Genomic DNA, 141561 nt, shown 5'->3' on the forward strand with positions numbered 1-141561 from the left:
TAGTCACGCTTCTTAAGCCCCTGACTTGGGTTCAGCTCATCACCTTAGTCACGCTTCTTAAGCCCCTGACTTTGGTTCAGCTCATCACCTTAGTCACGCTTCTTAAGCCCCTGACTTTGGTTCAGCTCATCACCTTAGTCACGCTTCTTAAGCCCCTGACTTGGGTTCAGCTCATCACCTTAGTCACGCTTCTTAAGCCCCTGACTTTGGTTCAGCTCATCACCTTAGTCACGCCTCTTAGGCCCCTGACTTGGGTTCAGCTCATCACCTTAGTCACGCTTCTTAAGCCCCTGACTTGGGTTCAGGTTCAGCTCATCACCTTAGTCACGCTTCTTAAGCCCCTGACTTGGGTTCAGCTCATCACCTTAGTCACGCTTCTTAAGACCCTGACTTTGGTTCAGCTCATCACCTTAGTCACGCCTCTTAGGCCCCTGACTTGGGTTCAGCTCATCACCTTAGTCACGCTTCTTAAGCCCCTGACTTTGGTTCAGATCATCACCTTAGTCACGCCTCTTAGGCCCCTGACTTTGGTTCAGCCCTTTGCCTTAGTCTAGTCACCTCGACCCTGATTTTCGGGCGCAGTTCAGTTGCGGGTCACTTCATAATGGTCTCATGAAGAGGAGTTGACGGTCCAGGAATATTGGTTGAGGAGCTCGGGAGCTCGGGAGTCCAATTAGGCAATCTAAGAACACATTTTAGGTCAGGTCGGGAGTTTGGTTCCAGAGGCTCAGCTCGGCTCCTACAGCTCAGCTCTGTTCAACGCCTCCGGGTGTTAGCTTATTTTAAGACAAGTATTTTGCCTCCCTTCAGGAGCTCAGTTCAGCTCACCTTCGGGAGTTAGTTAATTTTTAAGCATATATTTTGCCTCCCTTCAGGAGCTCAGTTCAGCTCACCTTCGGGAGTTAGTTAATTTTTAAGCATCTATTTTGCCTCCCTTCAGGAGCTCAGTTCAGCTCACCTTCGGGAGTTAGTTAATTTTTAAGCATCTATTTTGCCTCCCTTCAGGAGCTCAGTTCAGCTCACCTTCGGGAGTTAGTTAATTTTTAAGCATCTATTTTGCCCCCCTTAAGGAGCTCAGCTCCGCTCACCTTCGGGAGTTGGTTAATTTTTAAGTATTTATCTTGCCTCCCTTTCAGGAGCTCAGCCACCTTAGGGAATTCGGCTCGGCTACCTAGAGATCAGCTCATCTCAAGGCCTTTCAGGTGTTGTTTTATTTTTAAGTGGTTATTTTACCTCCCCTTAAGGAGATCTGCTCGGCCACCTAGAGGTAAGCTCAGCTCAATGCCTTTTGGGTGTTCGTTTATTTTTAAGTATTAATTTTGCATCCCTCCAGGGAGCTCGGCTCAGCTCATTTTAAGGTGTTAGTAATCGCAACTCAAATTGTGATAACCTAAAAGAATGATAATAGAACTGAGTTTGCATAATCTGACAAAAATTTAAATGTTTACATCTCCAAAAACCCTAAATTAACTCTCATTCTCCCCCTCGCCCTCATCCTCACCCTGTTCATCTGCGCCCCCATCCTCTTTTGCTGCCTCTGCTGAGGTAAGGGAGAGGGCAAACCCGTCCAGGTCCAGGAAGTCCACAGGGGTCCCTTCAGGAGGATAGCCTGCCGCCCTGAACTGCTGAGTGCAGCCGTCGAACCCTTTGGCCAGATAACCATAGGCTTGAGCAGCCACCTCGTCCATATACTCATCAGACTTCAAGAATGCCTCCTTGAAGCCTTCAGCTCCCTTGGAAAGCTCAGCTCGGGAATCTTCTAGTTCTTGAAGGGCCTGAGCAAGCTGATCATGGGACCCCTTGAGTTCGCCCCGAAGATTCTCCTTCTGCACCTCGGAAACCCGGAGGTCATTTTGATGCTTCAGCCGCTCAGTTTGGAAGCCCATCCTCATTTCCTTCATCTGGGCTCGGAGATTGGCTACCTCCTTCTCATAACCAAGCTTCGCCTCCTCCGCTAACTGGCTAAGCTCAGCACAATGAGCTTCATAACCTCGGGCATAATTAGAGAGTTGCTTTCGAGTCATGGAAGCTCGGTGGGACATCTCGGCGTTCAGGACAGCAGCCTAGGAAAGGAAAAGAACAATTAAAAGAGAATGCAAAAGAAGAATATAAAGTACTGAACAAAGGAAGGTTACCTCAGCTGAGGCAGTGTTAGAACGTTGCATCAGCTCAGCCCATCCAAGGCTTTTCACATAATCGGCATCAGCCTGGGAAATCATATCCCGGAGGACTGACCCAGCCGTGGGAGTAGGCCCGACCCCCACAATGTGCAGGGCATCGTGGTACATTTCGAAGAAATTGGTCCTGCACCGGACCACGGGAGTCTGAGGCTTCTCCGCCCTGAACTGACGAAGGGGCGCCACCTCCGGAATAGAAGACTTCCCGGAGTCCAGCTCCACTACCTCCGGGTGAGGGCTTGACGGTGCCCGCCTTTTGGAGCCTTTGGACGGGGTGGCAGAAGGCTCTGGCTTGTTGGTGGCCCGTGGTGAAGGGGCCTTAGATTTGGCTGAGCTCCCTGCAGCTCGGCTCCCTGATGGGGCAGTTGTTCTCTTCTTCTCTAACATTCTCCTCATTGCTGAGTCCATAACCCTTTTTTCTGCACGAGACATAGGGAAGGTCAGGACAAGAAATGAGATAGCATAATATTAGTAAAGCGGAGCACGGGCGGGGGAAGGGCCGTACCTAAGTTTCCTCGAACGGAAACATCTGCCGAGCTGAGCCCATGGTGGCAGAGCAGGTCCTCTGCCAAAAGGGCAGAGACATCAAAGCACCTTCCCCCTATAGCCCTTTGGGCTCCAGTAAACAATTTCCCTTGACGAAAGCCCGGGGTGGGAACAGGTAGGAGGGGGAGAACATCCCTCCAGGCAAAACATATGTCCCAATCGTCGGAGGGACATACAAAAAAGAATGCATTTTTCCAATTTTTATTGGAGCTGGGAGAACCCTTAAAAAATTTATAGTTGGGTCGGCAGGAAAAATAAAAGGGGCCCTCCTCAGAACGTTTGGGCAGCAGGAAGTTACAAATGGTAAAACAGTTAACCTCAAAGCCTAGAGTCCTAAAAAGAACTACAAAACTACAAAGAGTTCGGAAGGAGTTGGGGGTGAACTGTCCTAGGTGAAGCTCATAATATCGGCTGAGCTGTTGGAAAAGTAAGGGGAGGGAAAATCTAAGACCTGCCTCCAGCTGATCTAAATAAAAAGTATAAAATCCTGGAGGAGGGGAGTTAGCTCGGTCTGTGGGGTCAGGAATGACAAACTTGTAATTTTTAGGGGCGTGGGATAGAGCTCTTATCTTCTCCTCCTCCGAAGCATCCAGCTCGGAGGGGTATTGCTCATACCACGGCACCACAGGGGCTTCAGGGTCGTAGCCCAGGTCATCATCCTGAGCAGGGGATGATGCGAAAGCAGGATCCTGGCCTGTAGGCTCTCCTGCAGTAAGAGCGAGGGAATCAAATCGATCCACCTCAGCAAATACTTCGTCTGAGCTTCCAGAATAAGCTCGGGAAGAAGTAGCCATGGGGAGTGTTCACTTACTTAGGGAGCTCAGAAACTTTGAGAAGGGAAGAAAAGCAAAGGAGCTCGGAAACTTTGGGAAGGGAAGAAAAGCAGAGGAGCTCGGAAAAAGAAAGGAATTCAAGAGAGAATTCGCAAAAACAGGAGACGGAGAAAGTAAAAATGAAATTTTTACAGTGAGGTCTATTTATAGAAAGTTCGGATCAATCCAGGTCGTTGATCTTGGGACAGGTGGACGGCTCAGATCGAATAGAATTCAAAAAAAAAAAAAAAAAATTACCGTTACATTGTACTTGCCGGAATGACAGCCGGGCTCGGCGAGGCACCTTAGCTCGGCATCCACTTAGGGTCATCTCAACATAAAAACGAATTTCGAGTTTTTGACCTCAATTCGACTTTTATGGGAGGGACTTGTGATACCCCGAGGAGGAAATCACCTCAGCTCAAAGATGACCCTAAGATAAAGATCAATCTTTAGATAGACAGGATGGTCCAGGAGGTCGGCTCGGGAGATCCGTCAAGCTCCTCCGCCACCATCACCCAGCTCGGGAGCTCAGTCAAGCTCGTCCACACCATCATCCAGTTCGGCTCGGGAGTTCAGCTCGGGAGCTCGGGGAGCTCAGCTCGGGAGCTCAGGACCTCCTTCAAACTCCTCCCCCATCATCTCCATCTTAGGTTGGGAGCTCTGGAATTCATCTCAGCCCCGATGGCAGTAGGGAGTTAGCTCGGTAGAGGGGTTGGACAACCTTGATGAGCTAGCTAAGATGTTAGGATCAGTGCTCGGGTTGAGTTCAGGGGTTCAGCAATAGATCATTCATCCCTTTTTCCATATGACCCCAGGTAGTATAGCGTCCTCATGATAATAGTTCAGCTCAGATTAAATGTTTCTTATTTCCTTTGTCAGACAAGATTCGGGCGAGATCTCAGCCTAAATATTCGGGATTGTGATCCCGGGATTCGCGGATTCTTGATAAGGAAGGTAGGCGTTAAATCCGGAGCTCTCTCCTATAAATACCAGGTTCATTTTCATTATTTGCATCCTAAATTCTTCACTCGTGGGCACACACCACTCTCTATATTTTCGCTATCCTAGCATCTGACTTGAGCGTCGGAGGGGATACGTCGGAACACCTTCCGGCCCCCTTAACATTCTTGTTAGTGGTTTCAGGTCAGCAGCAGTTCATCTCTTATTTGGAGGAGTTTCTTCAGCTCGTCCAAGGAGATCACTTTATTGAGGTATATCAGTTAGCATTACGGTTTCTTCTAACTTATTTTCAATTAATATATAGTTTAATTTTTTAAAATACTCACTGATGTAATTAATTATATTGAAATTAATTATATTGAAAGCCAGAGAAATCCAATAAACCTCATTTTATGTCACAAACTCGGTGATACTTATCTTTTCCTATATATAAAAAATCTGTCTCTTAGACACCATCTTTTTCCTATCCAAATTGATTATGTAATATAAATTTTATAATTTTGTTTTATTTTATTTTATTTTTAATTTCGATATTTCAAATCATGTAGTTTAATCCCTCGATAAATTTTTCAACTATGATATTACTCTTATTTGAATATAAATAAAATTAATTATAAAAATATTATACAAATACACAACGCGTGAATTAATACACTAGTAAGTTATAATAAATGATCTATAGATTTCGTATACCACTTAACATATATTTTTAATGATACAAACGTATATATTATAATATGACCAAAAGTGAAAAAACATGCAAGTTACAGGACTAAAACTGCAAATTCATCTTTAACATGATAAAAAATAAAAAAAAATCATGTTAGTTACAAGAGTAAAAATTTGAATTCAATGATAATAGGACCAAAAATGAAAAAAATTTGCAAGTTACATGATTAAAAATACAAATTTACTGTTAACATGATCAAAAATAAAAACATGTACGTGCACCCCGAAAATAATAAAGATAACCAAGTGCACGAATCGTTGTACTTATACTTAAAAAAACAAAGCCATAATATCCTTTAAAAAACAAGCAAGCAAACAAAAGTAAATATTTGATTTTCATTTGAATATACCAAACTACTAATTATAATACCCTTTAGATTTATGAAATTAATCAAGTACCATATAATAGTAACTGCGGTTCACGCGATTGCGTGTCCTCAAAATATAACATCAATTTAAAGTACATCTTCTAATTTAAAAAAAAAACATAAAATAAATGTCCTAATTCAACATTAACAAAAAATAATAAAATTTAAATTTTTTTTATAAAAAAACTAGGTCTAAGCTGATTAGACGGCTGGTACGAAATGGGCCAGTCACCGAAGTCCGAAGAAGAGAAAGAAGGACACGTGGCAGCCAGCAGGCTGGCACCAAATTGGCGATTCAAATAATAGGGATCCGAATTTAAGATGTTGTTGGGCCTAAAATGAATGTCGGCCCAGTACAAAATCCGAAAAGAATTGTAGGCCCAACGGATTGACGTAGGAGCCCAGCTAAAATGAAATGGTTTCCTACCACCAGGGCGAAAGAGAGAGTTATATAAACTAATATTTGTTATCAGGAAACTTTTTCTGATTTCCTTCAATCATTGAGTATGTAACGGGGAACAAATACAAGTGGAATTCTATTTGGATAAAGACCCAGTCACTCCATCATTGAAATCTGCTTCTCCATCATTGAAATCTGTAGTCGTCACCATTTTATACACATATATAATCTGCAAATCATTTTAGTCATACTAACAAATTTCGTGCAACAGAATCGTCCAAAAAAATGTTGATAAGATTTAACTGATGATATATTTCATCAACTCGGACGCAATGACATTATTTCAATTTTTCTTTATTATCAATTCCTTACATATTTCTTTGTATTCACGATTTTTTAACAATTACAGTTGCAACAACTTATTTTAGAATTATTAGTTTGAACTTTGAGCCCAACACGAGTGAGATGCTATATACTAAAAAAAAAAATGAAAAAAGAAAAATAAGATTCAAAATGGAAGGTCGAAGTTCCACTCACGTAACGGATACCGATATATGCAAAAGAATGGAATCCACCTAGGAAAGATTTAAAGAAAGAAAGAAGAATCATAGCCTAACCCCTCAATAAATAAATAAATAATCCAATCACCATAGAGTAATATTACATTTATAAAAAATGCTACACGTTAAGTTACACATATGCCTTCAACAAGTTCTTACAACTATCTTTAGTGCTACTTTCATGATTTTTTTTATTTAGAAAAATAAATCTTTAGTGCTACTTTAACCTCATAACAAACTTGAAATCATTTCAAATATGAAGTTTCTTGCTAGATGGTTTCACCAAATTTAAGCATGTCAATTGCATTCATATTTATAACTTTTGACATGAAACATAATAATTTTTTTATGTGATCCAAATGAAAAATTTGTATCATAAATTTGGCCCGTTAAATCGTCTCGCGTAAATTTTTGTGTTTAAATACAAACATCATTCTCAATTCTAGGCCCTTGAGAATCAGACCCAAAATCATTCGAACACTATAACCATGGTATCAAATGAACTATAAATTATCACTTCTTTTTTATATAAGATCTTTAATGAAAGTGGAATTTTTTTTAAAATTTAAATATCAACTTTTTTGAAAAATACTTTGATATTAAAGAGAACAAAGAAGCCCACCAAATTCTCGTGCCGAGCTTCATATCATACAGCTTAGAATTCATGGAAGCAGAGAAAGGCGATGATCATCACGATATCCCTTCTCCTCTCTCACCCCATCGCACCCGAAAACGCCCCGAAAATTCTACGCTCTCCGAGCTCAAAACACAGTGTCGGATCGCGATTCCATTGACTCTAATGAATCTAACTTGGTTCGCCAAGTTAGCCATATCCACTGCGTTTCTTGGCCGGCTAGGGAACCTCTCGTTGGCCGGAGGGACTCTCGGCTTCACCTTCGCGAATGTGACGGGCTTTTCTGTGTTGAGTGGACTTTGTGGAGCCATGGAACCCATGTGTGGCCAAGCTTTTGGAGCCAAGAACTTCAGGCTACTGCACAAAACTCTCACCATGGCCACATTGTTGCTGCTTTCTGCTACCATTCCAATCGCTTTCTTATGGCTCAATGTGGATAAGATCTTGATCCAACTCGGCCAAGAAAGAGATATTTCGATCACTGCAAGACATTACTTGGCTTATCTCCTGCCTGATTTGGTCGTAAATTCCTTCTTGTGTCCACTTAAAGCATACTTAAGCACACAGAACATCACGGTTCCGATCATGCTAAGCTCGGCTTTCGCGGTGGCGCTTCACATCCCGATCAACGTGCTACTCTCACGAGCAAAAGGGATTGAAGGGGTTTCGATGGCAGCATGGATCACTGATCTTGTAGTAGTGATTTTACTCGGTTTGTATGTTTTGATCACGGAGAAGAAAGGAGGGGAGAAGTGGAAAGAAGGAGGGTGGTGGGAGTTACGTGGGAATATTGGTGATTGGATCAAGCTTCTCAAGCTATCAGGTCCATGTTGCCTCACAACATGTCTCGAGTGGTGGTGCTACGAGATAATGGTCTTGCTCGCGGGCCGATTGCCGAACGCGAAGCAAGCCGTGGGAGTTCTAGCCATAGTGTTGAATTTCGACTACTTGCTTTACTCGGTCATGTTATCCCTAGCTACATGTTCTTCCATTCGTGTGTCCAACGAACTAGGCGCGAAGAACGCGACTCTAGCGTACCGTTCGGCCTATGTTTCTATATGTGTTAGCATAGTGTCGGGCTTCTTGGGTGGGTCGATAATGGTGTCCGCGAGAGGGGTATGGGGACCGTTGTTTAGTGGTGATGAAGGGATTGTGAGAAACGTGAAGAGGATGATGCTTTTGATGGCTATTGTAGAGGTGGTGAATTTCCCGTTGGCCGTTTGCGGCGGGATCGTGCGTGGAACGGCTAGGCCGTGGCTAGGAATGTATGCTAATATGTGTGGGTTCTATTTAGTTGCGTTGCCTTTGGGAGTGGTGTTAGGGTTTAGGGTTCATCTTGGGCTAGGGGGGTTGTTGATGGGATTCTTGTGTGGGATGGTTGTTTGTTTGGTTTTGGTTTTTGTGTTTGTTGCGAGGATTGATTGGGATGATGAGGCGGACAAGGCACAAATGCTCACTACTACTTCTCAATCACAAGATTGTGATGATCTTGCCAAAAATGCTAATTCATGATTAAAAAAAAAAGAAAAAAAGAAAGAAAAGAAAGTTGGTATTGATATGAATAAGTGATTCTTGGCACGTGATATTTGTATATATGTATTTACATGTAATTTTGGTTTAAAGTGTACTTTCAAACATGCATATTGTCAATTTCTTTCTTCTTTTTCTACTTTTTTTTATGACAGTGTTTTGTTGGAGTGACTTGTCGTTCAAATTTCATGTTTCGAGTTTAGTTTCGTCTCAAATAAAGATTTTTAAAAATCAATTTTCTCGGAAAAGATTTTGAATCCGGACAAACTTAAAAAATTGGAGATTGATCGAGAGCATTATCCTTCCCACCCATTAGTGGAACTTTTTGTAATAGAATCCACGTGAGCTTTGAATAATGAGAATTTCAGGCTATGATTCTTTATTCTAGAATTAAAGCAAGACATCCCTTTCACTTCTCTAATAAATAATATCGCAAAGAAAAATTACCCAAAATGAAGTTTGATCAACATCATTCAAACTTCAAGTAATTCTGCCAATCCATTTTAATATCCTTGCACCAACGTCGTATTATCAACTGATTAATTCAAATTGCCCAACAGAGTTTACAAAACTTGGTAGGTGTCGAGGTAACTTTAAGCATAGTTCGCGCAAGAACGTTGCTGCATCACTCAGGAAGATGGGCACATGGGGAGCTCTTCCTCATCAACAATTTGTGATCACAATCAACAGATAAATTAACCTAGACCTGCGGTGGACTCTTTTGGCGGGGCATCTGCTTTTATACGTGAAGGCCTAACTATCCGGTCGATGAGACCATATTCAAGAGCTTCTTGAGCATTGAAGCGCTTCATTCGGCCCAAGTCATTGTGAATCTGTGTATCCAAAGTTAAGGTTCAGAGCGCATTTTCCAACTATTATGTTGAAAATAATGACACGGAGCTCAAGAACAGAAATTGTATATATATATACGGATATACCTTATCAATGGGCTGGCCAGTTTTCTTAGCCAACTCCTTGAAAAGATAATCTCTTATGCGCAGAAGCTCATCTGCTTCATTACGAATGTCGTCTGCCTGTAAAAACGTTTGATGCAAGTGACGACTTGCAAGAAATGACAAATATAAGGCTTCAAGGACAAGATGGAATTGAATCTGTGAAACCTGTCCGCGAGCAGAACCAGCTGGAGACTGTAATGCAATTCTTGAAAGAGGCATGGCATAACGATATCCCTTGAAAACCAAAAAAGGTTAACAAGATTATAATAACATGGTAAACATTCTCATTTCTGGGATCCTTGTAATATGATACTTCATAACTAATTGATAAAGAGTTTGCCACTAATCACTTCATGAAAGGAAAACACACACAAAATATATATATATCGAAGATTCTAAACGATTTAAAGTGCATTTGGATGGACTTCAATTTTTTTTAAAAAGCACTTGAAAAGCCAGAAGATAAACAATGCTGCTTCTACGCTTTAACTTCAGTTCCTCTTTCAAACTTTTTTAAAAAACTACATTTTCCGCGATCTATTCAAACATGAATGGCTTTTACAACTAACTGGTTTAAAAAAAAACAAGCAAATAGATAAAACTCCAATTAATAAAGCACTTTTTAAGCCAAATAATTTTTGTCAAAACTGAGGCTTAGTTAGCATGATGCTAAAGGTATCACTCTGCTTCTTATTTTATTAAAGAAAAAACCAACATAGCTAAGTAGAAGGCAACAGTATCACCTCGATTAGACTACTTTCAATGGAGATTATGAAAACATAACAAAGAGCTATATAGCAAGACAAACACCAGTTGGTTCGAGTTCTAACAAGCTCGGTTTCCCTAAGGACGATCTCAAGTAGGAGATTTGTGAGGTAGGTAGGTGTTGGGAGAGGTTTCCCCACAATAGAGCAAACATTTACGCGACTCAATTTGATTTGTTTGGGGTCCACCGTCACTCCTTAAACGAGGATGCAGATTTGTTTGGGGTCCACCGTCACTTCTTAAAAGAGGATGTAGACCAACAAAAGGGCTATATAGCAATAGTTATTGAGAGAATACCTTTTCTCCAGCAGCAAGAAGAAAGGTTGCCAGATTATATGAAAAGCCCACACAGTGAGTGCCAATGGGACTTTTCAAGCTTTGCATAGTATCATATATGGCCATGCTAGGAGTAAGCTGCAGAGAGGAAGCAATTTTGCAGAAGTGAAAAAAGAGTACAGAAAGGGAGCATCAACGAAACAACAGAAACATGGGAGTATTTCAAATTAATAAAAATAGATCAAATATGTCATATTGAGTCGCAAGTAATGAATGACTCACATCTCCTCCAGGCCCATTGATGTAAAAGAAAAGCTTCTTCGAATCGTCAACACTATCAAGGTATAACATTGTGGCAAGTATTTGGTTACTGAACTCTTCATCAATGTGTTGACCAATAAAAATAACACGTTCACGGTACTGCAATTTAAGAGGCCAGTAAATTCCACAGCAGTAATTCAGGTGACAGTATACAGGAAGAAACATTGTCTACAAATTTATATCAACAATATACACACTTGGGAGCAAAAGACGGCAATATTCTATATATTCAAAAATGAAAAAGTAAAAATGGACTAGATTATCTGATAAAGACACGATAGCCTACTATTTCAAATACGTATAAAAGTAAAAATGACAGTGGAGACAGTTTTAACATATTATTCAAATATTTGTGTATAGTTTCATTCAGTCATTTATCCATCTAATTTATGGGAGGAAAGCAGAGTCGAATGACTTACAAGAGCATTCCATAGATCAACCCACTGCCATGTTCCCTCAGCAACGTTCCTATATGGCACTCTAGGTGTTCCAATGGGCATCATTGAGACGCGACCCCGTGTTGGTTTGCTACTACTATATCTGGAAATAGAGAAAAGAACAAATGGGAGGGGCTCTAGAATTGCACCAAAATGTACTATGTAAGAGAACATGGTCTTCATAAAAGTGAACACTCAGGATGCAATATGCATGGATACTCTTAAAAGTGGCCATGTACAATATCGTGTCTGTGTCAGATACTATCTAGATACAAATACTTGATGGATATATATCGGATACTTCACAATCTTAAATAGAAGAATCCATCAACATATGAATGAGAATATCATATCCGACAGACCGACACGGCGAACAATCATATTATAACATCTTAGCCATACTGAATGTAATGAGAGCTATTTTCTAATCTTTAAACAGGTTTAAGGGTATTTTATAAATCATATATGAAAACATAAAACTCTTAATTTATATAATTATATATGTATGTGCTACACATCTACCCAAATGTTTAAATTGATAGTATCCTGAAACTGCATCTGTGCAACACAAGTAGGTGAAACTTAAAAAAACGAGGAATTCAACACCAGAGACCATGAGCAGTCATTTACAACCAAAACAAATGTTCACCAAGCAGTAATAAAAATCAACCCAACAGCTTAATACACGGGAAAACCAAGAATGACATTCTTCCCAATATTCCAGTCACACCGAGGATATGAAAAAGAGGCCATTCGATTCAAACAAATTAAACTCAAAACACATAGATAAGATAACAATCGTAAATCCTGAAGGTAACTGCTCAGCAAATATGCCCATGGCAGCATAACAAATCTAGTAGAACATAGTCCAATCCTGACACTTCATAATCAAAAACACAAATTGCAAATAGCAGAAAATCTCACCTCAACGCAATGCTCTTGTAAACTTGATTGTGAAATTCTACATTTAAATTGGGCTTTCCAACCCCGTAAGAATCTGTGAAAGAAATTTCAGAAGGGGACAAAAGCACAAAGATTTTAACTATATATCAATAAAATCAACCATGGCCATCAACAAAAAAAAATATTTATACGGACTTGGGGATTGAGCTCGTAATCCCACAAAAACTTTGCTCCCGCAGCTGCAAAACAGAAATACAGGGAAATAATAGTCCATAAAAAACAAGAATAATTTAAAAAGAATCGCATAAAAGGAAGAAAAAAAACACCTGAGAGAAGTCTGAGGTATATCAGCTGTGGATTGGAGACATGAAGAATGGAGGAGAGACATTGTTAGAGAGTATCAGTTGGAAAATGGAGAGGGATGCGCTTCAGGTTATCTTTTTCCTTGATGTAGGCATTCTGTTTTATGTTTTAAAATCAAAATTTATTTCTAATTATTTTATGGGAGTGATTTGGTGAACTTTTATTTATTTAAAAGTAATTTTAATAAAAATTATTTTGTAGTTGGTGAGAAGTTAAAGTACGAGGTGTTTAATGCTAGGAGAATAGTTGCTTTCAAACTTAATTTTTTAATTAAATGACAATTATATCCTTATTTGATTTATTTAATTTTTTTGATATTCATATTATAAAAAATGAGTTAATATAATATTATTACATTATGAATTTTGTATCAAAAATATTTTATTTTTTTATAACACGAATACTTTAAAAAATAATATATAAGATTAATAAAAATATATATAAAAAATGACAAAAAAATTTGAATAAATATACAAGATATATACAAACATTTATGAAAATGCAACATATATATATTTAATGATTGTAATAATACTGTAAAATTTTTAAAAAAAATAAAAAAATGTTTGTAATAATAATGTAAAATTAAAAAATATATTTTTTAAAAAATGCTTGTAATAATAATGTAAAATAAAAAAATATTTTTTTAAAAAATAAAAACATATCTAATATTATAAGTTTATTAAGGGTATACATGTCGACTCGTTTTTTTATACCTTAAAGTTGTAGAAGCTAAAATTTGATACTTTTTTTTTCTTCAACTTTTTTATTTAAGGTATATTAAAAGTCGTAGAAGCTAAAACAGAATTCAACATTCACAAACACTAAAAAACACTTTTATACCGCTATAAGCTAAGAAACACTTTGTAAAAGTTCTACCAAACAATCTCTAAGATCTGATTAAGTTTCAAATTTTTTTAATATATAAAATAATAATCTAATTACTTGTTAAGTTTTTGTCTACTTTGTTCCATAGTGAATTTTTTTCATTCAATAAAAATATTAATGATATCCATTTCCCGGTAAATAGGTGGGACCTTTTTAAGTACAATAAAAAACGGTTAAAAAATATTTGTAGTAGTTATTATACACGTTGAGTTATATATTACACTTGAAATTACATAACCATTCTTAATGTATTTTTGAAATATTTTTTTTTCAAATAAAATTGAGGGATAATTTTGTAATTTCAAATGTAATGTGTAATCTAACATATAATCATTTATGTGGAACGAAATCCTCTGCTACACTTGATGCTACAAACCGTGCTACACTTTGCTAAAAAAAACCCGTTTGCACAAATTATTAAAAATTAAATTCATTAAACAACATGGATGAACAAAATATAATTAATCATTGATAAAATTTTCGATTCACCTATTTTTTTAATTAAAAAAATCATCAATAAATTGTTTTACTCATTTATCGTGGTTGGAACACAATTTATTGCCTATTTTAATTAAAAAAATAGGTGAATCGAAAATTTTATCAATAATTAATTATATTTTGTTCATTCATGTTGTTTAGTGAATTTAATTTTTAATAATTTGTGCAAACGGGTTTTTTTTTAGCAAAGTATAGCACAGTTTGTAGCACCAAGTGTAGTAGAAGATTTTGTCCCTCATTTATGTACATGTAGCATTTTTTAAAAAAAAATTGGTTATTTCTAGAATTTGAGAATCAATATACCATTTTAATCTTATAATCACGCTTCTCTATTACCGTAATTTGACATGCTATTTTATAAGAAAAGTAAGAATCCGTTGTACTAATTTATGACATCATTTTACCTTTTCGTGACTCACTGACTGTTAATGGGAGTAACTCATATCATTCGATCAATTATAAAGTACGCACTTGAAATTTTCTCTAAATGATTATCTAATATGGCTTTTTTTACGGTTTAGTACATGCCATCCGCAGAACACTACTCTGCGAATGACGTGACGGCTCATGATTGGTCAAAATCAATGGGTCCCACATACCCTGCTGGTAGGGTCTACTCAACACTTTTTTACAACATTTATGTGATGTTTGCATCCTTTAAAAATAAATGGTTATATATATTTTCTTAACAAATTTATGAAAAAAAATTCATAATCACTTATATTTAAAAATTACAAGCGATATCTTAGTTGCAGGAGTAATGTTGTTTACCCATTTTAGCGTTTGCTAGTGAATCCAGAATTTATACCAATTGGGGTTGAGGCAGTGTTACAACGGATTTCGTGTGTTTTAAGGCCTGGAGTAATTTTAGCTAGCTGGAAACTTAAAAGAATGCTAGCCGTACTTCAAGAGCCAACTCCAGCCTCCAGGGGTACTATAATTTGAGCAATTATTTACTAGATAAAAACATTGAAGGCGTCTTCATATCGGCACCCGCAAGATTCAACGGATCACAGGTCCTCAGTTGAGATAAGTACCAATGGATCGGTGAACTGAATCACAGGGAGCCTCAAATGTGGGCGATAGTATTCGAGGTCAGTATAAATTAATTCACGACAATAATATTTATCTGAAACTGCCAAAAAAATTTCAGTTTCACGCCAATTCAAAGAACATACACACCCCACGTGAATTTCCAAAGAAGCTCAACAAATAAATTACAAAACACAGCTATCCGATGCTAAATTGAGGAATATACTGAAAGCTTTGCACAAGAAAAACCAAGAACCCACCCTGTCGAAGCAGGCAACCACATCAAAAGCACCATTGACTGCTTCTCCAGGCATAGGCAGAGAATATGATAACTACATCTGGAATATCTATTATTACAATTGGTACGTGTGCCTGCATCATATTGCACATTTAGCTTCACCTGCATTGGACATCTAGATCTGAAGATCATCAAGAGACAATTCATCCGCAGTCAACAGCTTCAATTTCTGCACAAAACGACCAAACAAGGTTGACGCTGATTGTAATAACTAGCTTACACATAGACAGATAAGGAGGCCATTAACTTGTGCAAGAAAGCAGAAAAAGCTCCTGTTCTAGTGGTAAAGGACTATGATTTTGGATTTCACTAAAAATACAACGCATTTATAAAATAAATACTTTTCAAAATACGAGATAAATGACTATTACATTAGAACTTTCACTTGAAAATTGAAATACACAATCCTCTAAATAAAACACATCTTGGGCCTTTAAGGGATACGAAGATTACCTTGACTCCTTTTTCCCCTAATTTTGGATTATGCAATGGGAACATTCGTTTAATTGTTAGATCACAAACAAAGGAACTGCTCTTGCCTACTAGTGCTACAGGCATAAAGTAGCATGAATTCATGGCGTGTTCATGCGTTTGTATCCCTTGCATACATTATCTACTACCCCCAACACCAACCAGCTGTGGGATTCTCCTTGTTTTTCAGATGATGATATTCAATTTAACCAAGAAAAACTATTCTCGGCCAATTAAATTCATTTTAACCAATAAAAACTAGCCCTGTCCTTTTATTAATAAATTAAATGTTTTTAGTATGTTCAAATACAGTTTTAGGAGTCAATTTTTATTGCGCCAGAACTAATTGCACTCCAGCGTGGTCAATAAATGGCTGTGTAAAGGGTACTGGGGAAAATAAACAAGTTTTGTACCGTGATAAATTGTGGAGGATCATCAAGACTCGATGATCCCAGAACAATTTCTCGTTTCAGCTTTGTTGACAACTTGTGGCAAACCCGTAGCTGCAACAGAACAAGTATCAGAAGAGATCGGTGTGGCCCAGCAGAGAAACAGAATGAGAAAGAGAGAGAACACATCCCAAAATTAATACCTCAGATCGTGTCGCTCCACCAACAATAAACACAAAAATTCGTTGACCCATCTTCGCGAAATCACTAGACGCATGCCTTAAAATCGAATCGCTGCAAGAAAAGACAAAAAAAATTTTTTTAAAAGAAGGTAACTGTGTAGGTAAATGTACCATATGCATCAAATAGGACATGAAAGATCTGAAACTACAAAGAAACACAACATCATGTATAAGCTATTTGACCAATCACAAATGAACAATGCATAACTTTTTTTATTGACAGTGGTTCAGGTATAGCAAAATTGAGTGGAACCAGATCCAGAGATAAAATTGCGACCCAAAAGACAAATCAAAAGCCATTGAATTACCTTGAATATCCATCATCAGAGTTTCGAGGACGAGCCCATGTTGGTGTCCGTCTTGATCTCATTGAATGAGGAGGTGGAAGTTGACCTGTCCTTACAGATGCCCCCTGAGCAGTTCCATGAAAAGTTGGACTAGGATCATTCATACATGGATAATCATTCTTTGGTAGTTCACCTTTACTAAGTTTTTCAATGAGTTCCTGCACAGCAAGAAGTAACATTTAAGCAAATGGTTCATTTCGGGTAAAAATAGATGGCATGACAGCAACACAAACAGAGAGCGCTACTCCTGAATTAACTCCAAATTTCACAATTGACTCTTATAGTGCCCTCCTTAACTCACTCATGCATTCTTAGAATTATCACAACAAAATCAGTCTAAAAGTTTCAGCCGCTTTACCATTGATGACATTCAAAGAATAGAGTACTACAAATATGCCAATAAATCTGGACAGGAATGACAAAAGAGGGTCTACATTATAACATTAAAACATCAAAAGGCATCAAAATGGAATAAACTTCATTTAACTCCAAACCCGCCTACCAGCAAAATATGTTGGTCTCCGCCTTTATGAATTGTCCATAAGAAAAGTTAAAGAACCTCCAATATATGCAAATTGAATTGTTATTTGAGGAAATAATGCATTTGCTTGTACACTGTCATTATTATGACTAATTCACCAGGTGATTTGTTGGCATTATAAAATTTAAACCCTAATAGGTATAGGTAAAAGCACATAATAATTCCACCCATCAGAGGTCTCTTCCAAGGTGTAACCTTTGCCAGAACATTTGTGGGTTACTGATGCTTCTGGATTATGTGCTCGAATCCAAACCTCAATGTGATGTTGAAGGAATTTAGTAATGACAGATTCTTCTTCTCTTACTCACCTGCATGAAGGAAGAATCATGCAATTTCTCCTGTCTATGATTAATGTTCAATTTATTCGTCAAAACATACAGCATTCACTGTCTCTCATTTTGAGCTCTACGCCCATTACCCAACAAAAAAAAATCAAATAATGGTTATTTCACGAGGTTACTAGAAACCATGAAAAACAAAAAGAGAATAGACTACCTCTATTACAGGGTAAAAACGTGATAATTGCCATGCTGATTCTTCACCAGGACGGTCTTTTCGAGCAGCGTGCTTCTTCTGCAAAAACAAGAAGAAAGGATTTAAGCATATGCGTCAGATGCCCCGCGCGGGGGTGGGGGGGGGGGTGGTTGGTGGTTGTGGGGTGTTATTCAAAAAAGAATCAAAAGAATGAAAGACAATTACTTAGACCACAGATCTGTTACCTTGTTAACGTCAAATTTAAGGGAAAATGGTACAATTGAGCTTTTTTTGGTGTCTGATGATGTCTCCAAAAATTTCATATTATAAACTGCATTCATATCATCCGCCGGTATCCTTGCCAACTACATTACATACATCAGGATGTCAATTATAGTATGAGCGATATATACCATAAAAGATAAGCACTGCTTTTCCCTCCACTCGAAAATACAGATGAGAGTCCAGACATAAAAAGTAAAATGGGTTATGTACACCTAAATAAAAGATGAGCTAAATATATAATTGTAAAAGTGGCACCAACCTCCATAAGTTTTGCAATTTTGCCATCCTCAAATTTCTCGGGATAAACAGCAGCATAAATCATCAATAATCGCAACTTATTTTCACGTGATACATCCTGATGATATCACACCACAAATATGCTAAGAGTATTTTCACAAAAAAAAAGACCTAGAAAAAGGAAAAAAAACTAACCTCTTTTACTCTAAGAAAATTAATAAGGTCTTTGGTAGCAGCATCTCCAAAAACCAGGTCCTGCTCTAGTTGCCCAACTTCTTTAAGCCCCGATTCCCTAATAATTTTATTTAATTTTCCTGCAATCTGATGAAGAGCAAATAACTAGCAAATGCAAAAAAAGAACCGATCCAAAAATATGAATTTTTCATTGGCTTCTTTACACTGTTCTTTAATGGAATTAGCTTGTTTACCACTGGTATTTAATGAAATAAATTGTGTTATTCTTTTAATGATTTATTAATGATAAATCATCAACTGGGGAATCAGACCACATGCTATACAGAAGGTAACATTCGCTATATCAGTTCACATTTTTGAAACTGATCGGGGTTACATGCCACAAAAAGGTATATATCATTGTAAAACTGAGATATAAATTAACAAAAGCAAACCTCTGCAATTAATTCTTCAAATAAGTAGCACCTATTGGACTTGGGTTGAATGATATAATCCTAATCAAGGTCAAGGAGACCACCCATACCTTTTCATGCCCCCATTGGGATAAAATAAAGTGGAAAACTTATACCTGTTTTGTATTATTAATTTTTGAATTATTTTATTATGCTATTCTATGGATTGAATGCAACCATATTTTAAGGCCGCAAGCTTTCATATATGTAAATCTTAGATTAAAAGGTTTTGTCAAAATAGATATTTTTTCATCAATTGAATTGTGAGTCCTCTCTCAAACTTGTTAAAATTCTTACAGATTTGCAAACAAATTAAAACTATTAAGACTCATACATGTGAGGCTCCACGGACTTTGTTCTATGAACCATTGGAGCATTTATATGGGATGTCTTCAACATATTGTTGGTGTTCACATCACTAACCGTTCCTGCCAATGCATGAGGCACAAATAGGTTCTCAAGAACACCATCATATACAGAAAATTAGCCAAATGGTATATTCATTGCATGTAATAAATACAATAAGTGGCGGAATCGGCAAGCAGCAGCCACACAACCAAACACAAATCAAACTGAAATTCTTAGTGCCAATGACATTACTTGAGATAAATGGGTTGACAGAGTAAGAAATTCTAGACACTTACATCAACATGGAGGGAGAGCTTTTCAATTTGTTCACTATATTGAGGCAGAGCTTGAACCATCTTATGCAAATCCCGAGTAGAAAGTTCCCCATCCCTACGCATGACACGTGTGCATTAGGCATGATACCAGAAGTTCCCAAGCAACCCGTTACAAAATAGAAGTACAGCAAACAGAAGCTAATACCGATAATTTGAATACCAATAATTTAACATGTAACCAACTATCTACTTGATGCGCGTGTTAAACATCCCTCATAAAAACATATCTTTGCGCTTTAATTGATTGTAAAAGGATAAGAATTTTTAATGGATCTATTCCAACATATAGATAAACAGGCTTCCTACGATATTTCCAATCTGAAGATGCACGCTTCAGATGGTAGAACCAAAATCTATGAACCAACCTTGAACCATGGATTTGTGCAGCTTTATTTTTTGATACAAAGTTTGTCATCTTCTCATGCAATCGCTCGCTTGCCTGACATGGAAAACAAGTGATAAAAGTAGTTTACAATCCGCTCCTTTCAAAACCAGGAATTTCAGACAAATGTAGCATTCCTGCATATTCTACATACATCAGCTATATGAGAGTGACGGAGCTCAAGCCAAATGGGGTCATGATCCTCCAAAAGAACCTCTTTTTTCTCTGGAACGCCGCCTGTTTTGCTCGGGACCTGAGAAGTATACTAGCGATCGTAGAGTTTACACTCACCAAAACAACACGTAAGCAGCAACTAGATGACTTACCTGATGAACATATTTATTCCCTTCCATATTTAATAAATCATGGCACATCGCATCATATGTCCATTCATGTATAATTGGAGCAATCTTGATACCAAAAGCATAATGTCACATATGGGCCTGAGACTTGGATTCAGCAAGTATATTTGTAATTTTAATCAACGAATCGACAGTTCAAACCTGGTCTATAGATCTATCTAAAATTATCAGCTCGCATGTCTCTGACTGGGGGAAGTTAGGGAGGCTGGATTTATATTTCATGAGACAATTCCAAATAGCAGCAGCCAGCTTTGTAGGAATTAGATCGCGAAAAGTGGTCATTGTATTAGGATCAAGTGATTTGGCAGCGCGGTAGCGGACGGATGGAAACTCCTGTCACATGACACAGTTATGCAGGTCTTGAGTCTTGACACTTCAAAATTGAATATGGCCCACATAATCAATAACCTACATACCCGCAATGACGCAAATACTGTAGCTATACGAGTAGCCATCATATTCAAACACGCATCACCTTTACGAGAACTTTCTTCATCCCCAAATAGATCCTCAAGAGCTCTATCATTGTCAGTGACAAAACCCTGAAGTTACAATATATTTGTCACATACCTCTCTATACATACAAGAATACTCCAATTTCACACCATACAAAAGTTTTGAATAATTGAGAGCTACCAATTGCCAAGTGTCACCCATCTCTTGTCTTATTTTCATGTTTAAGTTAAATAAAATTAAAATTCGAAAACCCTACAGGGGATGTCTGTCACACATGTTGAACCCATTTTAGTTTCAGCATCCATTCTACTTGAAAGAAAATTAAGAGTTGGAGACGAAAGAGTTTGGAAGGATTAGGGGATAGCATACCTGACTATCTATCGAAAAATATTCCAGATTCATCTGCAGATTTCTGATCCAAAATGAGAACAAAGACCAAATCTAACAGTATGAAATAATGATTGCACATCAAAAAGTTTAAGTGTGCAATTATAACCTCTCTCAAGGCGCCAATGCGAGATAAAACAGTTCCATCTTTCTTTATGTGACTAACCAACTCTCGAGATACAGGTGAGCTAAAGAAGATGAATGCCCTGATAGAAAACAAAAGCAAGTAGAGAAAGGAAAGAGACGACCAATAAGCATCAATTTTATAAAGACGAGGCAAAGGAATTCAAAAAATTGTTGAAAGCTTAAAACAAGCAATCAAAAAATACTTGGCATACTTTCTATACAAGGGTGATCTTCCAGACATATCAGAAAGAAAGATAACGATGCTGCATAACAAGGAAAGCAAACACATGAGAGCATGAATGAAAGGGTGACAGGAATGGGGGAGAGAAAAACCAAAAATTTGGTGATACACAAATTAAAAATGAAAAAAATATATTTAAGAAGCAAGGTTGAGAAGATCAAATAAAAATTATAATTATATAAATGACTTAAACTTGAGAGACAGAGAGCTTTGACATGTGCCAAAAAAAATATTAAAAACCCAGAAATTGAAAAACAGAAAAGATAACAGCAAACTGATAACCAAGGTCAACTGCGCATCAGTTAAAGATCTCACAACAGGCTGTGCGACACAAATGAGTACCACAAACCAGCAACAATTCGAACAGGATTGATGCTTATGGAATTCAGAACCTATACCAATATAGTTGAGCTCTATGAACAGGACTATAAACGAATTAATGCTGATAAGGTGAGTGAAATTTTTAAAAATCTGTTGATCTAGAAGCATCACCAAAGTGTTGTAACAACTCCGTCGTTTCTGAATTTCCCTAAACTTAACCTGAATCATCAGCACCAGTTTGATAATAATTGTATTCTCTATTGAAAATGTGCATTGCCTGCTCCTTTTCTTCTAAAAAAAAAACTGAATGCACCAATATAATATCACTGGCGGAGGAAATACAAACTAATCCATAAACAGATTAATTCATCCATACAGAATGATGATCCGTCTCACAATAAAAGCACATCAATTGCTTCAGATTCTCAGGCAAAGACGATTACACCTATCAATTGCGAAACAACAGTATCCAAAACACGTTATATGTCAAAGAAATGCATGTTGATTGATATCCACTCAGACCTAGAAAGTTACAGGGCAAAAAAAAAAGTGAAAATTATTGAATTATAAACAAGCAGTACGATTTAAAATAATTGGTTTACTATTCGAAAGATGATGAAATAAGAGCCATTACTTTTCTTTGGTTGGCTGGATGAAATATATGGCATCCATGGTTGGCAGTGGTTGTCTTCGCTTGTGTATGTCCTCCACCACTGCAAACATCACAAAATTCATTGCCTATTCAAAATCAACAGTGTCGTACTACAATAGAAGGATGCACCATGTGCCACAGCTGGCTCATGATACAGCGATCAGGTAAATTTTGTTGAAGATGAATTGAGTAAGCCAGTACATTTTTCACTTCAGAATCAATCAAGTGCTTGTTTCTTATTCCGAAATCATTTAGCCAAGGATTTTCCAAATGGAGTCAATATACAAACAGAAAAGAAGAATAAATAATTTAAAAATTCATTGAGGATTCACACACATTCCTGCATGGTTTTGCCAACTGCAAGAGCTAATCACCAATCCTACATTATCAAAGCAAATCTTGCTTATCCTAGAAGTTCTCAAGAACTGATATTTAATGGACGAAATTCGATATATTACAAGATTCAATGTATTTTTCTAGTGAAAAAGGTACAAAAACTGTTGTTTGGTTGCTAACAGATTGGTGGCTAATTTCAAAAAAATAAGTGGGCAAGCAAAGCTTACAAACCCTTGAAAATGATAGAAACACTTTGATACCCAAACTATATTCTTAAGCAGTTCGCATGTAACAAACATGGCTCAAGACCTGTTTAGAGCTCGAAGTTCCAACTACTCGCAATTGTAAAATTGTAAAAGCATATAGCGTTTGCACAAAACAAAAAAAACGACATTTTTACAGCAAGCCAACGGCAGAATTATAAGAAAAATATTCTTCCAAGGAAAAAAAAAGAATGATAAGAAAAAGGCAAGTTAAGTTAACAATGATAAATATATATTTTTTTTCCAGAGACTGGCCTTCTATATCTTACATGAAACTCCTTCCTCCGTGATATCTGCCATCTTGCATGCATATGACATTATTTTAACAGTTACCTTGTCCATGATAAGCACCTACAAAATGTTAAAAACTGGACGGTGACGAAATCTTACTGTTCATAATTAAAATGAACAAAAACTACAACGATCAAAATCTAGAAACATATTCATGACAATTCAAACATACACAAGAACTTATTTTAGATGGTCGATGGTTTACTTTCAAATGTAGTAGACTAACATATATAAGAAAATCAAAAGATTTTCTATCAAATTTAAGCTCAGAAGCGAGGCTGCAAAGCAAATAAGGCTTCTTTTTTTGCTCAACCCATGATTTAATTACATTAAAAAAAATTACATGGTAGTTTTTATGCTCCAATCACAAAAACTGGTTTTCATAACTGGCTGGCAGGCCCCGCACAAAATAATCTTTAACAAAACCCTTAAGTAATCTAACAAAATTGACTTCATTTATGGATCCAAACTCCGAATGGATGGAATTAAAGGTTGGACTTTTTTTAGTAAGCCTTCATACATTGAGCTCCTCTGAGATATTTTGCGGAAAAATATAATGTCGAAGGAAACAAAATTGCCCAACAAACATAACGTATATCTAATAGCCCTGATAGATGTTTGAATATAATGTTCAGCAAAGATATCAGATAATATCAAAATACTTTCTAATTTATTTTTCACTGAAACTTAGACACCAATAAGTTACTTTTTAGCAATGAAGATCAACATAAACCCAAACAATGAAGACAAGACCAAAGCAGAAATTCATGTCTACAATGTTTCTACCTTCCAGCTTGACTTTGAGTCCCCTGTTTTGGCTGATCGAAGCATTTCATATAATAATCCTGAAAATCGCATAAACAATTATAAGTAACAAATAGCATAGACAATTTAACAAAATCAAACAACACCAGAATGCCATGATTCAGTATAGCAATGCAATTGCACAAAATTACACCGAACAAATTGAGTTGCAACTTTTATACATAAGATATTATTTAAAATAAAAAAGTTTGAGCCATAAAGTGAAGAGATGTCAACTCAAACTGTAAAAAACACTAAATACATTTAGGTGTTCCACGACAACTCTTTACTTGCTAAGAGGGATTCCAATTTATTTTTTTTCAAAAAAAGACATACATATCATTATCGCAATCTCAACAAAATTTAATACACAGCAAGGAGAACAATCTCACCTTTCCGAGGAAAATGCTATCTTAAAAAGTTTCCCAAGTAATGGCCACAATGCTTCATTTGCGGTTAAATTCTACACTTTAACTTTAATCCCTAATCCAAGTGATTTACAGTAATTTTCCAAACAAATTGAAACCAAAAATCTGCAAATAATTAGTAATTCCTCTCAAGCATGATCAATTAACATAAAAAATCAAATTTCACAATATTCGTGCGAGAGCTCTATTTTTCTTCCGAAGGAATTTCTTAGGATTGAGGAAACACGACATATGTGATTTAACTAACTTGCACTTTTAACAACAATTTCACCACCTTTGTCCCTGCATTTCAACATGTCTACCGACTGACTCCGTGTTTAAAAAGGGAGAATCCCCAGTCATGTCCATTCACGTGTAGATGAATTTCACGTAAGACTTTTTTTCAGGAAAATAAGGAACAAAAGAGCATGTCAAATTGAAATTCTAAAACTCGGCACAATACCAATGTCAAGATTATTCATGAGAATTTACGTAAAGATTATTCATGAGAATTTACGTATACGGTATATCTGGCCATAGATAATTAATAATTTCGAAATTTTTTGGCTGAAGAAATGCTACCCAATGATTATAGCTCCCCATTCGGTGAGAACAAAAGTTGGAAGGATCAATTCATCTTCAAGTTTACAATCTTACTCATAGTGGAATTTTATACTCCCATTAATCCCTACAGCTTGCACATTAAATCAGAAATCCCCTTGGATCAACCCATCAAATGTAGTTAGTTCAATGAATTTTGACTTCAACAGCGAACCATTCACAAGCCATCGATCCATTTCTTTGGCCATCTCCTTTGATCACTGCCATACATCTCCACAACACATAGTCTTTTCCCAACCACCACGATTCCATGACCCTTTCTTCGACAGTTGATGTTGAATCAACCCAACTATAGAACACATATCTCAGCTTTTGCATACAAAAAAAAAGCTACAAATAGACAGAGATCAAGTTCGACAAACAATAATTAACTTGAATTTCAAACTCAACACACATAATAACAGAAACCGAACTACATAAAAAAATCAGAAAACTCCAGGAATAGTTCACACAACATAAATCAATCTCAACGGCAAAAAAACTACTCAACTCAATCATAAACCCCGCAAACAGAAAACCACCAAAAAACGGAAACATAAACACGTGAAGGACTAGAAAGGCGTAGAGATTGACTTACTGTCGCGGCTAATTTGGCGGAAATTCTTGTACTCGCCGCCTTGCGACGACGAATCCGAATCAGACATCGACATAGCACAAAATTCAATGTTCCACAAGCTCTGACTTGGTATTTTCCTCGATTGATCGATCCCGAGTGTCGTTGATCGAAAGTCCTGAGATGTTCTTGAAGGGAAGGGGGGAGAGATGGATGAAAAATCTCAGGTGAAAAAGAGATTGGAAATGGTTTGTTTGATATTTGATGATTTGAGTTTAGAAATAATAAATGGACTTCATTTTTGGGCTTTACGTGTGTTTGACTGTTCAAGCCCGAACATTTTACTAGTCTTCCAGGTCGGGCAAATATAAATATAATTAATTACTATGTTTGAATACATTTTTTTTTAAATAAATATCAATTTGTTTATGATCATATATATATTTTCATGTAAATATAACTATAATCTCGCATGTCTGATATATCTAATTTAATGTTTCCATTGTAATTTTCCCAGTTAGTTCCTAAATATTATAAAATTATTTCTTCATTTGGTGCGATAATTTAAACATCGCCTGTCTTTGTTGGTGGAGATTTATCTAAATCCTGCCATTAATACGAGACGCGTTTCTTGTTAAATTTGTTTGTCGAATGGTCGTCTTTTGACCTCTCTGTATATCTATTATTTCTTATTTTAATTTGCATCAAACATATTATATCATCATCCAAGTCATTGATATAGTAGAAAATATTACTTGTCGGGATCAGGAAATTCGGAGAAGACAACATTGTCCGAAACGTGCATTCCAATGGTTGATATTTGTTCTCTAGATCGCAAAATCGAATTAGGGACAAATAAGCGGAAACACAAGCACAAGTGCATGGTTATTACTCAATCATCTATTCTTACCACAGAATGAGTGCATATCTTCTCTACCATCTGAGAATGTACAATGTCTCAACTACAACTGAAATAGCTAAAATTAGCAATGTGGTAGCTTAACCAACAGAAACCATCTAAAATGTTCATAAAAAATATAAATAAGAGCATTCTAGCAAATCAAAGGCTGCACCATTCTCAGAAATGAACAAGCTATACTGGATACGAGCATAAACTGAAATGCGCATTTGATAAGGAAAACATGAATATGAACTAAGTTAAATCTGCCATTTATGAAACCGCGATTCACCAGGAACTCTTTTTCTTCGAGCCATAGTAACCGAGATACCATTCCACGAATTTCTGCAACCCGGTCTCCAGATCAGTGCTTGGCTTATAACCAAGCTCTTTGGCAGCCAAACTTATATTCGCATGTGTAAACAAGACGTCGCCGTTTGTAGGCATCGGCAACACCTTCTTCTTCGCCTTTGTCTTCAACAACTTCTCTAGGATACTCACAAGTTTAGCCACAGGCACAGGGCTAGTATTTCCCAAATTATAAATTTTGAACTGTGCAGCACCTCTTTTCTTCCCACCACTCCCGGTACTCTTCTTAGCGGCATCCAACGCCGCCAAACAACCCTTCACCACATCATCAATGTATGTAAAATCTCTAGCAACAGTAGCATGATTAGCCCCTTCAAAAATCTTTATCTCTTTCCCTCTCAATATATCCTTGGTGAAGAAATAGTAAGCCATGTCAGGTCTTCCCCAGGGGCCATAAACGGTGAAAAACCGCAGCCCGGTGATCGAAAGGCCGTATATATGATTATAAGCATGTGCTATCTCTTCACCAGCCTTTTTAGTGGCTGCATACAAACTAGCAGGCTGATCGGTCCTATCTTTTTCCGAAAAGGGAACCTTAGAATTGAGACCATAAACAGAACTAGATGAGGCCCAAACAATACTAGGCTGAGGATTAGCATTTTTACATGCCTCAAGCAAGGTAACGAAGCCATTAACATTACTATGAATGTAAGAACTGGGGTTCTGCATTGCATACCGCACACCAGCCTGCGCAGCCAAATGCATTACATGCGTAAAATGCACAATCTCAAACAACCTAGCAAGCAAAACAGCATCATTGATGTCATCTTCTATTATAAACACGCAGTGGCGCTCGAGGAGGGATTTCCGGGCTTTTTTCAGCCCGATTTCATAGTAATTGTTGAAATTATCGAACCCGACAACGCCGTCCCCTCGTTGTTTAAGAGAAATGGCTACATGGGATCCAACAAAGCCAGCAGCCCCGGTGACCAGGACAGAGAAGCCAGATTTCGAACGCGGACGTGCCGAGTTTCTGGCCTTATTCTCCCAATTCGGGTTCAACTTATGCCGGCCCGAAAAACCCGTGTTCTGGAGGCTACGGCGCTTCCCGGAAGAAGTGGCGGAAGGCGGAGAGCAGAAGAAGAAAAGAAACAGCAAAAAGAGAAACAAGAAGGACCAAAGTGTGATTCTTGGGGGAAAACGCAAGCGGTGGAAGCCATACGCCGCCGTCTTGTCCGGTTTGAACTTGGCAGGACTGTAGGGGATGATCGGATCAAAATGGGAGAGTATGGGCTTCAGTTGCGCCATTAAAATTCCCCAAAAAAAAACTCGGATTCTTCTCAATTTGCCGCACGCTTGGAGGGCAAAAATAACGCAGGCTGAAATGGGCCAAGATTTAGAGCATTAATCGCATTTAAGGTGCTCCCATAATCAAAGGAGCAAGCAATTTTCCCAGTCGAAATGCGATCTGCGCGATGAAGAGAGGAGAGTGAAGAGGGTTTATATGGGACGGTGGGCGGCGGTGGTGTGCTGGCGATCCGTGGGGGAAAGCAAAGGGTCCTCTGTTTATTTATTTCGAAAAGTCCGAGGAATTTCCAAAAAAAACAAATATTATTTAATATTTTTTGTTTTCCTTTTCCTTTTTAATTTATTTTTAATTTCTTTGTTTTTTATAACAACTCTTTAGTTTATATTATATCGACCAAAGTCAAACCTTCCTTTTCGTCAATCCCTATAAGCCTTTTGAAATATGAGTAATCCGGTTACGAATAAATACAAAAAAATATTTCCAAAAAAAAAAGAATCCAAATATAAAAATAATTTAGTACTATTTTTATTCTATAGGTCCCCTATTATTTATTAGATAGCGACAAATTATACACACATATAAACACTAAAATATGCAACATAAACTTAAATTTTTATTATGCGTTTCTCCTATTCAATGGTGCATGGTTTCCATGTTTACTTGAACAAAATTAGTTGCTAAATTATTGGGTTAAAATCAAGAATTTTTATCAAGAATTTTGACAGGGAAGTGAAATTATTTGCATTAAATTTAGACATAATTAACAGCAATTTTAAAGGTAAATTTCCACGAAAAATTTCCGTTTATGTTTTATAAATTTAAATGCCATGCATATGTTTGAATATATATGAATAATTACGATTGACTAATATTATGAGTTGCAATGAAATATGTATTCAACTTAAATCTTATATGATTTAAAATCAACAACTTTATCTTTTTTATTTATTTCATGCAATCTTTATTAGGAACTCCATATAAACCCTCATTCAAAGGTGAAAGTAGATTTAAAGAAGTTTATAGGGAAAAATTTAAATTCATCCCTGACGTTTCATTTTGAATTCAAATTCATCCCTCACATTTTGAATTAATTCAATTTCATCCCTGAGATTAGAGAATATTTTGGTGAATTTAGATATTGTTGCATCTATCTCCTTTTTAAATATTAATTAATGGATTTTTTGGTTTCGTGAAATGGATAGTCCGTTTTGTGTTTAATATAATTATGCAACTTATTTGAAGTTTATATACATGAACTGAACACAAAAGCAAGGTTTTAAAAAGCGCGAAGCGGTCCGAAGCGTGGATGGCAAGCTCCAAGCTTTTCAGGCTTAAGCGGGATTAATACGAGCTTAAGCGTGAAAAAACGTTTTTGATTTTTAGTATAATTTTAATTATTTCAAACCAATAAATAGATAAAATAATTCATAAATATGATAAATTTAAGTCTAATGCATTTATTCTCATATTTATAAAATAATAAAAATCTCAAAATTACAATCTTTAGTTGTCTTTTCAATTAGACCATATAAAAAATGTTAAATATTGACCAAATCATTGTCAGATACGCTTAATTATAATTAAAATTTAAAAAATAAACATCTAAATTCTAAAACTAATTTATTATTTAAAAAAACATACATACCTTCAAAATTAAAAAAAATTAAAAAATTAAAAAATATAAAAAACGCACTTAATCACGCTTAAGCTCGCTTAATTACGCTTAATCCAGTCAAACTATGATTTGACCGCTTTTTTCCCGCTTTGCTTTAGAGCGGAGCTTTCACGCTTAATCATGCTTAATCGGCGCTTAAACGCGCTTTTTAGAACACTGCACAAAAGACAGCTTTACTTGTACATATCGATTGTAGCTCAACTTACAATGCTAAAGAATCTAAAAAATATTCCTCAAGAACATAGTCTCAAAGCATTAGAGGGCTCAATACAAAGAATTGTAGTTAAAACAAGTGGCAATGATGGATCCCACGCAAATCAAGAGCGAAGGTAGAACGGTCACGTTTAAGAGCTTACTCATCTCTCCCAAATATCCCGTGAGGGTGATTGTTGCATCTGCGATCACTCGCGCAAGTGTTCCAGCTTCAGTCGATAGCAGGCCACCGTTGTAGGTTCCACGAGAAAGCCTCGACGACATTACCTTGGAGAGGAGAGACAAGTTTACTCCTGCAACAGTACCAAGACATAGTAGGTATGGTGTTAAATTTGAGCAATATTGAACCTTGGACCACAGATTCGAGTGGTGGGAATGCTGATTAGTGGTCGAGCTCGAATATAGGACTACTCGAGCTCCAGTTGCCTCATATGGCTTTTAAAGTAGATAAAAAAAAAAATTGATGCTTAGATGAAGATCACTAGTCATAAGAAGAGAGGATAGAGAAATCTGACCTTCCAGCACTTCAGCAGAAACAAACATGATGAGGCCTGAGCAGACATATTGTGGAACAGAGTAAGGGATTATAAGATGGAAGCTGAAAAGTATTCCAAACAAGACAAAAATTTCTGATGCCAGTAATATTTGCCTGCAAGAAAGTCCAGGGTGAATACCGATCAGCTGCGGCTCGCCATGTAATGTTTCAAACATAATGGCTTCATCATTAAGGCAATGTTGATAACAGATTGATTCATGGTTTGTTTACTTGGAACTGATGAGTTAAAATTACCTATCCTCGTACATATTGCTTATGTAACTTCCGACGATGAAGTTTATCGGAAGAACCATTAGGCCAAGGCAGGCAAGAAAAATCGACACTGTTCCGGTTGTCCAACCAAAATAGTAGGTTGTGATGACACTCGATTCTGAGAGTAAAATCTCCATTGCATATTTAAGCATGAAGTAAATCAATAACTGAACCTGTAAAATATCATGGAAACTTTAAATGATTCCTGCAGTCTTGTCTGAGTTCTATATGTAAGAAAACTTTTAGAATCAAATACATAGGTGTTACCTTTACTGAAGGTGTAAGTAATCGGTAGGCTGATCCAAGAGAGTTGGCTGGTAGGCGAGAGTCCTCTAAAGACACTGTACTTGGATCACATTCTTGATCCGCTGTACTCACATCACATTCTTGATCCGGATCTTGTTCGTTTTCAGTCGACGGTAAAATTAACGGTTGCCTGAGATCCTTCTCAATCTTATCTTGCACTGCCGTATATATATTAAAAAAAAAAGAAGGTTCAGTCACAAAGTGTCATTGCCAAAAATCACATGAATTTTAAGAGAGAGCAAGATATAGACATTTGTCCATAACATATCTTCCTTGCAACAACTCTCCCTCATAAATATACAATTCTCCAATCTTGAAAGTATAGTTGTGTCTTAAACTCGCATTGAAGCAAAGTAACGCCGAGTTCTGGAAGATGGCGAATAAACTACAGGCGAGTCACATACCATCGCTAGATTCATTAGGGTTGGGATTGGCGTCAGCCTCACGAGCAGGTTCTCGGAATGAAACACACAAGCATATCATATAGACTAACCACAACAGAGCCATCACCCAACCAGGCAAATTGACTTTATTAAATGTGAAACCGAAGATCTTGAATTCAGTTTGAAGTAAGCCAGCGAGTGCTGGGCCGCAAGCCATTCCTAGAGCACTAGCACTAACAAAACCTGCTGATGCTTGCATCCGGGATTTGACTGGCACGCAGTCGCTAATGTAACGGCGATTAATAGCCCTGGCAGAGCCAAACCTGCAAAATCATGAAGGGTGGACAATGCCAAACAATCATGTCCAAGTCATTAAGATAGGAAATATATTTGATTCTAAAAGGAATGGAAGCATTCAACTACTATATTTAATGACAGTACAGAAAGTGTGCTACCCCATTCCACATTGGTCACATTGGTTTGTGGGAGAATGATGAAAATGTTTTCCATATTGTACAAACATACTATTCTCCCTACTTGAGTTAATCATTTTATTTTCGTAAAATAGCGCACATACAAAGCAAATGCTTGCCGCATGAGCACGTACCCACAAAATAGGCGACCAATCAAAAGCAATGCTAAAGAATTGAGATCAAATGCCAATGCATACATCACATTGCCCACAAAAAGGACTATGCTGCTAAATACCAGAGGTCTGAAGTATGATTTATTAGACCAAGCACTGAAATAAACCGAAGAAAATATCTGCGCGACTGCCATTGCCCCAATCACTATACCACAGACAGTTGCTGCTGCTCCCAGGCTCATAGAGTAGTCATCTGCCGTTGGAACAATAATATATGTATTGACCATGTAAAGAAATGTGTTCATCAAATTCAGCAGAAGCGACATGAAATGGTATGTCTGGTCATCAACAAGTTCTTCCGATGGAGAAGGCAACTCTTCTTGCATAATAAGTGCATGTTGCCCCAAAAAGTTGAGGAAGTTCGTTGATTGGGTTAATCTATCGATGGCTGATTTTATTAAATCGACAACAGGATCCTGCACATAAATTATTTAAGCTATGAGCCAGTTACCATCCGAAGGACATTCTACAAGCTCACAGCAGTTTGCAAGCAAGCTCTGGACAATGGACTTTGCTAAAGCAACATGGGGTGCCAAACAAGAGTCCGAAATGTAGTTACAGGTAAAACTTCACATTTGTTGACAGAAAAATCATAGATTCATAAAGCCATTTACACACTCTTAATTCTCACAAAAGCCAGCATCACAAGGAGATTCATTAAAATCAAGGAAAGCTAACTGTGTTGTGAAGGTGTGGCTACCTGGAGGAGAATTGGAGGTTGGTCGTAAATCGATGAGTAGCTTCCTCGGCGGTCCTGAAGATCAGCAAGATTGCGAGAAATAGCTCCAAAAACAGCTCCTAATCCCTGGAATCATCACCAGTCAAGCAGGAGATTAAAAAAAATGGCTAGTTAACTTTACAAGTTAACTGTTCTTTAATGCAACTTTATACGACAATGATATTGTCTGGATAGGTGTTGCAACAAGGACTAGAAAATGTAAGTTGTGGGGATTTGTTTCTGTCTAAGCACATTACCACATGCTTGAATACTTGTCGGAGCTGAGAATAAGGATGATTAGCTCGAGTTTTCACATAGTAGTCCGTGAACTTGCACCCAAATCGCTTATCAAATTTCTTAAGGATCTTCCGCACACCAATGGCATTTATTTCAACAAAATAGAGAAGCTTCAAAAGATCATGCCCAGCTGACCTATAAGCTTCTCGTAGCTCACATATTTTGGATATGTCAGGCTCATCCTGAATAGATTCGTGTTCCTTACTCAGGTGGGAGATTTTGCTTGCCAGATGGCCTTGTTGTTCCAACATAAACAGAACAACAGTTTCAATCTGCTGAACAGATCTTCATATATTAGAAATTAACGTGACCATGAATATTTACATCAAGACTAGGTTACAAGCACAAATCTACTATTAGATAAAATACGCAGGAGAACACCTCAAAACTACTCAGACAGAAAGGAAAACAGCAAAAATGACATTGAAAGGTCAAGCCGACAAGTTTCGATTTTTAACATAATGCTCCCTTAGATTAAATGAAATTTGTTATCATCATGCAAAACATGGCCATTTAGACTAAAACATAGACATTGAAACCATGATACAACTAGGACTCCCCCAAAAGTAGCTTACAACATCAAAATACAGTGTATTGGAGGTAAATATATCTACCACTAAGTACTTTGATCATCTGGAAATCATTGTATATTAAGGAACTGTTATCATGACAAATAACCAAAAACTACTTGAGTTTAAGCATAGTCGTTTCTTGTGCAGGATGTGTTACCTGATTATCCAGCATCCTCTTGAAATCATTTAGAATATGTGGATGATCTAATCTTCCAGCCTCAATTGGACTAAGGTACTGCTTTAATTTTTTCTTCATTAATTTGTAGTCGATGTAGTATCTGCATAGCACCCCCAAACTATTACAATTAATAAGGACTTTAACATAATACAACTGTATAAATCCGCAACAAACTTAATTTCTTGTTTGTCCGAATCCAAACTGAAGTGGAGCTATTCTCCATACCCTTGCCATTCTTCAATTCTTCTTTGCTTCAACTTTTTCCCAAATGCAACCATGTTTACTGCCATAAAATAATATAAAATTCCATCAAAGATAAAATAATCAAATAACAATTCGTCATGTAAAGTTTAAATTCTCTCGACTGTTAATTCTCTAGTATCCAAATGCTCTAGTAGAAAACATTGGACAGACAAAAATCTAATTATCAAGTCAACAAATATATCCACTAACATCAAATGTCAATCCTAAACGAAATTACACCGCCACTGATCACCGATAATTACACATGTGCAGCAGCCCTATCGTATGTTCTAGAGCTCAACTTGTACAAATCTAAACGCAGTAAAAAAAAAAAAAACATCAGAAATGAGAGAAATTGAAACAAAAATAAAAAAAGCATAGCACCAAATTATTTTGAACAAAAACTTGTCAGCACATTAATTAACCACAATTTTCTCGCGCCAGTCCACTCCTTAACCACAAATAACACAAACTTTTTTCTAGTCTTATAAAGTCATAACTACACCTGTCAATTATATCACACTAGAACATACTAGGGATTCTTGTTGTTTTGTGTCACAGATAAATAAATAAATAAATATATATTATTTGTGTGTTCAAGTTCTACCTGCAGGAACAGGGATTCTATTTCTTGTTGTTTTGTGTTGGTGAAAATGTTGACATGGTGTGGTTATGTGGAGAGGATACGCCTGGCATTTTACCCACTCTTTAACATCTTTTTTCTGCTCATAATAATTATTTTTTTAGTTTCTTGTTGGGACTTGGAGCAACAAATTCAATCTTTTTTTGAAGTTAATTAATATCTTTCTATGAAAGATTTCTTTTTGTTTAATTGAGTAGATTGAATCAGATTTTGTTTGTGTCCGGGGTGGCAGGGCCAGGAAAGACCAGGGGTGTCAGGGCTGTATTAAAGCAAGGGTAGCAGGGCTAGGAAAGGTCAGGGGTGTCAGGGTTGTATTAAAGCAGGCTAGGAGCTTCAGGATCCCGGGAGACCAGATCTGCATGACTTAGACAAAGCCCATGTCTCAAGGGCATGATCCCCACGACTGCCATAATCCCGAGCCTTCCGGCTTCATCGTGCGTCACAGGTAAACGTGGATAACTCCTGCACCCACGATCCAGATCGTGGCCACTATCCTGAAAATGCGGAGTGACTCTCTCACTCCAAGGCTTATAAATACATGGCCACAGGCATTTGTAGAGGTATGTTCATCTAAAATCCCAAAGCACTATACTCATTTTTCTTAAAAGCCCACTCTATTTTTAAGTCTGACTTAAGCATCGGAGTGGCCCCGTCGAAAAACCTTCCGGCGCCCCACTAACGTGCTTTCATTCTTTTCCCTTGTAAGCAGATCATCCCGATCCAGGAGGGACAAACCACATTTTACACCTACTAGCCCGGTCATCACGTTAGGCCCACTTCACTACCCTGACAACCCGAGCCCTGGTTTGATAAACCATCATCAGTTTGAATATAATACTTGTATTTCATCCGTGGTGTTATTTTTATGTAATTAATGATAAAAAAAATAGTGAGTATAAGTGTTTGAATAAATAATTAAAATACAAATAAATTATGGTTGAGTTTGGATGAAAGTATATGAAATTCATAGATTAAATGTATTTTATTTAGATACCTTACACAAAAAATCAAATTCATATTTATATTAATTTACATGATTTTATATTTAAACTCCGTAGTTATTTGCACTCGATTGTGAGTAAATTTGCACTAATTTTACATATGAAATGAGGTATAGATAACATAAATGGAGTGTAAATATAAACTCCTTTTATTTACATTATAATTGAGTTACTCACAATGTATTTTAGTAGGAATCATTTGAAATCAGTTGTGGTTAGAGTTTGTTTGGAGAGTTTATATTCTTTTTAAATTTGTTTGGTAAATTAAAAAAATAGTTTATAAATCGCCAAAATAAACGGTTTGACGACTTATAAGTTGTATTTAAAAAAGTAGGTTCACTCTGATTTTTTTTTAGAAAATATCATATTTAAATATTTTACTTCCTCATATCATCCTTGTATATTTTGAAATGTGCACCATGCGTCCATGCCCCCACCCATTGTTCAAATTAACCTACAAATATAGCAGCTACCTATTTTTCACTTAACATAAAATATAAAATAATTTTATTTTTTAAAAAAATATATATTTTTAAATATAGGTGTAAAATATATGATAAAATTTTAAAAACATTTTTGTACAAATTCTAAAACTATTCTTGGTAATTTTGATAATAAAAGATCTTATAATACCCAATACATTAACATCTTTAAGTTGTTTGAAGTATTAGTAATCCGGTTACGAATAAATACAAAAAAAATATTTCAAAAAAAAATACAAATATAAAAATAATTTATTATTTTTATTCTATAGGTCCCATGTAATTTATTAGATAGCGACAAATTATATACGCATATAAATATAATATTATATTATATTATAATAAACACTAAAATATACAACATAAACTTAATTTATTTTTTTTAAAAAAAGGAACCCTATCATAAACTTAGATTTTTATAATGCGATTCTCCTATTCAATGGTGCATGGTTTCCATGTTTACTTGAACAAAATTAGTTGCTAAATTATTGGTTTAAAATCAAGAATTTTGACAGGGCAGTGAAATTATTTGCATTAAATCTAGACGTAATTAACAGCAATTTTAAAGGTAAATTTCAACGAAAAATTTCCGTTTATGTTTTATAATTTTAAATGCCATGCATTGCAGCATATGTGTTGAATATCTATGAATAATTACGATTGACTAATATTATGAGTTGCAATGAAATAATTATTCAACTGAAATTTTATATGATTCAAAAATTTTTGTATATACATAAACTGAGATTATTCTATGCTACACCTGGAGTACTTCTTTTCCCATGATGTGGTCAAATATTAGTTTTTGGATCATCCACACACATGTCAATTTCCATAAAAATACAAGGGACCCACATGATCTAATGGTGTTGAATTAGGGAGTGAAGCACTCCCGGTGTAGGATAGACTAACCTCGTAACACAAAAGGCAGCTTTACTTGTACTGTTGTACATATCAATTGTAGCTCTTAAATTTACAATGCTAAAGAATCTAAAAAACCTTCCTCAAGAACACAGTCTCAAAACATTGGAGGGCTCAATACAAAGAATTGTAGGTAAAACAAGTGGCAACGATGGATCCCACGCAAATCAAGAGCGAAGGTAGAACGGTCACGTTTAAGAGCTTACTCTCTCCCAAATATCCCGCGAGTGTGATTGTTGCATCTGCGATCACTCGCGCAAGTGTTCCAGCTTCAGTCGATAGCAGGCCACCGTTGTAGGTTCCACGAGAAAGCCTCGACGACATTACCTTGGAGAGGAGAGACAAGTTTACTCCTGCAACAATACCAAAACATAGTAGGTATGGTGTTAATTTGAGCATTGAACCTTGGACCACAGGTTCGAGTGGTGGGAATGCTGATTAGTCGTCGAGCTCGAATATAGGACTACACGAGTTCCGGTTGCCTCATATGGTTTTTAAAGTAGATAAAAAACTGATGCTTAGATGAAGATCACTGGGCATAAGAAGAGAGAAAAGAGAAATCTGACCTTCCAGCACTTCAGCAGAAACAAACATGATGAGGCCTGAGCAGACATATTGTGGAACAGAATAAGGGATTATAAGATGGAAGCTGAAAAGTATTCCAAACAAGACAACAATTTCTGATGCCAGTAATATTTGCCTGCAAGAAAGTCCACGGTGAATACCGATCAGCTGCGGCTCGCCATGCAATGTTTCAAACATAATTTGGCTTCATCATTAAGACAATGTTGAGCAACAGATTGATGGTTTGTTTACTTGGAACTGATGAGCTAAAATTACCTGTCCTCGTACATATTGCTTATGTAACTTCCGACGATGAAGTTTACCGGAAGAACCATTAGGCCGAGGCAGGCAAGAAAAATCGACACTGTTCCGGTTGTCCAACCAAAATAGTAGGTTGTGATGACACTCGATTCTGAGAGTAGAATCTCCATTGCATATTTAAGCATGAAGTAAATCAATAACTGAACCTGTAAAATATCATGGAAACTTTAAATGATTCCTACAGTTTTGTCTGAGTTCTATATGTAAGAAAACTTTTAGAATCAAATACATAGGTGTTACCTTTACTGAAGGTGTAAGTAATCTGTAGGCTGATCCAAGAGAGTTGGCTGGTAGGCGAGAGTCCTCTAAAGACTCTGTACTTACATCACATTCTTGATCCGCTGTACTTACATCACATTCTTGATCCGAATCTTGTTCGTTTTCAGTCGACGGTAAAAGTAACGATTGCCTGAGACCCTTTTCAATCTTATCTTGCACTGCGGTATGTAAAAAAAAAAAAAGGGTTCAGATCACAAACCAAGATATACACATTTGTCCATTCAAAGCTTAAACATATCTTCCTTGCAACAACTCTCCCTCATAAATATACAATTCTCCAATCTTGAAAGTATAGTTGTGTTCTTAAACTTGCACTGAAGCAAAGTAATGCCAAGTTCTGGAAGATGGCGAATAAACTATAGGCGAGTCACATACCATCGCTAGATTCATTAGGGTTGGGATTGGCGTCAGCCTCACGAGCAGGTTCTCGGAATGAAACGCACAAGCATATCATATAGACTAACCACAACAGAGCCATCACCCAACCAGGCAAAGTGACTTTATTAAATGTGAAACCGAAGATCTTGAATTCAGTTTGAAGTAAGCCAGCGAGTGCTGGGCCGCAAGCCATTCCTAAAGCACTAGCACTAACAAAACCTGCTGACGCCTGCATCCGGGATTTGACTGGCACGCAGTCGCTAATGTAACGGCGATTAACAGCCCTGGCAGAGCCAAACCTGCAAAATCATGAAGGGTGGACAATGCCAAACAATCATGTCCAAGTCATTAAGATAGGAAATATATTTGATTCTAAAAGGAATGGAAGGATTCATCTATTATATTTAATGACAGTACAGAAAGTGTGCTACACCATTCCACATTGGTTTGTGGTAGGATGATGAAAACGTTTACCATATTGTACAAACATACTCTTCTACCTCCTTGAGTTAATCATTTTATTTTCGTAAAATAGCACAGATACAAAGCAGATGCTTGCGCATGAGCACATACCCACAGAATAGGCGACCAATCAGAAGCAATGCTAAGGAATTGAGATCAAACGCCAATGCATACATCACATTGCCCACAAAAAGGACTATGCTGCTAAATACCAGAGGTCTGAAGTATGATTTATTAGACCAAGCACTGAAATAAACCGAAGAAAATATCTGCGCGACTGCCATTGCCCCAATCACTATACCACAGACAGTTGCTGCTGCTCCCAGGCTCATAGAGTAGTCATCTGCCGTTGGAACAATAATATATGTATTGACCATGTAAAGAAATGTGTTCATCAAGTTCAGCAGAAGCGACATGAAATGGTATGTCTGGTCATCAACGAGTTCTTCCGATGGAGAAGGCAACTCTTCTTGCATAATAAGTGCATGTTGCCCCAAAAAGTTGAGGAAGTTCGTTGATTGGGTTAATCTATCGATGGCTGATTTTATTAAATCAACAACAGGATCCTGCACGTAAATTATTTAAGCTATGAGCCAGCTACAATCCGAAGGACATTCTTCAAGCTCACAACATTTTGCGAGCAAGCTCTAGACAATGGACTTTTGCTATAGCAACATGGGGTGCCAAACAAGAGTCCACAAAATGGAGTTTACTGGTAAAACTTCACATTTGTTGCCAGAAAAATCATAGATTCATAAAACCATTTACACACTCTTAATTCTCACAAAATCAGATATGGGACACGGTATCACAAGGAGATTCATTAAAATCAAGGAAAGCTAACTGTGTTGTGAAGGTGTGGCTACCTGGTGGAGAATTGGAGGCTGGTCATAAATCGATGAGTAGCTTCCTTGGCGGTCCTGAAGATCAGCAAGATTGCGAGAAATAGCTCCAAAAACAGCTCCTAATCCCTGGAATCATCACCATTCAGGCAGGAGAAAAAAAAATGGCTAGTTAGTTTCATCAAGATAACTTTATAAGTTCAATGTTCTTTAATGCAACTATATACGACAATGACTAGAAAATGTTGTAACAAGGACTAGAAAATTTAAGTTGCGGGGATTTGTTTCCGTCTAAGCATATTACCACATGCTTGAATACTTGTCGAAGCTGAGAATAAGGATGATTAGCTCGAGTTTTCACATAGTAGTCCGTGAACTTGCACCCAAATCGCTTATCAAATTTCTTAAGGATCTTCCGCACACCAATGGCATTTATTTCAACAAAATAGAGAAGCTTCAAAAGATCATGCCCAGCTGACCTATAAGCTTCTCGTAGCTCACATATTTTGGATATGTCAGGCTCATCCTGAATAGATTCGTGTTCCTTGTTCAGGTGGGAGATTTTGCTTGCAAGATGGCCTTGTTGTTCCAACATAAACAGAACAACAGTTTCAATCTGCAGAGCAAACAAGAAATCTCGATCACATGAACTTTATATATTAGAAATTAACGTCATGAATATTTACATCAAGACTAGGTCACAAGCACAAATCTAGCTACTTTTAGATAAAATATGCAGGAGAACACCACAAAACTATTCAGACGCAAAGGAAAACAGCAAAAATGACATTGAAAGGTCAAGACGAACAAGTTTCGACTTTTAACATAAGGCTCCCTTAGATTAAATAAAAGGTTGTTATCATCACGCAAAACATTGCCATTTAGATTAAAACGCAGACATTGAAGCCAGGATACAACTAGAAGGACTCCTCCAAAAGTAGCTTACAACATCAAAATACAGTGTATTCGAGGTAAGTATATGTACCACTAAGTACTTTGATCATCTGGAAATCATTGTATACTAAAGAACTGAAAGCATGTTATCATGACAAATAACCAAAAAATATTCGAGTTTAAGCATAGTTCGTTTCTCGTGCAAGATGTGTTACCTGATTATCCAGCATCCTCTTGAAATCCTTTAGAATATGTTGATGATCTAATCTTCCAGCAGCTTCAATTTGACTAAGGTACTGCTTCACTTTTTTCTTCATTAATTTGTAGTCGATGTAGTATCTGCATAGCACCCCCAAACTATTACAATTAATAAGGACTTTAACATAATACAACTGTCTATATCCGCAACTTAAACTTAATTTCTTGTTTGTCCGATCGAATCGAATCGAATCTGAAGTGGAACTACTAGATCTCCATACCCTTGCCATTCTTCAATTCTTCCTTGCTTCAACTTTTTCCCAAATGCAACCATGTTTACTGCCGTAAAATAATATAAAAGTCCATCAAGGATAAAATAATCAAATAACAATTCATCAAATTTGTGAAGTTTAAATTCTCTCTGACGGTTCATTCTTTAGTATCCAAATGCTTTAGTAAGAAAACATTGGACAGCAAAGAATCTAACATATCCAGCCAACAAATTAATATATCCACAAACATCAAATGTCAATCCTAAACGAAGACCGATCACCGATGATTACACATCTGCAGCAGCCCCCTCTCTTGTGTTCTAGAGCCCAACTTGTACAAATCTAAACATGCAAAACACTTGAATTTTTTTTTTAAGGTTCTAACAGTAAAAAAAAAAAAAAAAAACCCATGCATCACAAATAAGAGAAATTGAAACAAAAAAAAAAAAAAAAAACATAGCACCAAATTATTTTGAGCAAAAACTTGTCAGCACATTAACTACAATTTTCTCGCACCTGCAGTTCACTTCTGAACCACAAATAACACAAACTTTCAAGTCTTATAAAAGTCATAACTACACCTGTCATCACATGAAAACATTAATTTTAAAACATAAAATCCAAAACAGAAGATATCAACCAAATATCAAAACGTACGGAGATTCTTGTGCATGCAAAAGAAAACAAGGCAAGATTTCGTCTTTGGCTTTACGGGAGAATTTTGTCGGCGCGGGGTCGGATTAGATAAGCATCAACCAACCAGTTCTAGTAACGGGTCACCCAGAACTCTGATTTGGGTACGGAACCCGGATCCTGGTAGCTTTGTAAAAGAATTTGGATAAGATTCGGATTTTATCAAATCAGATCCAAATGCTTAAAGATCAACGAGTTATTCGCAGAGAAAATCCCGCCATTAAATATAAATACTTGCATGTACGCATTACATAGGTTTGTGTACCGTACAGTGTCGTAGATAAAATATATATATTTATTATTTGTGTGTTCCAGTTTCCACGAGGAAGTGGCATTCTTGTTGTTTTGTGTTAGTGAATTTTTTATTTTTTATTTTTAGTTTTATTTATCTACAATTCAATTAATTTTGATTTGAGTATTTTTAATTAATGGGAGTTACCTATCTATATGTAAAATGGAGTGAGTTGTCAACAAATTATCAATCTTAATTTTCTGGAAGTTAATATCTTTTTATAAAAGATTTCTTTTTGTTTAAGTAGATTGAATCAAACTTTGTTTGAAGATGATACTTTAATATATATTCAACGTCTTAACAAAATATGATTTTCCCCAAAAAAAAACAAAATATGAAATTAGTTAATTAATTTTTGGTGTTGGCTTTAGGATTATATGATAAATTAAATATTCAAAAGTTTGGATAAAGATAAATAATATATTTTTAATTTCAAAAAATTGAAAAAGTAGATAAGATATTATAATTATAGATAAATTACAAACAAGTTGATTAATCTGAACCGCTTTATCTTATTAATATATTGTATGTATAGGAGTATAAAGAGTATAGATTATAGATGCATGTAATTATTTTCAAATCTAAAACAAAAATATTTTTCATACTGATTATTATTTGGATGACAATGATGCAACTATATTAAATATGTAATTTGTAGGAGATAATGTCTAAATATTTGAATTAAAGAAAGTGGATATTAATTTGTAGAAGATAACATGTGAATATTGGACTGTATAGGGATATTTTCATAAAATTATGGGTTTCTTAAATAATTATTAGAAATTTAAACAAAATTTAAACAATTATAACAAATATATATCATTTAAAAATATATCATAAAACGGGGTCTGAGACCCCGCTTTATGGGAGGAGTTGGGATCTCAGACCCCGACTCCTCAACTTGTGTCAGAAGAGAAAAATGACCCAACTAATTATAACATTAATTGTTTGCGGCTTTGATCTTTAATGAGCAAGGAAGGATGTGCAAAGTTGATGTCGCATAATAAAAAAATCTAATGCTTTTGGAAAAAAATATATTAAATACATAATAAAATTAGTGTTCTAAAAACTGCGAAAAACGTCTATTAAAACGTAAGCAAAAAACTTCACTTTGTGCAAAATAGTAAAAAAAAAAAGGTCAATCTTTTGTTTGACTAATAAACCAAAAAAAAAAGTGAAAAATATAATTTTTTAAAATAATATATAAATTAATATTTTTTATTTTTTATATATTTTAAAAAATTATTTTGAATTATTAAAATTTAATAATATAAGTTTTTTAAACTCAAAAAAAAAAACTTAAATGCATTAAAATTAAATTTGATTCGTACATTTTCTTTTCTTTTCTTTTTTTTAAAAACACTGCAGGTAGTAGGAGGGTTTGGCAGACCCCTACTTGCATCAATCGAAAATGTCACCAATAGTAATCATGAGCAGCTAAATATCAGTAACATCTACTACTCAAGCTGGACAAAAGCAGACCAGATGCGGAGGTGCGAATCAAAAACTATTAGATAGTGTTTGCAACCTCTAAAAATAAGTGATTATGGAAATTCTCTTCATTAATTTGTGAAGATAATCTCCATAATCACTTATTTTTAGATGTTGCAAACACTACCTTAAAATCCTAAACTGAACCAGTAAGTCCAAGCTAAGTGAGGTATATGTCCAAAAAACCACGGTCAACTCGAAAGTCATTGTGCAAAAGAAGGTCATTGTGCAAAAGAAGTCGCCAGGTGAAAGTAAGGGCAACTACATTTTCTTTCTTTGCGACTAAAAGATCAAATTTAACCTAACACAAAAATTTTACTCCGGATCATTTGTTATTTTGAGACTTGTTCTTTTTTTTATTACTTGAAAATTTATGTATTTATTCTTAAAATAATTAATTTTAAAATTTATTTATTCTATTTATTAACTTAATATAGTAAAAATTACACAAAAAATGAACTTATAAATATTCCGGATGAAAATTTCAAACAAGTAAACATGTTACTAATGTTAAATGATCGTTAAATATATATTATCAAAATATTTTGGTGAATACAAGTCCGTTCAAAAAAAAATAAAGTGATAAATATATTTATAGATTCGATATTTCTAACATGCAATAAATAAGCATTCATTCTTTAAAAAAAAATCAACTTATCAATTTTATTAATATGAATTTTTAACATGAAAACTTGTATTAATATAAAATAAGTAAAATACATAATTAGACATTTTTCTACCCTATACAAATGATTTGTGAAGTGTATCTAAGTAAGTAACTAACCACTCACTTTTAAAAAAGAGTAAAGATCATTTCACAGAAATTTTTTTAAAAAAAAATTATATAAACTATATTAATTATAATATTTTCATTTATTTTAATTAACATAATAAAAAGTATCAATTTTTTTTTCGTATATATAATTAATTGATTTACATAAGCTAATATAATAATCTAAAAATTTTCAAATTAATTGATCAAAAAGTGGTTTCATCACGATCATCATTTGAATAATTTTATTATGAACTCATTTAAAATTTCAAGTTTATTATCCAATTTTTTTGGATAATATTATCGTTAACTAGTTGTTTTTAGTTTATTTATTTTCTTATTTTAAAATTTATTATAATTTTTTGAAAACTAATTTAGAATATTTTTTTCGACAAAAAACTGATTTAAAATATTATTACTACTATTTAAATTTATTTTGTTTAATTATTTTTATTAACGTGATTATCTTGTTTGGATTGTACAACTTTGTGCAGTTTCACTTAAAAAAAATGTTGTACAACGTAATTATTTTTATTAACGTGATTATCTTGTTTTGATTGTACAACTCGTGTCTTTCGTGACACAAAGTGGAGGAGTCGGGGTCCAGACCCCAACTCTTCACATAAAGCAGGGTCTCAGACCTCGTTTTACTATATTTATTTAAAATATATATATTTGTTATATTTGTTTAAACTTTTTTAAAATTTGTAATAATTATTTAAAAAGTCCTACAATTCAATGTCACAAAAGAGAATCTCGACTGTTGAACTAATCAATTTAAGTTTTTTTTTTGTTAAAAGTGGAAAATTTTCAAAAATATTAATCAAGATTTATCCTTCCATGTATTATTATTGCCCTCTAAAATAAAGTTTGTCTTTCGAGAAAAAAAAAATACTAATCTTATAATAATCTATTAGTAAAGAATTCTCATGAATGATAATTTTGAATTTTGGCTCATACCGTCAAATCATTTTTTAAAAAATATTAGTATGAAACATGTGCAAAATGCTCATTATTATTATATAATTTGTGAAAATTAATCTAAATATTATGTTTTTTTTCTTTGTATATATCTTATTTTAAACGCATATTTGATGAAACATATATATATACACTACAACAAAAATGATCATTAACAACGGTTAAAAGACAACGCTTTTTACAAAAAGCGTTGTTAAAAAAAGAAACACAACGCTTTTATGAGAAAGCGTTGTCTTTATTATTTTAAATCCATAAAAGACAACATTTTTTTTGTCATCCACAACGCTTTTTAAAAAGGGTTGTGGATGAGCGTTTTTTTATTTTTTAAATGTATAAATGATAACATTTATTCTATCATTCACAACGCTTTTTAAAAAGGTTGTAAATGAGCGTTCTTTTTATTTCTTTTACAACGCTTTATTTAAAATAATTTTAAAAAGCCTAAAGAGACTGCCTAAAGAAATAATTATAATTAAATATAAAAACAGCTATCCGTCCACTCTCAAAGTCGATTGAACCCTAGATCCCCATCAAAGCTCTCACGGTCTTCGCGACATTCGCCCTCGTCACATCCCAATCTTCAGTTTTTCTGCTGCAGTTTTCAGTAGGCGGCCGAGTGATTCTAGACATTACGAGCTATCCGTCCACTATAATCAGTGTTCCGATGGCGGCTAATCGCTGGAATCTCTGCCGCTTCTTTGCTGAGTGTCGACGCCAATTTCGGCGGCATTACGAGCTTTCTTCTGAGCTTCTCTCCGGAGGAAGCTCGACGCGCTCTATCCTGTTCGAGGCTACAACCGAATATAAATACAATTCTGGGATTTGGTGAGTGAATTGCTTTTCTTATTTTGGTGAATTTAGCTCACTTTCGATCCATTAATCTCTTCCCTTTCCAACTCACGCTATTTGAATTTTTTTAAAGCTTTTACAGTTAAAAAGCGGAACTTTGAATTGTAATCCTTAACAAATCTACATTTACGTTGTGAATTTGTTTTAAACTTTTACAAGTCTTCTCGCTGGTCTAGGCTTCCCCTTCTTACCAGATTTGGATTTTACAACCCCTACTGGCTCCTCGACATAGCGAACGCACGCATCGATCGTGAATCGTGATGAACTTAGTAGGAGCTCTCCAAGTCTACTGCCAGCTACTCTTCGCATGTCTTGGAAAAAAAGCATCCGAAAAATGTCCTGATAGTGGATTCATCACTCATGAAATAGGTATCATGGTCCCCTTTCTCAAGTTTTTGTATAACCTGAACTTGTTCCAGTTAGTTTGAGTTTCTTTGAAGCTATTTGGATTCCTTTCATATTTGTTTGTACGAGAAATTATTGTTCTAAATCCTGAATTAGCCATCAGTGCAGAACTTGAAGAGTTTGTGTGATAAAATTTGTGATGGCTCAAGATTGCATTCTGTGTTCATATTATTTCATAAAATGAGTCTGAGAGAGTTTACTGAAACAGTGTGGCTGGGTGAATGCATTATATTCAACACCATCTATATACACGGATGCAAAACATGCTGCTAGTGAATCTTGGCCCCTGAAAATTGATGATTATTTCCCGTGAGCACTAACTAAAATGTATTCCTATTTTTTTTATTCTGATGTTTAATTTATCTTGATCCAATATACTGTTACTGTTGGTTTGGAGCAGATATGCAAACAATGATAATTTGAAATCAGCACGTGTCTTATATATGCCAACATGCACATCTTAAATAATCAATAACGTGGTTTGTGATTGTAATGTGAGCTAACCTTACCTCCTACACGGCCTGCTTTCTTCTATGGTGATAATCGAGCAGCAGCGGTGATCAAGCAACTATGAATCCATCGTTGCTGCCTGAGCCGCCTCAACGACTTGTTTTCTTCTATGGTGATAATCGAGCTTGACCGACGGATCGAAGGTATTATAAATTCTCATCAAAATTTTCTTCTTTGGATTTTGATTTGATATTTAACATCCTCAACCGATCTTTCACTAGGTCTTGATTGATGATGTTTATGTTAATGTTTGGAATTGAAGTTAGGTTCCAGTTTTCAGCCAGAAATTGAACGAGGCATCCGTTGTGAAAATTGAATAATAGCATTAGTGGGGGATGTTAGTTCAGGGGCTAACGTTTAGGACTCAGAAAATTATATATTTGTTATGTAACCTGTTTACATATTAGTCTCTGAATTTTGATTGAGAGGAGTTTCAATCACGGAGGTGACATTAGTTGTATCCCAAAATTGATTTAGTACGTATGTTGTCATGAAGGCTGCAATTTGCTGTTGAATTTTGAATTTAGCATAGTTGTCAAAGGGTTTTATAGTCAACCCTATTGGGGTGATTTAATCATAATTCAATATTTATACTTTATATAATTAACTCGATAATTTATCGTGCATGCTGTTAATTATTGTGAATGCAATTTTTAGGTTAGTGAACTTGATTTATAAATTATGGGGCTAAAATTTTTATCACTGTTTGGTTTGTTTAAACATGCATAGATTAATTTTTTTCCTTTTTTTTAAAAAAAAGAAATGTAGATTAGTTTTAATGGAGTCCTCCAGTGGTTATTTGATTAAATATTGATGATTATTAGACTCTTTAGCTTTTCTCATTCTCATTTTTAAATCAGTGGGTTATGCATAAAATTGCTTAATTATGTGTGTGTAACTATCAAATTTGGAGTTTTGGATTTGGTTTGATTATTTTTAGGCTATTTATTTGTATTTCATTAGGTTTGATTCACTTTCACGTTAATTATCCTTCCCAAATTATGTGGCTTTCTAACAACTGACACGTTGCAACTGGGATCATCAGGCATGCTTCCGTTGCATTGAACGTTTGGCAGCCGGAGGTCGTTCGAGCCAGGCAAGAGCAGATGGTTCGGCAATGCACTGTACCTGTTAAATCTCGAATCAAGACAGTTGAAATGGAGCTTAGCTCTTGCAAAAATCATATTGCATGTCTCCGGAAGAACCTCGTAAGCCACGTGTTTTCTAATTATATAGTGTTGCACACTGTCTCGGATTGGTCACGCCCTCTTACCGCTATCATCTCATGCTTTTTACAGATCACTGAAAAGAGAAGGAGACAAAAAGGTTTTTGCTCTTAGTAGCAATTCGATAGCTAGCTAGATTTCTTGATATAAATACATAGTTATCCATGCTGCTATATATGCCACACACGAAATTAACCTCTTAAAATAATGGAGTCATTCTTTAATATATATATATATATTATATTATATTATTTTATAACGTAATTTTCATAATAAGCACAATTAATAATGAAATTCGATCTCTCAGTTTAATTAGAGACATGTTTATTATATTCCAGTCATTAATGTTGTAATTTTGATCTCTAGAGACAAAGTCCAACCACCACTGTGCCTCAGTCCTTATAGCTGATTCAATGTCTGTTTCTGGATTAATCCAAGGTCAACTCCTAGAGATAACATGTATATATCTTTTGATTTTTGGTGTTTAATTTCTTAATTAGTTCTAACTTTTTGTCTCCTAATTAAATTGATCGATCTGGGATATATATATGCATGCAGTTGTTGGTTGTAATAAGTTTAGAAACACCGAGTGGATTTCACGGCAAGATCCCTACGTTTGTGTGGATTATGCCTGCTCCAAGCATCGTACACGTACTCGTCATGGTCAGCCCTGCATATGCATGCATCTATATACATACATATATATAAAAATTTATTATTGATTAATGTATTAATTTTGATGATGCATGCAGGAGGAGGGAGATATCCTACCTTTCAAGAGAAATTTGAGATTACATTGGTACAAGGGTTATTGGAGAGTAATATTACTGTCTGGAATAGCAACAAATTGACTTCTGACGATTTTATTGGAAATGGAAAGTAAATATATATATATATATATCTGAATTAATATTTTATCTGATGATTTACATATTAGCTAGCTATTGCAGGGAGTTTATTTCAGGGCTACGACGACAGTTGCTGGCCTTTTAAGGACAGGAAAGGCAGGTATATATGGTCCACGGCGTCATGACTTTCCGATCGATATATATTCAGCATGCATGTAAAAGATTATATTTTTATGTTGTTTGATGTTTTTTCATGAAGCATACATACTTGATGCCACTATTTATGATTTTCAATGGTTACATTTGTTTTTTTGAACTTAGTAGCAATTTGTATACAATGACTTGGATTCGTGGTCGTTGTCCGATGTAAGTTTCCCACTGCATTCCTGAATCTACATTATAAGTTATTGACAAGCATTGCGTTTCAGACACTTTATCGTGCAGATTTATTCTACTGTATGTTTTTCATTTTTCTTCCCATGTTCTCTCTGTTTCCCCTCTCCTACAGCTTGAGCAGAAACAAAAGTATGCCACATGGAAAGCGGTAGATATAAGGAAGGCTATAAAAGAAGGGAGAAAGCCTCTGCTAGGCCCGAGAGGTAACAGATGGTTTATGCTTGTAGCATTCGATTCAGCTCCATATATATAATTTCTTTGATAAAAGTGAATCTTGTATTTCGTTCCTCTAAGAAGCATGAAGACAGAACTACTGTATTTCTCTCATGAGAAATCTCTGCCTTGTTTTGAATCAGCCAATAGACAGGTTTTGAATCGGCCAGTAGACATGTTTTGATGTGTTTCATATGATTTTTCATTCTATATGGCTTAGGAGATTAAATATAAGGTTTGGATAAATAAATATTGATAAGTTGCATATATTATTCATGAAATAGGATGCTGTTTTTCTTTCGCAAATAGTTGACTCCACACTGTAGTTATGAAATCATTGATCACGGTGGTTGTGAAACTTTGAAAGGAGTATTATAGTGTTTTTTTTTAAGTTCTTACTAACTCAATCAAGTTAACTTTTCTCATGGTTTTATTCTTGTTTGCTGTTATTGTTCAGCACATTCCCAGTCCTCCAAATGGATTTAGCATTCTGAGAGTTGGTCTGATCGCCGACTCCGGTTTGAAGCAGAAAGCATAGCGCATGGCCGAGATGAACACGAAGAATTCGATTATTTGTTATATTTGAATGATTTTTGTTATATTTGAATGATTTATATTGAAATATTGTATATTAGATTTAATTTTCAAAAATTTTGAATATTGAGTGATAATATTGAAAATTTGTGAATTATATTTTTTTTTGTTTTTTATTTGAGAAAAGACAACGCTTTTTAAACGTTGTCGTAGGTGAAAAAAGCGTTGTCGTTACTAAAAAAGACAACACTTAAAAAGCTTTTGAACTACGACAACGCTTTTTTGTGACAAAGACAACGTGGAAAAAGCGTTGTCGTTTATAGATACGACAACGCTTTAAAAAGCGTTGTCTTTTCCAGAAACGACAACGCTTTTTCCGCGTTGTCTTTGAGCGTGGTCTTTTACAACACTGGCTACGACAACGCTTTTTCGGGGACATTAACAACGCGAAAAAAGCGTTGTCTTTGGCCGTTTTTCTTGTAGTGATATATATGTATTGAAATTTAATTACTATTAATTAGTTCTTTTTATTGTGATAGTGAAACAATTATTTACATTTTTTATTGATATATTTATCATGTTTTATTTATTTATTATCATTAATAATTTTTTAACATAGTCTTTGGTTCTTAAAGATTTTGAAAATTAAAATATATCTTACTATATTATTAAAGTAGAGACCCTCTAATTAACAAATTTTCAATTAATTGGTGAAACTTGATTTGAAATTATCATTATCTCCTAACTTAATTTTCAAAAAAAACCAATATTATTGGACAAAATAGTCATTTTATACAGTTTTTTTTTTCTATATATCCATTAAAAGCTCATTTTGTGCCCTTCGATATTATTTTGTTTACAAATATGACACTCACTTTATAATATATATATATATATTTTGTGAATATTTGTTTAGAAAAACGTTATATTTTTATTATTTTTAATTTTACAATTTATTATTTATTGTTTTATTATTTTTTAATTTTACAATTTATTATTTATTTTTTTAAAAAAAAAACGAAATGTTCGAGCACGCAACGCGTGCAGCGAAATATTAGTATATTATAAAATAACAAGCAAACTATGTACATGCACCCTATATTTTATATTTTTCTTTGTTTTGAACATAATTTTATATCTTTTAACTTTTGTGTCATCCTACATCTCTATTTATACAAGTCCTAAACATCTAGGTCTTTCTACTTATGTTACATAAGTCTACAATGTAGAGTATTCAAGATTGTCTTACATATTTACATATGTAGCAGAATTTTCTAAATTTTTTCCAATGTCTTTACATCTTAGAATGCCACGGAAGCTTTTAGATCATTTTAAGTCATTACACATGAACCTAAAATGTTCAAGTCTTGTCCATAATATTCTAGATCTTTCCGCACGAATCTAGAACTTTAATTTTTTCTCACAATGTTTTAGGTCTTTCTACATGGATCTAGAACCTTCAATCCCCTTCTCAACTTATACTGCAATTTGATTTTTCAATGATTTTTCTTAATGGATGTGAAAAAAGTAGGACTTTATAATCAAAACATATGAATATCTTGGGGTGCAATAATTATCTCTGCTGGGTGGAGTAATCGAATCATGGTGTTTGGGCTACTTTGCAGTTTAAAATATTTGAGTTGCACCATTGCCACCAGCTATAACTTTTGGTAAAGCGACAAGCGTTCAGCCCTACAATATATAATAAAACCAATTATGGAGATTAAAATTTGTTATGGTCCTAATATTTTTAATCTATTTTTCGTCCTTATTTTTCACCTCGATTTTTCATAATTCTCGATGCAAGTGTTTTTTTATTCATGTACAATTCGAGGACAAAGTTATAAATTCACGGTGAAAAAATTTTACCATCCATTTTCTTGTTTCTATATCACTTGTATATATTATATTCATATAGATTAAGAAGAAATATATATAAAAAAATATCTTCAGCGATTAGTTTATATATTTTAAAATATATTATTTTATATCAATTAATAGTTTATATTATCATCATAATAATTTAGTCATCTTAAATAAATGTTTTCTTAATCTTTATTATATAGAAATGGTAGTTTCATTAACAATTATTTCTTGTTACTAATTAAAAATCAAACATAAAATACAATGTATGTAATTCAGATTACTTATAACAACTTTTTAGTTATAAAAATTTCATTATTAGTCATACCTCTCCATTTTTAAAAATCATATTGTTTTAATTACAATAATTATAATTATAAATTGTACATCATAATTATTAATTAATAATTAGTAATAGAAGTAGTAGTAGTAAAAAGTTCAATAAAAATTAGTTGTTTGACAGCTTATAAGCTGTTTTTAAAAAAGTTTAGGTCACCTTGCTTTTTTAAAAATATCTTATTTTAAAATTTACTTCTCTAAAATAGCTTTCTATATTTACATAAATTTCTGTCACGGTCTCCTGAATTCTTTAACATGATATCAGAGCCCATACCCACCGTATGTGTTGGATTGTCCATAATTGGGTCCACTCATCCCATAGTTGGGCCACCCGTTAATGTCTCCACGCTCCAGTCGTTTCATTCTTGGAAGTAAGAAGGGTGTGTTTGTATGTTAATTTGTGTCCCCATCAATTGGGTAAATATCACGAGAGCTCTTAATAAAGACAAGGGCAACCCTCATCAATAGAGCTAGCTTTTGGAGTTGAGTTAGGTCCAAGTCTCATTTTTTAACAAAATATGAAATATTTTTATTTTTGTAATATATATTTAATATGTTTGATAAAATTTTAAACTAATTTTAAATAACATTCATAGTATTATACTCTTTTTGGTAATTTTGACAATAAAAAAATGCAAACACATCAACATCTTTAATTCTTTTAAAATAAATTCATCCAAACACTTTAAAAATTTATTTTTAAAATAAGTTATGACAACTACTTATAAGCGAGCTTCTAAGCTGTTTTTAATAAGTTTAGCTAAAAACAATTTCATCAAGTTACATTCAAATGTTTCTATGATACTTAAAATTTCTAGATTATATACCTCAACCGTTGTAGTATGATCTACAATAAATCATACTAAGGTTAACAGTATGTTTGGATGCCTAAAAAATAAAATTTAGAATTGGAACTGGAACTGAAATTGGAATTGGAATTGAATTTTAAATACATGGAATTGAAATTTCATTTTGGTGTTTGGCAGAAAGTTAAAATATATTTTGGAATTTGATAGTATAAATTTTATATAAATGATATTTTATATAAAAAATTTGAAAAAAACTTAAAATTTATAACTAACGTATATACATTTATTATTTAAAAAAATTTAATTATTTTTATAAACTCAAATCCCATGAAATCTCATGAAATCCGACCAGTTTTATAAAAATTTCACTTAGTTAAATGAAATCTCATAAAAAATCAATCCCGTTTTGAAATCCCGTTTTGCCAAACACTAAAACGGTATTTTCAATTTCAAATCCAACCAAATCTAATGTAAATTCCTGATTCCAAACACAGTGAGAAAATAACAATAAAAAATAAATACTTTTCTTAATCAATTTTACCAAACACCAACTCAGAAACATCTACTACTTGATCTCAACAATGAATGATGTTCAATTTGATTAACTCCTTTGAAGAAATTGAGATGACATTTTAATACCCAGTTTATATTGTATGACAGTGAGAATGAATATTGTACCAAAAACCTCGAATTATTATTACAACTTGCAAAATTTGCAAGCTTATATTGCACAGTTATTGTGAGTGATCAATGGCAAAAAGAAAAGAAGATAAAAGTCAAAAATAATATAAATCTGAAACTTATCGCACAGTTATTGTATGATTCTTACACGACCGAGTACACTCAAGTACCCTGCTCTATGACAGCCTGCCCTATCTCGCGAGGTGTTTTTCTTCATCTCCACAAAATATAGAAGTTTATATAGCGTAGTATACATCTCCGGATTTCCTAAAGCTTTTGATTCGTGGTCTCCTCAATCTTCAAAAATCGCCCCGTTTTCAAAAACCCATGAAAAATCATATCCTCGAGTAAATCCTGGAGATGCTCTCAGGGACTTGGAACTCTTGAACAAGATTACAACAACGTACGTTTGTTCCTTGTACTTTTAGGCAGCAGGAGCATATTCTTGAATAACAGCTGCGAGTTTATCCCGGTCCTCTTGGGTTTTAGTTCTCATCAAGAATGTTCGTGCAATAACATTATCACTGTTGTCGCCATCAGTCTTTAATAAAAAAAGAAAGGAAAAGAGAGAGACCAACAATCAGAAAGTGCTCTGATTGCTCAAGCAGATAACCAATGATCTAAATAAATAACAATGTCAACCAAACCCTACAGATATCTCCTGCCTAGAATAATACTCGATACTTTATAGATCATAACATCTTGGAAAATTGTTTCGCTACATATCATAAGATAAATATTAATTCCACAACATTGTGGCAACAAGATTTGAGATCACAACCCTTGGGCATGAACAATAAGTGACAGCCCATTATATCACTCTTTCTCCAGATGGTGAAAGATCAAGCAACAGTTAGAAGCTTGATGACAATGCCAGAAGAGTTCAACAAAATTGACCAGTTCAAATTCACAACACCAAACTCAATCTATTTTACCTATCAAAAGACACCTCATTGCTATTGTAACTTTCTACGGTTATAATACACAAACATATACATGTTTCTCGAAATGATTACAATAGAGAGATTTAAAATAAAAAAGTCTAATCATCTAATGGTGCACCATGCATATCATCATTTACTTGGGATAAAAAAAATTATTCAGGATGAATATTACACTGGAACAAACAGTTATGAGTGACTCTGGGCTGCATGTAATCATAAGTTGAGTCATGGTAAGTGAGAACATATATTTTCAACCTAACCTCAGCCCAGCCCAGCCCTCATTCATACAGATCATAGATTGAATTCATACAGGTCATGTATCGCATAACAGAAAAGGAAATCAAAGTGGAACCGAAGTACAAACGATGTATGCAAATCTTGTTTACCAGTATGGTTCTAGCAACTAAGAATTCTATTAGTTTTAGTATGAAGAAACTGAAAAACCACAACCATTAGGTATAAAGAGAACGCATAGGATAGATCAGAAAAAATAAATAATTTTACAAAGTCGAGATGCATTACCGACGAATGAAATATAGCTACGACTGAATTCTTTTGCGTGTTTGTTTTGATGCCTTGATATAACAAAGCATTCAGCAAAACTTTCCCCACCTGCAATGATTGAAGGAAACACAGAAGAATGATAACATAAACTGATGTCACAGGTTGAGCAAAAAATAAAATCAAATAATTCGCAGGTACATCTGAACAACAAAATTGGAGAAACTAGCTTTCAATACTTTTTCCTCAAAAAATTGACACCATTCCTAGCTTAATGAAGTGTCCACGGTCCATCGATGTGAAAACGTTTCATGGAATATGGAAGGAAAATCCCCACAAAGTTTCTGGCATCCAAATAAAGCAGAGAATATACAAAGAATGGAAGGATAAAAGACAAGGTATTTACAATATAATATTGGGTTTTTTGAACTGTGGGATACAAAATATCTAAGAAATGAACATACATCATTTCGTATGACAATGGTTGGCTTTGATTCTTTGGTTCCCTTGGTAATACCATTCTTGCATTTGATGCTTAGTTGACCCATGCCTTTGTCTCTCCATGTATCTTTGTCTGCCGGATCAGTTGACTGCACAAAAGATAACCAAGGCAAGAAGCTCAAATGACATTCAATTATTGAGCATACAGTAACATCAACACTGTGGAATGCCCCCAAAATCATTGAAGTAAAATTCATGCAGTTGGAAAAATAAACACATCACCTAGCAAGCCACATTCTATCCAAAAAGAATAGAGTTTCATAAGAGAAAAGTAAAAGACAGCAACCAATCAAAAGCCTTTCCTTTATAGAGAAATGTGGTGCATGCATGTAAAGTGATACACATGCTCACTAAAAAGAATAATTAAATGTTGCATACTCCGCAATTAGCACAAAAAAAATTATTTAATATTTTTTATCACATCATAGAACACGAAGTCAGTATACAGAATCTTGAATCTTGGTATGATTAAATATGTTTGCATAAATGCACGAGGTATAGATACAGAAAACATGTGCGGAATCACAGTTTTACAGCTAGCAGTTTCGGAAAGGGCACAAAAGCTCAGAAGAATAGTTTGAATAGGCATTCTGGCACTGCCAACATCATAATTGGCTTCACTACAGCAACTGGCCAGCAAAAAAAGCAAAATACCGCAGATGCTGTAAGATTTGGGCCTTTATCTCTTATTGGCGTGTTTGTGGTGAACAATAGAAACTCTGTGCACTGTGCTTGGATTTGACCTCCTTGATACATGGTAGCTTGATGGTTTTATACCAAATTCAGTTACATAAAAGGAACAGTTAAGGCTCCAGATACCTCGAAAAAAGACCATGATTAATTCAATCAGAGCCCGTGATCAATAGAAATTTGCGGGAATTTTGATTTGGAATTCTTTCAAAATTCATTAGCTTTCTCGATCTCATGAATGGATGGATATAACCAAAATTAAACATAAAGTCTGATATTCATTTTGACATTATCTTGAGATTCTTATATGACATTAATCTATCACTTATTAATTTCCATTTTGGCCAAAATATTTAGTTGCACTTGGATTGAATGATCTGATTTGAGCAATAGATTTGGAGGAAACAATTTCAAAATTGCCGATGAGGGATACAAGATATGATATCCCCGTGAAAATTCAATAATTGATTCGCATACAACTAGCCGGAAGTTTCACAATTATCTCGCTTGGAAACCAATGAGTTAACTAAGTCAGTTCTTGCCTAAAGAATAAATCTTGAAAGTATCACAAGGTTACCACTACAGGATTGACCATTTAAAAAACAGTATAGACCAATATCAAAAAAACGTATTAGTTAAGAGCATTTCGAAGGACCAAGCAATAATTAGGAGTATAACTGCTTGAACATAATTACCTTCACATAAAGCTTGCATTTGACTTCATGTACAACATGAACCCCCTTTTCTTCACTCCTTTTCAGAGATGGACTGCTAGGCTGTTCGGCATCATCTTCAATAAAAGATATAAACAAGCAAAGAAGTACAGAGCTTAGACAATATTAGTCCAAGTCCTAAATTATACACTTCACTGACATCACGGTAGTATCCATGCGAAAAATGAAAAAAAAAATGTATGTGTAGTGCCAATAACCATAATATCCAGGGTCTATGTAAGGATGTCAACAAAACTCAGAACGATTACTAGATAAGTGTACATCGTCCTAAGCCACGACAATCTAGGAGCACGGCAATTTAAAAACATGAAGTCAGCCGTTCAAATTTAAAACTTTAAACTCTTACCACCATCTTTCTCATTGGAAACTTCATGATTAGCGGGAACTACATTCACATTTGCAGGAGCAGAAATCTGATTTCCTAGAAGACAAGAAGATATTCAGACGATCCATTAATTTTCAACTCAATGTTAAAATGATGAAGCATTTGATTGGATTGCAAAAATATCCTGATAGTTGATATTGCCCTGTAAACATAAAAATGTTGAAGTGACTTCAAAGGGTACAGAAAAGTATGGAGTGTGAATTGGAATATTCTGGAAAGGCCCCATTTTCTAGCTAATACACAGATGAAAACTATCGTTTTCATTTTATATGTGCTTCGATATCTGTTGGATAATGAATACTAAGATAACCTAATAGGGGCCACATGTTTCAAGGCTCGGATTTTTGGCTGGAGAGGGGTTAATCTCATTCTAAATTTAAATTCAAAGTCCGAATCATATTAAAAAGATAGAATACTTGCTTTAAACTGCTCATAACTTGACTTGTTAATTATTTTAAAATTTGTTTTAATTTAAATAAGATTTAACATAAAAAGCTAAGCCATTAGTTTTCCACGATGTCAATGAGAGATGGAAGTTTTAAATAGGCTTGGTCTTGGTTGTCAATTGCATGAATCAAGATCATCTTAACCTTGGAACCAACAAAATGTTCATCCCCATCCCCTTCCTTCACTATCATTGCACCTCACTGAACCAAGAAATGGTTTCTTTCCCCTATTGATATTTTTAAATATTTCTCAGTGACACAAATTTAATTGCTCAATAAATCATTATTCGCACATCAGACAGGCTACAACTTTCATTCCACAAAAAACACATCCTAGTCCGACCATATAATAATATAATACATAAGAAATCTGCTAAATCCTAATGCTAGCATGTGTTCCGCATGCATTCAAAGAGTAGCCAGTGAGAAATACATAAAAAATGTATTTTACTACTTAATGGAAAACAATATAGAACAGACACAGGAACCTCACAAGAAAACACTGCATAGATAAATATTCACGTTAGAAAAAGTTGCAGATCTACAGAGAACGTTCACTAGTGCAATACCTCCAAATGTAAAGGATGCATTATTATTAAAAAGCAATCCAGGGGTCCATGAAGTTCCAAATGTTGCAGTTCCAGCTGGAGGAAACCCAGGTTTGTCATTGCTTTTGTCAGCTTCCAAAGATGGTTTCACTTGAGTATCATTTGAATGCAGCTGGGATGAACTCTCTCCAAAGCTTGCAGTTGCAACTGGAGGAAACCCAGGTTTTGCTGAAAACAAATTGGTGATGTTTTTGTCATCTTCCAATGCTGGTTTCGTTTGAGTATCGTTTGATTGCAGCTTACCGGAATTCAGCCCAAAGCCCACATTAACAGTAGGGGAAAACCCAGGTTTTTCCAAAAACAAATTGTTACTGTTTATGCCAATTCCAAAGGTCGGTTTCATTTGAGCATCACCAAATGGTTGGTGGGAGGTCTCCCCCTTAGAGGCATTTATCTTGAGCCAGTTAACAACATCGTTAAATTTTTCCTGCAATTATAGGGATATGTAAAACCACTACTGGTACATTTAGAAAGAGACCTATTTCAATTCCGCAGAAGTTTCTGCATTGGGAGGGCAACCATACAATTGCTATAGAGAGCGCTGAGAGGTTTATATGAATACAGCAAAATTCCTTGTAAAAAAGTACTCTACTTTCTCTTCCTTCTGCGAATGTTCTCAAAACAACTCCTTTTATATTTTCTATTTTGTTTTTAAATTTCTAGCACAAGTTCATAGTTCTAATAAACATGTCGACAATAATGGTGCATAAACCCACATTTCAGGGTTCGTGCTCAGCTTCAAGACACAAGAAAGTAAGAAGACGTAGGAAATAACCAAAATGCTCTTAGCATGATTTAAGTAATCCTGAACTCCATCTTCCCAAAGCTCATCCGGGTGGCTTTGTAATTGAGCTTGTATCCAACTGCTCAATATAAGAATTACAGATGTTAGCGTGCACATATTAAGAGATTCAAAATGTGGAATTTCAGTGCTGTCACACTCAGAAATGTAAAACAGATCTCACCAAATAGCAAGTCAAATGTGTTCATTCGAGTCACAAAGTATACAGAAAAGAAAAACAGAAACTTGTGAACATCTTCAGCTCTTACATTTTAAAACTTATTTGCAACAACAATATATGTTTACGAGGCATTGCCAATTATCTCACAGTTCAAGGGGCAAAACCACTGGACCACTAATACAAGGTAAGAATCAAATCAGCTGATGGTTAGCAATCCAGACGTCATTTTTCATTCAGTCTAACAGAAAAATATCACAAACTCTAAGATAGCCATATCCTAATGCTACCGAAAATCTAGTAAAAATAGCTACCACTCTGGTATTATCTACTTGCCAGTTGCCAGAATGTTAAATTAGATAAAATCGCAACAAAGTAAAACCATCGTTATATCACTGATGGTTTGTTATTGGTTGCCAAGGTGAAGCAAAGATTGTGCCCAGTTCTAAAACAATTTCACCAAAATAACTTTAGCAAACTAAAATTAGGCACTAATGAGATGGAGGAATAATAGTTTAAAAAGTAAAACTTTATAATGACAGGAAGTAAGAACCTTGCAAATTGGGAATTTAGAGCTCTCACGTGCTGTCTCGAAGATTCAGCCCTCTTCGTATCCAACATCTGCCGCTGCTGGATTGACGATGGTTCAGTCTTCTGTGCATCAAACTGAGATCCCATTATCAATCTTTTGCTTTGCATCTGCAACGGATCATACATATACACCTCATTGAAATCTAACTACACAAAATTGCTAAAAACTCAATCAATTCGATAAACCTATCAAAACACTTACAGAAGAGTCGTTGGAACTGAAAAGAGGAGTAGAGTCGGAGATTGCAGAACGTTTCGTCCCTCTCATTGTTATTGGAATCGTAACCTCTTTCGAGTAATTGGAGGAGGAGTGAGCAACAAATTCCTCAAAGTTTTCTGCTTCGAATTCTGAAAAATTAGGGTTCTTTAATGTGCGTGCACAAGTAGGAGAAGTTTTTGTAGCGGGAGGGAAAGCACGTCTTACAGCCGTTGGATTCCGTGGGGGAACTGAGGTTTAATTTGAGCCGGTGGATTATATTGGATTCATTTGTAGGTGAACGACAACTCACATGGGCCATGAGCTGGATCCGTATGTGGGCCACTTCGTCTTATGGACCGGGCTCCATAAGTGTGAGTTATGGGCCCATCACATAGGAAGTGTTGATGTCCAATTATTTCCAAAAATGTTTTCTCAAACACAACTTGAATTATTTCCAACCAAGTATGTTATTTTAACACAACACTAACTTTAAAATAGTTCAATTTTTACATTAAATATAAAATTTATTTCCAATACATCAACTCTAAATTCTACACTAAAAAGAACATTTTAAATGTATTCTTTTTATGTTATTTACAACAAATAATTTACTCCACAAAATATTCATTAACACTTTAATTAAAATATCAATACATTATTTTATGGTTAATTGATTTCTATATTGAAACTGGTTAAAATAATTAATTAATTTAAATTACTAACTAATTTATTTTTGAAAGAGTAAAGTAAGAAATTTAAAAATTACATCACACGTACACACACATATATATACTTTTCATTGTTATTTAACATTTTTAACTATACTTTTCATTGTTATTTAACATTTTAGCTAATTAAAAGTTTATTATTCTAAGTAATTAATTGAGAAATTAAATATACAATTATAAAGCAATAATTAATTTAATTATTTATTAAATAAATAATAAAGCTAAATATGATTTTAGAAAACTGAATTAACTCTTGAATTAATCAGTGCTCTAGCAAAAGTTTTCATTTTAATTATTATGATTTTCGAAATCTGAATTGCCTCACAATTAAATATACTCTTGAATTGCCTCACAATAAAACAACAGCAACACCCAAACTCAAATGTCTCGGCCTATATAATATTTAACCATTCTCAGAACAGTTTTTTCCTTATGTTTCTCGACATGTGCATGTTATATGTTATGGCAGTTGCTTTTCATCTTAAACCTGGATTTATTCTGGATTTTATAAATGTAACCATTACAATATACAAGCGTCTGTTTGATAAATATTGTGGTATTAAACAAGAAGAAGAAGACTTACAAAAGCAAACTCTATGTATCACTCAATCCTCGTGCTATTTCAAGAAAACTTGGATTAATGCTCGAAGGCTTTGTTATCTTCATCCTAGAAATCAGGCTCGTCTGGTTTAAAAAGCTTTGGCATTCTCAAACTGGATTCACCAGGTTCGACGAAGCGAACTTTCTGCACGGTCCCTTTCTTGGTGTTTGCAGCAAATTTGGAGGCAAGTATGGTAGCCCCAAGTTGCTGTGCATTGCTGTCTATGTTGTTAGAGACACTGCTAATGTCATCTTCATCCAACAGTTCATCTTCTTCATCCGACCTTTGTATGTAGTACAAGCTTTCGTTTCGTGACAGCTCCTCTGCAAGTTTCCTTCTCCTAAACCTCCTCCATGCCGCTTGTATTATGCAAGATCCCCAAGTTCTCCATTGGTGAGAATAGAATCTAAATGCATGTTGTAACTTCTTGCTGTGGAGACGTTTGAACTGATTTGCGACGAATCTGAGGTCTTCTGCACGAAGTGCGAAGGCTTCTACTTCAGTAATTGATTTGACTGTCCGAGTAGAAGCTGGAAAGTTTGCGTTTGAAGCCGGAAGTAAAGCCCACGTTAGCAATTCTTCACCACAAAAATCTCCCGGTTTCAGGGTAATGGAATTGAAGAACCCCGAACGCCCGCCGTTGGTGGTGGAGCTCTCGAGCTTCCCACGAATTATGAAAAGCATCTCTTTAACTGGATCGCCTTCACGAACAATGTAGGTGTCTTTTGTGTTTAGAGATGAAACCAGGTGTTCACATATTGCATCTAAAAGTTGTTCGTCCATTTGTGAGAAAAAAGGGACCTAACAAGAAAGAAATCACCATTAAGGTTTATCATAGTGTAGCTTTTTTAGCAGCCACAAAATGGAATCATTGTCAAAAGCCAAGACTATGATCACTACAACCCCAAAAATATATAAGCCAGATTAAATCCCCCGGGCCACTACTGCAAGCATATTTTATCCCGTGACCTTATATTGTGAAGCACCGAGGGATTTCATAAATGCTATGGAGTATGATCAAACTTAAAGCAGAGTATAATTAAAAGAGAAAGGACTGAACTCACACGACGAACAAGGGCAAGACAAAGATGTTTCTGAATCTCTCGTCTTAGGTCTAATGGTAATGATCGGAGAATGACTTCTTCATCTGCTCCTCTTGTGGACAACCAATTATATTGAACAAACCGACGCACTTTAGCTTGCAATTCAGGAGGTAGTTGTCTGTGCCTCATCCATTCTTCAGTATCTCTTCTTTTGACTCTCCATTCTTCAAGTCTTGTTGTTGTGGATTGCAGATAGGTCTTCATACATAAAAATATTCGAGAAAGAACAATGAAAATTGTATCATAATGAAGTTGTGAAGCCACACAAAAGGGAATGCGCGCACTACAGGAACTTAGTACCTGCATGTTGCCTATGAGCAGTGAAAAGAGCACTAAGCCCATAAGGCATATTAGACTGCTGAACATTGTTTCAGCTACATGAGTGCTTGATTCCAGATTTTGACCATATGAACTGCAAAAGCAGCAATCAAAGATAAACTAATATCATGAAAAAGACATTGATTGGATTTCCATAAATTACTCAAAAAGAGATTGGTGGATGTGTTCTAGAAACTATTAATCATCGGTTAGCATTGTAGCTCTACATGCTGGAACAATAAAGCATGAAACTGTGTTTTAATATGTTTTTTGGATTCAATTTGTATAACAATGCTGCAACTGATCTCAGTTGTTAATATAGCAACGTAATATAACAAAAAACAGCAATTAATGAGATTTAACTATTTATTTAAAGACAGACCTTAGGCTTCTCAAACCCCACCAAAGACAGTAGAAGTATTTGTCGAAGAAATCTGCTGAAGCAACTTGATCATTTGAAGCATCAGCAAACATTCCATAATCAAAATCTGCTGCATTACTCTTGGCATTACACTTCTTGAAGACCTGAGTGAAGTTCAACCAAAGATCACGCTCTGGGCCTTCATCTGTACAATCAAGATAACTAATCGAACATGAGAAGTCCCCGTATTCCATACGACATTGCTGTTTCCAGCATGAAAAAGTTCGTTCAACAGACATCAAGTACCATACAGCTCCTATTACCTGCAGACAAGCAATACAATATTTGTTACAAACACCAGAAAATCTTGGGGCGGACCCAGTAGGGATGAACCTCGGTCGCCCTTCATTTAAAATATTGGGTTGGCCACTGAGTTCTTGCATAAGCAAAACTATTCAAGAAGTTACATGACTTGCTAACAAGTAGAGAGCGAGGTTGTAAGCTGCTCCTGACCAGGTAGTCTTTGCCACGACACCAGTGTTTTTTATTATCCGCCAATTCAACGGGAAAAGTACGATAAGTCTTGGGAGGTACTGAACGATGATGACTAAAGAGACTGCATGGTTAACATGAGCAGTGGTTTTCGATCGAGTTAATGGCATTATACCCCAAACTACAAGCTGTCAAATGAAAGAGCAGAAAACAAATGTCCTGTTAGCAAACAGAAGCCAAGAACACTTCAGAAAAATCATTAATCCACCTCCTAAGAAACAGTGTAGACCATCTTCTGCCAAGTAAAAAAGACGACAAAATGGTGAGAAGAGATGCATTTGGACTAAAAAGGTGTTTTTTTTTCCCGTAAGTTAACTATTTTACTTTTATCACATTACACAGTAATACCCTTTGTACTCCATAGATCAAGACTCTGCTTTTGTCCAAAAAGTTATCCAGTACAAGGCATGTTGCAAGAAACATCTTCAAAGATGAAAAAAAATATTCGATCCAAAATGACATCTTTGTAACGTAGCAATTATAAATGCATGTACCCATTGTCTAATATTAAAAAGACAGTTAAAACTTTGAAAAAGGAAAAAAAAAAAAAATTTACTTGGGGGAGTGGAAGAGCAGCGGCAAGATCAATAGCGAAATCGCCGGTCAGATAACGAACAGCGATCTGGTATGGATCCCTAACCAAATCCCCCCTCCCAAACACCCTCGAATTGGGGGCGATATAAGCTGTGCGGAATTTCATCACAATGTGTAGAGCAGAGAATAGATCGACCATGCAGCGCGTGAAGACAACGAACCCACCCAGAGCATAATCTGTGGACAGGCAATTATTAGAGAATCCGAGCAGGTAGAAGAAGAGGGGATCGATGAAAAGCGCGATGAGAGAGGTCAGAAGAAATATGTGGTTCCATTGATTGACGATTTCGCCGCTGGGATCTAGAATCCGGCGCCACGGTGCTTGGTGGCGGTGGCCTATAAGGGAGGTGGGATTGGGCAGGGGCACGAGACGGAGGTTGAGGTTGTTCATGGCGGCGGCGGCGGTGGAGGCAGATTTGTACGGCAGGGAGGAGAATGTGGAAAGCCATTGGAGAATTTTGAAGAGAGTGTGTGGTATGGCCGTTGAGTACGTTAGAACTAGAAGCGCGCCACAAATCAAGTGGAATTTGGAAATGAATTTTATTTTATTTTTTATTATTTCATTTTTTATAAAAAAAAAAATTATGATCTATATAATTATTTATTATAGCAACAAATTTGAGAAGGATGATAGGAAATAAAATGGTTTCTTCGTGCGAAAAATTCTATATTTTAGTTGAGAGTAACAACGAAAAATATCGAACTCGATATCTATGTTACAGTTTGATATATTTAATACTATTTGAACTAAAAAGTAATATTGAAGATAATTAATGAACAATCTACACATTGCATACTTTCAATTAATTTTGAGGCCTATAGGATATACATTTTTCTTGGAAATTATCACACTACGATCTATTCTATAGAGGTAGCTTACCTTATTTTAATGGGAAAATATGGTCTATGGTTCTTGATTTTTTTTTTTATGACGTGGGAACCCGCAACCACTACCTTTGATGCGCACTTGGTAAACTTCAGAACTAACGCAATAGCTTGCAAACTATGTTAATCAGGTAAACCACATTAGGCAAGTCACGTTAATCAGGTAAACCACACTAAACAAGTCTTGTGTCTATGTGACAGACTAGTCCAAAAAGGTTTTGGTAGGGATAATCGAATTTCTGACTTCTAGTCAAGAGTTCACCTACTCCACCAACTTGGATACCCCGTTAAGGGCCTATGGTTGTTGATTCTTTCTTGTTTGTTTGGCTCTCTTTATTATTATTATTTTTGTTGGGATAAACTTTTTAAACCTTTTACTTTTACTACCATGATTCAAATTATTGACAATATTATCATAATGGACTCAATTTTATTATTATTTTATTTCGTAGTGAAGGGCTCAACGTTTGGTAAGATGTATTATTTGAAAAAAATAATAATAATAAGATTAGCTCACACCAAAAAAATTAAATCAAAATAATAAAACAATTTTGATGAAATAAACTTATTTTGAGTTCCCCCCCACCCCTCTCCCCCTTTATATTGTAGAGTAGATCTAATTAAACTTGTGTAAGAAGACCATCAATCTCTTTTTTTAAAACATTCTTATGATCATTCATGTGAACATTAAGATAATGTTATAATGAAATATCAAGACGTACAATTTTAATTCATTTTAAGGGATCATCATAATTATGTCTATTGTCTAAGAATGGATGAAATGTGATAAAGGATACAATGGTCAATGAATGATCCCGAATTTTGTATTTTATTGTATCATGTCCAAAATTTAACGTGGGCCGATGTAGGCAATTTGTGAATTATTAATTTTCACATATTTCAAAATGATGAGTGTCTGATTTTTATTTATATTTTTTTAAAAGAAAGATTCCCAAGAAACAATTTGAGAAACAATCTCATGTGTTTCCTAAATAATTTTATTTTTATTTAATAAAATAGATTTTTCTGAGTAAATAAAATATATATTCCTATTTATGACTTATATTTTGAGGGTAGTAATAATAATAAATTAATAATTAAAACGCCGGCTTCAATGCAGTCCTCTCATTTCTTGAATTTTCCCCATTGTGTCATTTTCCTGCGATTAACTCAAGAAACTTTAAAATATTTTTTTTTTCAATGCGGGATTCACAACTGAGAAGATTCCCAGCTTTGTGTGCTTCCTCACCAGGAAGCTTCTTGGGAAGACTTTTCCTTTTTATGCAGTATATTATATATACAAACACTGGCAGAAGCCGTTCACATCTACTTTATAATTTTCTCGGACCCAATTGGATGAAAAGACCAACTCTGGGTTGCTCCTTTTCTTTTCAAGAATGTATTTTTATAATTTATCGCTTTGATCAATCATTGAATATTCCACCAGTTGGCTTATTCAAACTGGCCCATTTACCTGTTAATAACTAAAGCTACTGATGAGGTTCTTATATCTTGTTACTGTTGCGATTACTTTTCCCCTTTCAAGTCTTTAATCCCAGGTAAGATATCATATTTCCGAGCCCAACTTCTTTCAGAGCTGTGCAAATATCAGAATTTGGTCTCGGTTAGTTATCAGGGTAGGTGGGAGTTCCAAACCATTTGTAGTTTGACTTTGTGGATATTGCAAGAATTTTTTTCAGATCCTTGATCTGCTGTATGGTGTAATTTTTTCTTCCTTATGATCAGTTAGAAAAGTTGGATATTTCTTCAATTTTCTGTGACGTCATACAGAGCATGAATCAGATGCGTTTTTTGGATTGAAATTACAGTGATTATCAGATAGCATTTTTTTAGCATCATTGAACATATACGTGTGTGAAGATTGAATCTTGATTTCTGTTGGGAACCATTATTTGAGGAGCCTTTCAGTTTTCTTCATTGTTGTATTGCTCCACCAGAAGAAAATTCCATCTGAAGACAATAGCAGGTCTTTCCAGGAACTCAGGTGTAGAAAAATTTAGCATGGCTCACTTAACTTATTCTGATTCAATGTCCGAGGGCTCAATGCATGGTCAAAGTGTGCAATCTGTGCCTTTTAAAACCTCTACTGGGTCACTTAGGGTGTTATTGATGCATGGAAATTTGGATGTTTGGGTGAAGGAGGCCAAGAATCTTCCGAACATGGATTTATTTCACAAGAACCTAGGTGATATGTTTGGGAGATTATCTGGAAGGTTCATGAGCAAAGTTGAAGGAGCCATGCCCACTAAGATAACCAGTGACCCTTATGTTACGATTGCGATATCTAATGCTGTAGTTGGAAGGACTTTTGTGATTAGTAACTCTGAGAACCCTGTCTGGATGCAGCATTTTTATGTTCCAGTAGCACATTACGGAGCTGAAGTGCATTTTGTGGTCAAAGATAGTGATGTTGTAGGATCTCAGATAATTGGAGCTGTTGGAATCCCTGCAGAGCAGCTACTCTTAGGAGCAAGAATCGAGGGTACTTATCCGGTACTTGGGGCAAATGGGAAGCCTTGCAATCCAGGGGCTGTTCTGAGTCTATCGATACAGTATATACCAATGGAGAAGGTACCTCTTTACCACGGAGGAGTGGGATCAGATCTCTCATATCAAGGTGTGCCCGGTACTTATTTTCCAATTAGGAGAGGAGGAATGGTCACTTTGTATCAAGATGCTCATGCACATGATGCTACCCTTCCTAGTTTGTGGTTGGCTAATGGCAGGCTTTATCAACATGGGCATTGTTGGCATGATATTTATGATGCAATTCGCCAGGCTCGTCGCCTAGTTTATATCACAGGGTGGTCTGTTTACCACTTAGTTGAACTTGTGAGGGATGATCCTAACCTGAAAAACAGCACTTTGGGCCAGCTTTTGAAAGACAAGTCTCAAGAAGGCGTGAGAGTACTTCTCCTTGTATGGGATGATCCTACTTCTACGAGCATATTGGGCTATAAAACTGTAAGAACAGTTTAATACATCTTTTTTTTTTGGTATTGTTTGACTAAGTAGAGTTTCCGTACATGGACACCAAATACACTTATAGTATTCTGTATACCTGTTTGAACTTAAATATTGTTTGTTGTTGTTATAGACCCATGAATGGATTCCCTATTTCATCTGATTTTTTTTTTATATGTGCATAAATTATTCAAAATATTTATTAGGCCATCTGCTCTTGACATATATACTTGAAAGTTAACAGCTTGTAAATGGCGTAATATTTGTGAGTGCAATATACTAATAGCTGTAGGGACTTCACAGAGCTGCTGCATAAAAATTTATAACGTTTCATGAACATGATGTTGACTTTTAAAGCTTGTTTGCCAAGGTTTCTTGTCAAATTTTCAGTTCAAACCAAAATCACATCTTGGGTTTACTTAACCTCTGAGTAGAAGATGGATTTTTGATTGGCACGCATTGCTTTATTGACATTTAGGACGGTGTAATGAATACAAGCGATGAAGAAACACGTCGTTATTTCAAGAATTCATCTGTGCAAGTGCTGTTGTGTCCAAGATCAGCTGGAAAAGGAAGCTGGGCAAAAAAGCAGGTAAATTCAACTTCAAATTCTCTTTCCCTGAGAGAATAGACCTAATTAAAGAGTCCTTTCTGCAAAAGGCCCCTTGTTTCTTGTACTGATCATCTCAGTGCGAGTAATTCCGCTCTTGAATTTTATCGACGGCTTTATGCCCATTGTGTCATCATTTGTGAACGAGCATTTCATTTTATATACCTTCTTATGGAAGGGATCTGTAGTATCCATGTCTAATGAACTGCTGCCCGTGTCTTTTTAATGCATGCTAAAGTTAAATACAGTTGATAGATGAGACGAAGATTGGATATGTTGGATTTTGTTTTGGACATTTTCTGGAAAAGTAGCTTTTGAACAATGTATTGGGGCATGCATTTGATTTATGTTTGGTTTTGTTATCTGGAAAGAAACAATTTCATTGTGAATATTATTTCATGTAAGAATATGTTGAGCTGGCAATTATGTCATACATATATAATTGTTTACCACTATGTTTGAGGATTTTAAATGTTATTATGTCGTGTCAAAATTTAATGTATGATAAGAGAGTTATTTTTTGGAGTTCTGAAAAATTCAATTCAGAAAGGTGCCGACACAGGAAGATACGAAAATGGCTGAAAATGAGTTTTGCAGAAAGAAAATACAAATAAGAGTTTAGTGTTTTATTAATATTTGGGAGTGTAAAAGAGTTGGGAAAATGATTCGTTGCGTTCCCCGAGAGAGAAATTTTCTGAGGGCAGACCTCACTGCTTGAGCTTGGCCTGTAAATTTTTTCCCTTAGAATCAGAATGTGCAATGCCTTTGTTTTGCCTTTTGCCATCAGGAAACAGGAACAATATACACTCATCATCAAAAAAGTGTTATAGTGGATGCGGATGCTGGTAATTATAGGAGAAAGATCATGGCATTTGTTGGAGGCCTTGACCTATGCAAAGGAAGATATGATACGCAACAACACCCAATCTTTAGCACGTTGCAAACTGTTCACAAGGATGATTATCATAATCCCAATTTTGGGGTATTTTTATATTGAAGTTTTTTTAATCAGTTCTAATATGTGCCCTCTGCAGTTCCATATTATTACCATTGAATGCATTTTTTGTGACTAAATAGGGGCCTGCTGTTGGTTGTCCAAGAGAACCATGGCACGATTTGCACTGCAGAATTGATGGTCCAGCTGCATATGATGTATTACAAAACTTTAAGGAGCGTTGGAACATGGCCTCAAAACGTCACGGAATTCAAAAAATGAAAGCTTCACATGATGACTCCTTACTCCAGCTTGAAAGAATTCCAGACATATTGGGAATCGACGAGGCTTCCTGCCTGATTCAAAATGATCAAGAGACATGGCATACTCAGGTATGGCCTAAATGATGCCATTAAAGTTTTATTCTGCTTCTGGTACTGAATTTTGTCCGTGTTGCTGTAGATTTTTCGTTCAATCGACTCAAACTCTGTTGAAGGTTTTCCCAAGGATCCAAAAGAGGGTTCACAGAGGGTAACATAATCTCTGTTTTCCTTGTTCTCTTCCACCTTTTGGAACTGTCTTAGTTTTATGATTGCAGTGAATGAATTTTTCTTGCATGGAAACAGAACTTGGTATGCGGGAAGAATGTACTGATAGACATGAGCATACACACAGCTTATGTAAAAGCAATACGTGCAGCACAACATTTCATATACATCGAGAATCAGTACTTCCTTGGATCATCTTTCAATTGGTCTAATTATAAGGACCTAGGTGAGGAACTCAAATCCATCCAATTACAAGGCATACATTGATACCCCTTAAAGTAGGGCATAATATGGAAACCTTCCTTCTTGTTTGAAGTGCCACGATAATATATGTTCTTCACAAGCTTTTCTCAAACAATCTACTTCCATTAGTTATCTTTGAGCTCTCTAAGGTTGGGCATAATTTTGGAAATCACATCGTCATTGAGCTGAACTCGCGGTAGCTAATGTAATTTTACTCTTTGCAATAATAGGTCGAATGACCCAAACCAAAAGACTGACATAGAGATTGTCATATAAAATGTAGAATATCTGATGTTTTGTGGCGTGCTTAAGGGTGAAAGTTTCCTGTTTGTCCTCTTTCATTAGTATGAACGACAGCTAAAGGAAAGTGCTTTGTAATTCAGGTGCGAATAATTTAATTCCTATGGAAATTGCTCTCAAGATTGCTAACAAAATTAGAGCAAGGGAGAGATTTTCTGTGTACATTGTTGTTCCGATGTGGCCAGAAGGAGTTCCCACCAGTACTCCAACTCAACGGATTCTTTTTTGGCAGGTATATCACGACTCAGGGTCCTGCCAACAATGGTTAAATACTTTACATGCTCCAGAATAAGCTGAAAATCAGGGAATATCTGCTCAAAAATAACATTAATGGCGTACACATTAATCTTGTTTGGGTTAGAAAATAAATGGTCTGAAACAAGCACTGAAACCAACTTAAGCAAATGACTTTGACATCATGTTAAAGGCTATACTTTTCAAAAGTTTTGGCTTATGTGAGATATGGCAACAAATGTTAGTAGTTTAATATATATTGTTGAGAAATTTCACGTGTATGCAGTATAATACGATGCAAATGATGTATGAAACCATCTACAAAGCTTTACAAGAGACGGGGCTTGACAGAGATTATGAACCCCAAGATTATTTAAATTTCTTTTGCCTCGGCAATCGTGAAGCAGGAAACAGTGGAAGCGTCGTGGATACAAAAGCATCTTCAAATTCTCCGCAAGTACATTTTCTTGATCACTAACTAGCTACAATGCTGCTTCATCAAATTCTTGCTTCTAGCCTGTTGAAACTGACTTCTAAATCTCCTGTATCACTCTTTTTGAAGGCACTCACTCGGAAAAACAGACGTTTTATGATCTACGTCCACTCAAAGGGAATGATAGTTGACGATGAGTATGTGATAATTGGTTCTGCTAACATCAATCAACGATCTTTAGAAGGCACGAGGGATAGTGAAATTGCAATGGGTGCATACCAGCCAAATTATACATGGGCAAGACATCTCGCTAATCCTCGCGGACAGGTGAACCCTATGAACTTACAAGAAACAACACATATCTTGAAACTTTACTTGCTGGCTCAACTAGTAACTAGGCTAATAAATGGTAGTTGATCATCAGCTTTCTTGAGAAAGTCACTCGAAAAGTCTAATCTTTTTCCTACAGATTTATGGATATCGGATGTCGCTCTGGGCTGAACACACAGGTACGTTGGAGCCATGCTTTGAGCAACCACAGAGCTTGGAATGTGCTCGACGTGTAAGATGGATGGGTGAACATAACTGGAAACAATTTGCAGCTGATGAAATTAGTGATATGAGAGGACATCTGCTGAAATATCCAGTTGAGGTTGATAGAATGGGGAAAGTTAAGCCTCTTCCAGGCTCTGAAACATTCCCCGATATGGGTGGCAAGATAATTGGGACTTTCACCGGAATTCAAGAAAATCTTACGATTTGACCAATCAACAGCTGGTGAGGATGACCAAGATTTTGTTTTCTAAATTATAAAAGATGTTGAGTAAATTTTAATCATTTTTATCAATCCCCTCCCCGATTTTTCATGTTTGATATATTGATATTTAGTCCAAACAAGATGAGAGTGAGTTGCTCGCAACAATAATTCGATTGGTTCTTTTTGCTTCACTATAATCTGTAATATTTATTGTTCATGCATGAACAATGAATTGGAGACAAGCTTGAACGTAGTGTGGGTTGAATAATCACTCGAATGCTGGTCAATTGTAGGATCCCAAGATGTTTATCATTCTTGCAGTGATTAATTTCTCACTTAGCTTTAGCCCTTTAAGTACAACACCATGATTAAATCAAAGTACTCTTTAATTATTATTGAAGATACATATGCATCAACATTGTTGTATCCCCCAAGAATCAAAGAACAAATGATCAATCGTTCGATTTATCAGTTTCAAATCTCTCCTCCAATATTTTCACTCCCATGTACCTGCAACAAATACAACCACCAACAAAATTTATCAAGAAATACTCGGAAGTTCCACACAAAACAAGCTCTGATCATACAATTACCTCCCCAGCATCATAACAGTGGCCTGAGGATTTGTTCCGGGTGAATAGTTAAACGTCGATCCATCGATAACACGTAGAGCATCCACTCCAAGAACCCTGTACTCCGAATCCACCACCCTTCCAACCTGACATCCCCCATGATAATGCCATATAGTCATCACTGTGTCCTTACAGAACTGCTCCAATGATGTCGAAACGTTGGTATGTTTCGGCAGCATGTTAACGGGTGCATTGGCTGTCATGTTAAGGAGTGTCGGAAGGGAAAGAGAGTTGTATCGGAACTGGGAAAATGCCTTGGATTCAATCACTGTTTCGATGACTTTTAGGCCATCCACACATCTTTGGAGGTCACGAGGATGTTTGAAGTAATTGAATGTGACGATTGGATTGTCATTTGGGTTATTGTTTCTGAGTTCTAAATGTCCTGTGGAGATGGGGCCCATGATCTTTTCGAGGATGAACCCGCCCCTGAAGACGACGGGATCGAGGGCTTCCATGGCAGCGATGGCTCGGGCTAAAGCTACTGAGTTTCTTTGCTTTGGGGGAACTGTGGAGAGCTGCCCAATCTGAATTATTTTGTTCACTTGCACTTGTTAATTGACAACAGGCCATATTTTAAACAAACTATAGCATTTATCACAAGCATTTGACAATGAGTCAAGTTCATTTCATCTATTGCACTTTCATTATAACAACTAAAAAACAACTAGTTGAAAATTTTAAAGAAACAAAACACTAAAAAAAAAATTAATGAAAGATTGTTGTACCTTAGGAGAAAACATCCCGTAGCCGCCGCCACCGGCAAAGTTTTCTCCGCTGGCGGCTTCGACGTAGCTCCCGAACGGCGTGATCCCGACCACCTGAATAAGGGAGACCTCGACCGGATTAGGCGAAGGCACGAATATTGCGTTCATTGGGTTGTCCGACATGCCTTGGCCTACCAAAGGCTGGTCCAACACCAATGTGATGTTATGGGCCCTGAGATGATCTACTGGGCCTATCCCACTAAGCATCAATAGTTGTGGGCTTCCTAGAGCCCCACTTGATAATATAATCTCGTTTTTAGGCCCATCTTTTAAGTATGCTCTGTGTGCATTTCCTGAAGCGTCTCTGAACACCACTCCATGTGCTATGGGCCTCGCTTTCCCTGTCAAAATTGCAAGAGATTCCCGTTCAATTTCTGTCCCGTTTTCTTTCGTGCTCATATTCATTTCCCAATATTGCACGAAAAATGTTATATATATTGGGATAATTTTGTAACTAAAAAACGTGTTTACCAGTGTACATGTAACATAACTGATATGATATACGCAACTTGAAAATTCTCATTCAAGCATACATCAAAAGCTCGTTTGGATATAAAAGTTATTGGCTTAAAAAAACACTTAAATACGTCTAATTTTTTAAAGTGCTTTTATTAAAAAACGCAGAAGCAATTTTAATGTTTGGATAAATGTTAAAAACATGATTTTTAAAATTAAAACATAAGCAAAAACAAAAAAACCAAAATTTCTTGCTTTTAAAAAAACAGCTTAAGTAATTGTTTTTAAAAAACGCTATTACAACCAAACACATTACTTTTTAAAAAATAAGTGTTTTTTTCTAAATTATCTACTATTTTTAAACTTTAAGAATAATTATATAATTTTAAATACAATATATAATACGATGTTTAAACTTTCGTGTCAGGAATTATTAACAGATGGAGTGAGCTATATATATGTAATATACCTTTGGTTCTGAACAAGATTTTGTGAACAGAAGCATGCAGCAGCACAGTGAGTCCAGTGGGGTTAGCGTACTTGAGAAGATCAGCGGCGGTGTGGCGGCGGCCTTGGGAATCAAAAATGGTGCCGCCGATTTTAGTCCCGACAACGTGATCGTACGTAAACCCGTTGTAAGGGTTCACTCCGGCCTCCAAAAGGCCGTCCCTGACCGCCGACTGCCACTGCTTCATCGTCGGCTCAAACGCCACCACCTCCTCCACCCAAGCATAAGACTCGTTCACCAGAGCGCCGTCCCATCCGGCGTCGCGGACGTAATCCGTGGCGGCGCGTGTGTAGAACCCCGCGTTCAGGCAGCTTCCTCCGCCCAGCACGCGCGCACGCGCGTTGATGACGCCGTCCTCGGAAATGAAGCGTTGGGAAGGGGAGGAAGGGGAGGGGTCGGAGAGGGCTCGGCCGAAGGCCGAGAGGCTGGTGATGTTTGGGTTCCCGTAAGGTGAGCCGCCGCGTTCGAGGAGGAGCACGGTCGCGTTGTGGGAGAGTGTGGCGGCGAGTGGGCAGCCGGCTGTGCCTCCGCCGATTATGATGTAGTCGTAGTAAGAGACCGCTGGAGCTGAGATTCCTTCTTGAATAAATCTGTAACTGGGTCCCACTAATTCACATTTTGGTAATATTAGTTTATTATTTAATATTTTGACCAGACATGAAATTTACAATGCATAAAAGAGAATCAACAATATTTGGATAAATTTTTAAATATATAAACAAAAAACCACATGAAATTCGAGTGTTTTAAGAATAAGAAGCAAAAAACAACTGCATGCATTTTTATGCAACAAATGTTTCAAGCAGGTATATATAATATATATTACATACCTTCTTCAGATGAGCATAAGCCATGGAAGAGAACAATCCCAGCAAATGCAAAACACAGTAATCTCTTCTCGAGAAATCCCATGAATATACTCAGCTTTTGATTCTTAAATTCGAAACCTAAGTTGAAAAAAGAAAGAAAGAAAAAAATTCTCAATTCCCAACGTAATTCCTTTGTAAAAGGTATGTTGATTTGTGCTCAGTTACATCTTTGTATATATAGATACAATGAGTTTCTTGAAGGTGGCAACGAATTAGATGGCTAGAAACTTTGAGGGCAAAAAGATTATTTGAAGATAGGATTCGGACAAGCGAGGCTATAATGTAGAACCAACTTCAAGAAAATGTACAATTTGTGAAACCAAAGACCTTAGCTTTTCAACTAACCATCATTAATGACCCTTTTTGTCGTCTAATTATAACAATTTTAATTTTTTTTTGGTGTTCTTGGAAATCTACGCCATTTTTTGCGCGGTACTACTAATCATTAGATAATATTTGACAATGCTTCTAAAAAATATTTTTGAGTTTTTCCTTTAAAATATTTGGAAGAAAAGTCCAAAAATGTTTCCTATATTTTTTTTAGAAGCATTTTCAAACACTATCTTAATATTTTTCTAATTTACCAAACAGTCACACAATATATTTGAGATGCCGAATTAAAATTCTTAAATTTAATTTCACGAGAACGTTCAGATAATTGAAGAAACTGGATATACCAACCCATGGGGTTGAAAACTAGATACAATGGCTAAAGCTTGAGAAAAAACAAATGGAGGAGCTGTAACCCAAGCCATCATCCCAAACAAAATAACACATCATATATAGAAAGCAAAATAAGTAAATTTATCCACACGTTAGCTTGCCTCAAGGTGGCCTTAGTCATTCCAGCCATCTCCGTTCCGGCATCAGAATGACGAAAACAACCATGAGCTTTAATTCCCTTTTCCGCTTAGTATGTCGCCTTAATTAGTCTCAACACATCTCATTCAACAACGCATGGAATATCTCGGTTTCCAAATCCAAAGCCACTTCTGTATTTTCTTGATCCAATGTTTTCCAAGTCCCATCTTTCTCCATGTCATTGATGTAAGATTGCCTATTTGCCTTCACCTCCCCCCATCCAAGAAATGGCTCATGGGGATGGTTTTGTCCATTGATCCAAACTTCAACTTCCTCCAACAGTACTTCTTCATCAACTGACGATCCGCCTCGTTTAACACGTTCATTTGTTATTCGTTCTCTGAAGAAATCAAAAACCAGACTTTCCACCTTTACTTTGGGGCCATAGGATGGGTGATTGTGCTTGAATTGATGAAGTAATTCCATGGCCTTGTTATCGTTTTCATCTTCATCTTCTTTTTGCACTATCTCTGAGGTGGATTTATCGTTGTTTGATTCGTAAGGACGTTCCTGAGGCCATTCAGCCGATTCTTTATCAGATTCTGGCTGCAAAGCAAATCTTTCAGTTAAGTTCAATGGTTCAAGCTCAGCAAGAGACTCAAACCGCTGAATCTTCTTCATGAGTTTCTTCTTGGTTTCTGTAGATATATATGAAACAAAAAGTTTTCTCATTAGAACCTACAGCTTTATCTAATATAATATAAGATGTCCACCAATAGTTCTACACCTAATTATCATCCATGAGTAGTGATTAAAACGCGTAACAAGCTAATGTAATTAAGGTAGCTAGCTAGGGAGAATATATAATATGCATTCACCTTCTACATGAGCGACTCTATGCCCGTAAGGGGACGAAACCTCATCATCTTCATCATCAAATGGGCAGTCCAGCACAGACACTGGACTCAACTGTTCCTTCTCTTCGGTTGACCATAGTTTCTCCTGTTATTTATCATTTCAATCAAATATATATATATACATCACGAGCGAAAAAAACTTTGCCATAAAAAAAAAAGAAAAAAAAGATTGGCTTAATTTTTTCAAAAGTTAAATGCATAAACGTCGGATCAAGAATTTAGTAGATTGACGTAATTAATTTTGTGACAATCAATACTGAATTTAGATCACATAATTAGTCGATTGTCTTCTTGGTTTCAGACTCTGACTCTACACCTAACTCAGACATTCGCTGAGAGGTACGTATATATATATATAACTTTTGCCTGAAATCAATGCATGCCCATGTGATTTGACCATGGATTAATTAAAGATTGTGTAGGCTTGGACCACATGCATGCATGCATAAGAATTAAAGATTATTGTAAGAAGTGGGGTTCTTTCTATAAATTCAGATATCTCACTCATCAAATGACTCATTTATTAGCCCAACACCATTGCCTGTCAATGGTCTAAGATATCTTGTACGCCAGATAAAAAATTTCAACTTGCTCTGTGTGTATGATTGATTGTTAAGATATTATTCTAGTTTGTCAGATGGGCTAGCTGTCAATACGGCCCAAATGTGGACCCAAACCCGCCGGGCCCAAAACCAATATTATTAGACGTTTAATGTCAACCCGGTCCTACCCGACCCGATCGGTCTTTTTAACTAATTAATTAGCTATTGCATCTATAGGCTACTACAAATCAACATTTTTACACTTTAGCTAATATAGGGATAGCTAATTATAATACCAGGAAATCCAATCGTGTTTACGTCGAGCTTTTTACTCTAACAAAATATACTTATGATCAAGACATGATATAATCATAAATTAGTCTTATGAAAATTTATCGATCATTCAATTGTTTCCAAAAAAAAAAAATTATTTAGAGAAATGCAATATCCTATGAATAACATCATGTTATCGCAATTCCTTGATTTATCTGTTACTGTTTGACAAACATACACGACCAAAATTATATATTTCGAATGATGAAAATGAGGTTACCTTTGAGTCGGTGATACTCCCACTCCCATCACTACTGGTGGTAGCTGAGCCACCCCAAACATGACTCTGTGGTACATCCATTGTCTCGCCATTACTGGCTTTTTTCTTGTCCTCTAATGGCACCTCTACGACGACGTTTTCCCCCACCGGATCCACCTCGGTAAATTTCGGGTTACCGCTGGAACATTCCTCGGCCGCAGCGGGTACAGTGTCGGTCCCCGGCCAGCAGTCATCGGAGCCATCTGTGGTGGAGATTTCGGAGCGATCCGACGACACCGGATCCTCCTTGAGCAACTCGTCGAACGATTTCAACCGTTGGATCTCCTTTTCGTTCGGCTTTTTCCTCCTCCAGAAAGTACTAGCGCTCTTGTTGATGATCTTCTTGGAAATGCTCCGCGCCAGCATCGACTTCTTCGGTTTCTCCGCCTCCGGCAATCTCCCGGCGGCGAAGGGGAGGCGCTTCACGGCGGCGATGACGTACTGAAACGCCGTGAGAGCGGATTTAGAGGGGCTTTTCAGCAGGTCTGGTTGGTTCTGCTGCTGGTTTTTCATGAGCTCGATATCGAGAAGGTATCGTACGGTGGTGCAGCATTGTCTTCTGGGGAAGGAAGCGAAGCCGTTGGATGAGCAAGAACTCATATCATCCAATAAGTAATCTTTCAACGACAAGGGTCTGGCTCTAACATTCACAATTTCGGAACCCATGAAAACAAAACAAAAAAAAGTGTGTTCTTTCTTGTTCGTTCCCTCGGACGAAAATTTCTATTTAGAACGAAGCAAAAAAGAGAGAAATCAAAGTTGTTCGATAAAAGCTGCTACCCACACAGAAATCAGAATGCATTTATTGCTAGCCGATTTTCAAATCTCATGAAAAAATCTTTCGACATCTGCAAAGAAACAGCTGCAGCCATATATATAGCAGGAGCCAGCATAAATGCAAATCAACAAGAAAGATGCAAATGATGCTCTTTTTAAAAGGCTAGAAAATAATAGAAATGAATGAAGGAAGAGCTATGAAAGTGAGAGGCATTCTTCTTCTTTATGGTGAAGATCTCTAGGTAATTCATTTATTTATATATTATTATTTATCATAAAAAACAAATCAATTTTCAAGCAAAACCCATTAAATTGCTGCGTGCGATCGTGTGTAGGTGAGAGAATTGATATATAGTGGAGTGGGTTTTGTTTTTCAAGGCGTAGATGGAGCAGAAGAAAGAATTAAGTAGGAGCTTGCATGGTTGGGGTTTAATTTTGTTTGAATTCGGGTCAGTGTTATATTATTATAATATATTTACCAATCTTTTTTTATTATATAAATTATTATAGTAATATTAAACATGCAGTGATCGTAAATCTATGGGGTTGGATTCGGCAGAGACCTCAAGTTAACTTAACGGGGGTTCTCGTATATTGTTATTTTATGATAATGATTAATTATGAGATCAGGCTATTTGCGCTGGCAGAGTCCCCAGACAAAAGCAATAAATTTTTTGTTGGATTCGTTGTAATTTTTTAGTAGTTCGTGTCCTTTTGTGACGAGGAGAAAATGAACAAATAAACAAATACTCAAGCTTCTTAAAATATTCGTGGCACGTACGTGACACGCTGTATGCATATACACGTTGTTAATTGCTTCGTGTTTTATATATGTTGTTTTATTTTAATTTTTACACAAATTAAAAAAAATTTATTAGAAAAGTAAATTTTAAATAAATTTTTTATTTTATCCCTATGTAATGTATTAAAAATTATTGTACAATTTTCAAGGTGTAGTTAATAGGGGTATATTAGTAAAAAAATATTACTAAATATGATGTATGACTATATATTTGGGACAAACAAAAAATGAAACATAAACAATATAATTGGGACGGATAAATTATTATTTTTATATCTATGAAATACTACTTGATCTTTGCTATATTTCCATGTATATATATTGGTTAACTATTCATGATTAACGTAGTCTGCTTCAAACTATGTTAATTAATTAAATGATAATGCACAAACTAATCATGTGATAGGTTTGCTAAGAAGAAATTGATACACAAATCAAACTAGCTAGCTCGCAATCATTATCAAAAGCTCGTCATATATTGTAATGTATCCTACTTGCACGCGTATATATTATATTAGCCTTTTAAATTAGATTTTTTTTAATTTTGAGTAAATTTTACTTTATATTTTGCAAAAATTTTAGAAAGTATATAAATATTGATTTTCAATATATAAAATAACGGAGCATACGTGGTCGCTGATAGAGCCACATGGCGGTAGAGTGCTTTGGCACTGCAATTGCTTCAGGTATTTTTAAACTTTTTTTATATTATATTTATTTGTGTGTATGTATACATCTATATATATTTACCTTTAAAAAAATATATCTATATATATGTTTGACAGCAAATTAACCATTTACGTATCACCCAAAATATCACAATTTACTAAGGCATAGTTTGGTACACATGATAAAAGAGTGATTAATAAATTATCCTTCTTCATCACATTATTGGTACATTTAAATGCTTTGACAAGGGGACTATTATCCCTTTGATTTTGTGTGATAAATTTAATACAACTAAAAAAATAGTACAAAAAGACATGATTACCCTCAACATATAAAAACATCTAAACTCTAAACACGTCTCATTCTCCTCCACATTACGGTAGAGTTAATTTTGTCATTAAAACCGAATATATAAAGTTAATCACTCTTATTAAAATCATATCAAACATTCAATATATTATCCTACCATTTTACTTATCCTTAATTTATCCTTATATTATATATCCTATACTTATCATATCATATGTACCAAACTATGCTTGAAATCATATCTTTAGCCACATAAGAACCCATTTCTATGGGACAAAAATCTTGATACACTTCGAATGATGGATGTCCGTCTCAAGAATATTAGAGGTCCTAGGCAAATATTCAGGGAAGAGAGCTATATAAAATTTTTAATTAAATATCGATACAATTGCTTCATCGTCTAGAAATCAAAATTTCAAATTTTTTTAACTAAAAATAATGACATAAACAACAATTGAATCAAAAATATAAAAAATAAAACTAAAACTAAAAAAAAACTCGATGAATACTCAAATTTCATGAGTCAGAGATGAATTAATGCATAATACAAATAGAATAAGAATCTCCAAATTAAGAAATTAAGTAAAAATCATTCCCATTGTCGAAGAAAATTACAAGATTTTAGTATATTGAGATCAAAAATTAAATTAATTGAAAAAAATCAACCACAGTACAAAAATAGACAAAAATAAATCTCATCTCATTCAATAAATAAACAAAAGATGATTAGTCCAATGTGAATGCCTTAACTCATTTGAGATGATCAATTTAACGAAAAAGATATTTTTGTTTAAATACAAAGATACTTTTTAACTAAAAAAATGATGAATTAAAGTACAAAAAATTGACCACAATTTTGAATTTTAAACAAAATAAATAGACTCATATAATATTTTAAATATAAAAAAATATACAAATTTTTTTTTTTGAGGCCCCTTCCGATTGCCTGGGGCCTCCTCCCCTTGGAGCCGTCCATGGTATGATGTCATAGATAATATAATATTTAATTATTTATAATTTAATTTTTTTAAAAAAAATTTAGTCAAATGAAACAAGAGAATGTAATCAACTAATGTATCTTTCGCACTAAAAGGTTATTCTATAATAATATATAATTACGAAATATGATTTGTTCGACTAAAATCGTACGCCGCAAAATTTTGCACCAATGATAATTCAAGTTTCATGCATGATTTGTTTCTCTCTTATTTTTTAAGAGCAATTTACATGTATATTGAAGGTTTTTTGTTTAATAATAATAATAATAATAATAATAATAATAATAATAATAATGATGATGATGATGATGATGATTAATAGCATTTTAGTATCCAAATCCAACAATCGAAGATAATTTAGTTGAAACAAGGCATGTAGATGCTAGAGTTACATGTATGACGTATATATCCAGCTAGCATCATTTAGTAATAAATTATGTTATGATTATATGTTAACTTTAAAATTACAAAATTCAGAAATAATACATAACTATATAACATTCCATGTACATTTTTATAATTCTTTTGCATAAGTCGAGTGTATCCTACATGGTAAAACGCTAGAGGAAACAAAACAACACCAATATTGCCACACAAGCACACAGCAGGTATAAAACTTCATAGTTCCCAGTGGCTTAGGCGAGTTGGTAAGGCCTGAGGTGACGTGAGAAAAATTTCTTCAGTGTTGCGGGTTCTATTCTCGTGTGGAGCATATTTTCTGCTGAAATATTGTGGGGTATGCTCTGGATATTGGGTCATGTGCTCCCTCCTTCAGGTCCCTGCCGCTCGTGCACATTCCTTGATTTACCCTCCACATGAGCCAATGGGCATCTGACTCATGTGAAATGAGGTCTCTTTCGGTCTCAATTTTTTTTTTTAAAGGTATAAAACTTCATAATAAATAATATATATATATATATATATATATATATATATATACTACAGCTTGTAAAATCTAACTGATTTGGAACAAAATCAAATCATGAATTAATAACTCCACAATTCAACTTCCACGTCACTGTCCACCTCATTCCAGCCGAAATTCCACCCAAAGCATGGCGGCGGAGACGCCAGAATCCCATCGGCCGCCGCCGCTCCCACGGTATCAAAACATTCATTCATGCACATAAATTCGTTAAAATCCGCCCCGTCGCCGATGCAAACCATCTGATCATCATGACTCTCGGCCGCATGCCGATCATCGCAGCTCCTCCCCTCCTCGTCCCCTCCTCGTCCCGCGCCGGGTCGAAACTTCTCCGCCGCCTCGACAGCCGCTCTACGTATATCTTCGGCGTCCATTGACACGGGAACCCGCAGCCGCGAAGCCGAGTCGGCGAAATTCAGGCAAGCCGTTTGCCCCCTCAATGCCAAAGCCGCCACGTCGTGAGCTCTGGCCGCCATCTCGGCAGTGGGATAAGTCCCAAGCCATATCCTCTTCTGCTTGATAGGCTCGCGAACTTCACAAACCCATTTGCCGGAGTTCCTCCGCCTCACTCCCCGGTAAACCGGGTGGCGGGTCTCCTTGAACTTCTTCCTCCCGGCGCGTTTCTTGGGGTGATTCGAAGCCAGAATCACACTCTCTTCCGACGGAACAGCTCTACTCGAAGTCGGTGAATCCATTTCCATAAACGTGCTGAAGCTTTTTTTTTTATGCATAAAAATTCATGTATCAAACTGTAATGGAGTGAGTGAGGCAAGTGTAAATCAAGTATTTATATATTTGGGGTGGTGAAATTATGAAAAACGTGGTTCGAAGTAGACGCGAGAACACGGACTGTCCGACTGTAAGTGTAAACACTTTATGAGCAAAAAAAAAATTAATTAATAATAACACTTGGGCTTGGTTGGGACCCATAATTTAGAAACGTGCCTATTAAAAAAATAATGATAATAATATAATAGTTAATTTAAAAACGTGCATAAACTTTATGTATATTTCTTATCCATAAAATTCTATTACAAATTGCATAGTCGCTCACAACTTTTTTTTTTGGGATAGGTGAAACTCTTAATTAACATTAATATAGTTAGGTAGTGTTTGAGAGAGTTTTTAGGAGTCACTTTCAGCTTTTCGTTAACAAAATTTTACAAAAATTCAAAATTTTGTTAACGAAAAATTGATAAGCGTTTCTTAAAAGTTGCATATATTCATGATTATTTCCCGCAACCGACGTAACTCCAATTTATCATTAAAAATTGTTTTAAATCGATAATAAATACAATTTTAAAAGAGAGTTTTGAGTATAAACCATTATAAAGAAACAATCTCGGACTAATTATAAGAAATATGAACAAAGTCATGTAGTTACCTGTAGATCATGGTACTCCGCTGGCTTTAGTTATATAAACCAGCAAAAAATATATATGTAATAGATACAATGGCGGAGCCATAAATTTTAATCTATCCGAGCTAAAATTCTAAGCTCTCGTATCCTTTAATATTTTGAATTGAGCTACTCGGACTAACACCAATATAACCAAAATTATTCAAAATTTTTATATACAAAATTCAAAAAAAAATTCGAGCAGCCCGGGTGCCCTTGAACGTGGCTTATCCACTGAATAGATAGACTCGTCAATTTAGGTTTAGTCTTTTTATAAACTAGCTAGAAAATAAGTACACGTAATACGTATGTAATAAAATAGAGTCGTCAATTCGGAATTAGTTCGTCGGGCTAACAGTCCTCCACTAAAAAAATGTGGTTTGAGTTGTGCTTTTGGCTAGAGATGTCAAAATGGGTTGGCGGGGAGGGCCAGCCTACAATCCGTCGCAACCCACCATTAGACGGGCCGGCCCACCTTTAAGACGGATTGGGAAAACTCCAACCCAATCAACCTATTTTAAATGGCGGGATGGGCCAACCCGACGGGCTTACGTGTAAATTGGTAAGTTTTGGCGGGCCAACCCGCAACCCAACACAACCCACCATTAGGCGGGGCGATGCGTGCCGATCCACTTTTTAGGCGGGTTGGAAAATTGCCAACTCAACCCACATTTTTTTGTATGGCGGGGCAGGCAAACTCGACGGGTCTAACCCAAATTAACATCTCTACTTTTGGCGTACCTTATGGAGGCCCCCGTTTGGGCCGCGGGACAGGATGGTCGCCAGTTTTAGTTTTTTTTTTTTTGTCATTTTTAAAATTATGTTATATATGATTATTATTTATAATTGTTTATGCATGATTGATAAGCTTAGAATCATATATAATTAAACATATATATATATATGATTGATAAGATTTAAAAGATTTATAATATGATTTATAATGTTTATGTATAATGATTAATTTGGAATTATACATTATTTATGATGATTTATATATAATACTTGACTTTTAAATATTTATATCATTTATAATTATAATTGGTTATCTCGGATCTATTGCATTAGATATCAGAATTTTTTTAAAGTTTCACAGATCTATTTCCATCAGACACGTTAGGAACACGACGAATCATGTTGCCTACGAGATCGTCGTTTTTGCAATTCTTCCCCCAATATTTATATCATTTATAATTGGTTATTTGAGATCTATTGCATCAGATATCAGAATTTTTCTAAAGTCTTAGATCTATTTCCCTCAGGCACGTTAGGAGGATACCAAATCAGTTTGTCAACGAAATCGTTGTTTTTGCACTTTCTTTCCCTTATCATCTTGTTTGGGATCATGTAAATTTTCAATATTGGTTGATAAATTTTGTAATAAAAAATATATCTTATTAATTAAAAATTACAAGGTTTTGCCATAAAAAAAATAGGTTATGTATGTGTTTTTTTTAAAATTTATTTTCATTTTTTTTATTTTCATTTTTTTTTTATTTTTGATGGTTTGGCCCACCTATTACGCAACTCATTACGGATTGTGTTGGGTTGGGTCGGGGTTTCTTAACCTCTCAATATGGCGGACCAGCTCGAACTGACATCTCTAGTAATAAAATATATTAATGAATGCATAAATAAAGAAGATTCTTGTTCCAAATTCGTCAAAAATTGATTGGATTTTCGATGTCTTCAATGGGTTGGAGTTTTTGCTGTTCTTTGCACGATAATTGTTTGTGACCTTTCAAAAATTTAATAGAATTTTTGTGTTGAGTTGAGGAGGAGATTTCACCCAGATCTGAAAAATGAAGAAAAAAAGAATGAAGTTTTACTATATTGTTTGGGACTTGGGGGAGGGAAGACGAGAATCTGATTTTTTGTTGGAACTGAAGCCGAAAAAATGTGGCCGAGAGTTGGAGTGACGGTATTTTAGGTAGTTTCAAAAACAGACTAAGATATCATTTAATTAATATCGGATGTCCAACTTTAATAAATAGTTGAGGATTAATTATAATTTTACTATAAATTTTTTTTAAATTAAATAAATAAATGTACTAGAAATCAAGGACCGGCGTGGGTATTACTCTATTTCGTTTCTCTTTTACGATGATTTCTATGGATTTAAATGAGAGATGTTTCTTTTTTTTGCTGATGAACTTAACCTAAAATGACCCCTAAAGAATTGATGCTTATAGTTAGTATATTTATATATACATTCTTCTCAACCGTAACTTTCTTTTTTTAAAAAATAAAAGATATTTCTTTTACAAAGTTTCATACCTCTTGTTCGTAAATTTCTTTTTTTTTTTAAAATATAAGATATTTCTCTTACAAAGTTTCATACCTCCTGCGCGCGGCCAAAGAGTATCATCTCATTGACCCGATTTCACAAATAAAGTACTTGTTAGATTGTGATTATATAGAAGTATCTGAAATATTCTAGAGAAACGAACAAGAAAATTCTGAAAGTTTCTGAAATATACTAGAAGATTGAAAGCATAATAAGACTCTAATCTAAAAGATTATAGAAGATTTCAGATAACTATAAAAGACTCAAAAACTTTCTATAACAATCTATTACTCACAACTACACAAGCTCATATACATGCAATATAGAATTTTTGAAAACATTATAGTAGCATGATAATTGATATCTCCTAGAAATTTTAGAGCACAACCAAGAGAGTTACTCCACCAGTCTACCTATAAATAGAGGAGCCAACCGCTTTTTGCAACACAAGAATCCAACACCCAAAAGTTTCAATACAAGTTTTAGCATCCACAAATATAACAAAATTTATATCTTTATCTAATCATTTTCGTATAATTTTGATAGCATCGTACCGAAATGTTAATTTGTTCCTCTTTAACGTAACTTCCAGATTAGGTTAGGTATTTTGTGAGAACCTTTTTACTCATGATTAATAAAATTATACAAGAAGTACCTTTTAAAAAAATAACTATTAACCAACTCTATGCGGCACTATGCCCATTTCCCGTGCTTGTTTAATTTTCTCAAAAAATTATGTTTGTAGTTAAATTAGTATTTAGACTAGGGGTGCAAACGAATCAAGCTACTCGTGAGCAACTCGTGAGCAGCTCGATCAAAACTCGACTCGAGCTCGAGTAACTCGAACATAAATCGAGCTCGAGCTAGAGTATTAAATATGTGTGTTCGAGTTGTTAGATGAGTAATATAGCAGTAGAATCTATCAATCCAGAAAATATATTGTATCGGCTTTGAGGCGTGAAACCACTTTCTTTAAGGTAATATTTGCCCCCACTACAGAGTTGCTGTTGGAATAAAAAGCAAATTACCCCAGGATACAACAAAGCCCCTTAGAGATAAAAGCAGCAATCTTATTATCTCTCCCAAAGAATAGATAATGAAACAAAGGATTTTTATCTGATAAGAAACTGAAATTGATTTAAAAAAATTATTAGAGTTTAACTCAATACACTTATTTATAGGCAAATTTCTTAACCAACACAACTTTTACTAAAAGTTGTTTGTCGTTGATAAACCAACCCAACTATTGGTGAAAGATGTCTGTTTAATTCAAAGGACACTTCCATGCCTATTAATAATTTAAACAATTAAATAATTGATAATATAATCATCAATTATTTAATTCAAAAGACACGTTAAATAATTGATAACCTAACTAGCTCGCGAGCTACTCGATAATATATATATTTATATATATATATATATGATATAATAAATAATATAATATATATATATAATATAATGCATATATTATATATATATATATATATTATTTATTTATTTATTTATATTTATATATTTATTTATTTTTCGAGCTCGAGCTCGAGCTCGAGTAAGTCGAAATATGAACGAGTCGAGTTCGAGTATGAAATTAGTTACTCGATCGAGCTCGAGTAGAAAAATAAAGTCGAGCTCGAACTTGAGTAGTATGATAGTCGACTCGGCTCGACTCGTTTGCACCCCTAATTTATATATGAATTGATATAAAAATAAAATATTAATAAAAACATAGTAAATTAAAATACTTTGATATATGTAAATTATTATGTATACTAAACTAATTTTTTACGATGTAATTAACATCATTATTATTCATTAAAAATATTTTGGTAAGGAGATTAATTTATTTTGAATTTTTTTATATTTTTTATTTTTGAATAAAAAACTATTTTGTTAACTAATTAATGGAAAATTTATAATTAAAAAGTGTTATAAATTATCTTTCATTATACTTGATATGTTTAGTTTTTAGTTGGTGAAAGAGAAAAAAACAAAACACTAATTAAATATGATAAATTTAGGATGAGAATTAAATTATTAATTAATATGAAATAATACTTAGTGAAATTATCTTTTTATATATAATAAGTTTTAAGAAAAATTTTATTTAAGACGATTAGATGATGATATAAACTATTAATTAATATAAAATATAAAAGATAATAAAATTATACAAAATAAAGTTTAAAATTGTACTGTATAGAAATTAACGAACAAAATTCAATTTTTGAAAATAACTTCTACAATTTTTTTTTCAACAAAAAGTAAAATGAACTAGTATATTTATTTATAAAACAAATTTAAGATGATATCAAATCCAATCTTGTTGATTTTGTTTATTCTTATGATGTAGATATTCATAATAACTAGCCTTCGGTGCACATTGATTAACTTACGACTTCCTATCATCATTCCTGGGCTGTCCCTTTTTTCTACTTACATTACATGAATGTTTTTGAAAAACTATGGCTAAACAATGCAAATTGGAGAGCGCTTTTTTTTTTTTCAAAAAAAATAAAAAGAAGAGAAATTTCAAATGATAAAAAAAAAATCCGATCTTGTTGATTTATGTAACAGAATATCTAAATTCTGTTGGTTTTGGATAATGTACCATTTTTTTTAAAAAAAATCATGATATTATTTATAAAAATATTTATATTTTGTTTAAATAATGCGTAAACGTTTTGAAGTTTTGTATAAATTTCTTGGTCAAACTATTAATTCAACCATGAAAATAATTATTAATTCGTGAAAACTAATTAATTGTACAAATAACAAAATCACAACACATACATAAAGTTATTAGTTACTATTAATAAAATTAAGCACAATAAACGTTAAAAATACTTCATAATGTCTAAAAAAAAAGGAACAAAATCCATTTTTTTATAGAATAACTTCTCCAGTACTAAATTTTAGAAAACAAATAACTGAAAAAACTTAACTTAACTCTATGTAGGTGTTGTGAGTTTGTTATTTGTACAATTAATTAGTTTTCACGAATTAATAATTATTTTCATGGTTGAGTTAATAGTTAGACCAAGAAATTTATACAAAACTTCAAAACATTTACGCATTATTTAAAGAAAATATAAATATTTTTATAAATAATATCATGATTGATTTTTTTTGAAAAAATGGTACATTATCCAAAATCAACAGAATTTAGATATTCTGTTACATAAATCAACAAGATCGGATTTTTTTTATCATTTGAAATTTCTCTTTTAAATTTTTTTTTGAAAAAAAAAAATGCGCTCGTCAATTTGCATTGTTTAGCCATAGTTTTTCAAAAACATTATGCAAATATATAAATAATTTTATTATTATAATATCATGATTTTTTTTTAAAAAAAACAGTACAACATTCAAAATCAAGTGTTTAGATATTCGGTTAAATAAATCTCAGAAGATCAGATTTGATATGATCTGAAGTTTCTTTTATAAATAAATAGGCTCATACGTTTACATTGTTTAGTCATACAAGTTTTTAAGAAAGGTTTGGTGTGTGAGTAGAAAAAATGGCTGGTGGAGGAATTGTGACCGGAAGTCGTAAGGCTTACCCCGGCAAACTCACGTGCAAAGTTCTTCTCACGTGCTTAGTTGGTGCTACGGGAGGGTTGATTTTCGGTTATGACATTGGAATTTCAGGTAACATATATATTATATATAATAACCAATGGATCCTTTTATTGCATGATTGATATTGTTAATTGTTAATTGTAGGTGGGGTGACATCTATGCCTGCTTTCTTGGAGCAATTCTTCCCCAAAGTGTACAGGAAGGAGGTGACGTCCGTGGGAAGCTCTAATCAATACTGCAAATTCAACGATCCAAAATTGACACTTTTCACTTCATCCCTATATTTGGCTGCACTTTTCGCATCTGTCATCGCCTCCAAAACCACCAGGTCTTTTGGGCGGCGCCCCTCCATGCTCGTCGGAGGTACCCTCTTCCTCTTCGGTGCTTTGTGCAACGGATTTGCCCAAAACATCTGGATGCTCATCGGTGGTCGTTTACTCCTCGGTTGCGGCATTGGTTTCGCCAATCAGGTAGGTTTATATATATATATTTTTTATAAATAAATTAATTAATAAAAATAATTTGTATATGTTTTTTGCAGTCTGCGCCATTGTATCTGTCGGAAATGGCTCCATACAAATACCGGGGGGCATTGAACATCTGCTTCCAACTCTCCATCACCCTGGGAATCCTTGGTGCATACGCTGTCAACTATTTTACAGCTTCACTGAAAAGAGGGTGGCGTTACAGTTTGGGCGGCGCCGGAGTACCTGCGCTCATATTTCTGGCTGGGTCGTTGTTCCTCCCGGATACACCTAACTCGCTGATCGAACGAGGTAAGGAAGAGGAAGCCAAGACAAGGCTTAGAGGGATCAGAGGAATCGCGGACGTGGATGAGGAGTTCAATGATATGGTGGCTGCTAGTATCGAATCCAAGAAAATAACCCATCCTTGGAAGAATCTGATGAGCAGGAAATATAGGCCTCAACTTATGTTTGTTATTCTCATCCCCTTCTTCCAACAGTTCACGGGCATGAATGTTTTCATGTTCTATTCTCCTGTTCTCTTTAAAACTATGGGTTTTAAAGACAACGCATCGTTGCTTTCTTCTCTTATCACCGGCGCTGTCAATGCCGCTGCCACCCTTTTCTCTATTGCATCTGCTGACCTTGTCGGAAGGAAGTTCTTGTTTATGGAGGGTGGCATCCAAATGTTGGCCTGTCAGGTTATTAATTTAATTAATATATATCATTATTATATATATATATATTCATTTTAATTAATTATGTTGCAGATATTTATCACGTGGTGCATTTCTCAAACTTTTGGGTGGAAGGGACAACCCCAAGGGCTGTCGAAAGGTTTTGCCACCAACATTGTAGTTGCAATCTGCGTGTACATAGCTGGTTTTGCCTGGTCCTGGGGTCCTTTGGGATGGCTCGTGCCAAGTGAAATCCTGCCGCTAGAGGTTCGATCCGCGGGACAGAGCGTCAACGTCTGTGTCAACATGTTCTTCACGTTTGTCATAGCTCAAATATTCACTTGGTTGTTATGTAACTTGAGGTATTGTATGTTCATCTTTTTCGCATGTTTCGTGTTAGCCATGACATATTTCATCTACAAGTTTTTCCCGGAGACCAAGGGTATTCCCATCGAGGACATGGCCGATATATGGAAGAATCATTGGTATTGGAAGAGATTTGTCACGGATGACAATGACAATGATAACAAAGACGTTAAAGTCCAGATGTCTGAGACTGTTACCCTTGTTAAGGACTTCCCTTAAATTTTAGTTAATATTTTATTTGAAAAAAAAACATTTGCTAGCTAGCTAGTTTTGGATTTGTAGGGTTTTGGTATGGTGAAGTTTCCTTCGTATTTGATTTTTTATATTATTAGTTTTGGAATTTTTTGCTCTTATCTAATTGCGATTTGTATTTCTTAAATTGATTATTTATCTTTCATTATTTCTATGTCTATTTAACTTTAAATTAGTTTTTTTGGTCCTCTTAATAGGGAAAACTACACGGATTCATACTCTTATCGACATGAGTCATTTTTTTTATTTTTAGCTAGACTTTAAATTTTTGTTCATTAATTTTTTTTAACCTAGTGGTTTTCTGTTCTTTATATGATTTGGGAAGTAACACGGAACGAGATACCACCTAAATAGCATGGATGGAGTACTGGACCAACATGGTATTCGATGTATAATTTTAAGGAATATATATTTTCTTACACACATATATATTCTCGAAGTCGTGCATGAGATAAACATTTGTATATATGGCTATTGAGCTAATCGGATGCCCCAATTCAGCTTACACTTCTATTGACATATATGATGAATTCAAAATGTTTCCCATTTTGTCGTTATGACCAAATTCGTCGGAGTGAAATTCTCCGGTTTGCTCTGTTCATGAAGATTTTCTTGTCGCAGTTTTCTTAGATCTGAGTTTCTTAGCTTCAGTAGATCAAGAATTTCAATGTATTTTTGCGCCCTTTTCACCTATGAATCAATCAGTAAAATTTCAGAATTTCGATCAGTACTCCAATATTTCAATTAAAGGAATTTTTTTTTATTTAATTATCCAAGTAAATTGATGTAAACCTGCATTCTTCTTTGCAATTTGATATCTCCATCGGCAGATATGCCATCCAATTTAATCAACTGAATCATCAATGATTCAATCAAGTTCAATAAAACAAGCTCCTCCACTTTCTTGCCACTATTAATTGTTGATTCAATTGATGCCACCTACCAATATATCAAGAACCCCAAAAATGAAAAAGAAAAAAGACTTTAGCATAAGAATATATAATTTTCGTATAAACTAATGCAAGAAAACGCCTACTTAGCGAAACCATTCAATGATGAAAATTATTTTTATCGCTACCATCCTACAAGGTCAACTCCCTCAACTAATAATTTTTGTTGGCGATGTACTCACATTTAAAAAAAAAAATGGTTTAAAAATTATATTATAACCTTATATTCTTGGCCACCATTATACTTTTCTTTGAAATTACATACCTATATAACCTTAAATTAGTTTGAAGGCAATTTTTATCTTATGTGTTATCAATTTTGTGTTTCCTTATGTGATCTTTGGTTTTTTGGCCGTCTATATTTTGACATAATGTCAATATACCGACATGAGATCGACATATCATGAACAGAGGAAAATGACTAAAATTTTCACCAAATAAAATTAAAATTCGTGAATAAAATGCTAAAGTTGCAAGAAAAATATAGCGGAAAGATTGCAAATTTCTCAATATAATCATACGTGACGATGAAAGATTAATGTCTCAAGAAACATATAGGAGTAAGATAGCAAATTTCCCAATATTATCACACTTGATGATTTTGGGTGCAATAGATTTTTAAAAAGAGTTGCCAAATCTAATTATCGGTCTTTTGGTTCCTCGTTCTTAATTTACAAAATTGCCCTTATTGTTAGCCTTGACTTCAAAACAAATACCACAAGGGAAAAAAAAGTTTGAAATACTATCACTATATGTTTCTTAGTCTACACATTATATTCTTGGAGCCATGCTGGACTTGATCATGCTGATCTCTAGAGTCGAGTCGACTCGACTCAGACCTATTATGGCGAAGCCGTCTCCGAAACCTTTCGTTTTCTTTAACAGCATTCGAACCGAGGATCTTTATCTTTTTAAGTAAGAAATATATGTATGCAAAAATCTCGAATCGGAGTAGTTAGGTAGTGTTTGGGAGAGCTTCTTAGAAGCACTTATCAGTTTGTTCGTTAACAAAAATTTAAAATTTTATGAAATTTTGTTAATAAAAAGTTGAAAAGTACTTCTCAGAAGTCAAACACTACCTAGTATCTACCATTTGCAGATTTTGGTTAATTTGTATAAAATACCTGTTTTGCAAGCTTGTCGACTTCCAATCTAATGGACGCGATGTCTTTTGAAGCTCTCTCCATTTTCGCATTCCTTCGCGATTCAAGAATCCTTCTTTCCTTGCTCAATTCATCTTCAATAAGCACAATCTTTGATCCATCTTTCACACCAACAACATCAAGAAAAGCTTTTGAATCCCTCTCCTTTTCCTTGAATATCAGCTTTTGATCCTGTGGATTCATCCCAATCTTCCCTGCTAACATTTTCTTCAATTCCCCTGCAGTACGTACCATTCATCCATCGCAATGTTTAGTAAACTAAGCCATTGGCTAACGACAAAAAATTGAATGAAAATTTCATTACCGAAACTAGCTTGAGAACTAATGGTGACATCATGAAAATATGAGCCATATTTCACTTTGACTTTGATATTAGGCACACAAGGTTTTGCATCTTTGGTCCTCTTTTGCACATACATCCCACAAGGCCTAACCTCCAGCCCCACAGCCGCCTCGGAGCCGCCACGACCACCGGGTGAGCCGCCGCATCTTACCGGAGATGGGAATGAAACTCCGGTGACCTTAGGCTTCATTTTCAACATGTTGGCTTTGTTCATTGTACTCGAGAAAAGCAGAGCTTTGTGTTTATATCAGAAATAGTCAATGCAAAATGTATATATAGAGGAAGCTTGAAAGTTTTTTTTTTAAAAAAATGTTCCTGTAACAAGAAATGAGATTTTTAAAAAAAAATCTTATTAAAAAAAAGAGGAAAAAATCTTAGTGCTTGTCTGGTAAGTATAGAAGATACCATATATATAAGAAAAAGAACCAATATTTGCCCCACGATGTCAGACCAACAACAGAATTTTGATCTCTATATGTGCATACGAATATTTTGTAGAAGAAATAATAGAAACTCATCTAATATAAAAAAGCATTTGCTGCAAAATATTATGTAATCGAGTCATTTGGGAAGTTTCGCTGATGAATTTATATATAAAAATTGAGGGGGTGAGAAAGAATATTGGGAACATGTAGGTGGTTGAAGGCGCCATTGGTTGGATTGTTGGAGTTTAGTCTATGCTACATCGGGAGTGTTTCTCTTCCTATTTCAATATCATTAGATCATGTGAGATCCATATATTTTTTTATTGAAATTGACATATGTCTTGATGATCCAATGAAGAAATTCTATGCCGCCCTCCGGGGTAGTGCCCGGAGGGCAATCCAACGGCCCCGGGCCATGACACATCACAATGATGTGATGTGCAAAATGGCCCGGGCCATTGGATCTGCCAGATCGGGCACTACCCATGGGGCGGCTAAGAATTCCCCGATCCAATGATTGATATTTAACCACATCATGGGGGGAGAAATACTCCAGGTGTAGCATAGAATAATCCGATTGTTGGTATTCTTTTCATCTTTATTTTATTTTATTTTATTTTCTCTTTTTCTATATTGGTTTTTTGAGGATTTAATCGGTGGATAAATTATTAATTATTAATTAAACGCGGTGTCAACTAATGTCACAGGCACAATTGTTTTTTTTTTTTTTTTTTAAATACAGAATTCTATGTTGAAGTTATTTAAATTAAAAATATATATAATGTTTAATTACTCAAACCTTCATATTCAATTGTAATGTTTGGAGAAATCAAATTGAGACGAAAGTTTTGGCTGTTGTCTTGTTGGATTCTTTACACGGGCGCACCTTTATTTGCCCTCGATATTATATTATCCTATGATGTTATATATATATATATGTTGTCTTGTTGGATTCTTTACACGGGCGCACCTTTATTTGCCCTCGATATTATATTATCCTATGATGTTATATATATATATAACGAAGGTAAGGGGTCGATGATTACTTTTGGTGAGCTTTTTTTAATATCCTATAACGTCTTTAATTTGTTTTGTTTTCTAAAACTTTGATTTACTTTTTAAAAGAAAAAATTAATTTGCTTTTATTTCAACAAAAAAATATGTGAATTCATTCCATCATGCCACAGTTCATAAGTTATTCAACTATCGTCATTCTTTGTTTTAAAAAGTCGTTTATCTTTTATATTTTGTGTATCATCGTGTGTTTCATAGTGATCATAATATATATATATTAATTTTTTAGTTGAGTGTGACTATTCATTTACTCGGGAATTTGAATAATATATTTCAATATTGTGAAATAATGGCAGCCATTACTTGTATATATAAATTATTTCTTTCTTTTGAAAATTTGTTAGTATTTCCTGGCCATTGACTTTTTCTTCATATGTTCGTGTACTCCAATGAGAATATACAATTACACATATTACACAATATCGAAATATCCCCTTAATTAGATAATGTAACTCAATTGGTAGTCCTAATTTATTTCGATGTAAATGAGCTTTTTACTTGCATCCAATTTGCAACCACCTTGTACTTTATTCCCATTCACTATATCTTGAAGAGAAGAAAATAAAAAGCTAAGACGGTCCATTCAACTGATATCAACATTAACGATTTTTATATTTTTTTATTTTGGTTAAATACGATATCTATCTCACAAATTTGACATTTGTTTCAGTTTTGTCACAACTATATTAGGTATTACATGGACTTATATATATTAATCCTATTTAGTAGTATTTCGTTATATTTTTTTAATAAAAAATTACTCACACTGTTTTTAATTTGAATATAACCAAATTCAAGATCTAAATTTTAGGGAGCCAAGTATTCAATTTATTACTGCATTGGGTTATTTTATATATTTTATATTTATATAAAATTATAATTTTGATTTCGTAACTTGCACATTTCTATTTTTACTCATGTTATTAGTTAATTTACAGTTTTATTACACTAACTTGCTTTATTTTTTAATTTTAATCATTTTTCAATAGAATGCTGACGTGATCCAGTCTAATTTTTATGTGTCGATGTCAACAGAAAATACAGACGTGACATCGGACAATATTATCGATGGGATGGATATCATGACTATCCTGAAATCATGACTTGATCAATAACCAAAAAAAAAATTTGTAAGTTATGGAATATAAAAAATTATTTTTTTCCTATGTTTTATTGTTGGAGGAGTTGCCTTGATTTAGGCGTGACCAAGCAACAAAGCATTTCCTCCAAAAAAAAATTTTTTTTTTAAAAAAATGGCAAAATTGTACAAAGAAAACAACAAAAAATTCCTTAATTAATAAATAAGTTGAATAACCACTAATAACTAGATAACAAGGTCGGGCCAGGTCTTAATTTCTTGGCCATCCACAGTATATATAATTTATTCCACAAAAATCTACGTTTAGTCAGCATCTGAGATAATTATTACTTCAAAAAGTTAGTTTGAAGTCATTTCAAGATCGATGCAAATGACAATGGTGAAGCAAACATCACAAGTAATTTGCTATGTCAAGTACCCATCTTTGTGTTGTATATAACTTTACAAATGTTTGTCACTCAAACTCAATCAAAGTTACTATTTTTTGTGACCTATTCGTGGTTTCGAAATTGTTTAAAATTAGATCGTTTTTCGATACACATGCATGAACAAATTATAAATCCACTATCGTAAGTACTTTGAATTACATAGAAACTCGAATCTAATGTGGATTATAATATGTTATATTTGAAATATTTTTTTCCCTATGATTTGATCAAATGTTAGTTTTTTATCATCAATATATATATCAACTTTCATAAAAATGTGAGAGACTCACCTAATCTAATGACGTTGGAATAGAAGAAAAAATACTCTCAGTGTAGCATAAACTACTCCTAATCATATGGAGTCTTTGAAACTTTGTACCACAAATAGTTTTGTTTCTACTTTCTATATACTACACTAGTCGTCGGTTTCATCTTTCAAGTTGGTGGAGTAGGTGAACTTTTGGTCATAGGTCAGGAGTTCGATTCCCCCGCCAACACTTTTTTGGACTAGTCTGTCACACAGGGCTTGCCTAGTGTGATTTATCTGACTAGCGTAGTTTGCAGGCTATTGCGTTAGTTTGGGGTTACCCAGAGCGCACCGAAAGATAGCGGCTGTGGGTTCCCACGTCACCAAAAAAAATGATACTCTCCAATTAAAATGTAATTTATAATTTAAGAAAAAGTATGGTTGGAATTTGAATAATTTTTTTCCCCTTCTTCATCGAAATTTAATGAGTTTTAAATGTTATGCTTTGTTTTCAAGAAAGAAGTATTATTGTATTAATTTGGTTCTGTCACTCGTCATCACAATCATGAATTCTAAAATAATTGATCCATCATATAGTTTCATAAGAATTTTTTGTGTTGATATTAATAACTACGAAGACCCCTACTTTACGAGAATTCTCATCCAAAAAATATTTAAAACAAGAGTGTTACAACAATAAATATCAATACCAAAATACTCTTTTATTGTTTTCTTACTCTTATCCTTGCTTAAATATGTTAGGAATTTTACAAATTTTGACTAAAACCCTCTTAATTTGAAAAGGATAATATTTTTTATGATAAAAATCTCGTAAGAGTATTTTCATTAATTTTGTCTTATAAAGGAACAATTAAAATTGCATTACATTTTAAATATTTAAATCAGTATTCTAAAAGGCGTCGCCTAGACCCGCCTAAGAGTTTTCTAGGCACTAAGCGGTTGTCCACCGCCTCGCTTTCTTGCTAGGCTATGTTTCTAAGCATTGCCCGCCTACCAAGCCGCCTAGGTTGACAGAAATTCGCCTAGGCGGTTACTATTTTTTATTTTAAAAAAATTAAAAATAAAAAACTAAAAGAGAGACGCGAAGCGAGAAACAAACACAGAAAGAAAAAAAAACGCATAAAATAAATTCAAGCAAAAAATTAAATCTCATATTACATTATACATATGAAAACTTGATATCTATTAATATTTATGTTGTTGTTATTATTATTATTATTAAAATTTTATAAGATTTTCGTATAAAAACTGAAAACATAAGACATAAAAATTATATTTTATAGTAAAACTTATGAATATTTCAAGTTATTTATTATTTAGATTTTAAAAAAAATCGGCTAGGCCTTGCCTAGGCGGCTAATCGCTAAGCGGTGGGTCGCCGCCCGCCTACCACCTAGCGTTTTTTAGAACATTGATTTAAATTAGGACGCAAATAAGATATTTGACCAAATGGTTTTTTTTTTATATAAGAAAATTCATTAAAATGGATTTTTCTTAAATTTTTTTATTTTAGTTTATGGGGTTTGAATATATATATATATATATATATATATATAAATATATATATGTATATGTATATATATATATATGTATATATATAGAATTCCCTAGATTGGTTTGGTATTTTTCCCTAATATCTCTATTTGGTTTAGACGTCCATTCCAATAGCCGATGATAGTTTAAACATCAAAATCTAAAATTTCTAAAAGTTAATTATTTCTCAATTAAGCACCTAAATTATCAATCCAAGTTTCAACTATCGCTCAAATCATATTCAAATGCCTCACCCAAATCACGCGATATTCCTTGAATACTGCCCTCTACCGAAGCCCTTTATAATACGCATTAATCCCAATTAATTGCTGAAATTTAGAAATAAACCAAACTACAATGGGACATGCCCATAATTAAATGCAATCTTCCCCTATCATTTCATGATATTGCAAATTAAAACATGTCAGTCAATTAATATTTGTTTATTTTAAAAGAAAAACGAAGAAAAAACATGTTAGTCAACATGTCTCGCGAGTCGCGTGCAAGACAATAGCCAACAAAAGTACAAAACTATTGCACCCAACTATAGAATATTAGCTCTTCAAAAAAAAAAAAAAAAACTATAGAACATTAGATTTACGTGATTAATAATTGTTAGGATCGAATGACAATTGAAATGTAACTTTGACCCATACACTCGGAGAAAATTGTTATTTTCATCTTTTATGTTATCAGTTTTAGTATTTTTTTTTAATTCTAATAATTTTCCCATATGACCAATGTTCTAAAAAGCTTGCTTAAGCGACGCTTAATTTCGCTTAAGTTTTAACACGCTTAAGCTCGATTAAGCGACCGCTTTTTAGAACGAAAGATTTCATTTATTTTTTAAAATGAAAATATTTTTATAAATATGTATATTTATAGTTTAGAACTTGAATTATCTATTAAATCATATATTTATGGTTGATATAACATTTTATTTAATGTTTGTCTTAAAATAATTAAAATTATAATAAAAATTGAAAACGCTTTTTCACGCTTAAGCTCGTTCTAAGCTCGCTTAAGCTTGAAAAGCTTGAAGCTTGACCTCCACGCTTCGACGCGCTTCACGCTTTTTAAAACCTTGCATATGACGATAATATGATGCTGACATGATATCGACATGACATCGATATATTTAGTATAACTTTAATTCACACGTAAAAATGATTAAATTTGACAAAAGTTAAAGATATAGAATTTGCTATCTATTTGTACGAATCTCCTCGCCAAAAACTGGGAAGTCAAAATTAAGCATATATACAGAGTCATCAATTTGACTCAGTATATTAGGGCAATGATTGGAATACAAAAATATTGGGAATAGGTATCTAGTAACATTGTATGTATGGAATCTATCTATATTTCTGATCATCAATTTGAGAAAAATGATGAAATAATATTGGCATATATATTTAAGCAACTAACAATAACAATTATATATCCAATTTCAACTATTATGTTATCGTGCTTTGATCTCAGTCTAGCGTGATTGCACAATGAACTCCCATAATAACGCATTTTTCATCCGTCCATTTTATGAAAAATGATTAACACAAATTACTATAAATATATTTTGTAACACCCCTCGTTAACCAATTCAAATATTTATCCTAACTCATAGCCCGAACTGGGGATCGAAATCACGTTGACGATTTAAAATATTCAAACAATAACTATCAATTATACTCAATGTCGCTCTCGATGCCTCGATACTTATCATCATTTCAAATAAGAAGATAAAAAAATTCCATGGGACTTTTCAACTTATCCTTTGATAACATGATGAGGAAAAGGGTGGTGGGGTTGGAGGCCAGTTCATTGATGGAATTCAGAGAAGAACTGCACAATAATTAGGGGTTTGGGCACATGCAAGAGCAGTCTAAAAACTACACATACATACAATCTTTGTTTGCTTCGGACAGTGGCTGAGCCATATACAAGTCAAGGTGGCAAAATTCATCAAATTTTTTACAAAGATTTTGCTGCTCCTGAAAAACAATAAATATATTAATTAAAAATCTTATCCCCTTCATCTCGAACATGGCTCCGACCTTGGTTCAGCTATGCATGAGAAGTGGTCCAGTTTGGATTTTTATTAGGGAAATTTGCTTTATCGATCATATATGTTTGTCATCTTGCGATTTCGATCCCCAAAAAGGAGGGATAGACTCACTACACTATCACGACCGACTATATCCAACCCTTTAAAAGATTGTGGAACAGGGTTCGAGCTTGGCTCAACATTAAAGGGTCTTTCGGTTTTATTCATATTCCGATTAAAAACTTTATTTCTTCAAATTAAAAGGATTTAATCCTTTACCTCTCAAATGATAAATTCGAGAAAAAAAACTACATATTCTCGTGATTTATATCCACGAGTCACTTATAAATTTCAAAGTTGGATTATGAAATTGCGAAACAGAATTTGAATTGGATCAAGACTGCCAATTGAATAAGTATGAATAAAGGATCCATGGGTGAAGATAGAAAGTCAAATTTATATTTTCAGATTTCAGTTTTAGTCCGCTATCTTTGTTTTTTTTTTTTGACAATTTTAGTTATTTTTTCGATGTGGTGCTGATGTAGTATTAATGCAATGCTCATGCAGGACTAAAACTGAAATATAAAAACACAGAGGAAGTAACAAACACATATGATCAAAATTATAGTTTTTTCTAGCTCAAAAAAAAATTTATAGTTTTTTTATTTTATTATTGGGGAGAAAAATGGCTGCAAAGTCAGTTATCCAGCTGCCCTTTTTCAGGCGCATATCTTTTAAGACATTTAACTAGTGACATATTGGTCCTACGGGGAAACATACTCGATGGAAAAAGAATTCAATTCTTGTTAATGCTTCTATATATATTTTTTCAAATGTAATTCTTCCCACCAACACTCTGTGAAATTGCTCTCTCTAATGACTCCATAATTCGATGCATGTTGATCTGAGGTAGACCCGATTAAATAAATAAATAAGTTTCGAATTCCATTGTAATTTTTTTTTCTTTTATCAATAATACGAATGAATTCGTCGAGTAACTGTTGCATCGACTCTGCATAGTAAGAGATCCTCCGAGACCATTTAGGTTCATCATTGATGCAATTTGATGGCTAAAAGGGCTTTAGAAATTGTGGTTCCTTTTGTACCTTCTTTTGTCTTTCCTTTGTATAAGTTACTTAGTATGCTACACAATATAAATATTGAGGGAAAATCAATTCTTTGTCATGTTATCGATTATCGATGGATTCACGATTTTAGTCAAGTAATGTACAGTTTTTTAAATGTTAGTCTTTTTTTTTTTACTAAAATTTGTACAAACATCAAGAATATCCGATATCTTGTTATTATTTTTCGACGTCTTGTCATAATTTTTCAACTTATGCGCTGATAGAAAATTGAGTGGTTTGATCGATGTCATTGTATATAGAGCTAGCACTTGATGACACTTCAAAACAACATCCGTCCACGTCCAAGCGTTGCGCCAAATCACTAACTTAACACTCTTTCAACTTTTGGATTATTATAATATAATGACAACTCATCTATATGGAATTTTAGAGAGCCATATGATTTCCGATTATTTTTAACTTGGGATTTTTTTAAATAAATTTGAAGTGTAATTTACATACTGACAGTCTACTATATTGGGTTATGGTGATAACCAGACAATTATTTTGATCATGGAATAAAATTAAAGTTAATGGAATGAAACTTGAGGGGGAAGGGGTTAGTAAGTTCTTGGTTTTGATTTGAGAATTTTGGAGGAAGGGTTTTGGAGACGATATGGTTTTAGTTTGGGAAAATTAAATTATTTATTTATTTTAGAGTAAAAAAATTATTACTGTAAACATAAAATTGTTTTAGAAACTTATTGACAAAATACTTTTAAATATTAGATATTATATTTATTTTTACTTTCGTAATGATTTTGTTGACAATATAATAAGAAAAGAATTCAGAGAATATCCCAAAAAAAAAAAAGCAGCAGCAGCAAAAGTGGCTATTGAGCTAACCAACAACGTTAGTTCAGTTAAAGGCTAAACCAATTATTTAAATTATGTTCAACGCCCCAACACATCAAGAAATCCAACTATTTTTCATTTCCTCATCTCATTGCAACCTCTTTAACATCCAAGAAGCATGGCAAATATCACTCATCTTTCCGAGCTTTCGACCTGGCTGGCCTGGCTGGCTTGATGATATTTCCAAGCAACAAAACAACTATTGGGACAATGGTTCCAATAAAGTAAACGCTCCTGTATGCAGTTAGTGTCTCGTGCAGGCTTAAAACCTGTTTACAGTAGAGTATCATAGATTTGAGCTGCATGCATCATCGATGAATGAAAGTTGGGGGGGGTGCGGGGGTGGGGTGGCAGGGGGGCACTAACCATGAAACCCACGCAAGAGTAGTTCAGAACCATAAGGGTGTAGGCGAAGTTCGCCAATGCAAGGATATTTCTGAATACAGATGATTTGCTGGCTTGTTTCCATCGGTAGATAACTGTTGGTAAAATGAAGTCAATCAAGAAACTATGTTCATATAATGGAGTCAGTCAATCAAGAAACTGCTTGACCAGTTCAGTCGTAGTTGTCAAAGCTGCTCTCAGGCACCAGACACACAAGGCCGAAGACAGTACACTTTGGTACATCCGAGGTGCACAGGCATCACAGAGGTTCATGCCTTAAGGTAGAGGTGTGTGCCATTGAGGATCCCAAAGGCGGGACTCGGGTGCATAGTTGGTGTGCCTGGCAACCTTGATAACTACTATGTCATAAAAGTAACTAGATTAAATGGTTTTCTAAGGATATGATATCTTCTGTCCTTATCGATCAATTTTAAATAGAGGAAAAAAATAAAAAAACTGTGTCAGGGCGTATACACAGATCGAGTAACAACTTAAATAATTTAAAATTACAAAATAAAAAAATCTGGCTCGAGGTCCTACAGCTTGACCGGCATTCAATCATGATTTAAACATACTCAAGGTGGTCTTAACTAGCTGCTCGTAAAGCTCGAGCTTGGTAGGTACTCATAAATTATTCGGTTCAACTAATTTGCATCCCTACAATTATAGCTCTATGCTCGAATGTTAATTAATTTGTATTTGCCATAAAACTTTGCGGTGGTCTAAAAATTTACGACTTGTGACTGAACTTTAAAATGCATGTGACTAGCTTTCAAACAAATGAGAACCATTGCGAATTTATGGTACCTCTTGAACCGGCAATCATTATGGCAGACTGAACAAAGAATATGATGTACCCAGGATACAATCCCTGTCAAACAGTGAAATGATGCTGAGTCAGGCTGCTATACTTTGTTAGATCAACTATAAAACTGCCAAACCAATAAAAAAGACCGCTTGAATTAAGCAAGCAGATTTATCAACGAGGAAACATATCAAAGGTGAACCCAATGGGCTCCTCCAAAATTTATTTGAATTCTATGCATATTTTTTTTAAAAATTAAATGTTTTGCCTCCCAAGACCATTTAATTAACCCCCTCAACATGCCACAAGGCCCACAACCCCCATTACAAATCTTTGATGTGCCCAGAAATACTTACATTGTTTTTGTGTTCAAATATACTTTGAATTACAACTAAGTTGGTTTCATTTTAATACATGGCCCAAATAACCTGCAGGTCTTATACTGACACGCATCTATGGTGTAACCCACCTTGCAAAAACCATCATCACCCAAATAATGAAGTTAAACAGATGGCGACATTCCTGACTCAAAACGTGAAAATTATTGACAATGATACCATAGTATTCTCAATATCAAGATGCGCTCATTCACTTGCACTTAAAAATAAAAAGAAAACACACCACAAAGGCATCAACATAATTTTGTATAAGAACCTCGTATGAATGCTTACATGCCACACTGCACTGACGGTTTGGGTTGCCAGCAACTGGAAGAAGCCAGGTTTCTTACCTTTCTGAGCTAACCTATCATATACATCTAAATAAAACGGCACAAGTTAGTCTGGCACAGACGTATTTATATAATTAGAGCTGTAAAATCAGAACACCTGAAAAAGAGAATTTTTTTATTAACAGTTAAACACCGATACAACCACAAGCCTCCATCAATAAGAGACTCCCACATTTACTTTCCTAGCCAGTGGATCATATAATAGAAGCTGGCTATGGATCAATGGGTATCCAATGGCCCTAGGTGGCATACCATAAATCTCTAACAATATGAAACTCAACTTCTTGGCATGAAATAGATCTTATCTCTAGAATAGAATCTGTTACAGACAAGATTAGTTGATTGACATCTACATTCATAGGCTGAGAGCCACTTTCATAGATCTGATCAAAATTTTAACACAACCGAGAGTTAAAGGACCGCGACTGACCAATGTCTATAATGTATATTTCCTAGCATGTCCTTAGCTGTGGTTTGCCTCCAAATCCACAGGTAAAGAGTGAGAACATTTTTAACTGCCTACCTCGTGATAATTCCCTCCTCATTTTATTACCCTTATCATACCCCTCATCCACATGTATAACCTCTAAATTAGCCAAGCGTCTTTCCCCACAACTTCGGATAAGTCAATAATTGATGCATTTACGGATGCACGTTGTTATGGTGGGATGTTTCAGTGGACCACAACTGTGTATTCCTAGCACGTCCTTAGCTGTGGTTTGCCTCCAAATCCACGGGTAAAGAGTGAAAACATTTTTAACTGCCTACCTCATGATAATTCCCTCCTCATTTTATTACCCTTATCTTACCCCTCATCCACATGTATAACCTCTAAATTAGCCAAGCATATTTCCCCACAACTTCGGATAAGTCAATAATTGATGCATTTCCGGATGCATGTTGTTATGGTGGGATGTTTATCAGTGGACCACAAGTGATTACTGTCTCTAAGCACTAACTCGGCAAAATTCTACCACCATTAAAAGTTAATTTGAAACTCTAATGCCAAAGAGGAGTCAAGGACCATCTTATTGTTTTCTTATTTGGACATTTAAACCTATTTGCTCCTCAATGTAGTCTAGGTTACAATCATAATCATAAAACTCAAATAGACTACAAACATAACTTGTTCTAAAAAATGACATCAGATTCCATACACCTATAAAGAATTTTTTTAACAACATAATAAACAACTGTTTTCTTTCTCTTATCAAATTTGAAGAGTTTCTTTAACATGTTTTTACTTTTACTATGTTATGTCACTTGTTCATCCTAGCGGCTGATAAATTCAAAAAACATAAGTTTGGCATCCTCATAATTTGGGCTTATGAACAAAAAAAGAGAAAGTGATTCAAAGGAAAAATTCACTTACAGTGTCTAAGCCAGGTGCTAACTTGAATGTTCCATACTAGGGGTATCTGCACAGCACTCTTGGCCAACTCAACACCTAATACATCAACATTTATTGCACGATCCCATCGAGGTTTGGGCGGATTAGAATCTGTCCAGCCGCTAAATCCCAGCCCAGAAATAATTATAGAGGCCTCTGAAATGGACCAAATGAAATAATATTTCCACCGAGCAGTAAAACCAGACATGTACTGGTAACTCAGTCGTTTCCAGAATCCATACTCTTGGTATACTGATTCAGTGAATCGAGTAAGCGGAAAATGTGGTACAAGATACAGATACAATCCCATACAGACACCAGCTTGCAGAACAGCCCTTAGAGTTGCCCAATAAGGAGAAGGGGGTGATCCCTTTTCTGTAGGTTTCCAGAGCTGTCAAAGGCAATTTTTATCCATTACTAACGACTAACATGCATTGGTATCATAAAATAAATATAATTTTACATATAATACCCCTTTCCTCTCAGTCCATTCAATATATGCTTCCATTTCATACACTGGACCAGCAAAGTGACTTCCACAACAAAGACAGTAACCAAAATATTCAAGTAACGATGGCAACTTCAGCAACCGGTTTTTTCTTTGTGCGTCACGTAGATCTTCATCTTTTAGCAATCCATCATTGTAATTAATTGCACATGATATAATTTTCAGTGTTATCACCATTAGAGATCCTGCAGAATTGCAAGATCCATAACAAAGTCAAACCAGAAGCAGAACATACATGTAATGAGAAAATTTATACATAAAAAGTTTCCACATCCACTCCTTCAGAAACTAACTTGGCCAATTTATTTGGATGAATTGTACAAGTAACCGAATAAAGTTTAAAAGCACAAACACTGATTGAGATGGTGCTGACCTGTAGCATCAATACCTCCTTGTTTCCATGCATCTCCACTCATGTAGTATACATGGCTACACGTGCATACCAATGGTCAACACATTTAGAGTGTTTGCAATGAAACGAAATATCTCAAAATGATGCTCAATTACACATGTCCTCATAAAGACATAAAAAAAGGTTCAACCAAAGACTTAAAAGTAGTCCCAACTCCCAAGTTTATCAAAAGGAAAATCTATGAATTTGTAAAACCACATGCATTACCAAGAATGTTCATTTTAAAGCAATGCAACCAATTCACCACTTATCATTACAAATTCGCACATACAAGAACAATTTCAACTAAAAAGCAAATAACTTTCAACTAAACTACCTTAAAAAAAACAAACGGAACAGCCAATTACATCATCAAAACTTTAGACGGGTAAATTCTTGAACCGGGAAAAAACAATTTGGGACTTTAGCTAACATAAAGCAAAGCGAGAGGTACCATCCAATGAGGTAACCGAAGGCGATGAAAAAGGTAATAATCCCGCAGAACTTTCTGAAGAGTGCCATCGACGCATAGCCTAAAAGCATCGGCACCAGAAAATGCAAGTTGGATGAAAATCCAAAGGAGAGGTAGGAGAGAATCGCCCCAGATAGGGCCGCATAGAGGTGGCGAGCCGAAGGTCCTCCTGGGACGAATCGGTGGAAGAAGCTAACCGGAATGGTGACCGCAAAGCATAGCAAGAATCGAAGAACAGGTACGGAGACTCCGATCGCCGATGCCAAGGATTCCATCTCCGGCAGCTCCATTTTTGTTCGGATTTCTTGTGGTCCAACTATGGCTACGCTGTTCGGCTGTTCGTTACTTATTTCACGAAGATGCTTGTCTCGATACACGAGGTGTACTATTTCTTTAATGCACCAATTGTCCAAATAATTTATTATATACTTTATAATACACTTGCATTTTTTATTTTTATATTATATTATATTTATTTTGTCATTATAATACAATATCACACAACATATATATATATATATATTAATTACTAGTGATCATACATGAAACAAGTTGAGTCATGATATAATTTTTTGTTTTCTGAAAATATTATTTTTTACTAACAAATCTTTTTTGCTATCATATGTTATCTTCTATTGTTTTAATAAAACATTGATTCTATCATTTCAACTTAAAAATTAGATAAATTTCGATAAAATTTTATTCATTTTTTTTTTTGAACGAATCGATGGATTATATGTGCTGCAACGCGCTAGTGTATACGAATTTAAAAAGTTATTACGGATTTCACGTCATTCAAAAAAATATTTTAAAGATATTGTGTTTACAGGCTTGAAGGCCCCTTAGAAATCATCATAAAAATCAAATAATAGAATTGGGTCTTTTTTCACCTAATTATTTGGATGAATTTAACTCAAGCAACCTTTTCAGATTTTCATCATGAAAAATCAAATTCTATAGTTAGTGATTACTTTTCGTCTAATTATTTTGGCTGAATTTAATGCAAGCAACTTTTTCAGAATTGAAGCATTAAGAGAAACACCAATACTGTATATTTTCAAATTTCCGGTGTGATTATTTCTTATTTCTATAATTTATTGAAAATTATCGGTTTATGTAGAAATAAAAAAAAAAATTGTGATTTTCTTTGCCTACGCATATATATTGAAAATGATTTTTTACTGATCGAAACAATGTTGCTTTACGAATTATATAGACATTTATAGTTATTATACTGTAAAAATATATTTCTTACATATGATTAAAAATTGAGCTCAACTATTCAATTTGCGTTGTAATTGAGTAACTGTTTTATTAATAGAATTTTTAGAAAGAAATATATCTATTATGTTTCTTTTTCTATGTTGAACTTTTATGTTAAAAAGTTGTAATTATTCATTTCATATATTTTATTGTATTTTTTTCTTCACTTTAAAAGCTAAAATCATGCTTTGTAAGTTGTAACCAACTTCTTCAGCACATAGTGCAGAGAAATTTACAAAAGACGTAACCTTTCTTGACCCTCAGCAGGATATATTAACACAGAATCAACACAAAGACCACCTTTAGGGTGTGTACAATCGATCTGAGTCATCGAGAATTTGATCTTCATCGATTCGCAAGACTTCCGAACGACGAAATCCCCGGCGTGGCAATGATTCCATTTCCCAGGTTCCTTCAAGTAGCATTGTTTTGTAGCTTTCTGACCATCCGAAGTCGAAACCTGGAATCGGACCGGCTTCTTGTCCCAACCATGGACATGCTCGGAGTTACAAACACGCCTACCAAATCTTTTATGGGTGCGTCCCAGATGCACTCTGAAAAAGAGGCTGTAGGAACCTGCTGGAAATGGGAAATCGAGCTCGCCGTCGACTTGGAACCACCAGATTTGCTGCAGGTATGCAACTGATGAGAACCTACATGGAAAAAAGGGAGTAATTCTGGATTAATAAGTACATTCATTTCACATCAGAATTATAAGAACTCAGCATTTATGCAACATACACGGTCTAAAATTACAATAAGGATAATTGCTGTTCCTCAACAATATGAAATAATGTATATGCAAGAAATCATATTTCGGGCTTCGGCCCTGAGAAGAAGTGAATTTCTGTTACTCAAGTCATTAAAGGCGCATAAAGTTGCGATATCATCTATCTGTAGACATCAATGAATTCACGAAAAACAAGATCATGCTCAATAGGCAGAGCACTATACTATGATCCCAGCATGAAAGTATGCCAAAATCTGATCAGATGTACAATTTCCAGACAAAAAACTTCAATAACAGCACTAGAATACATTGCATCAAAGTCTCTGAGAATAAAACTGAATGGCAAAGAAGCTTAATTTCGGACAATTACACGGAGAAAAGTCGATAAATTATTTGGATTCAAAGCACGAATCTAAAATAGCAGAGCATTCAGAACACAGCCAACCCAGCTCAAATAAGTTTTTGAAGGGGCATAGACAAGAACATAGACCTTTGTAAACTCCCACCTTGACTCTTGGGTCGGAATTCGAGTCCAGTATCTCCTATCGTCGATCCCTGTTATCATCAATTCATTCGAAGGTATCGATATACAAGTCTTCCCAATAGTCTTATCCATCCAAACTTTCTGCACAAAATCCACATCTAATGTTTGATGTTTCTCCTAAACCCTTTTCAAAGAAAGCATAAATAAAATAAACAAAATTTTCCCATATTTTTCAAGTCAAAAGATTTTGGTGCTGATCAAGCATACCCAATACGCACAAAATGCAGAAAGTGAAATAAAAATGGAACCTTGGTGCCTCCATCGAAAGAATTCGGCCTGCAAAGCCTCGAATAAATATCCCTTTTGCACAAATTTCTTGTCAAAACATCATCTTTCTCGAACACCCTGGCAACAACAGCTTCGTAATTCAAAGGCAACTTGGATTCCCAAACAAAATCCGCAAACGACGCCATTCTCATGGCTCTGTTCAACATTGCGAGCTGACATATCTGCGGAGGGTCCAGGTACAAAAGCACAGACGCCACGCAGCTCTCCGGCAAGTCCCCCAGCCCCGGTCTCGGCGGAAACCTGGCGGCAGAGCTTCCTCTCCGGGCAAAGAAGGACCAACATAAACCCATTTTTCCAATGCTAACAACAAAAATATTTATGAAAAATGGGGGAGAGCGGCGCTGGGGACGGATACGAATCGCGGTATTTGGAAATCGGAAGGAAGAGGAGAGAGGACAGTTGCAAGAAATGTAAATGGAGAGCTGATGGCATACAATACGCTAAATATGGAGTCGCCATTTTTCATTTCTACCCGTCCGATCACTTTCTTTTAGATTCTTTTAGTTTTCTTTGTTCAAATCTTTATGTCGCCTAAATTATAGTTAATGTCAAAGGAAAATGTTTGGGCAAATTTAAAACTTTTATTTAGTCGTTGGAGTTGTATCTATAAACTTACAACATCCTTTTCTAGTTAGGTTTCGAGCCAAGTTAGACTCAAATCCATAAATACGTGGTTCGGATAGAAAAATACGAAATTGTATTTTTGTTTATGTAATCTATTTATATTTTATATTATTGTAGCTCAAAATTCTTTATTTCTTAAAATTAAGAAATATAAATTGATACAAAGTGAATTTGAGAAATTAAATAAAGATTAATGATACAATCTCTAGATAATCCCTTGATTTTCCTCTTCAATGACAATTTCTTGTTGGATTTGAATTTCTTGAGTATTTGATATTTTTTGAAGACGATTTGATGTCTTGAGATTTGATTTGATGTCTTGATAAAGTTAATTCGATGGGTTAACACCTTGATATCGAATTAAACTTCAAAATTTGTGAAGAACGCGATGAACTCCTTGAATCGCACCTTGAGATTTGTTATCTTGAATTTGATGAAGAACACGATCTTCTTGAATTTGATTTGTTTGATGAAGAACACGAACTTCTTGAATTTGATGAATAACACGATCTTCTTGAATTTGATTTGTTTGATGAAAAACACGGACTTCTTGAATTTGATGAAGAACACGATCTTCTTGAATTTGATTTGTTTGATGAAGAACACGAACTTCTTGAATTTGATGAAGAACGCGATCTTCTTGAATTTGATTTGTTTGATGAAGAATGCGAGCTTCTTGAATTTGATTTGTTTGATGAAGAACACGAACTTTTTGAATTTGATAAAGAACACGATCTTCTTGAATTTGATTTGTTTGATGAAGAACACGAACTTCTTGAATTTGATGAAGAACACGAACTTCTTGAATTTGATGAAAAACACGATCTTCTTGAATTTGATTTGTTTGAAGAATAACGCCTTGATCTTCTCGAATTTGATGAACTTGAAGAAGAACGCCTTGAACTTCTCTTGATTTCTTTGAATTTTTTGAATTTGACTTGAGAGATTTAATGTTCCCAAAATAGCTAATTGTTTTATTGATATTTAATTATTTCGTACTTGTCATATTTGAAGGTTGACAAATTTAATTGTCTACAAATGCCCCCTCGAGACTTATTCACAAATATTTTTTTTTTGAGTGAATAAGTCACGATAATTTACTTGCAGCAATTTCTTTGAGATTTCACGAATCCTCAATTCAAATTTAATTCCCTCCAAATTTTCTTGCATCCATATTTTCTTCTTCACCAAGTAAGCGAAAGATAGAAACTTTTATTTCCCCTTCATGCATCTTCTTTGGATGAACATTTTTTTCTACCTTCTATTCATATCCATTATCGAAGCGACGGATCATTGAACAAAAAGCAATACGAGACAGTACACTTCAACTATTTGGCGAATTTCATTGCATCAAATGATATTGGAAGTGTATTAAAGACATTCTTTGTAAGGGTGATCATAGGCTTCAGACAGTGCAAATATACGACCCCGTGTATGCTTCATTATTCACATTCGATCGAGATTCCAACATTATGAAAACATTTTGAGAAGCATGGTGTCCACTCAATAATAAACTATTGAATTTTACATTGTGAACCATTTACATATTCTTTGTTGGGCCTCTCCATCGTCGGGCATCTATATGATGAAGTCATTCAAGGTGCCAAAGAATTCACCAGCATTGATGAAACAGATATTTGAATTTTTTTTTTCAATCTTGCGGCTGCACATCACATACTTCGAGAGATTTCGAAAGGTGGGTCAGGTCCAATCAACTCAAGATGGTGGAAGTGCATAATTTGAAGGCTTGGTGATTTGAAGAAGTGAAAATAATTCACTTTCTTGAAGAGACAATGAGGAATATTTTCCAGTGTTCAACCACTTCATAAGATTGAGGAAATACACTATGATTGAAAATATTTCTCCTTTCGATGATGACGTTATCAAGAATTTGAACACGTCAAGGATCCATCTTGAAGTTGCCTAAAAAGACTTGAAGATTTTTTTTTGTTTGATCTTTTGATTGTGTTTAACTTTCACTGAAAATATAAGACATATTAATATTTCATGTGAAAAAAAAACAACAAGTTCATGACTGTACTCAGAATATATCTAAGTTGCATACGTACCCAATACAGAGATCAAGTCATAACGTAGTTCAAAAATTTGATTGTTTGAGATGGGGGTGCCGTGCACAGTTTATACTCATGTGGGCCAGGAGTATCTATTTCTTAACCACCCTAGACTAGGTGGGGATTTAATATTTTAACCACATAAAATACCATAAGTGGGAGAAATACAGTTTAACCACATGAATTCACTATTGGTGGGAACATAACAATTTAACCACATGTAATACCTTTGGTGGAGCACATAACAGTTTAACCACATGTAAGACTTTTGGTGGATACCGTTCATAGTTTATACTCTTGTGGGTCAGGAGTATTGGTAAAATATTCATCCCATTTCTTGGAAATTTCTGTTTCTCTTGCTCTATGATATTCTTGAGTTGGAGGCCCTTCCGCTCCACTTGTAGTTATGCTCAACTCCATTTCATGGGCTCGAGTAGCTAATTCTTCAAATGTCTTTGGCTGGATTCCTTGAAGGATATATCGAAGCCCCCAATGCATACCTTGGATGCACATCTCAATTGCAGAAGATTCGGACAATCGATCTTTGCAGTTAAGGCTTAAATTTTTCCATCGATTGATAAAGTCAATGACGGTCTCTTCTTTCCATTGTCGTGAGTTTGTTAGCTCAATCAGGCTAACTACTCATCGAGTACTATAGAAGCGATTGAGAAATTCTTGTTCTAGTTGTTTCCAACTATCAATTGAGCATGGCTCCAAATCAGTGTACCAATCAAATGCGTTCCCTTTTAGTGAACGAACAAATTGCTTGACTAGGTAATCTCCGTATGTCCCAGCATTGTTACAGGTTTCAATGAAATGATCCACATGTTGCTTTGGGTTTTCTTTGTCATCAAATTGTTGAAACTTTGGAGGTTGATAGCCATTTGGCATTCTTAAGATATCAACCCTTTGTGAATATAGTTTGGCATAGGTGAGAGATGGCTTGGAGCTTCCGTCAAGTTTTTCTTTGATAGTACCCATGATGAAGTTTTTTAACTGGTCCATGGAAACTGACCCATCAGATGAAAAATGTAAGTCTTTAGTTTGTTCATTTTGTTTTTTCTTCAATGATGACTCAGTTCCATCATTAGTTTCATCTTCTTTGTCCATATGTCTTGCATCAGTGTGGTCTATCTTCTCTATCAACTTCATGATTTGAGAGTCTTGTTCTTGAACATGTTTCGAGAGTCCCTCAATGGCCTTCGTCAAATTTGCTATTTGATCTTCTAAAGTTGTGGCATTTGTCATCATCACGCTTTCTATGTGAGAGTTCTGATGTATCTCAAGGAAATGGGTTGCTTCCGAAGATACTTGTAATTTCTTGAACATACTTCTCGTGATGACTCCAAGACTTTCAGTAGACTTCATTGCATAAATCTTCATGCTCGAGATATTTTTATTAGTAGACATGGTGGCTTAAAATTTTTGGTGAAGAGAAAAGATGAAGGGTAGAGATGGTCCCACTGGGCGTGCCAAAATTTGTAGCTCAAAATTCTTTATTTCTTAAAATTAAGAAATAGAAAATGGTACAAAGTGAATTTGAGAAATTAAATAAAGATTAATGGATACAATCTGATTTTCCTCTTCAATGACAATTTCTTGTTGGATTTGAATTTCTTGAGTATTTGATATTCTTTGAAGACGATTTGATGTCTTGAGATTTGATTTGATGTCTTGATAAAGTTAATTCGATGGGTTAACACCTTGATATCGAATTAAACTTCAAAATTTGTGAAGAACGCGATGAACTCCTTGAATCGCGCCTTGAGATTTGTTATCTTGAATTTGATGAAGAACACGATCTTCTTGAATTTGATTTGTTTGATGAAGAACACGAACTTCTTGAATTTGATGAATAACACGATCTTCTTGAATTTGATTTGTTTGATGAAGAACACGAACTTCTTGAATTTGATGAAGAACACGATCTTCTTGAATTTGATTTGTTTGATGAAGAACACGAACTTCTTGAATTTGATGAAGAACACGATCTTCTTGAATTTGATTTTTTTGATGAAGAATGCGAGCTTCTTGAATTTGATTTGTTTGATGAAAAACATGAACTTCTTGAATTTGATGAAGAACACGATCTTCTTGAATTTGATTTATTTGAAGAATAACGCCTTGATCTTCTCGAATTTGATGGAATTGAAGAAGAACGCCTTGAACTTCTCTTGATTTCTTTGAATTTCTTGAATTTGACTTGAGAGAAATGTCTTGAATTCTTTTATTCCTCTGTTTCTTTGTCTTCTGTGTTGTGTTTTCTTCTTGGTCATCTGCCCCCTATTTATAGCTGAAGGATGCAGATTCTTACAATTTCGATTTGATGAGGTGTCGCAATTTGATTGGCTCCTCTTGATTTATTTGGTGATTATCTTCCATTAATCACAAGATTTGATTTTAAATACTAAAAATATTAGTATTTCCTTCTATTTGATGCAAGATTTGATCTCAAATACTAAAAATATTAGTATTCTCTTCCAATTTGTACAAGATGCAATCTTGATTTAAAAATCTTGATTTGATCACAAAATATATTAAAATATCAATTAATTAACTATTTATTTTTTAGGAATTTAATGTTCCCAAAAATAGCTAATTGTTTTATTGATATTTAATTATTTCGTACTTGCCATATTTGAAGGTTGAAAAATTTAATTGTCTGCAACTATATATAAAACTTGAGGTACCTATACTAACCGAATTGGTCCGTTCATGTGACACCAAAGTCAAATTACTCATCTAACCTTAAAAGATAATAATTCTTTTCTATAAATAAAGGATAAAAAGGTGTATATCAAAATTTCTCTCTAATCTATGATAGAATCCATTATTATATTTAATTTAAAATTTAAAAGAACGGCTTATCAACATCTTTTCACTTGATCTATTTCTTTATTTCTAACCTTGCTCAATTTTTTATTTACATATATTTTTTCATTATATTGACATGCATTGCATGTGCATTGATAGCTAGTATAAGATAAAAGATCTGCAAAATTAGATTTTTGGTCTAACCATATTTTTTAGCATGAATTTATGTTAAAGAAAAAAAATTAATAATAAGTCTTTTGTGAGACGGTCTCACAAATCTTTATCTGTGAGACGGATCAACCATGCTCATATTTATAATAAAAATAATATTTTTGAAATAAAATGTAATATTTTTTCATGATTAACTCATATAAAATATTTGTCTCACAAAATAAGCATGTGAGATCGTCTCACAAGCGTTTTTGTCAAAAAAGTTTCCCCAACATGATCGAAAACAAATACCACGTCCGTTTCATTATTAATCACGTTGTAAATAACATGTAACTATTTTTTGAATGAATTAAATAAAAATATTGTATATAATTTTTGTAATTATTTTTTTAATATATATGAAAAAAAATAAACATATAACCGAATCAAAACTATGCTCCACCAGGTGTGCGTTTCTTCAGGGGAGTATAGATTAGGAGGCTGCCATCAACCCTACGTAGTTGTCGTGTGGCAATGGGTTGATTTCATTTCATACTCTTAATATAATTATTAAATAATCGAAATTATTGTAGGCTACCAATTTGTTATTCAAGAAAGGTACACAAACCTAGTATCTTTGAAGAATGTAATAATTTATAGAAATGTAGGGATAGGTGTTAGGATATGGTAGCATCTAGTTTCCGATACTTTTTGCTGGTTTTAGACTAAACATTGTTAGTGGAGAAACCGAAAGTTCACACCTTTTTTTTTTTTTTTAATTAAAAAAAATTACTTTAATATGTCCTTTTGTGTAGATTTTAAAAAGAGGGGGGGGGGGGGGGGGGTGGGGGGGGTGGAATATGGGAATATTTTATATTTTCTATCTTTGGTCACGAACGAAAACTTTTCTCCTTTTACATTTTTTTAATTTAAGTGTTCTATTAACTCCATAAACTAATTAATTTAACTCTAACTAGATCATCTTTTTGGTACATCAAGTGGACAAATTTAATAAATACACTTAGGAGTTGGGACACTAAATGCACATTACCAAAAATATCCCTAATCTTAATCAAAAAATAAAATTGTATGATTTTTAAAATTTAACTGTTTCTTTCATGTTTATTATCATACATCGATATTAAGCCATCAACAATTACAAATTTTAAATTCTTTCGATTGGATATGCTCCATAGATTAATTAATGTACGAAATCAATTGACGCCGGATGGTTTGATTTTATACTACATATGATAAAACAATGGACACGCATTTCTTATTATTTTCCTTTAATTTGTGCATGAACCAAGTTGTTCCGTTTCATATATTCTATTTTATTAAATGTAATCGTGTATAGATAAATGAGTAGCCGAATTCATGTAAAAGCACTTTACATTAATGATGCAAAACGTTGTATGAAACGATTTTACATGTCAATTTAATTAATTTGTGAGTTACGTATTTTACATTTACAAGATCTCAGCTCCTTTGTCTAGATGTGAGTTTTCTCTTCTTTTCCTTCATTTCATTTGATATGATTGTTGAATTATGAAAGAAATATTTTATTCTTTAAAATCATCCTATTTTGAAAAAGAGTTTATTAAATATCTTTTGTCTTTCTTGGATATGAAGTAATCTTTATTTATGTGATTTATTTCATATTTGCGATATTGATAAGCTGATTAGAATATTTAACATATCATATCTAATATTTATCTTTTTTTATTTGTGTAGATTTGATATGATCAAATCAAAGAATCCTACGCCTACAAGAAAATATATTGAAGAAGGATTTTTGGTCTATTTATTTGAGATAGGCGTTCACAAGAAAGGAGAGATAGAGAGAGACCGTGAGATTTTCCAAGAGCTTCATACACGTACATTGACAGAAGGATTGAAAATCTTTGAAAGCTCAAATCGGTCAAAGTTACTTGATGCTTGAAGAACACTTGAAGATCATTGATTGAAGAGTGTTTCAACTATACAAGTTTTTGGCATCAAGATTTTTAACTCCTTACTCTATTTTATTTATTCTATTTTAAATATAATTTTTAGGAGTTATTTTTATGGTTTATTTTCTCAATTGTTTTGAGAAATTGAATTACAATAATCACTAGTGTTAGGGTTTGTAAAACTCTTTGATTTATTTTCTAGCAAAGTTTTGCCCTGAGGCGCTGCAAGAGTATTTTATACACTTGCTTAAATTATATTGAGTCTATTTATTTGATTGCTTGTTTATTTTATTTATGCTTTAATTTTATTTCGCTGCAAGTTACTCAAGGTGTTATTGTAGGTGTGGTCAACATCTTGTGACAACACCTCAAACAGTTTATGTGCAACCCCTATTCCCTTACAAGTGACATCAGAGCCATATTTTTGATACACTAAGAACTGATCTTGATTTGTTTATTTTATTACAGGGAATAAGATGGACTCATCGTCTGTTGCGAACTCGTTCCTGAAACCTTCGGTCCTTGATGGCATGAATTACGCATTATGGAAGAATAGGATGCGATATACTATTAAGGCTATGGATGTTCGTGCTTGGCAAAGTATTCTGACTGGTTGGACTCCTCCAAAGACGCTAGATGAAGATGGAGACTGTATCATCAAGCAAGAAAAAACTTGGACTGTCGAGGAAACACAAAGTTCAAGCTACAATGCTAAAGCACTCAATGCAATTTTTGCAACTGTTGATATGAGGATGTATGGAATCATAGCTGATTGCACTGTTGCTAAGAATGCATGGGATGCTCTTCAAGAATACTGTGAAGGGACTGATAGCGTGAGAAGAACAAGATTGAGATTGTTAAATGCAAGATTTGAAAATATCAGGATGGATGAGAATGAATCTATTGCTGATTATGATAAAAAAAACTTAGGGAGATAGCTACAGAGGCACATGCTCTGGGAGGACCTATTGCTAGTGAAACTATGGTGAACAAGGTTCTTCGATCCTTGCCTAAAAGATTTAATGGGAAGATTTGGGCGCTTGAAGAAATTAAAGATACTTCAAACACGAAGATGACTGAACTGATTAGCATCCTTCAAGTTTTTGAGATGAACAATTCAGAACAAGAGAAGGATAAAGAAAAATCAATAGCCCTTCAAGCCTCGGAACCCTCATACGAGGAGTATGTTCAGTTTCATCAAGAAGTTCATCAATCTGACTTGGAAGATGATTCGATCTCTCTTATGACTAGGAAATTCAATGATTATCTGAAGAAAATGAAAGAGTCAAGAAAGACGGATCAAAAACTCAAGGCTCCAATGTTCTCTAACAAGCCTTTAAGGATTACTGGACCAGAACAATCACCAAGGAAACCTGTTGATACTCCTAAGCCTCGACTGATGTTGGAAGGGAAGAAGAAGTTTGTGTCAAAGAAGTTGGACACTGTTCAATATCATGCTTGTCAAGGTTTTGGACACTATGCAAATGAGTGTGCCAACATGCTTAGGAAAGGGATGAACACGTCCTTGAGTGATGGAGAGTCTGAAGAAGAAGAACAAGAAGATGAAGAAAGGCATACTGCCTTATCTGCCCTACTGAAGAGCAAGAAAAAGTTTCAAGTCAATCCTTTAGGTGTTGCCGCAGGTGTTGCCACACCTGGCCGCAACATATCCCAAAGGTCAGTTTGTTTGAATTTCTCCATTACTGATAACATGTGTGATAATGATACAGGTGAAGAGACAATGTCCATGGAAGAAGCTCGGATGATGTTTGAAGAACTTCATACTGATTGGGTTGAAAGGAATAAAATGAATACTATTCTTTCGAAGGAAAATTCTGATCTAAAGGCTGATGTGTCAAGACTGGAAGTCATGCTGAGTAAGAAAGACATGGAACTAAGCCAAGTGAAGAAAGAACTCGGAAAAGCAAATGCTACATTGGCCAAGTTTAATTCAAGCACTTCCAAGCTTGATTCGTTACTCATGATGGGAAGAGATGGTACGGCTGGTTTAGGTTTTGAAAACATCATATTTGAGGTTGGTGAAATTTCGAAAGGCCCTGTGTTTGTCAAGAAAAGTAGCAGTGCAAAAAGCTCAAGCAAAAAGGCCTCACCAAGTGATCCTCCAAAACCAAAGCCACAGCCTGCTGCCCCTTCAAAATCTAGAAGGAAACGTAAGTACATCTGTCATTACTGTCATAGACCAGGTCATACTGTTTTAAGCTGCAGAAATACTACATGTATAGATCTGCATCGAAGGTGTTGCCAACACCTCCCCACAACATCCCTAGAAATAGATCTTATGTAAGAAAGATTTGGGTACCAAAAGCTGATATTCAATGTCATATGATTTATACTGCTTTGAGAACTAATGTTTCAGGTGCATGGTACTTTGATAGCGGTAGCTCTCGTCACATGATAGGTTCCAAAAAGTTTCTCACTTACTATGTTGAACAGAAAATTGGAAAAGTAACATATGATGGAGGTTCAAAGGGAAACATTGTTGGAAAAGGAACTCTGCATGTTGCTGGTCTGCCCAAGCTTCGCAATGTGCTTTATGTTGAAGGATTAACCGAAAATCTAATAAGCATAAGCCAACTTTGTGATGATAATTTGCATGTGCAATTTGATAAGAAATTATGCAAATTTTTTGATGATTCAAATTTGTGTGTCATGACAGGTACAAGGTCATCGGATAACTGCCATCAACTCGGAGAAAAGATGGCTTGTAGGCACAAAAATTGATTGAGTTTGATCTATGACATCAAAAATTGGGTCATGCAAACTTCAAGACTTTAAAAAACTTAAGTAAGTTAGATGTTGTCAGATGTATGCCTAACTTAAAATCGGGTATTCCATTTGTGTGTGATGTGTGTCAGAAAGGGAAGCAGACTAGGGTGTCACACGAGGTGTTGCCAACATCTGTGACAACACGCTGCCTTGAGCTTTAACATATGGACTTGATGGGTCCAATGGATGTTGAAAGCTTTGGAGATAAGAAATATTCTTTTGTTTGTGTGGATGATTTCTCACTATATACTTGGGTAAATTTTCTGAGAGAAAAATCGGACACATTTGATGCCTTCAAAAAACTGCTCACTAAGATTACGAATCTACATAATCTGAAGGTAATCCGTATTCGCACTGATCATGGTAAGGAGTTCGAAAACTCTTCTTTTGCTAGTCTGTGTGATAAGAAAGGTATTTCTCATGAATTTTCTGCTCCTAAAACTTCACAACAAAATGGAATTGCTGAAAGGAAAAATAGGACTTTGCAAGAAATTACAAGAGTGATGTTGAGTTCGAAAAATATTTCAAAACGTTTTTGGGCTGAAGCCTTGAATACTGCATGTCATATTTCAAATAGAGTTTATTTGAGGAATGGTACTACTATGACATCCTACAAAATTCTCATGGGAAAGAGGCCAAACCTTAAATATTCTCATGTTTTTGGATGTGTATGTCACGTTTTGAATGATAGGGATCATCTTGCTAAATTTGATGCAAAAAGTGATAAGTGTATGTTCTTGGGATATTCATCAAATAGCCGAGCCTATAGGATGTACAACTTGAGAACACGGACTATTTTTGAGTCAATTAATGTTGTTTTTGATGACTTTGCAGATCTAAAGAAGAAAACAGCTGAGGATGAAGTTAATGATCTGCTTGAAAATTCTGAAAATTTAGATGCTGTCAAAGGAGTGTTGCCAACACCTCTGACAACACCTCCTATAGAAAATCCAGAATCAAAAGTTGAAAAGCCTACTGATGAGAATATTGATGAGAACAGTGAGGTAAATGAAGCTGGAAAGAAAGTTCCAAGCAGAATTCAAAAGAATCACCCAACCTCACAGGTCATTGGAGATGTGCATGGAGACTTGCAAACTCGAAGGAAAGAGAAAGTGGATTATCGAAAGATGACAGGTTTGTTGTGCATGAGTTCTACATATTCTCAGGTAAGATTCTCTTGTTTCGTGTCAAACATTGAACCCAAAAAGGTAGAAGAAGCTTTAAAAGATGAATTTTGGGTCAATGCTATGCATGAAGAGTTAGAACAATTTGTTAGGAATGATGTTTGGTACTTAGTACCGCGTCCTGCTCATGAAAATGTCATAGGAACTAAATGGATTTTCAAAAATAAAACTGATGAGTCGGAAAACATCATTAGGAATAAAGCTAGGTTGGTAGCTCAAAAGTATACAAAGGTTGAAGGGATGGACTTTGATGAAACCTTTGCTCCTGTAGCCCGCATTGAGTCAGTCCGACTTTTGCTTGCGGTTTCATGTTATATGGGAATGAAACTGTTTCAAATGGATGTAAAGAGTGTCTTTTTGAATGGGATCCTAAATGAAGAAGTCTTTGTGAAACAACCTAAGGGTTTTGAGGATCCAAATCATCTTGACTATGTGTATAAGTTGAAAAATGTATTGTATGGATTGAAGCAAGCACCACGTGCATGGTATGGGAGACTTACTGAGTACTTGCTCAATATTGGCTTCAAAATAGGTGAAGTTGATAAGACTTTGTTTGTGCAAAAGTTTCAAGATAATATATTGATTTGCCAAATTTATGTGAATGATATAATTTTTTGTGCTTCAAATGATAAACTTGTTGATGATTTTGTGAAGTGCATATCGTCTACATTTGAGATGAGCATGGTTGGTGAGTTAACATATTTCTTGGGCTTGCAAGTAAAACAAATGCATGATGGTATATTTTTGTGTCAAAGCAAGTATGCTAAAAATCTTGTAAAGAAGTTTCTGAATGACAACACTAAACACATGCGCACACCTATGGGGTCTAATGAAAAACTGTCTAGGGAGGATGTTGCCGAAGGTGTTGACAACACCCTCTACAAAAGCATGATTGGTAGTTTTTTATATTTAAGTGCTACTAGACCTGATATCATGTATAGCGTTTGTCTATGTGCTAGATACCAGTCTAACCCAAAAATTACTTACTTGAAGGCCGTAAAACTTATACTGAAATATGTGGCTGGAACTTTGAATTTGGGTTTGTGGTATACTAAAGAAACCAATTCTAATTTGGTAGGATTTAGTGATGCTGATTGGGCTGGGGATTTAGATGAGAAAAAGAGCACTTCGGGAGGATGTTTCTACTTGGGGAATAACTTAGTATCTTGGTATAGTAAGAAACAAAATTGTGTCTCACTGTCTACTGCCGATTCTGAGTATGTTGCTATTGGTAGTTGCTGTTCACAACTTCTTTGGATGAATCAAATGTTAAATGATTATGGTGTTAAGAGTTATACTCCTATTGTGTACTATGATAATTCAAGTGCCATTGATATATCCAAAAATCCAGTACAACACTCTCGAACCAAACACATTGACATTAGACATCACTTCATTCGAGATTTGGTCGAGAAAATCATGATCTTAATTGAGTTTGTTGGAACTAATAACCAATTAGCTGATATATTCACAAAAGCTTTGGATTTCGAGAGATTTTCCAGTCTAAGGAAGTCTCTCAGTATGTGTGCATTATAGACAGAACCGAGATGTTGTTAGGAGTGTTGCCAACACCCTGTGACAACACCTTTTCATGCATGTGCATTTTTAGGATCTTAGGCATACTGCATTCATGCATTAATTCTGTTTTGTGATGTGGTTGATACTTTGTAACCATTGACTAGTTTTCACTCAGGATTCTCATCAAAAATTTTTACAGCTTAATGTAGATTAATCAAAGAAGAGTTCTGACTTTGTCACGGAGTAGTGGAGGGACGTTCGTGTATTCCATGATCTTGTCCCAAGTGAAAAGTGACTTTGTAAATTCAAAATAACAAAAGAAAAAAATGATGAAGCTTGAATTGAATCAATCATCAAATTTGATTGATAATTAGAAGCAAATGGAAAAAGCTACCTAAAGGGGTCCATTTGAAGATCGTTCCTTTAGTGTGCAGGCTACCACTTTTGCAAAAATAATGAATTGGATATAATAATTTTTCTGAATCCTGAAGTGTTGCTGGGAGATGTTGCCAACATCGTGGATAACACCTCACTTGTCAACATTTATTTGTGCATAAAATTGCATTTTATTTTTTATGTCACACTCTGTTTTTAGACATAATTAGGGCATGCATATTTGTAAATATACTAAGCCAAAATGTTGAAAATTCTGATCGAACAAAATTTGTGATTTTTGCCCTATCCTCTGAATTTTTGAATTTGAATGTGATTGGATTTTGTTTCAGTGGTGTTATATTCTGATGAGGAGTTAAATTTGGAAATATTTGGTGAAATATTTGGGCCGAAATTATCTGAGAAAATCGAAGAGATTTATTGCCAAATTAAATCGGATTTGTTACCATTCTCCTCATAGTTACCGTTGGAGATTTTGTTACCATTGGGGCCTACTCAGAATCTGAGTTAGAATAGGAAAAGATTTGGTGCCTTATATGTTTGTGTGCTTATCTGTTTAAGGAAATATATTATCTCCTTGCTTTGTTTCGCACCATTGTATCCTCTGTACTCCCTGTTTTTCTATTGCCTAAAATTTCTTCCCTGTTCACTCTTTCACATTCTAATGGCAGAAAAAGGTTTTGATTCACATGATATTCGTTCTGAGATGGGATATACGGAAGATGATGCAGAAGGTGTCACGACACCTACATCACCACACCCTGTGGTTGAGCAAGCAATCATTCCTGTTGCCGAGAAACCTGTGATTCTGGACTCCATCGCTCCAGAAGAGCCTGGCAATGCCATCGATGTAGAGAATTTACCAGACATGAGCGTAGTGAATAAGGTGTTTCCCACGAAACCCTTAACTCGCCGATCCAAGAGACAAGCTGGATACAACCCAGATTACACTGCGTCCAAACGATTCCGTGGAAAAGGACAACCATCAAGACCATCTCTGGTGGACACTGAATTCACCTTTGGGGATGAGACCTCTGATGAAGACTTCAAGCTTGTACGCCGAAAAAGGGGAAATTCAAGTACCCAGGAACCGTATGGAGAAGCTATTCCGGTTCTTTTTGCCGCTGAAAGTAAATCATCAAGTGATTCCTCTGAGAGTGAGTCCACTGAATCAGGAACTCCACTTGTTGCTGCTACTGTTGTTGAGAAAGATGCACCTGCATCTGTACCTACTGTTGTGGGGATATCTACTGTTCCTCGTGTTCTGTCCGATGAAGAAGAAATGTCAATAGCCTAGTTCATGGCTAAAATGAAGAAGTCTAAAGGCAAGAAGCTGACATCCACTGGTACTGCTCCTGTCCCAGAATCTGAAGATGAACCAGACGAGGAGATGCTCGCAGAATTTGCTGACAACCGCCCTCAACCTTCTGATAGTTCAAGCTCTGATTCGAGTGAAGATTCAGATGCTGAGAAGGAGTTGGAAGAAGAGTCCAATTCTGATGACTATGAACAAGAAGAGGAAGGTGCTGAGGAAGGTGTTGCCGACACCCTGGACAACACCTTAAGCGAAAAATACCAGGTAAACTCGTCTTATTCATCTGCTTTTTACTCCAGGGAGATTGCTGATTGCTGGGAGAACTATGCTGATCGAGAGTTTCTGGAGGAGCATAACATTGATGTTGAGAGCTATGGAGCTCAGAACATGGTGAGATTTTTTGAGGTAAGGAACATACTGTCTACTGTTACTACTGCTGGTCCTTATTGCAGAGAACTGGTGCGTGAGTTCTACTGCAATCTCACTGAAGCTGTGAAGGATCCTAGATACATGAAGTATGGGAAAGTTTATGTGCATGAGCAGATCTTCGCTTTCAGCCCTGCCATTATAAATGGATTTCTTCAAAATCCTGCCTCTGATGATGTTGCTCTGCCTACCACTGATGAGATGACATATGTCATCACTGGAGGACATGCCACTGTTTAGCCAGCTCATCCTAAGAAATTGTCAGAAGCCAAGCTCATTTCTTTTTACTCTGTCCTTCATAAAACTGCTGTGAAGACTTGGACTCCATCCGGAAATTCCAATGTGGTTACCAAGCATCAAGCCCCTGTCTTGTATGCTATTGGCACTGGAATTGCATTCAAATACGGCCGACTCGTGTTTGACACAGTCATGGCTTTTGCAGATGGTGCTCAACCTACATTGAAGCTGCCTTATCCATCACTCATCTATTCTATGTTGCTATCTCAAGAGATTGAGAAGGATGATGATGAAGCACTTATTGCTCCAGGAGAGTTGCTAAAGATCGCACCTGCATTGCTCAAAGGAAATCGAAAGATAGACCTTCCTTGGTCTGAGTCTGCTGATGCCGCAGGTGTTGTGGCAGGTGCTGCCAACACCTCCTCTGCCACTGCTGTTTTTGTACCCCCCTCTACTGCTCATGATGTTGATCCTGCATTCATACAAGCTCAATTGGTGCATGCTGAGCAGAAGATTGCACAAGCAAAGGCTGACCTAGCCTATTATGAAGGGTTAAAGGCTCACTATGAATCACTACTAAGCGGAGCTGGCCCTTCTGAACAAAAAGGGGGAGAAGAAAGTGAAGCAGAAGAAGCTGAATCTGAGAGCAATCAATTTTAATCTTCGTTTTTAGTTTTTTTGTTGGTTTTGCTAGTTTAGATTTTTGTTTATTATTTGTTTAGTTTTTTCCTGATCATAATCAAAACTGTCTTTTATGTGGTTTTAACTCTGATATGATTTCTTGATTGTGTTTCTCCTTGCTCTTATGGTTTCTGATTTAAGGTGTCATAAGCTAGATGTTGCCAACATCTTGCGACAATACCTCTGGATATACTTAGGGAGAGAATCTATTCAGAGGGAGTTTTGATTAAGGGGAAGTTTAGTTGATATGTTTGTGAAATAAATATGTTTTGTCCAGAAAGGCAAAAAAGGGGAGATTGAAAAGAATATTTTATTCCTTAAAATCATCCTATTTTGAAAAAGAGTTTATTAAATATCTTTTGTCTTTCTTGGACATGAAGTAATCTTTATTTATGTGATTTATTTCCTATTTGCGATATTGATAAGCTGATTAGAATATTTAACATATCATATCTAATATTTATCTTTCTTTATTTGTGTAGATTTGATATGATCAAATCAAAGGAATCCTACGCCTACAAAAAAATATATTGAAGAAGGATTCTTGGTCTATTTATTTGAGATAGACGTTCACAAGAAAGGAGAGATAGAGAGAGACCGTGAGATTTTTTAAGAGCTTCATACACGTACATTGACAGAAGGATTGAAGATCTTTGAAAGCTCAAATCGGTCAAAGTTACTTGATGCTTGAAGAACATTTGAAGATCATTGATTGAAGAGTGTTTCAACTATACAAGTTTTTGGCATCAAGATTTTTAACTCCTTATTCTATTTTATTTATTCTATTTTGAATAGAATTTTTAGGAGTTATTTTTATGGTTTATTTTCTCAATTGTTTTGAGAAATTGAATTTTACAATAATCACTAGTGTTAGGGTTTGTAAAACTCTTTGATTTGTTTTCTAGTGAAGTTTTGCCCTGAGGCGCTGCAAGAGTATTTTATACTCTTGCTTAAATCATATTGAGTCTATTTATTTGGTTGCTTGTTTATTTTATTTACGCTTTAATTTTATTCCGCTGCAAGTTACTCAAGGTATTATTGTAGGTGTGGTCAACATCTTGTGACAACACCTCAAACAGTTTATGTGCAACCCCTATTCTCTTACAAATTATATGTTGAATGCATTCGCAGTAAAGTTCCGATCTTTGAAACAACTGACATGAATTTGAACTAACAGGTTTTATTTATTTTTATTTATTTTGTTCCCAGTATACTAGTTCAGCTAAATACATATTTTCTTAGCCCCCACTTGAGTAAAAAATTATTGATTTCTTACATGTAGATTGTATGAAAAAATGTATTGCCGTATCACAAGAGATTATTACTTTTAATCTATGAAAAAAATGTTATTTTTCATGTTAAAATTATTACTTTTAATTATATACATGAGACGGGTGGATATCGATCTGTGATGCCGTATCACAAGAGATTATCCGAAAGCAAAAATTTTATAAAAATTAATTACAAGAATAAATTTTGAGTAAATAAGTGAAAACAAAAAAGTTTTTTTATCTCTTGTTTAATTTAAATTTTGATCCATTGAGTTTTCAAAGTTTTTCTTTAACGTAAAATAACTTTTTTATTTTTCGGTTATTTCGTTTAAAATGTTGTTGATGTGACATGTCAACAATTTTCGATGTTATGCCAACATTACAATGTCATATCAGTATTTTTTATGTTACATAGTAATTGAACCAAAATAATCGAATATTAAAAGTCAGTGTACAAAAACCAAAATTTGAAATTTTAATGGATCAAATTTTAAAATTGCACAAATTAATGGAAAAAAAAAACTATTATTCCAAGTGAATAATGGCAATATATAGTTGTTGCATTCGTCCGTTGTCAACTTTCTTTTTCTCTATTTCTTTCTTCTTCTTTCCTTTTTTTCCCCTCCCTTTTGTATGTGCATGTCAGCATATGTGCGTGTGTTATGTATAATATACTCACAAATGTATGAATGATATCCGAATCACAAAATCATAATGTAGAAGATATTTAATAAACTTGTGTTAAATAATATTGTTTTGATTTTTAAAATCGTAAGTAATGCTTGTGATATAAATTTTTGCATATTTTTAACATGTCTAGCTAGCTAATCGACTTTAGGCCGATAGGCGTTATAACATAATCAAAACTCTAGATTTCTTGCAAATTCCATCGAAGATCAAGTCTTTAATTTCTACATTTATCCATCCATGGATGATTTACCTCAAGAAACAGTACCATCAACGTTGAATTCAATCATTTTTACACAGAAACATATATTTAATTATTTATACCCCAAGTCACTCATTAAATTTGAGGATCCATTGTAATTAATTAAGTGTTCTATAGAGAGTAGATGTGATATCCCTATCTCACATTAATCAAAAATGAAATTTTGGGTTAATCATTTACGTAAAATAAGAATGAATACGAAGTAGTTAATTGCTACATGTGTATTTTTACAATCACGCAAGTGTGTGATTGGACTCGGGCCGGGAACGTGACATTAGAGAGGAGGGACTGTTAGATCATAAATCTAACGTTGGGCTTATATGTAAATAATTATGTATTGTGGACTGTCAAATAAATTTATCCCATAAAAGTGATCTAAATAAGATTTCGGTTTATTTGGGTTTTAATGTATCTAATAGAGTGTGGCCTTTAATATGTAGATACTAGTGGGCTTTTTTATTTGATTGATGGGCTTAAATAGAATCCCAAAATATAAATAAAGGGTTATGGTCCCCAAATCACACGACGTTGATGTGATTCTATTCTATTCCCATCGATAGTTAGAGAGCGTGAGAGAGCTGAAGGAACTCTCAAGGCAAATCGTGTTGATCTGGAAGGCCAAACCATGCAGATCTACATCGGTATCAATTGTTAAGAATTAAGGTACGCTTCCGCTTTAGTTTACAGTATTTAAATCTTAATGATTTAGCATGATGATTTTGGGTTTAAGTTTATAGGGATTTTTCCCTAACAAGTGGTATCAAAGAAGCTCATATTTAAATCATTGAGATACGGTTTATATTCGATTTGGTCTAATCGAAAACAAAAAATTACAGTGTTCGAATCAAATTCGAATTTTCCAGTCCAGAATTTAATTTTTTATTTTCGGATTTTGTTAAAAAAAATTGGAAAATTCGAATTTTTCAAATTAGGGTTAGGGCCGCTGGAAAATCGCCCAAATCGACCGGCTTTCAGGCCGTTTCCGGCGGCGATACATAAGGAGTTTTGTTGCCCATCTAAAGGCGCCTCCGATAGTAAAGATACATCGCCGTAAATCGTCACACAATCATCCGATTTCGAAGCCAAAGTCACGCCGGGCAGGTCGCGAGCTTCGAACAAATCGGGGCTGATTTCCGGCTGATCAGGCGACGATCGGGGAAGGTGAAGGCACCGTGGTGGTCGCCTCTTCGTGGGCTACCATTTTCGGTCGGAATCGGTCTGAGGAAAGGCGACGACGGCGTAATAAGGATGAAGATGTTGATGGGTTAGGGTTTGTTCTATTTTGGGCAATTTTCTAATTTTGGAAAATTAAAATTTTTTTTTAAATCAAGGAAACGAAAATATTCAGATTTTTGGTAAATTTTTTCTAGCCCATCATATATTTTTTGGATAAAGTTTAATTTGGTTATAAGCCCAATATTTTTATTTTTGGGTTTAAGGTTTAAATTTTCAATTATTTAAATAATGATAAAATTATATTTTATATATTTTAAAATAAATTAATTGAAACAACATGTCACCAAAGTGACCTCTCTTGTGAATATTAATTTATTTTGAAATATAAAAGGTTTCGGTTATGTAATTTTTATTAGTATTAATCGGCCCAAAGGAAGATCAATATTTAATATGAGTACATATGTATTTATATAAGGGTAAAATTGTGATACTTATTCGGTTTTCATGTGAATAATAATCGGCCCAAAGGAAGATTATTATTTGGCATGTTATTGACTATCAATTTTCGGTATCCCTTATGAGGTTTGCATTATTTGAATTAATTGATTATTTTTTATGGATTAAATTTATCAGGTCAATATACATGAGTCAGTTAATTTTTTGAATATACGGGAATCCAACCCGAAAAGATCACCCATGACCAGTAAATTGCCTGATTTTTCCGCCAGTCGGCATTGATCTTACAATCAATGTTTAAATAATTGAATTTGACCAAAATACTTAAAATTTATTTTTTAAGAAAAGGGTCAATTTTCTTTGATATTAAATTTGAATAAAGGAACATTTAAGGTATATATATTTTGGGATAAATTGATTGAAGCAACATGTCGCCAAAGTGACCTCTATTGTGGAAATTAATTTGTTTTGAAATATAAAAGGTTTTGTACATGTAACTTATGTGAATAATTAATCGGCCCAAAGGAAGGTTATTATTTAACAGAATTACATGTGCAATTGTGGTAATAAATATGTGATTATTATTTGGTTTTACATATGAATAATAAATCGGCCCAAAGAAAGATTTATTATTTGATATGTTCTTATGATCAGTATTTGATTACTACATCAAGATATCATTTACAAGTTAATATTTTGTCCAAAGCTGGAATATTAATGGAGTGTCTGATATCTTGAGATGGAGAGTGCCTTTATTTGAATTTAATATTATTTATTTTGGCATTTTTTGTGAGCATATTTAATTTATTGATAATTTTCTGTTCAGTTATTATTTGAATATTTCTGTTAGTTTTACTGTCCACATCAACTTTATTATTACTTTCAAAGATGATTGTTACTTCAAGTTATGGAAAAGTAAACATCTTGATAGTTATTGGAATAATGATCAAATATAGTGCAATAAAGATTGATTCCAGTATACCTTTATGAACTAGAATACCTCTTTTGAAAGAAGGGAGATGGAAAGGTATGGAAAATTAAATTGCATGTTTGATGATCATTAAGATAGCCATTTAGGAATCATTAGGGTAATATGTCGAAAAGATATAACTACAGTTAAGAATCACCTTAAGAATATTGAAAATGAGGTTTGTCAAGAATGAAAGGATGAATTTTGTACGTTCTTGACAAATTCACTTTCAATGAGGTATAAAGATAAATGATTAAGGATAAAGTAAGCTGCAGATATAGCACTTCAAAAAAAACAACAAAATAAATCGAGTTAATCGGAAAATAATAGTTGTTTCTTTTGTGGAGCTAAAAGGCTCATAAAAATAAAGTTTCTAAATTTGATTTGTTTTAAAAATAATTTATCTTTGATGTCACATATGATGGATAGATTTTGGTGCTATCATCAGTGTGTCTACGCGGGGTTATTATTATTATTGATAAAGTTCAGATGATGATGAAAGATTCATCGGTGTACAATGGCAAAACAATTAAAGTTGAAATAATTGAAAATTTTAGATTATTTTTAAGGCCTGAGTTTTATTTGAATCTAAATGAAACATTTATTGTACCGACTTTCAGGCGGGATAATTTTTATTTCTATTTTGGGCAAATTCGGTTTCTTTTGCTCATTTGGAAATGAAAATTTAGGTTGTTTCATGATTCAAAATTGGTTGGCTCTGTCTTTTCATCTCGTTACAATAATCTTTCTTCGGTTGATACAATTGTTTCATTTAATGAGTCCCTGCAATTCAATTTAAAAGTCTCAAAGATAAAATTTCAGTAAATGAGAATTCAGTTACGTCGTGACATGAGATATTATGTTATATCTCCGGATGGAGAATAAAGAAACTTATGTATGACTAAATTCTCAATCCTTTAAATTTAACATATTTTGATATTTGTGTTAAATGTATAAAGGGAAAACAAACAAATTAAAGGAGATTTGAAGTCAACAAAAATTTGAATGTCTATGAACTTATAAATATGAATATTAGTGGGTCTTTTATATGGTTTTTTGGAATGATCAACAATAATTTATATTATTCATAGATGATTATTTTAGATATGACTTTTATATCTCATTTATGGAAAAACACTAATGACTGCAGCATATATCCTTAACAAAGTTTGATTGAAGTGATTCTTAAAGATCTCAGGGGTAAAAGTTTTATGGTCCCACAATTAATTTGATTATCAGTTAAGAAAATGCTTGATTTTTGAGGATGTCGAGTTTGTGGGGGGAGATAAAGTTTTGAAAATTGTCTTTAAGGAAGAATATTTGACTTTGTTCAAAAACATAATACGGTAAGACAATTTAGAAAAATCTCTCATTCAAAAAATATTCTGAAAGAACAAACTCTTACATCTCAATAACCTCGTCATTATGGAATTCTACTCGAGAGAGAAAAAGTGCAATCTTAGGTAATTTGATTGTATTTTTCCAAGAGAATAAGGTCAACATTGACATGATAAAAAAAATGATTTTATCAATTTCTATCAAGTCATAAAAAATTTTAACTCTCGAAATGGATTGATGTCAATATAAAGAGATAAAATATTTGAAAGACAATGACATTTGATATCTTGTCTCATTGCCTAAAGTGTGAAGTTCATTTGTTCTAAATGGATATTTAAAACCATGAGTACTCAAAAGGTAATGTGGAAAGATATAAGGCTCGCCTTGTCATTAATGAGATTTTACACAGTAAGAGGATACAATTGTAAAGTGTTTTTCTCTTTGGTTTCTTTGAAAGACTCTTCAAGAATATATATTGACATAGTACTGAATTTTAATTAATAAATAATATTTTTACATTTCATCATGTGATAATCTCGTTTGTTTTGAGATGAATTTGGTCGATGATTGTATATATCATAAGGTCTGTGGGAGTAAATATTTTTTTGGTTTTCTATGTGCTGATAGCCTACTCGCTAACAACAATATAGATATGTTGCATGACACCAAGAGATTTCTAGCTAATAATTTTGAGATGAAATATCTTGGTGATGCATCTTTTGTATTGGGTATCCAGATACATTGGGATCGCTCTCAATGTATTCTTGGATTATCACAAAAAAGCTATATCGAGAAAGTTTTAAAGCGATATGAGATGCAAGATTGTAAACCAGTTGATACCCTAAGTTGAGGGAGACAATTTAGTCTCAATCAGTGCCCTAATAATGATTTAAAAAAAAGAAATACAAAAGATTCTTTATGACTTAGCAGTAGAGAATCTAATGTATTGCTAAGGTATATACACGTACAGATTTTATATACGTGATTAGGATGTCGGACAAATATTTAAATAATCCAGGAGTAGACTATTCAAATATAGTCAATTATGTATTATGAAATTTACAGAAAATAGAAGGAATTATATGCTCACATATCAGAGGTCAGATCGATTTGAGATCATTTGGTATACTGACTCTGATTTAAGGGATGCCTAGATAATGTGAAAACTATGTTGGACTATTTAAATCTACTGCCAAAAGGTGTCATCTCACAGAAGAGTACTAAAAAGTCACTTGTTATAGTCTCTTTTGTCATGACAGTAGATTTTATAGTGTGTTATAAGACATCCAATCATGTTTCTGATTATTGAAGTAAGAGTTCAGAGTGAATAATGTCTATAAAGCACATCGGTACAAACTCAATGATTGTGGATCCATTTGCTAAGGGACTATCACCCAAAAGGTTTTGTGTGCACATTATTTGTATGTGTGTTTTGTCAATTAAGGATATTCAGTTTTAGTGGGAGTTTGTAATTTTAAATGCTTTTATAGACATGTTTGGTTATTCGGTTTTTTTGGTTTATGGATACATAAGAAAAAGTTATTTTTGTAGAAATAAAGGTTTTGGTTTATTCACACTTTGACTCTGTTTTGGTTGATCTCACTAAAGTTAAGGGTGAACCAGTTGGAAATAGGCATGTTAAGATCACATTACATGAAATTTTCATGCTACACATCCACATCATAATCCATGTCGTTCAGTTATCTGGCATAACTGGCATATGTGACCATTGATGGGTCGAGTTACGATGAATGTGACAAAGGCCTCTTTGATCCTATGTTAGTATGATTGATGGACCGGATTAACAGTAGATACATTTCGGTAATGACAGCAAAGTTGAGCTCATTTGGTTATTTAGCAAAACATAATTATAAAGTTTCACATATATCCCAGTGGGAGATTGTTGGATCATAAATCCAACGTTGGGCTTATATGTAAATAATTATGTGTTGTAAACTGTCAAATAAATTTAGCCCATAAAAGTGATCTAAATAAGATTTCGGTTTATTTGGGCTTTAATGTATCTAATAGGGTGTGGCCTTTAATGTGTAGATACTAGTGGACTTTTCTATTTGATTGGTGAGCTTAAATAAAATCACAAAATATAAATAAAGGGTTATAGTCCCCAGATCACACGACGTTGATGTCATTCTATTTTATTCTCATCGATAGTTAGAGAGCGTGAGAGAACTGAAGGAACTCTCAAGGCAAATCGTGTTGATCTGAAAAGTCAAACCATGCAGATCTATATCGGTATCAATTGTTAAGAATTAAGGTACGCTTCCGCTTTAGTTTACAGTATTTAAATCTTAATGATTTAACATGATGATTTTGTGTTTAAGTTTATAATGATTTTTCCCTAATAGGGACGTATTGATTTGCTTGAGACAGATGTTCAAATATAATAAGATTTCCAAATTAAATGATTGGAGCTGCAGAGATTGTATTTGGACGCCGCAGGCAATTTTAATTTTACGATATTTGTTAATGTTGGAATGACACAATTAATAACCAGCTAGCAGATGAGGCACAAGTGTGTGGATAATAAATAATATATATATGATCAATACCCATGCAAATTTGATTTAGAAGATATCCGTCTACCACTTTAGGAGAATCCGCTAATTAGCTGCCACATGAGCTACTTACAATATTAAATAATTCCAACGAAAATAGCAAATTTGGTCATATATACAAGTTACGGTCTCATATATTGTGATTTGTGTCCTCTGTTTATTCACATTTTAGTTATCAAATTTGCTTCATTTGCGACTTTAATCCTTTTCTCTCCGGATAGTAGATATCCATAATGTAGTCTGCTTGTCAGTGAAGATACATGTCATTTCAACAATATCCGCATAACAACCTAAAAAAAATAAAAATCAAACTGATCACCACTAAAACTAAGATTTGCAAAAATTATAATGAGACCAAATTTAAACATGCAGTGTTTGTTGCAACCTCTAAAATAAGTGATTATAAAATTTTTCTTAACAAATTTGTGAATAAAAAATCCATAATCACTTATATTTAGAGGTTGCAAACACTACCTTAAAATTTAAATAACAATTTTCCTCTAATTAAGGCGATGTATATATAGTCCATGCCAATAGGCAATAATGAAACAGTGTTGCACAGGTAGAGGTGTCAAAATGGGCCAGCAGGACGGGCCGGCCCATAACCCATCGTCACCCACCATTAGGCGTGGCGTGGCGGGCCGACTCACCTTTTAGGCAGGTTGGAAAACCACCAACCCAATCCACCTATTTTAGATGGCGGGGCGGACCAACCCGACGGAAAACGTGTAAATTGATGGATTTTTGTGGGCCAACCTGCAACCCACTACAACCTACCATTAGGTGGGGCGGTGCGGGCAGACCCACCTTTTAGGCGGGTTGAGAAAATTATCAATCCAATCCATCAATTTTGTATGGTGGGACGGGCCAATCCGATGAACTTAGCCCATTTTGACACATTTATGCACAGGTGACCTTTTTACATTAATATCAAACCATGATTTGGAGGTTAATAGTGTGACAGACAAGGCCTGAATTAAAAGATGGTTGCTAGGAGAGAAAGCCCACTCATGAAATTAAATGTGGAATTAACCATGTATTATAGGAACAAAAGGTAGTCCACAAATTGAAGATGCCCCATTATAATTGGACTCAACACAAATTTTCGTTCCTAATGTCATTGTCAATCCACATACCTTTGATGTACTTGAGTTATTATCCATGAAGAATTTATTTTCTAATATTATAAAATGTATAAAATAATTATTAGAAATTTATAAAATAATTAGATTTCACACAGGAAAATTGTATTTTGGTCTTATATATTTGCTTCTTTTCGATTTTGGTCTTATATTTGTCAAATTTCATTATTAATCAGCTATATTTGTTTTATTGATAATTTTAGTTTTTTCTGAGTTGTATTTATCAACGGGATATTTGAATGCCTCGATCGGGTCAGGGCTCAGGCCACATAATTTTCGTGTTGAATTTCCTTTCCCCTATTTTATTTTTAGTGTTTTTTAAAAAAGAACATTACATCCCCAGTAGATATAATCAGAGAGTGAAGACCTTAGTTACAATAGGTTTGGTGAGCCCAAACATAATTTTGAGATTGAATCGATAATAATTTTTATCATTATATTTGTTTTTTTATATTACATTTATTGCAACTTTAGTGAAGTTCAACCAATGTATCATAAAAAATTTGAAAGTATTCTATAAAGAATTAATATATTTATATCAGCGTGTAGCTAGCTTAGATGATGAATTTATATCACTGCAAAAATATTAATATTCGATATTCTCTTTTCACCAAACGGAAATTGGCTAAAGTAATGTTTGAGTTGGCTCGACGACTCCTTTTAAATTAGTGTCTTTATTGCACTCGAATCATGCAAATATTATTTTTTTTTTGTTTTAAATAATTTTTGTGTAAATTTTTTTATTATATTTAAAATTAAATTTTAAATATGTTTTTTTATAATAATTTTTTATGTTATGATTATCTTAAATTTCAAAGATTTTGATAAAGATAAGCATATAATTTATCAAAAAAAATCAAAAAAAAATCAAAAAACACAACAAAACACCAAAGATATATAGACTTTCAATTTTAATAATTTCAGTAATATGGGTGGTCAGTTAGATTTTCAATTGAAGAGAAAACAGGAGAAATTGGTGTAACATGAAAATTTGGCTGCAATCAAAGGGCAAAACTGAAAGGAAATTTTGGTGTCCTCACAACATACCAAAAATAGTTTTTATAAACAGTGGCGGAGCCACCTTAGCCTACACTGGACCCAAAAAATAATGTACATATATATGTATATACATATGTATGTATATAATTTTTTTTACATAAATTTTAATTTTTTTTACCAATTATAATTACATGCTTAGATGTTGGATCCAAAAAACAATAATTTTTTTCTTTTAATAATTTTTATACCCAAATTTTTACAATTCTTTACAATGTTTTCTTCTCACAAGTCACGAACTTCGTACACTTTGATTAATAATTCTTTCAATTCATATTTCTTACTGTTTCACCTTCCACATTGTTTATAAAATCTAAAATTTCACCAAAATTTAGGTTTTTTTTTCCCATTGTTAGTCAAACATAAAAATTGTTTTAAAATTGTGTGTTGTTTTTGCAATCGAGAATGTATTCTTGCATATTTTCGAATGTAGAGTTTATATTTTCTATCAAAAAAAATTTATTGCAAATTCAGTACGATCTATTCTTCGTCATATTTTCGATTTTTTAACATCAATTAACAGGTACTACTGGTTATGTGTAGATTGTGTTCAAACCTTAAAAATATTATTTTCGACTGTCGATTAATCGGTGCTCTTTTTTATTTATTAATTATAGTATATTGATGCTTACACTGAATAAAAATCCTAATTCCGCCCCTATTTGTAAGGGTCTCAAATATTATAATATAGTATAAATAGTACGAACATTATAGATATGTCTTATAGTTCGTATGTGTAAATAATATGTCATATGCAATTCTACAAGTATAATTAATTGATGAAGCTGCCACAAAAATCAAATTACTGATATTTCAATAAATGTTTGTAATCTTTTTATGATTTTATCATATATGTATAAAAGCCCATTCCTTAAATCAATATGTTGATTAAATTAAAATAATTTTCATAAAATACTAGGATCTTAGACACGCATTGCATGCATAAGAAAAAAATTGTAAAATTTTTCAAAATTAGTAATTAAAATTAAAACTTTCATATATGTCGTTTTAAGATACTAATTAAATTCTGACGTGTCTGTCGAAAATTACTCATGTGACTCTCGTAGATGCTGACATGGAGTTTTGGAAAAAAAAAAAAACTTTCACATATATCATTTTTTTTAAGAATATTAATAAGCAATTTTGAACAACAGGATGAACTTGCATGAGTTGAAAAAAAGTTAGAAAAAAATGAAAAAAATAAATGCAAGTTACTAGAACAAAAATATAAATTCATTTTTAATAAGACACGAAGTGGAAAAAAAATTGCAAATTTCCGGACAAAATAATGTAGTCACGATAAAATTTTAGTCATGAATTTTCAGAAATAAAACTTTAATTAAACTTTATGATTCTCTATTACTTTACTCACCAATGGTTCTTTAATTCTAAAGTGTTTTTTTTTTTTTTAAAAAAAAACAAATTTAATTATTTTTTGAAAGTCATATGATGAGACGAATGGTTCAAAGTGCATGAACGTGTCTTTTAAACTCTCAGTGCAGCAAAAAAATGTAAGTGGCTAACGTGCTTCGGAGTAAATATGGTCAAACCCAATATTTCGGGGCGCCCCGACAAATGCTTGGGGAATTTACACAATCCATTAAATTAATTCGCCAACTTACTACATATATATATATATATATGTGCATATTAAATAATTTTATATACGAAATATATAATTATTGTTCTTAAATATAAGAAGCTGTAAAGGTTATAATATATATACTACTTGGTCGGCAATCACTCTCAAATAAGAGCTAAGAGGTTATTGCAAATTTTTTCTTTTGAAAAAAGAATTGCCAGTTATATTTATAAATTCTAGTATATAAGGGAGCAATGCCAATGCCGTAATTAATTTTATTTTATTTCTTGTGGCTGTTAATTAAAACAAAGTGATCTCCAAAACAGTTTTCGCTTCTGATCAGACAGATGACTTAATTAACAATTATAATTACTAGTAAAATAAAGCACTGTCTTTACATAACTGACTTTTCTTTAATAAACACATTAATGTTAGAAATATGGATTAATATAATCAATAAAACATATAATGTTGAAATGCTTAAACAATACAAATAACATAGCTCATTCCCACAAGAAAAAAAATGTAGTAATTTTTTTTATGCTGTCATCATTATTCACAGGAGTTTCTTTAGTTGCTTTATACCATCGTATGCTTGAATCTTATACAGTGTGAGTGTGAGTGTGAGTGTGAGTGTGTGAGCTGTTGCTTTGTTTTGTTTTGTTTTTTGTTTTTTTGTGTTTTGGCAAAAAAAAAAAACAAACGCAATTATTTTCCTAATTATTAATCCTGAGTAAAATAGAAAAAAACGATCTGTTTATAGGCATTATAATGCCCTCAAGAATAGGAATTTCTAGATAGGGGATAATATGAATGGAGGTTTGAAATTTAGGCCACTTTAAGAAATTTACCTCGAGAGAAATTTACTGTAGTTTTGTCCAAATTTTTGGGGAAAAGTCACTTTGATAAGTTGAAAAGTTATAGCAAATTGCTGCATCATCTTTCGCCTATTGACCAGGATATTGTCCTCACTTTTTGGATAATAATTCTCAGGCTAGCTCAACTGCTCAAGGCCAAGGGACACTTTAATTACCCTTCCTCTTCTTAATATTCCA

General features: G+C 34.4%; 16 protein-coding genes across 32 annotated transcripts; 3 read left to right on the forward strand and 13 right to left on the reverse strand.

The window, feature by feature from the left end:
* Positions 1 to 7112: 7112 nt before the first annotated feature.
* On the forward strand, positions 7113 to 8862 carry LOC140873785 (protein DETOXIFICATION 56). The gene has a single exon (XM_073277035.1). It carries the CDS (start codon positions 7220 to 7222, stop codon positions 8699 to 8701), a length of 1482 nt encoding a protein of 493 aa, XP_073133136.1. The 5' UTR covers positions 7113 to 7219; the 3' UTR covers positions 8702 to 8862.
* Positions 8863 to 9162: 300 nt separating this feature from the next.
* Positions 9163 to 12842, reverse strand: LOC140873750 (ATP-dependent Clp protease proteolytic subunit-related protein 2, chloroplastic). Its single transcript, XM_073276988.1, has 9 exons — positions 12704 to 12842; positions 12573 to 12616; positions 12399 to 12471; positions 11457 to 11577; positions 10999 to 11136; positions 10738 to 10854; positions 9841 to 9909; positions 9658 to 9753; positions 9163 to 9552 (listed from the first exon to the last, which is right to left on the reverse strand). The coding sequence occupies exons 1-9, from the start codon at positions 12763 to 12765 to the stop codon at positions 9415 to 9417; spliced, it is 858 nt and encodes a 285-aa protein (XP_073133089.1). The 5' UTR covers positions 12766 to 12842; the 3' UTR covers positions 9163 to 9414.
* Positions 12843 to 15228: 2386 nt separating this feature from the next.
* Positions 15229 to 26228, reverse strand: LOC140873600 (SNARE-interacting protein KEULE-like). Of its 2 annotated transcripts, XM_073276780.1 has the most exons (21): positions 25999 to 26228; positions 24376 to 24434; positions 23568 to 23649; positions 22682 to 22760; positions 21698 to 21748; positions 21469 to 21565; positions 21342 to 21374; positions 20933 to 21058; positions 20658 to 20849; positions 20481 to 20564; positions 20309 to 20407; positions 20138 to 20211; positions 19734 to 19827; positions 18638 to 18763; positions 18465 to 18560; positions 18166 to 18285; positions 17942 to 18019; positions 16867 to 17063; positions 16520 to 16610; positions 16341 to 16430; positions 15229 to 15625 (listed from the first exon to the last, which is right to left on the reverse strand). In XM_073276780.1, exons 1-21 carry the CDS (start codon positions 26069 to 26071, stop codon positions 15572 to 15574), a joined length of 1995 nt encoding a protein of 664 aa, XP_073132881.1. In that variant the 5' UTR covers positions 26072 to 26228; the 3' UTR covers positions 15229 to 15571. The 2 variants fall into 2 exon arrangements, with proteins under 2 accessions (XP_073132881.1, XP_073132882.1); XM_073276781.1 differs by lacking the exons at positions 21698 to 21748; positions 22682 to 22760; positions 23568 to 23649; positions 24376 to 24434; positions 25999 to 26228 and having other exon boundaries at positions 21342 to 21384; positions 21469 to 21558.
* A 745-nt stretch (positions 26229 to 26973) lies between these two features.
* Positions 26974 to 28708, reverse strand: LOC140873655 (UDP-glucuronate 4-epimerase 3). The gene has a single exon (XM_073276856.1). The coding sequence runs from the start codon at positions 28487 to 28489 to the stop codon at positions 27161 to 27163; it is 1329 nt and encodes a 442-aa protein (XP_073132957.1). The 5' UTR covers positions 28490 to 28708; the 3' UTR covers positions 26974 to 27160.
* A 1587-nt stretch (positions 28709 to 30295) lies between these two features.
* Positions 30296 to 42531, reverse strand: LOC140873810 (SPX domain-containing membrane protein At4g22990-like). Of its 10 annotated transcripts, none has more exons than XM_073277080.1 (12): positions 42499 to 42531; positions 42303 to 42367; positions 34512 to 34569; positions 34266 to 34386; positions 33497 to 33811; positions 33222 to 33326; positions 32483 to 32937; positions 31897 to 32198; positions 31454 to 31650; positions 31169 to 31359; positions 30894 to 31027; positions 30296 to 30671 (listed from the first exon to the last, which is right to left on the reverse strand). In XM_073277080.1, exons 3-12 carry the CDS (start codon positions 34562 to 34564, stop codon positions 30430 to 30432), a joined length of 2115 nt encoding a protein of 704 aa, XP_073133181.1. In that variant the 5' UTR covers positions 34565 to 34569; positions 42303 to 42367; positions 42499 to 42531; the 3' UTR covers positions 30296 to 30429. The 10 variants fall into 10 exon arrangements, with proteins under 10 accessions (XP_073133181.1, XP_073133179.1, XP_073133177.1 ...); XM_073277078.1 differs by lacking the exons at positions 42303 to 42367; positions 42499 to 42531 and adding exons at positions 34740 to 34841; positions 34945 to 34989; XM_073277076.1 differs by lacking the exon at positions 42499 to 42531 and having other exon boundaries at positions 42303 to 42400.
* Positions 37474 to 42555, reverse strand: LOC140873808 (SPX domain-containing membrane protein At4g22990-like). 7 transcript variants are annotated; one of them, XM_073277069.1, is made up of 12 exons: positions 42499 to 42517; positions 42303 to 42367; positions 41796 to 41853; positions 41532 to 41655; positions 40727 to 41038; positions 40447 to 40551; positions 39692 to 40146; positions 39116 to 39417; positions 38702 to 38898; positions 38417 to 38607; positions 38143 to 38276; positions 37474 to 37929 (listed from the first exon to the last, which is right to left on the reverse strand). In XM_073277069.1, the coding sequence occupies exons 3-12, from the start codon at positions 41846 to 41848 to the stop codon at positions 37691 to 37693; spliced, it is 2112 nt and encodes a 703-aa protein (XP_073133170.1). In that variant the 5' UTR covers positions 41849 to 41853; positions 42303 to 42367; positions 42499 to 42517; the 3' UTR covers positions 37474 to 37690. The 7 variants fall into 7 exon arrangements, with proteins under 7 accessions (XP_073133170.1, XP_073133171.1, XP_073133167.1 ...); XM_073277070.1 differs by lacking the exon at positions 42303 to 42367 and having other exon boundaries at positions 42499 to 42555; XM_073277066.1 differs by lacking the exons at positions 42303 to 42367; positions 42499 to 42517 and adding an exon at positions 42444 to 42462.
* Positions 42556 to 54774: 12219 nt separating this feature from the next.
* Positions 54775 to 61481, reverse strand: LOC140873627 (uncharacterized). Its single transcript, XM_073276814.1, has 10 exons — positions 61250 to 61481; positions 61010 to 61155; positions 60273 to 60360; positions 59741 to 59924; positions 59459 to 59665; positions 58405 to 58479; positions 58020 to 58114; positions 56598 to 56723; positions 56155 to 56244; positions 54775 to 55229 (listed from the first exon to the last, which is right to left on the reverse strand). The coding sequence occupies exons 1-10, from the start codon at positions 61313 to 61315 to the stop codon at positions 55113 to 55115; spliced, it is 1194 nt and encodes a 397-aa protein (XP_073132915.1). The 5' UTR covers positions 61316 to 61481; the 3' UTR covers positions 54775 to 55112.
* A 1038-nt stretch (positions 61482 to 62519) lies between these two features.
* On the reverse strand, positions 62520 to 65958 carry LOC140873723 (probable cyclic nucleotide-gated ion channel 16). The gene is made up of 6 exons (XM_073276951.1): positions 65466 to 65958; positions 64825 to 65037; positions 64379 to 64680; positions 63979 to 64090; positions 63640 to 63876; positions 62520 to 63376 (listed from the first exon to the last, which is right to left on the reverse strand). The coding sequence occupies exons 1-6, from the start codon at positions 65892 to 65894 to the stop codon at positions 62642 to 62644; spliced, it is 2028 nt and encodes a 675-aa protein (XP_073133052.1). The 5' UTR covers positions 65895 to 65958; the 3' UTR covers positions 62520 to 62641.
* Positions 65959 to 67593: 1635 nt separating this feature from the next.
* On the forward strand, positions 67594 to 73623 carry LOC140873735 (phospholipase D beta 1-like). Its single transcript, XM_073276969.1, has 10 exons — positions 67594 to 69373; positions 69852 to 69965; positions 70771 to 70965; positions 71061 to 71309; positions 71380 to 71448; positions 71544 to 71691; positions 72092 to 72240; positions 72529 to 72699; positions 72805 to 73002; positions 73145 to 73623. Exons 1-10 carry the CDS (start codon positions 68411 to 68413, stop codon positions 73436 to 73438), a joined length of 2550 nt encoding a protein of 849 aa, XP_073133070.1. The 5' UTR covers positions 67594 to 68410; the 3' UTR covers positions 73439 to 73623.
* Positions 73624 to 73818: 195 nt separating this feature from the next.
* Positions 73819 to 76107, reverse strand: LOC140873736 (protein HOTHEAD-like). The gene is made up of 4 exons (XM_073276970.1): positions 75757 to 76107; positions 74793 to 75172; positions 74026 to 74591; positions 73819 to 73942 (listed from the first exon to the last, which is right to left on the reverse strand). Exons 1-4 carry the CDS (start codon positions 75980 to 75982, stop codon positions 73885 to 73887), a joined length of 1230 nt encoding a protein of 409 aa, XP_073133071.1. The 5' UTR covers positions 75983 to 76107; the 3' UTR covers positions 73819 to 73884.
* Positions 76108 to 77597: 1490 nt separating this feature from the next.
* On the reverse strand, positions 77598 to 80638 carry LOC140873700 (uncharacterized). Its single transcript, XM_073276918.1, has 3 exons — positions 79478 to 80638; positions 78344 to 78467; positions 77598 to 78163 (listed from the first exon to the last, which is right to left on the reverse strand). The coding sequence occupies exons 1-3, from the start codon at positions 80180 to 80182 to the stop codon at positions 77598 to 77600; spliced, it is 1395 nt and encodes a 464-aa protein (XP_073133019.1). The 5' UTR covers positions 80183 to 80638.
* A 2904-nt stretch (positions 80639 to 83542) lies between these two features.
* LOC140873669 (dehydration-responsive element-binding protein 1E-like) lies at positions 83543 to 84752 on the reverse strand. The gene has a single exon (XM_073276875.1). It carries the CDS (start codon positions 84725 to 84727, stop codon positions 84059 to 84061), a length of 669 nt encoding a protein of 222 aa, XP_073132976.1. The 5' UTR covers positions 84728 to 84752; the 3' UTR covers positions 83543 to 84058.
* Positions 84753 to 91171: 6419 nt separating this feature from the next.
* LOC140873611 (sugar transport protein 1-like) lies at positions 91172 to 93094 on the forward strand. The gene is made up of 4 exons (XM_073276797.1): positions 91172 to 91333; positions 91409 to 91734; positions 91806 to 92429; positions 92499 to 93094. The coding sequence occupies exons 1-4, from the start codon at positions 91204 to 91206 to the stop codon at positions 92988 to 92990; spliced, it is 1572 nt and encodes a 523-aa protein (XP_073132898.1). The 5' UTR covers positions 91172 to 91203; the 3' UTR covers positions 92991 to 93094.
* LOC140873612 (BAG family molecular chaperone regulator 3-like) lies at positions 92904 to 96011 on the reverse strand. The gene is made up of 5 exons (XM_073276798.1): positions 95885 to 96011; positions 95441 to 95794; positions 95098 to 95354; positions 93816 to 93962; positions 92904 to 93713 (listed from the first exon to the last, which is right to left on the reverse strand). The coding sequence occupies exons 2-5, from the start codon at positions 95691 to 95693 to the stop codon at positions 93555 to 93557; spliced, it is 816 nt and encodes a 271-aa protein (XP_073132899.1). The 5' UTR covers positions 95694 to 95794; positions 95885 to 96011; the 3' UTR covers positions 92904 to 93554.
* An 8243-nt stretch (positions 96012 to 104254) lies between these two features.
* On the reverse strand, positions 104255 to 109391 carry LOC140873637 (lysophospholipid acyltransferase 1-like). The gene is made up of 8 exons (XM_073276830.1): positions 108995 to 109391; positions 108523 to 108578; positions 108114 to 108334; positions 107624 to 108032; positions 106193 to 106278; positions 105524 to 105587; positions 104699 to 104811; positions 104255 to 104601 (listed from the first exon to the last, which is right to left on the reverse strand). The coding sequence occupies exons 1-8, from the start codon at positions 109300 to 109302 to the stop codon at positions 104461 to 104463; spliced, it is 1398 nt and encodes a 465-aa protein (XP_073132931.1). The 5' UTR covers positions 109303 to 109391; the 3' UTR covers positions 104255 to 104460.
* Positions 109392 to 110424: 1033 nt separating this feature from the next.
* On the reverse strand, positions 110425 to 112256 carry LOC140873765 (F-box protein PP2-A13-like). Its single transcript, XM_073277007.1, has 3 exons — positions 111798 to 112256; positions 111512 to 111630; positions 110425 to 110928 (listed from the first exon to the last, which is right to left on the reverse strand). Exons 1-3 carry the CDS (start codon positions 112125 to 112127, stop codon positions 110508 to 110510), a joined length of 870 nt encoding a protein of 289 aa, XP_073133108.1. The 5' UTR covers positions 112128 to 112256; the 3' UTR covers positions 110425 to 110507.
* Positions 112257 to 141561: the final 29305 nt, after the last annotated feature.

Source organism: Henckelia pumila, unplaced genomic scaffold, assembly GCF_033568475.1.
Source record: "Henckelia pumila isolate YLH828 unplaced genomic scaffold, ASM3356847v2 CTG_80:::fragment_1, whole genome shotgun sequence".
Classification (NCBI taxonomy): domain Eukaryota; kingdom Viridiplantae; phylum Streptophyta; class Magnoliopsida; order Lamiales; family Gesneriaceae; genus Henckelia; species Henckelia pumila.

Coding starts and splice junctions, on each gene's coding strand:
- LOC140873785 (XM_073277035.1), top strand. CDS start 7,220: ATGGAAGCAGAGAAAGGCGATGATCATCACGATATCCCTTCTCCTCTC.
- LOC140873750 (XM_073276988.1), bottom strand. CDS start 12,765: ATGTCTCTCCTCCATTCTTCATGTCTCCAATCCACAGCTGATATACCT. Junction 10,855..10,998: donor TCAATGGGCCTGGAGGAGAT/GTGAGTCATTCA, acceptor TCCTCTCTGCAG/CTTACTCCTAGCATGGCCAT. Junction 9,910..10,737: donor TTCTTGCTGCTGGAGAAAAG/GTATTCTCTCAA, acceptor TTGGTTTTCAAG/GGATATCGTTATGCCATGCC.
- LOC140873600 (XM_073276780.1), bottom strand. CDS start 26,071: ATGTCGATGTCTGATTCGGATTCGTCGTCGCAAGGCGGCGAGTACAAG. Junction 21,566..21,697: donor AGATCACCCTTGTATAGAAA/GTATGCCAAGTA, acceptor GTTTTCTATCAG/GGCATTCATCTTCTTTAGCT. Junction 19,828..20,137: donor GCACAAATCCATGGTTCAAG/GTTGGTTCATAG, acceptor TGTCATGCGTAG/GGATGGGGAACTTTCTACTC.
- LOC140873655 (XM_073276856.1), bottom strand. CDS start 28,489: ATGGCGCAACTGAAGCCCATACTCTCCCATTTTGATCCGATCATCCCC.
- LOC140873810 (XM_073277073.1), bottom strand. CDS start 34,576: ATGGCAGTAAACATGGTTGCATTTGGGAAAAAGTTGAAGCAAAGAAGA. Junction 34,387..34,511: donor AGAATTGAAGAATGGCAAGG/GTATGGAGAATA, acceptor GGTGCTATGCAG/ATACTACATCGACTACAAAT. Junction 33,327..33,496: donor GACAAGTATTCAAGCATGTG/GTAATGTGCTTA, acceptor TGATGATTCCAG/GGATTAGGAGCTGTTTTTGG.
- LOC140873808 (XM_073277065.1), bottom strand. CDS start 41,947: ATGAACCGTCAGAGAGAATTTAAACTTCACAAATTTGATGAATTGTTA. Junction 40,552..40,726: donor GACAAGTATTCAAGCATGTG/GTAATATGCTTA, acceptor TGATGATTCCAG/GGATTAGGAGCTGTTTTTGG. Junction 39,418..39,691: donor ATTGGTCGCCTATTCTGTGG/GTATGTGCTCAT, acceptor ATGATTTTGCAG/GTTTGGCTCTGCCAGGGCTG.
- LOC140873627 (XM_073276814.1), bottom strand. CDS start 61,315: ATGAGAGGGACGAAACGTTCTGCAATCTCCGACTCTACTCCTCTTTTC. Junction 61,156..61,249: donor TCAGTTCCAACGACTCTTCT/GTAAGTGTTTTG, acceptor GATCCGTTGCAG/ATGCAAAGCAAAAGATTGAT. Junction 58,115..58,404: donor TTCCAATGAGAAAGATGGTG/GTAAGAGTTTAA, acceptor CTTTTATTGAAG/ATGATGCCGAACAGCCTAGC.
- LOC140873723 (XM_073276951.1), bottom strand. CDS start 65,894: ATGAACAACCTCAACCTCCGTCTCGTGCCCCTGCCCAATCCCACCTCC. Junction 64,681..64,824: donor TCTACTTGTTAGCAAGTCAT/GTAACTTCTTGA, acceptor GCTTGTCTGCAG/GTAATAGGAGCTGTATGGTA. Junction 63,377..63,639: donor GTCTTGCCCTTGTTCGTCGT/GTGAGTTCAGTC, acceptor CTTTCTTGTTAG/GTCCCTTTTTTCTCACAAAT.
- LOC140873735 (XM_073276969.1), top strand. CDS start 68,411: ATGGCTCACTTAACTTATTCTGATTCAATGTCCGAGGGCTCAATGCAT. Junction 69,966..70,770: donor GAAGCTGGGCAAAAAAGCAG/GTAAATTCAACT, acceptor TTTTGCCATCAG/GAAACAGGAACAATATACAC. Junction 72,241..72,528: donor AACGGATTCTTTTTTGGCAG/GTATATCACGAC, acceptor ACGTGTATGCAG/TATAATACGATGCAAATGAT.
- LOC140873736 (XM_073276970.1), bottom strand. CDS start 75,982: ATGAAGCAGTGGCAGTCGGCGGTCAGGGACGGCCTTTTGGAGGCCGGA. Junction 75,173..75,756: donor AATCTTGTTCAGAACCAAAG/GTATATTACATA, acceptor CAATTTTGACAG/GGAAAGCGAGGCCCATAGCA. Junction 74,592..74,792: donor ACGGGATGTTTTCTCCTAAG/GTACAACAATCT, acceptor AAAATAATTCAG/ATTGGGCAGCTCTCCACAGT.
- LOC140873700 (XM_073276918.1), bottom strand. CDS start 80,182: ATGGGTTCCGAAATTGTGAATGTTAGAGCCAGACCCTTGTCGTTGAAA. Junction 78,468..79,477: donor GGAGTATCACCGACTCAAAG/GTAACCTCATTT, acceptor GATAAATAACAG/GAGAAACTATGGTCAACCGA. Junction 78,164..78,343: donor TAGAGTCGCTCATGTAGAAG/GTGAATGCATAT, acceptor ATATATCTACAG/AAACCAAGAAGAAACTCATG.
- LOC140873669 (XM_073276875.1), bottom strand. CDS start 84,727: ATGCATAAAAAAAAAAGCTTCAGCACGTTTATGGAAATGGATTCACCG.
- LOC140873611 (XM_073276797.1), top strand. CDS start 91,204: ATGGCTGGTGGAGGAATTGTGACCGGAAGTCGTAAGGCTTACCCCGGC. Junction 91,334..91,408: donor TTATGACATTGGAATTTCAG/GTAACATATATA, acceptor TGTTAATTGTAG/GTGGGGTGACATCTATGCCT. Junction 91,735..91,805: donor GCATTGGTTTCGCCAATCAG/GTAGGTTTATAT, acceptor TGTTTTTTGCAG/TCTGCGCCATTGTATCTGTC.
- LOC140873612 (XM_073276798.1), bottom strand. CDS start 95,693: ATGAACAAAGCCAACATGTTGAAAATGAAGCCTAAGGTCACCGGAGTT. Junction 95,355..95,440: donor TAGTTCTCAAGCTAGTTTCG/GTAATGAAATTT, acceptor TACGTACTGCAG/GGGAATTGAAGAAAATGTTA. Junction 93,714..93,815: donor AATTGCAAAGAAGAATGCAG/GTTTACATCAAT, acceptor ATTGATTCATAG/GTGAAAAGGGCGCAAAAATA.
- LOC140873637 (XM_073276830.1), bottom strand. CDS start 109,302: ATGGAGCTGCCGGAGATGGAATCCTTGGCATCGGCGATCGGAGTCTCC. Junction 104,812..105,523: donor AATGATTGCCGGTTCAAGAG/GTACCATAAATT, acceptor TTTTACCAACAG/TTATCTACCGATGGAAACAA. Junction 104,602..104,698: donor ACTCTTGCGTGGGTTTCATG/GTTAGTGCCCCC, acceptor TACTGTAAACAG/GTTTTAAGCCTGCACGAGAC.
- LOC140873765 (XM_073277007.1), bottom strand. CDS start 112,127: ATGGGTTTATGTTGGTCCTTCTTTGCCCGGAGAGGAAGCTCTGCCGCC. Junction 111,631..111,797: donor CTTTCGATGGAGGCACCAAG/GTTCCATTTTTA, acceptor GATTTTGTGCAG/AAAGTTTGGATGGATAAGAC. Junction 110,929..111,511: donor ATTCCGACCCAAGAGTCAAG/GTGGGAGTTTAC, acceptor TTTTCCATGTAG/GTTCTCATCAGTTGCATACC.